The following is a 109,987-nucleotide window of genomic DNA, read 5'->3' as shown; positions in this document are numbered from 1 at the left end:
TTCCTCCGCGGAGTGAGATCCCAGTTCTAAACTGCTCGGCTGCGGGGAAGATGAAGGGGAGACTTTCCCGGATCATCCTGGGAACCGCAGAAGGCAGCGCTGCTCCTACTTGGACCAGTGTTCAAGCCCTCTCCCTGCCCAGTTAACCGTTGGAATTTCATGAGGCCTTTTTTCTGGATCACAGAATTATGGGGCGCGGGGAGTAGAGGCAGTGAACAATTCTCACACTACATGGCAGATATTATTACTTTACTCATTCCTAACATTCCTCTGATGGTGTTGATATTGCCCAGCAAGGTTCAGAGTAGTTATCCGGCCAGCCAGGCCTCTCTGGTTCTAAAGGCAAGCCTCTGGAAAGCCCTGGTCTGTTTTCTATCCCTGCGAGTTTTTTCTTTGCAAGACTCTTACATAAATGCAATCATATAATATGTAACCTTTTATTTGTGGCTACTTTTCATTTAGCGAAATGCATCTGAGATTCAGCTATGCTGTTACGTATATTGTTTCTTTTTTATTGCTTGTTAGTTTTCAATGAATGGGTGTGGCATATTGTTTATCCATTCCCGAGTTAAATGATATTTGAGTTTTCCCCAGTTCTTTTGTTATGAATAAAGCCACTATAAACACTCGTGGGAAGTTTTTTTGTGAACGTAAGTTTTCCTTTCACCTGAGTCAGTATTTAGAAGTGGGATCGTTGGGCCTGGTGGTAGTGTGCACTTAACTTTATGAGAAACTGCCAAACTGACTTCCAAAATGGCTGTACAATTTGAACTCATACCAGCTAGGTGTGAGAGTTAAGGTTAGGTTAGACTCTTGCAAGAACTTGGTATTGTCAAGAAAATTTTTTTAATTTTGGCAATTCTAAGAGGTGTGTAGTATCTCGTCGAGATTTTAATTTACATTTCCCTAGTGACTAATAATGTGTAGGCATCTTTATGTACTTGAATGCCATCAAATATATTCTTCTTTGGCAAAGTGTCTGTTAAAAACTTTTACACATTTTTTAAAAATTGTGTTGTTTTCCTACTATTTAAATATTTTATTTATTAATTTGAGAAAGAGCAAGAGAGAGCACAAGCACGGTGAAGGGCAGAGGGAGAAGCCTCTGGGAGATACCCCAATGTGGGGTTTGAACTCATAACCCCTAGATCAAGAGTCACATGCTCTACCCACTGAACCAGGTGGTCCCCAAATGTTTCTTAATTTTGATGATATGGATGGTACTTTTGGTCTTTAATGTAAGAAATCTTTGCATAAGTCCAGGTCAGCAGGATTTTTTCCCCTATGTTTTCTTCCAGACGTTTTATGTTTTTATTTTTTATATCTAGGTCTACGAACCATTTTTCTTCAATTACCCCGTTTTATTTTATTTATTATTTTGAACATTTTAATTCCAGTATAGTTAACATACAGTTTTATATTAGTTTCAGCTGTACAATATAGTGATTCAACAATTCTGTACATTACTCAGTGCTCATCAGGACCTGTGTACTCTTAATCTCCATCACCTATTTCATCCATCCCCCAACCACCTCCCTTCTGGTAACCATCAGTTTCTTCTCTATAGCTAAGAGTCTTTTTTAATTTTTTCATTTGGTTTTTTTGTTTTTGTTTTTAAGATTTTATTTATTTGACAGACAGAGATCACAAGTAGGCAGAGAGGCAGGCAGAGAGAGAGGGGGAAGCAGGCTCCCTGCTGAACAGGGAGCCTGATTCGGGAATCGATCCGGGGACCCTGAGATCATTACCTGAGCTGAAGGCAGAGGGTTAACCCATTGAGCCACCCAGGCACCCCTATTTGTTCATTTGTTTTGTTTCTTAAATTCCACATGTGAGTGGAATCATATGGTATCTGTCTTTCTCTGACTAAATTATTTGTTTAGCATTATACCCTCTAGATCCATCCATGTTGTTGCAAATGCTAGAGTTTCATTCTATTTTATGGCAGAGTAATATTTTGTGCATGTGTGTGTGTGTATCACATCTTTATCCATTCAGCTATGGATGGACATTTGGACTGTTTCCATAATTTGGCTATTGTAAATAATGTTGCAATAAGCATATGGGTGCATATATCTTTTTGAATTAGTGTTTTGTATTCTTTGGGTAAATACCTGGTAGTGGAGTTACTGGATCATATGGTAATTCTATTTTTAATTTTTGTAGGAACAAAGTCTATGATCTATTTTGAGTTAATTTTTGTATAGGGTACAAAGTATAGGCTAACATTTATGTTTTGCCTGTGGATATATAATTGTTTTGGCACCGTTTGTTGAAAGTAATATTCTTTCTTTCTTGAACTGCCTTTGTACCTTTGCTGAAAATCATTTGACATGTGGGACTATATCTAAGTCTCTAGTCTGTTTCATTGATCTGTACGACTATATTTTCTTCAACACCACACTTGTTATGACTTTTGAAAGTAGTATACTAGATCTAGAATTCAGATAGTATGAGTCCTTAAATTATGTTCTTCTTTATAAAAATTCTTTTGGCTATTCTTCTTACTTGCATTATCAAAAAAAATTAGCATTAGTTTGTCATCTTAGGCAAAAATTAATCATTTTGGAGAAAACTGATGTTTTAACAATATTATGTTCAACCCATGAATGTGATAGATCACTCCATTTATTTAGCTCTTCTTTAATTACTTTCATTAGTTTTTGATTGCTTAAAACATACTAATATAGCATATATTTTATAAAATTTAGACCTAAGTATTTCTTTTTTATATGTTATTATAAATACTACTTTTTAAAATCCCCAGTTGCTTATTACTAGTACAAATAAACATGATTTTTGTTTTTTTGTCTTGGACACTGAGACATTGATAAGCTCACTAATTAGTTCTAGTAGCTTTTTGAGTCTTTGGGATTTTTTATATGGATAATAACCATATGTCATCTGTGAATAGAGAAAGTTTTATTCTTCCTGCCTAAATATTTTCCTTTTAATTCTTTTTTTTTAAATCTCTTTTTTAAAGATTTTATTTATTTATTTGACAGAGAGAGATCACAAGTAGGCAGAGAGAGAGAGAGGAGGAAGCAGTCTCCCCGCTGAGCAGAGAGCCCGACGTGGGACTCGATCCCAGGACCCTGAGATCATGACCTGAGCCGAAGGCAGCGGCTTAACCCACTGAGCCACCCAGGCGCCCCTTTAAAATCTTTTTTAAAATTAATGTTATTTTTTTTAATAAACATATACTGTATTTTTAGCCCCAGGGGTACAGGTCTGTGAATTGCCAGGTTTATACACTTCACAGTGCTCACCATAGCACATACTCTCCCCAATGTCCATAACCCCACTACCTTCTCCCGACCCCTCTCCCCCCAGCAACCCTCAGTTTGTTTTGGAGATTAAGAGTCTCTGATGGTTTGTCTCCCTCCCCATCCCATCTCGTTTCATTTAATCTTTTTCTACCCCCCAAGCCCCCATCTCCACTTCATCATATCAGGGAGATCATATGATAATTGTCTTTCTCTGATTGACTTATTTCACTAAGCATAATACCCTCTAGTTCCATCCACATTGTTGCAAATGGCAAGATTTCATTTCTTTTGATGGCTGCATAGTATTCCATTGTATATATATACCACCTCTTCTTTATCATTCATCTGTTGATGGACATCTAGGTTCTTTCCATAGTTTGGCTATTGTGGACATTGCTGCTATAAACATTCGGGTGCACGTGCCCCTTTGGATCACTGCATTTGTATCTTTAGGGTAAATACCCAGTAGTGCAATTGTTGGGTCATAAGGTAGTTCTATTTTCAACTTTTTGAGGAACATCCATGCTGTTTTCCAGAGTGGTTGCACCAGCTTGCATTCCCACGAACAGTGTAGGAGGGTTCCCCTTTCTCTGCATCCTCGCCAGCACCTGTCATTTCCTGACTTGTTAATTTTTGCCATTCTGACTGGTGTGAGGTGGTATCTCATTGTGGTTTTGATTTGTATTTCCCTGATGCCGAGTGATGTGGAGCATTTTTTCATGTGTCTGTTGGCCATCTGGATGTCTTCTTTGCAGAGATGTCTGTTAATGTCCTCTGCTCATTTCTTGATTGGATTATTTGTTCTTTGGGTGTTGAGTTTGCTATGCTCTTTATAGATTTTAGATACTAGCCCTTTATCTGATATGTCATTTGCAAATATCTTCTCCCATTCTCTCAGCTGTCTTTTGGTTTTGTTAACTGTTTCCTTTGCTGTGCGAAAGCTTTTGATTTTGATGACATCCCAAGAGTTCATTTTTGCCCTTGCTTCCCTTGCCTTTGGCAATATTCGTAGGAAGAAGTTGCTGCGGCTGAGGTCAAAGAGGTTGCTGCCTGTGTTCTCCTCAAGGATTTTGATGGATTCCTTTCTTACATTGAGGTCCTTCATCCATTTTGAGTCTATTTTCATGTGTGGTGTAGGGAAATGGTCCAATTTCATTTTTCTGCATGTGGCTGTCCAACTTTCCCAGCACCATTTTTTGAAGAGGCTGTCTTTTTTCAATTGGACATTCTTTCCTGCTTTGTTGAAGATTAGTTGACCATAGAGTTGAAGGTCTATTTCTGGGCTCTCTATTCTGTTCCATTGATCTGTGTCTGTTTTTGTGCCAGTATCATACTGTCTTGATGATGAAAGCTTTGTAATAGAGCTTGAAGTCCGGAATCTGATGCCACCAACTTTGGCTTTCTTTTTCAATATTCCTTTGGCTATTCGAGGTCTTTTCTGGTTCCATACAAATTTTAGAATTATTTGTTCCATTTATTTGAAAAAAGTGGATGGGATTTTGATAGGGATTGCATTAAATGTGTATATTGCTTTAGGTAGCATAGACATTTTCACAGTATTTGTTCTTCCAATCCAGGAGAATGGAACATTTTTTCATTTCTTTGTGTCTTCCTCAATTTCTTTCATAAGTACTTTATAGTTTTCTGAGAATAAATTCTTTGCCTCTTTGGTTAGGTTTATTCTTAGGTATCTTATGGTTTGGGGTGCAATTGTAAATTGAATGGACTCCTTAATTTCTCTTTCTTCTGTCTTGTTATTGGTGTAAAGAAATGCAACTGATTTCTGTGCATTGATTTTATATCCTGACACTTTACTGAATTCCTGTATAAGTTCTAGCAGTTTTGGAGTGGAGTCTTTTGGGTTTTCCACATATAGTATCATATCATCTGCAAAGAGTGATAGTTTGACTTCTTCTTTGCCACTTTGGATGCCTTTAATTTCTTTTTGTTGTCTGCTTGCTGAGTGTAGGACTTCTAGTACTATGTTGAATAGTAGTGGTGACAATGAACATCTCTCTCATGTTCCTGACCTTAGCAGAAAAGCTTTCTTTTATTTCTCCATTGAGAATGATATTTGCAGTGGGTTTTTCATAGATGGCTTTGATGATATTGAGGTATGTGCCCTCTATCCCTACACTTTGAAGAGTTTTGATCAGGAAGGGATGCTATACTTTGTCAAATGCTTTTTCAGCATCTATTGAGAGTATCATTTGGTTCTTGCTCTTTCTTTTAGTAATGTATTGTAACACATTGATTGATTTGCAGATGTTGAACCAAACTTGCAGCCCTGGAATAAATCCCACTTGGTCGTGGTGAATAATCCTTTTAATGTACTGTTAGATCCTACTGGCTAGTATTTTGGTGAGAATTTTCGCATCTGTGTTCATCAAGGATATTGGTCTGTAATTATCTTTTTTGAAGGGAACCTTGTCTGGTTTTGGGATCAAGGTGATGCTGGCCTCATAAAATGAGTTTGGAAGTTTTCCTTCCATTTCTATTTTTTGGAACAGTTTCAGGAAAAAAAGAATTAGTTCTTCTTTAAATGTTTGGTAGAATTCCCCTGGGAAGCCGTCTGGCCCTAGGCTTTTGTTTGCTTGGAGATTTTTGATGGCTGTTTCAATCCCTTTACTAGTTATGGGTCATTCAGGTTTTCTATTTCTTCCTGGTTCAGTTGTGGTAGTTTATATGTCTCTAGGAATGCATCCATTTCTTCCAGATTGTCAAATTTGTTGGTGTAGAGTTGCTCATAGTATGTTCTTATAATTGTTCATATTTCTTTGGTGTTGATTGTGATCTCTCCTCTTTCATTCATGATTGTATTAATTTGGGTCCTTTCTCTTTTCTTTTTGGTAAGTCTGGCCAGGGGTTTATCAATGTTCTTAATTCTTTCAAAGAGCCAGCTCCTAGCTTTGTTGACTTGTTCTATTGGTTTTTTTTTTTTTTTTTTGGTTTCTATTTCATTGATTCATGCTCTGATCTTTATGATTTCTCTTCTCCTGCTGGGTTTAGGCTTTCTTTGTTGTTCTTTCTCCAGCTCCTTTAGGTGTAGGGTTAGGTTGTGTATTTGAGACCTTTCTTGTTTCTTGAGAAAGGCTTGTATTGCTATATATTTTCCTCCTAGGACTGCCTTTGCTGTGTCCCACAGATTTTAAACCGTTGTGTTTTCATTATCATTTGTTTTCATGAATTTTTTCAACTCTTCTTTAATTTCTTGGTTGACCCATTTATTCTTTAGAAGGATGCTGTTTAGTCTCCATGTATTTGGGTTCTTTCCAAATTTCCTCTTTTGATTGAGTTCTAGCTTCAGAGCATTGTCATCTGAAAATATGCAGGGAATGATCCCAATCTTTTGATACCAGTTGAGACCTGATTTATGAGCCAGGATGTGATCTATTCTGGAGAATGTTCATGTGCACTAAAGAAGAATGTGTATTCTGTTGTTTTGGGATGGAATGTTCTGAATATATCTGTGATGTCCTTCTGGTCCAGTGTGTCATTTAAGGCCTTTATTTCCTTGTTGATCTTTTGCTTGGATGATCTGTCCATTTCAGTGAGGAGAGTGTTAAAGTCCCCTGTTATTATTGTGTTATTGTTGATGTGTTTCTTTGATTATGTTATTAATTGGTTTATATAGTTGGTTGCTGCCAATGATAGGGGCATAGATATTTAAAATTGTTAGATCTTCTTGTTGGACAGACCCTTTGAGTATGATATAGTGTCCTTCCTCATCTCTTATTATAGTCTTTGGCTTAAAATCTAATTGATCTGATATAAGGAGTGCCACCCCAGCTTTCTTTTGATGTCCATTAGCATGATAAATTGTTTTCCACCCCCCTCACTTTAAATCTGGAGGTGTCTTCAGGTCTAAAATGAATTTCTTGTAGGTAGCATATTGATGGGTTTTGTTTTTTTACCCATTCTGATACCCTGTGTCTTTTGATTGGGGCATTTAGCCCATTTACATTCAGGGTAACTATTGGGAGACATGAATTTAGTGCCATTGTATTGCCTGTAAGGTGACTGTTACTGTATATTGTCTCTGTTCCTTTCTGATCTACTACTTTTAGGCTCTCTCTTTGCTTAGAGGACCCCTTTCAATATTTCCTATAAAGCTGGTTTGGTGTTTGCAAATTCTTTCAGCTTTTGTTTGTCCTGGAAACTTTTTATCTCTCCTTCTTTTTTCAATGATAGCCTAGCTGGATATCATACTCTTGGCTGCATGTTTTTCTCATTTAGTGCTCTGAATATACCATGCAGTTCTTTCTGGCCTGCCAGGTCTCTGTGGATAAGTCTGCTGCCAGTCCAATATTTTTACCATTGTATGCTACAGACTTCTTTTCCCGGGCTGCTTTCAGGATTTTCTCTTTGTCACTAAGACTTGTAAATTTTACTATTAGGTGACGGGGAGTGGACCTATTCTTGTTGATTTTGAGGGGGGCTCTCTGCACCTCCTGGATTTTGATGCTTGTTCCCTTTGCCGTATTAGGGAAATTCTTTACAATAATCTCTCCAATATACCTTCTGCTCCCCTCTGTCTTTCTTCTTCTTCTGGAATCCCAATTATTCTAATGCTGTTTCGTCTTATGGTGTCACTTATCTCTCCCCTCGTGGTCCAGAATTTGTTTGTCTCTATTTTGCTTAGCTTCTTTATTCTCTGTCATTTGGTCTTCTATATCACTAATTCTTCTTCTGCCTCATTTATCCTAGCAGTAAGAGCCTCCATTTTTTATTGCACCTCATTAATAGCCTTTTTAATTTCAACTTGGTTAGATTTTAGTTCTTTTATTTCTCCAGAAAGAGCTTTTATCTCTCCAGAGAGGGTTTCTCTATATCTTCCATGCCTTTTTTGAGCCCAGTTAGAACCTTGAGAATCGTCATTCTGAACTCTAGATCTGAGATATTACCAATGTCCGTATTGATTAGGTCCCTAGCCTTCAGTGCTGCCTCTTGGTGGTTTTTTGTTTGTTTGTTTGTTTTTTGTTTTTTTGTGGTGATTTTTTCTGCCTTGTCATTTTGTCCAGATAGGAATATATGAAGGATCAAATAAAATGCTAAAAGGGTGGCAAAGACCCCAGGAAACTGTGTTTTAACCAAATCAGAAGAGATGCTAAATAGTGGAGGGGAGAAAGGGGATAAAAAGAAGTTCAGAAAAAAAAGTTAAAAAAGAAAACAAAGAAAAAATATAAAAAAGATATATATATATATACATATACATATATAAATATTAGACTGGTGACTAGAACAGGGTCACCCACTTAATTTTGGGAGTATTTTGGTCTCTTAGAAGAAACTACCTCCCCAAATTTTAAAGAATGAAAAACATATATAAGGGTAAACACAATGAAGGGATGGAATATGCCTATAAAGATGAAAAAGAATTTTTTTTTAATTTCTAAAAAAGGAGTTGATAAAGTAAGTTGGTTGGGAGAACAAAGAGAAAGAAAGCAGAGAGAATTTGCTCGGGCTGGAGACTAGAACAAGCCCAGAGCTAGATTTAGGGTATATTTTGATCTATTAGAAGAAGTTGTACCCAACATTTTTTAGAAGAAAAAACCCTATGTGTATACAAAAAATAAAATTAGATACAATGAAGGATAAAATATGACTATAATAATGAAGTTTCAAAAAAGATTTTTTTTAATGAAAGGTATTGTTAATATAAACTAGTAAAAAATGTTAAAAGAGGAAAGGGTAAAAGTTTAAAAAAATTTAGCAGAAGAATAAAAAATAAAATAAAAAAAATTAATTAACTGCGAGACTGAATAATCATGGGGAGAAAGCCATAAATTCCATGCTTTGCTTTCTCCTTCTCTGGAATTCCGCTGTTCTCCTTGGTAAGTGAACATGGTCTTGGCTGGATTTCCTGTTGATTTTCTGGGGGAGGAGCCTGTTGTAGTGATTCTCAAGTGTCTTTGCCCAAGGCAGAATTGCAGCGCCCTTATCAGGGTCCAGACTAAGTAATGCGATCGGGTTCGCCTTCGGGAGCTTTTGTTCCCTGAATGTTTTCCGTAGAGTTCCAGAGGTCAGGAATGAAAATGGCAGCCTCCCAATCTCCAGCCCAGAGGAGCCAAGAGCTCAGGGCTCCACTCCTCAGTGCACCCTCAGAGAAAAGTGCTCAATCACTCCTGTCTTCCTGGTCTCTGGCCGCACTTGGAGAAAAGCACTCATTCACTCCCATCTCCCTGGCCTCCGGCTGCACTCTGAGCTCACCCAGCCTGTGATGGGTTCAAGATAACCCCGGGTTGAGAGCTCATTTCTCAGCACTGTCTCTGTAGCCAGCTTTCCCGCTCTAATACCTGCGAGCTCTGCGACACTCAGACACCCCCATCCTTCTGTGACCCTGTAGGACCTGGGGCCACGCTGACCCCGCATGGACTTCACCCCGGTTTAGCCTCTAGAGCGATATCCTTCAGTGGATCAGACTTTTAAAAGTCCTGCTTTTGTGCTCCACCGATTGCCAGGAACTGGCCCCTCCCCACCGCAGTCTATCTTCCCGTCACTTTGGATTCACTTCTCTACAGGTCCTATCTTTCAGAAAGTGGCAAATTTTCTATTTCTAGAATTATTGCTCTTCTTCTCTTCAATCTCCTGTTGGATTTGTAGGTGTCCACAGTGGTTTGATAAGCTATCTAGCTGATCTCCTGCTACCTGATGTTGTCTCAGCCTGCTACTTCCCTGCCATTTTGACTCTGACTTTTTTCTTTTATTTCTTTTTCTTGCTGGATTGCACTGGCTAGGACCTCCAGTACAATAATGAATAGAGTAGTGAGAATGGACATTTTTACCTTATTTCTGATCTTCATGGGAAGGCATTCAGTCTTTCAACATTAAGCACAGTATTAGCTAAAGATGCCATTTATCATGTTGAGGAAGTTCTTTTCTATTTCTAGTTTCTGAGATTTTTTTTTTAAGATTTTATTTATTATTTATTTGACAGAAATCACAAGTAGGCATAGAGGCAGGCAGAGAGAGAGGAAGAAGCAGGCTCCCCGCTGAGGAGAGAGCCCAATGTGAGGCTCGATACCAGAACCCTGGGATCATGACCTGAGCCAAAGGCAGGGGCTTTAACCCACTGAGCCACCCAGGCGCTCCTGAGATTTTTTTTTAATAAATTGAGGTTGAATTTTGTCAAAGGGCATTTGCTTTTCTTGAGATAATGTTTTTCCTCTTTAACCTTTAATGTAATTACATATAAACTGTTCATTTTTTATTTAAATTCAATTTAATTAACATACAGTGTATTATTATTTAGAGGTAGAATTTAGTGATTCATCAGTTGCATATAATACCCAGTGCTCATTACATCAAGTGCCCTCCTTAATGTCCACCACACAGTTACCCCATCACCCCACCAACCTCCCCTCCAGCAACCTTCAATTTGTTTCCTATATTTAAGAGCCTCTACATATAAAGTTTTTTGGATGTTGAACCAACATTCCATTCCCAGATTAAACCCTACTTGGTCATGAAGTACTATATATATTTTTTAAAGATTTTTAAAAATTTATTTGACAGAGAGAGAGAGAGATCATAAGTAGGCAGAGAGTCAGGCAGAGAGAGAGGAAGAAGCAGGCTCCTGCTGAGCAGAGAGCTCAATGCGGGGCTCCATCCCAGGACCCTGAGATCATGATTTGAGCTGAAGGCAGAGGCTTTAAACCACTAAGCCACCCAGGCACCCCATGAAGTACTATATTTTTTTATATATTGCTGAAATCAAATTGTTAATATTTGGTTGATGATTTTTGCATCTGTATTTCTTATCTTCTTATACATTTCGGAAGAATTTATATAAAATTGATATTATTTCTTCCTTAAGTGTTTGGTAGAATTCTTAAAAAAAACAAAAAAGAGCCATTTAGATCTCAAGTTGTTTTTTTAATTCTTTTTTTTTTTAAGGTTTTAATATATAATTCAATCAGGGACACCTGGGTGGCTCAGCAGGTTAAATGGATGCCTTTAGCTCAGGTGATGATCCCATGGTCCTGGGATTGAGTCAGTATTGGGCCCCTTGCTCAGTGGGAAGCCTCTTTTCCCTCTGTCTGCTTCTCCCCCTGCTTGTGCATACTCTCTCTCTCTCTCTGACAAATAATAAATAAAATCTTTTAAAAAATAAGATGTAATATAATTCAATCTATTTACAAGTTATAGGACTATCCAGGCGATCTTTTGCCAGTTTGTGTCTCTTAAGAATTTTATGCAAAAAAAAAAAAAAAAAAAAAAAAGAATTTTATGCATTTCATTTAAGTCATTGAATTTATGGCTTAATTTCCAAATATTTTGGACAATTTTACTGGTACATTTTTCTTGTTAATTTCTAGCTTAAATATGGTATGTTCCAAGAGTTTACCTTTAAAATTACCTGTTCTTTTAAATTTATCAAGATTTGCTCTATGTCTCTGAATATGATCTATTTTGGTGAATGTTCCAACTGCATTTGAAAAGTTGTTATCTGGAGTGCAGTATAAATGTTAATTAATAAATTTTTTGGCAATGCTGTCCAGGACTGTTAGGAACCTTACGGATTTTCTGTCTACTTGTTCTATCAACTACTGAGAGAAGAATGTTAAAATCTTTCTGTAATGATGGATTTCTCTTTCTTTGTCTTTCTTTCTTTCTTTCTTTCAGATCTATCAATGCTATTTTTGCTTTAGACAGTTATATTTTGGGGCATTTATAAATAAGATAAAATGAATTTGATATTACCTCCATTTATGCCATTCTCAGCATTCTTCATTCATTATATAGGTACACGTCTCTGTCTGGTGTCATATTTCTTCCACCAGAGAACTTCCTTTAAGCTTCTTTTAGAATAGGTCTGCTGACAATAAATTCTTTCCAGCTTTTGTTTGTTTTGCTACATGCTTATCTTTAAGTCTTCATTTATGCTTAGTGATAAGTAATACAGAGATGGTCTCTCTCCATGCTTTTGCTATTCTGATAGCAGTAGACTGCTTTCATTACTGAATGCTTATTACCCTGGAGGTAGGAAGGGCAGGGGGTAGAGGGGCATTCTCTGGTGTCTGATTCAGCCTCGCAGACAGGTGCTAAGGATATCAGGATATTGGGGTATATTGGATATCAGGGTGGGATCTTCCCAATGATCTTTTCCTGTACCCAGTGACAGGGACTCTCTAATTGTCTGGATCCATGATGTATTTCCTGCCCCTGTCCTAGAGTAGAGGGTTTATTTCTGTTTTCTCTGCCCACCCACTCTCCCCTCCACCCACCAGCTGCAATAGGTCTTCATCAGTGCCCTAGATAGGTGACAGAGTTTGTTCTTCCTCAACCAGAAAGCTTCAGGCTTATATTCCTTAAGGAAGACAGGGAAGAAGGATCTGGAGAAGCCTTTATGCTTTTCCTATTTCTGGTGCTATTCTCTTCCAGGCCTGCATCAGGAGGCTAGCTTTCTCAGAACCTCATCTTCTTCTAAGTCCTAATGAGTTCTGCAGAGAAGAAGAATCTGCACGTTGCGGCAAATTGCTCTTGTGCTGTCAGGGGTTCCATATTCTCAACTAGCCCATAGACAGTCTTTAGGAATTTGTTATTTTTAGATAATTTTGTTTGATTGTGTTTTTGTTACTGGATTGTATAGCATTTGGAGACATCTGCCTCAGGTAAACCAGTACTTATGTCCTGTCTCTCCTTTGATGCATTCGTCTTACCTTAAATTTCAGGTTTTGGTTACCCTGCAATCTCAGCCTTTAGATTAATTTAAGAAATGTGAATTTAAAGACTTTCTGGCTTTTGTGTTTGTTATAGTGGTGGGAGAAATGCTTTTCCAGCTTTCTAAATCCCAAGTGGAAGCCCAAATTTCCTGATTTTTAAAAACTGGATGTAGGGCAACTGAGTGGCTCAGTGGGTTAAGCCTCTGCCTTCGACTTGGGTTATGATCTCAGGGTCCTGTGATCGAGTCCTGGATGGGGCTCTCTGCTCAGCGGGAAGCCTGCTTCTCCCTCTCTTTCTGCCTGCCTTTCTGGCTTACTTGTGATCTCTCTCTCTGTCAAATAAGTAATTAAAAAAAATAATTTAAAAAAGTAAAAATAAAAACTGGATGTAATTGACATATATCATTGTATTAGTTTTAGCTGTATGGCATAATGATTTGATATATGTATATAGATTGTGGAATGATTACCAAAATAAATTTTGTGCATTTAAAAATTTTGAGTATTCCCATTTTCAAATTGAAATTTTAAATGAGATGATCGGAAATTTATACACAGGCATGAGAAATAGAGAAACTGTGTATACTTTAGTGTCCATCACACTTTATAATTTTGTTATATATGTAGCTTTGTGTACCCACCACCAAAGTCAAGTATACAGAACAGCTGCATAACTAAAGGGATGTCTTATGTTGTCCTTTTATAACCACAGTCATAGCTTGTCCCTCACCCCTGGTACCACTAATTTGTTCTTCATTTCTAAAATTTTGTCACTTTAAAAATGTTATGTAAGTGAGACCATAAAGTAGGTAATGTTTGGACTTAGTTTTTTCACAAAGCACAATTCCCTAGAAATTCAAGTTATTGCAAGTATCAACAGTTCATTCATTTTTGCTGATTAGTATTTCAAATTATGTATATACTATAATTTGTTAACCATTCACCTATTGAATGGCATCTAAGTTGTTTGAGTTTTTGGCTAGTAAAAATAAAGTTGCTATGAACAATTGTGTATAGGTTTTTGTGTAACTGTAAGTTTTCATGTATCTGGGATAAATGTCCAGTAGTACAATTACTGGGTCATATGGCTTCGTTTTTTATTTTTTATTTTAATTTTTTAAAAGATTTTATTTATTTATTTGAGAGAGAGCAAGAGCAAGTGAGAGAGAGCATGAGTGGAGGGGGAGTAGCAGAGGAAGAGGGAGAAGCAGACTCCTTGCTAAGCAAGGAGCCCGATACAAGGCTTGATCCCAGACCCCAGGATCATGACCTAAGCCAAAGGCAGACATTTAATCAAATGAGCCACCCAGGCATGCCTGGGTCATATGGCTTTGTATGTTTTGTTTGTAAGAAGTGACAACTGATTACTTTTTTTTTTTAAGATTTTTCATTTTTTTATTTGACGGAGAGAGATCACAAGTAGGTAGAGAGGCAGGCAGAGAGAGAGAGAGGGAAGCAGGCTCCCTGCTGAGCAGAGTGCCCAATGTGGGACTTGATCCCAGGACCCTGAAATCATGACCTGAGTCGAAAGCAGCAGCTTATTAACCCACTGAGCCACCCAGGTGCCCCAAGAAGTGACAACTGATTTCTTATGTGGATGAATACCATTTCACATTCTCACCGGAAATGTATGAATGATCCAGTTTCTCTGCACCCTTGCCGGCATTTTGTAGAGTCACTATTTTTTGCTTTAAACCTTCCTGATAGGTGTGTACTGATATCTCATTATGGTTTAAATTTATATGTTACTGATGGCTACTAGCAATGGTGAAAATGTTTCTATATGTGTGCTTGCCATATGTATATCCTCTTTGGTAAATTTTGTTCATATTTTTGCCCATCTAATTAAATTGTTTCTTTGTTGAGTTTTGAGAGTTTTTAATATATTCTCATATGCTCTTTCATGTCAGATATGTGGTTGGCAAGTATTTTCCTAATCTGTAGTTTACCTTTTCACAGAGCAAAAGTCTTAATTTTGATGAGGTCCAACTTATTAGTCTTTTCATTTTTGGATCAAACTTTTGGTATCAAGTCTAAAGCCTTTCTGCCTAATCACACAATCTAAAGATTTTTATCTTTTTTTTCTAAAAGTTTCATAGTTTTATATGTTACTTCTAAACCCATGACCCTTTAAAAATAAATAAATAAACCCATGACCAATTTTGAGTTAATTTTTGGATAAGATGTAAGATTTAAGTTGAGATTTTTTTTTTTTGCTTATGGATGCTCCAGCACCATTTGTCAAACAGGCTGTCCTTTCTCCACTGAACTGCACCTTTGTCAAAAATCACATCAGCTATTTGTGGGGGTCTTTTTCTGAGTTCTTTAGTCCAGGGTCTACTGCTTCACGAATACATTTTCTTGATTATTGTAGCTTTATAGTAAGTCTTATCATACAGAATGATTCTTCTCACTTTGTTTTTTGTCAGTATTGTTTAATTCTAATGCCTTTGCCATTCAGTCTAAGTTTTAGAATAAGCCTATGTTTGTGAAAATTTTTCCTGGGATTTTGATAGGATGTGTGTTAAACCAGATCAGTTTGAGGAGAACTGAATCTTTCTTATGTTGAGTCCTCCAATCTATGCATGCAATATGCCTATGTCAGTCTTTCTTCTCTACCTCTTCCATAAGCATTTTATAATTTTCAGCATATAGATCCTGTATATATGAACATATGTTCAACATTTACCTAAGTATTTCGTATTCTTTGAAATGATTATATATGTAATCTTCTAAGTTGCCATATGCTTATTAGTAATAGAGATCAGAATAGAGATCAGGTTGATTTTTGTATGTTGATACTGTATCCTGTGACCTTGCCTAAATCATTTATTAATTGTAAGGGTTTTTTTTTTTTTTTTTTTTGTAGATTTCTTGGGATTTTCTATGTAGAAAATCATGTGCAAAAATTCAGCAGCTATTCCTGAAAGCTAAATTGATTCAGAAACTGCTTAAAAATTAGTTTAAAACAAAAAAATAAAGGCCATAGCCTATGGTGAAATCCTGTTGCCATTTACTTTTATTTACTTATTTAGTTTTTTATTAATTTACTTGACAGAATGTGTGCAAGAGAGCACAAGTGGGGTGAGTGGCAGAGGGAGAGGGAAAAGAGTTTCCTCGTTGATCTGGGAGCCCCATGCAGGACTCCATCCCAGGACTGTGGGATCATGATCTGAGCGGAAGACAGATGGTTAATTGACTGAATCACCCAGGCGCCCAATTTTATTATTTTTTTTAGAGAAGGAGAGAGATAGAGAGGTAGGGGAAAGAGTGGGGAGAGAATCTAAAGGAGGCTCTGTGCCCAGAACAGAGCTCAACCCAGGGCTTGATCTCACAATCCTGAGATCGTGACCTGATTCAAAATCAAGAGTCAGATACTTAACCCACTGAGCCACACAGAGGCGTTGGGTGGAATTTCTAGTATTATGTTGAGTAAGAATGGTGAGAGTGGATATCCTTGCCATGCTCCTTAATGTAGGATGCTCCATATCAAACTGAAGTAATTTCCCTGAAAAACTTACTGAGGTGTTTTGTTTTTTTTATCATGAATGTGGGTTGGATTTTGAATTACACTGATTAATTTTCCAATGTTGAAACAGCTTTGGATACTGGGAATAAATCACTTAGTCACGGTATATAATTAATTTCATACATTGTGGGATTTAGTTTGCTACTATTTGTTGAAGATTTTTGTGTCTAAATTCATTAGGAGATACTGGCCTGTAGTTTTTGGTGTTTTTTTTGTTTTGTTTTGTTTTGTTTTTTTTTCTAATTTCTTTGGTTCTAGATATCAGGGTAATACTGGCCTTTTAAAATGAGTTGGGAAGTGTTCCTTCTTCCTACTGATAAAATTTGTCCTGTTGTAGTGTGGCTGGCCAGCTCAGTCAGTAGAGCATGTAACTCTTGATCTTGAGGTTGCAAGTTCAAGCCCACATTGGGTGTAGAGATTACTTGAAACTAAAATCTTTTAAAAAATGTTCTGTTGACAAGAATATAGGATAGACCAAGTTCTGGAAGACAGAATAGATTTTCTGGAAGAGACTGTCTTAAATTAGTGTTAATCCTTTGAATGTTTGGTATTATCCTCCAGTGAAATCATATGGGCTTGGATTTCTTTTTCAGGAGCTTCTAAATTATGAATTATAATTTTTTAACACATAATGTATTATTTGTTTCAGGGGTACAGGTCTGTGATTCAACAGTCTTACACAATCCACAGTGCTCACCGAAGCACATACCCTCCCTAGTATCCATCACCCCGTCACCCCATCCCTCCCACTCCCACCCCTTCCAGCAACCCTGTTTCCTGCAATTAAGAGTCTTATATGGTTTGTCTCCCTTGAATTACAATTTATAATTTAAATTATTTAAATTTATAAATAAAACTTAAAAGCAAAAAAACAAAGAAAAAAACTCAATGACTATGTTTCCTCCCTCAACCACCAGCTTTTTGTTTCATCGATTTTCTTTTTCAATTTGATTAATCTCTGCTCTTGTCCTGTTTCGGATATGTTTTAGGTTGTTTAGTTAGAAACTAAGATTATTGATTTGACTTTTTGTTGTTTCTAATGCAAGCACTTGACACTTCTGAATTTCTCTATCAGTACTCTTTCAGCAGCATTCCACACATTTCGGTATGTTGTATGTTGATAAGTCATTCGTTTCTGTGTTTAATTTTCTTATACGATTTCCTATTGATCCACAAATTATTAAGTATATTAATTTGTTTGGTGACTTTCCTATTGTCTATTATTTATTTGTGATCTGATACTACTAATGACAAAAAAATACTCTATATAATTTCAATTCTTTTAAATTAGGTTCATGACCCAGGATATATAGTATTTTGGTGAATGTTCCATAGGTACTTAAAAAAAAAAAGTGATTCTATTGTTAGTTATAAACTGGTAGTATCTACTTACACTCCCCCATAGCAGGATATGAGTTCCCATTGATCCTCTCCAATAATGGATAATGCGACATCATTTGTGCTAATTTGTTGGGTAAAAATTGATATTTTCTATGGCCTCATATCATCTGTTGCACAAGGTTGAGCATCTTTTTATATTTATTAGCTATATGAATTTCCTCTCAAGTGAAATACCTGTGTATGGTGGAGAATTACCAATATTCACGTGCTGCTCTGAATTTTTCCAGACCTGCAGTCAGGTATATGACCAAGTGGGTTCTGGCCAGAGGGATAAGAGTACGAGAAGTTTTAAGTCTCGCTCCAAGTCTGGCCCTTAACAGCATCCAGTGTCATCCTATCTTCTGTGCTCCATCAGTTTTAGAGACTGTGTTCCAGGTGGCATAATTATTAGAAGGAATAGGGCCTCTCAAATTACCATATTACCAAATGGAATACCCCTTATACATTTCCTTTAGGGGAAAACATTTTGTGGTAAACTTTCATTTATTTCATCCTCATTTTAATAATTTTATAATATATTTTAATTATTAACACTAATTAATAATTAGTCTTATAATAATTTAATAATTCTGAGTATAGAATTCCAATCTGATAATTTTATTTAATCAAAGACTAGTGGATAAACATAAGTTCAGCACAATTACCTCAGATCACTCTTCATATTGTATACATACAAGCCAATGAATGTAATCTGAAAGAAATCTGCAACCAGCAGTGAAATGTATAGCTTTTCCTTCCCGTGCAGAAGAAAAATTTAACCACATTTAGACTTTCATCAACACATGCTCTCCCATGACAAATGAGTCAGACATAGAGAATACAAAAAACTAGATGCTAACATTATGAACATTTTTTTGTTTAAAAAAAAAAAAAGAAGCAGCAGCAGCCATACATTGTTATTGACAACTATGCCCAAAAGGGCATTATCAAGAGATATTATCCTGCAGAAAAAAGCTATATATACATACACAGTAAGAAAATAAACTTCACGATTAACACATGCATGTTTAATACTGGAGGAGTCATAGCCCTCCAAAATTTCTCCACATTTCAAGCCAACAGTTATTTTTCTGTCAAAATTTTGAAGATTTAATTCCACTCTTTCTGGTGGTCACTGCTGCTGGTTAACTCTTTTAAATTTATTTGGTGATAACTCCATTTCTCTGACTGCAAAATCCTCTTTGCTTATGGTATTGTTCAGGCCACTGAAAAATGTCTTAGGTATGGATTTCTTTTTATCTTACTTAATAAGTTGTACTTAAGGATAAAAGGATTCATTTTACATTTTTAAGAAAACCACAATCATGGTCTCCTCTTTGTTGCTTCCAAAGACTATGATTAGATTTCATTTCATCCTAGGTCAGGTGGGTCAGGGATTGACACACTTTGTAAGAGATTACAGAGTAGTTATTTTAGGCTTTGAGGGTCACACAGACTGTTATCCCTACTGAACTCTGCCATTATAATGGCACCTAACAGCCATACACAGTATATAAGAACACGTTTGTCTTCCAATAAATAATTTAAAAACAAGCAAGCTGGATTTGACCTGTGGGGTATATTCTGCAAATCCCTGCTCTCAATCTTTTTTCCTTCTCCTTGTCTGTGCAATGTCCTGGTAGTTATTTGTAAATGTTATATAGCTCATTGATTTTCTCTTTACTTGTGTTTGTTTTAATCCATTGAGTTTTTTAGTGTAACACTTGCCCTCCTGAAGCCTCACTTTCTCCAAATCTGCTCATTTTCCTCCAAAAGTCTTATTTAAACATTTTACAAATAGCTAGTCTACTTCAGTCCTGGGAAGAGGGTGATAAAAGAGTAATTTCTATGTGTTGTTCATTGTTTATGCTAATCTCACTCACTGCAGCTTTTTTCCTATCATTCATCTTTGATAGCTGATTTCTTGACCTTAATTTGTGGTGATCCTGCGTACGTCTCTAGCCAACCTGGGGCCATTTCACCCTCTTGAAGACCTTCTTCAATACTGGTCCATGGTGCAATTAACGTTAACACTGGTCCTAGCATCTAGGAGCATCTTGAGCATCCTAAGAGCTCAAGAAAGCCCCAATATCTGTCGCTTACTGCTCTCCTCCCAACTAATGTGTGTGCATGTGTGCAGAGGGGGCATGGGAGAGATGTTCCCAAGAGAGCTTCTGCCTCCAAGCATGGCAATGCCTTAAAAAATGGGTCCCATGCTGGTTTTACTTGTAATACTAGAAATAAAATTGGCAGGTCTCTAAATTTAATTCTAATCTAATCCCAATCAAAATTCTAATGTTTAATTTCACTGAATTTTTAAAAATTGAACAAAGTGATTATGAATTTCTCATAGAATGACAACTACTGCAATTCAGAGGAGCAGTAAGTAAATTGTAGCAGCATAAATGAGAGTTCATTTATAAAAAAAAGCAGTTCCTTATCTCTTACTGTATATAAAAATGTCTTTAATCCATCTGGAATCTTAGTGTAAAAATTAATTAACTGGATCTTAAGTGCAAAATAAAGACTGCTTTATCATCTTGACATGGGGATACAATCCAAAACAAGGTAGAATAGCCAGATACTATAAAGGAAAATCCAGACATACGACTACATAAAATTCAAAATTTTAATGGAAAAAAGGCAATAAATCTCAAAAGACAAACAGTAGATTGTGAAAAAATGTTTCCAAACCATCTAAAAAAGGGGTTTTGTACAAACTTATAAACCAAAAGAATTTCTAAAGGATATTGGTTATTAGGCAAGTTACACAGCTAACAGATAAAAGATCAACCCATTTGAAGTCTGGTAGATAAAAAGCAAAAAAACTGATTATAATCTTTTCATTTAGATTAACAAAGAAAATGAAGGCAGTAATATCCAATGCTGGTGAGGATAATGGGAAAGTGGTGCTTTTAGACTCCTAGGAATGTGACCTGATCTAATGTTTTTTGGAAAAGTCATTTGGTACCTCCTATTAAAATAAAAACTACTCCTTTTGACTGTAACTTCTAACCCAGCAACCCCATTTGAGTAGCTCTACTCTTCAGAAATAGCACAATTATGTAAGGCTATATACACGGCATATTTACTGCAGCACTGTTCAGTAGAGAAAGACTGGAATTAACTGAATCAACAGGGGATTATATAAATCATGACATATGTCTGTTCTAAGGAATGTTGGTTAGCCTTTTAAGAGAACAGATCATGTAATGAGCACTGGGTATTATATAAAACTGATGAATCACTGACCTCTATCTCCAAAACCAATAATACACTATATATTAGTTAACTGAATTTAAATTTTAAAAAATGCAAAAAAAAAAAATGAATGAATGAATCCATCTCTATCCATCTAAAGACCTAGACAGATGCTCCTGATGCATTAAGAAAAACTCAACTGCCAAGTAACATGTATAAAGGATCGTGTTTTTGTAAAAAACAACCACCTCAAAGTCCTGACATGTCAATATTTGGATGAGCATGAAAAGATGAAAAATAGGGGCACCTGGGTGGCTCAGTTGGTTCAGAGTCTTCCTTCAGCTCAGGTCGTGATCCCAGGGTCCTGGGATGGAGCCCTGCGTCAGGCTCCAACGCTAAGTAGGGAGCCTGCTTCTCCCTCTGTCTCTCATGAATAAGTAAATAAAATCCTTTTAAAAGGAGACTGAATATTATACAAGTTTTGATATCTCAATAGTTGGGATAGGAAGGAAAGAAAACTCTTTCCTACTATCTTTACCTTGGTAGGTAAGCTTTCTGGGCAGCATTACGGCTAACTTGAGTTTATGTTCGTGAATTTGAAGTGAGGCTGGTTATCATGGTTGCATGTGTTTCTTTAATCACAAACAGCTTCATGGGTGCAGAGCAGGCAGGCAGATTTAATAAGGATTTGAGTTTTGCCAAGTGAATACAACAAAGAAAGGAACAATGGGATTGAGGGTCTATGTAAGGGAGTGGTTATGAATAATAGCACACAACAAACCTGCATAAGGAAAGAAGTAAAACCATGAAGGGGAGAGGTACTGTGAAAAGTACTAGGATTGATGGACTGTAAGGTCACAGCAAAGTCTAACGATTGTTGGAGTCAAAGCCATTATCTGGAGAAAGCTAGAAAAATATAGGTAGTAGTAAAAGCTTGCCTGAAATTGAGACTAAAGAAAAAATTTAAATTATTGGCAATGACAAAGGAATGGCTAAAGTTGATTAGCTATTAAGATCATTAGGAGAGTTCAAGGGACTGAGGTGTCAATTAGAAACAGTGAGAGACTAAAATCTTTGGGGAATAAGGAGTGAACCAGGGATGGTAAATGACTAAGGGTGGTATGGTCTTATGATCATGAAAAACCCTAAGCTGGAGTTTTAGGGAAGAAGGTAGGGGGTAGAGGAGAGGATAGTCTGCAAGTGTCACCCCAAAGGTTAAGAGAAACACTAGTGAGAAGAAACAGGCACTAAATGAGAGCCTACAGCAGAGAGCCCAGGTTCCATCAGAGTAGTGGTTCTCAAATTTTAGTGTGTATTAGAATCACCTGGAAGGAGTATTCGACTAAAAAGACTGCTGAATCCTACACCAGAGTTTCTGATTAAGTAATTCTGAAGTTTGAGAATTTGCATTTCTAAACATTCTCAGAGGATGCTGAGGAAGCTGCTCCAGGGTCCACATTTCCAGAACAACTCAAGTACCAAAAAAAAAAAAAAAAAAGGAGCGGGAAACAAACAGTAAGTTTGGTCATATAGGGAATGTTTCTGATGACTGATCAAGAAACCAAGAAAACACCATGAAAAAGTTTTAGAAGTTGGAGAGTAGTGAGATATGTGGACAAAAAAAGGGTCCTCACAAAACCAGACTTGAGTTGAAGGCAAATAAGTTACATGCCGTATTTCATACATAAAGTTAACAGAAGTAAACTCCATAAGAAGTTCTGAAAAGCCAAAAAACAAAACAAAAAACACAACACTTGATATAGGAATTAAGCATAATATAAGGAACAAAGGCATTTATAGGAAGGATGAGTTATGTAAACTGATATTTTCTCTGCTAAACTGACTTTAACTAACCTATCAAAAGTCTGTTGACCGAGTGAAGGTTAAAGTGTTAAGCTGGTTAAACAAAACAGTGATAACCATAACACAGCTCTCTATCAGGGCTCCTCCAATGTTACTAGGTAAACCCTAAGTAAGCCGTTATTCTTTAATATAAGAAGATGTTAATAAAACTGAATTTTCTTTTTTCAGATGTAGCCAAAGCTCACTGATTCATCAGTTTTATTAGTTGTTTAAAAGCAGCTATTGAAAGATTTAATGTGTACTTGACAGAAGTAAATCTTTACTATTTTCATTCTCTCTTCAAAATGCAAAATTTCCCACAGATCTTAAAGTATTACCTAATATTAAAAACCAGAAAACACTGAAATATCTTAAATGAAAAACACAAACACCCTGTAATTCCATCACCTAGAGCTAACCACTATGTACATCCTAAAATATATATATATATATTCATATATATGCTAGAATATACAGAGATAGATCTAATCTATGAATGATCTTTTAGAAAAATAACAATGCAAACTACTTAGTATATGCATACTAATTCCTTGCTTAAAAATATCTACAGGCGAAAGGTGCCTGGGTGGCTCAGTCTATTATCATCTGCCTTCGGGTCAGGTCATGCTCCCAGGATCCTGGGATTAAGCCCCATATAGGGCTTCCTGCTCAGTGGGGAGACTACTTCTCCCTCTGTCTCACCCCCTGGCTTGTGTTCTCTCTCCCTCTCTCAAATAAATAAATAAAATCTTTAAAAAAAATTAGCTATACTTGAATGGGTATGATTACCACTTTAATTCTAGCTATATTTCATGAAGGTGTCACCACCGTTTTAGCCACAAGAGATGATATTTTTTAAATGGCTGTAGTTTAGATATTTCAAAAAATTATACTGATTATAAAAACAAATGAAGTCAAGGAAACTTTTTCTCTTTCTCTCTATAATACACACTCATTCTGAATTTTTACTTTAGATGGTTTCATAATGGGGCCTGAATCATGTTACACTTCAAGAGTCTAAAACGTTAAAATATATGAAGTGGATACACATGACCTATACATAATTGCAACTGGAGAATGATGAAACAAAAATAATTTACACATTTAAAGACTACATAGTTAAGTAAAAATGTAAACATTCATTGGTATCACATATGCATATAAGAATTGTATAAGTTCCTATAGAAACTTACATCATAATATTGCTATTATTTTGCTCAAATTTAACATTATCCAAACCATAGGTAACATTCTCTTTAAACCAAATTTCAATATAACTTTTGGATACAGGATCAGGAGAGAATTTTATGTAGCCTAATGGTCAAAAAAACCCAAGTATTATTTGTTAGAGGTCCTAAATATTTTAAGGCAGAGAAGCATTTGTTTTAAAAGTTAAAAACTCAACAGGGGCTGTTTTTGTTACACTTTTATATATTTTTCATTTTTAAACAAGAAGGGGCTATCTCTTTTAGATCTTCACTGCTTACAAAGGGCCTATAATACATAGCAGACAATTATTTATAAAATGAATAACATCTGGGAATTTATTCAATTTTTAGGGATCCAAAATATAATTCCCTGCAAATTATACCATTTAGAAAATGAACATATAGCTATTAAAAATATATGTGAAAACTGTTTAATCATTTTAGAGCAGTCAAAATACAATATAAGATTGGTATCTTGGTGTTTGAAATCAATCATTTACCATATGCATTTTAATCTTTTATATCATCCATTTTAAGTTGATGGTTAGTAAGTTTTAATCAAAGTTGTTTTCAAACATTGTCATAATGTCACTTTGAAGAGTCATATCAATGGTACCAGCCATCTGTAGAAAGAAGGAAGAAAATTCATTATTACTTTAAAAAAACTTATGCCTTTGTTAGAACTATATAAAAATGATTACACAACATTTAGAACAGATTATACAACATGAACACTATTTAACATAATGAGTTTATGTAATTTTCTATTTCTGTTCAAATACTGACTTTTGTTAAACTCTTGTTCATGTGATAAATAAAACTTACAAGAACACTAAGAACAAGTTTCACTTCTCCATATAAGAGATAAAACTCTCAGTGTTGACAGAATATTAACAAGGACATGAACTGAGATTATATTGTTTCATTTATCTCTACAACCAACATAGCACTAGACATATAAAATTATTTTCTGAGTGGATCAGTATCTCTAACTATTTTAGGAAATTATAATATGTAACATTAAAATGCAGACTTTCCTGGATTCTGCCACTTACTGTGTAACCTAGAGCAAATTATTTAACCAAGTTTATTTTATATATAGGTATTTATGAAAATCAAACCAAAATGCATGTATAATACTCAGTACAATGGTGTTCATTAAATGCTAAAAAGCCATTGAAAATAAGCTAAAGTAAATAAAAGTCTAAAACAAAGAAAATAGGGGTGCCTGGGTGGTTCAGTTGCTTAAGTCATCTGCCTTTGGCTCGGGTCATGATCTCAGGGTCCTGGGACTGAGTCCCATGTCGGGCACCCTGCTCAGTGAGGTGTCTGCTTCTCCCTTTCTGCCCTTCTTGCTCCCCTGCTCACTCTCTCTTATTCTCTCAGATAAATAAATAAAATCTAAAATAAATAAGGCGGGCGCCTGGGTGGCTCAGTGGGTTAAGCCGCTGCCTTCGGCTCAGGTCATGATCTCAGGGTCCTGGGATCGAGGCCCGCATCGGGCTCTCTGCTCAGCAGGGAGTCTGCTTCCCTCTCTCTCTCTGCCTGCCTCTCCATCTACTTGTGATTTCTCTCTGTCAAATAAATAAATAAAATCTTAAAAAAAAAAAAAAATAAAATAAAATAAAATAAATAAGGCAAAGGAAATAAATGTATCTTATATTCTCGTCTTCTCTCAAAAGTTCATGTGATGGCATCCAAAATGACACCAACTATTAAATTTTTAAAAATGTTTTTTGGGGCACCTGACTGGTGCACAGTTGGTTAAGCATCTGACTCTTGGTTTAGCCTCAGGTCATGATCTCAGGGTTAGGAGACTGAGCCCTGCTTTGAGTTCCATGCTGAATGTGGAGTTGGCTTGGAATTCTCTCTCCATCTCTCTCTCTCTGCCCACTCCCTCCCCCAATTAAGCAAGTAAATTTTTTTTTAAAAATGTTTCTTTCTTGGGGCACCTGGGTGGCTCAGTCAGTTAAGCCTCTGTTTTTGGCTCAGGTCATGATCTCAGGGTCTTAGGATCCAGCCCCATATCAGGCTCTCTGCTGAGCAGAGAGTCTGCCTCTCACTCTCTGATCTCTCTTGCTCTCACTCTCTTTCAAATAAATAAATAAAATCTTTTTAAAAAAAATGTTCTTTTGTTTTTTTCATCAGTAAATAGTAACAGCCTAGAGTATAGGTAAATGTGTGAATCTGCAACTAACTGGTTGACTTCCTGGATGAGAAGTATTCCCATTGGCTATGTGGGAGATGATTTGAAATTATGGCTTATATACCAAAGGGATATTGAAAAGTTACATGTGACTCTTATAAACTATAAACATTGCTTTTAAAATGTCATAGACACAAAAGGATAAACTATTAAATCATAACCCAGGCTACTTACCTAATGCCAGCTAATGCCTAGGATGCCTAATGCCTAGGTTGCCATATGTCTGTCCCAGAGTTCCCCAAAGTTCTATTTTAACCCTCCAATATGAGAGTTGGATACACTGTCCTCATCTAAATATCATGTGATATTCCTGTTAAGTATCAGACATACTGCAAAATTATAAAAATATGTAATGAAACTTATTTTTACTTTAAAAGTACTTTATTTCAGACTGTCTTCCATCTTGACTAAAATCTGCAGTGTGAAATAATTACTGATATGGAACAATTATTCTCTACACCAGCTAACCTCTGATACCATGATTTACCTAACTAACACTCTGCAGCTATCATCATAACCTAACATACACACCTCAACCATTCAGATTTAAAATAAAACACTTGGTCAAGGGAACTGGGAATTCATGGTAACTCTGCTAGGTTTCAAGTTATGATGTCTTTTTTTGAGTACGTATCTGTAAATTAGCATCAACATAAGAGTTTGGGATGTCAAAAATAATAGTAGGTAGATCTAAGATCTGGTTGTTAGTTATCAAATCTGTCAGATGTGGTGTTAGTTACATTTCGGTGGCTTCCAGGTCTAGACAAGTTCCAGAAAAGTGCTTAGGATATTAGAAATTATACTAGGTTACCTCACTGGGTTGTTAGGTAGCAAGTTAAGTTGCTGAGAAATCACATATGGGTACCTGAAGTTCGGCCCTTATGAGAACCAACAGGAAAAATTCATAAGTCATTAGAGAAAACAGTCCTAGCTAAGTACTAATGAAAAATTATGTGCTCCTTAAAAAAACACAAAAAAGGTTAAATGTTTAAATTACTTAAACCTTTAATTAATTTAAATTAAATAAAATTTAAAATTTAGTTTTTAAGTGGGATTGGCCACATTTCAAGTGCTCAAGAGCCATATGTGGCTAGCTGCTATTATATTTGATTTCACAGATAAAGAATATTTCATAGTAGAAAGTTCTGTAAGAACACATTGTTGTAAACACCACATGTTACAACACTGCCAAATACAGTTTATTTCTACCTCAGTATTATAAAATAAGAAGCTGACAAAACTTTTGTACATTATTCCTTAGTAAATTCATTTGTATGATAATCAATATACAGCCAAAGTCAATGGCTTTTTTCTTTTCAAACTACGTTCCTGAATGTCCTAGGAATACCTGCATCTTTCCCAGGATCACAAAAATATCCAGCACCCAGCAAGTTAAAACTCAACATCGGGCATCAATGATTACCATATAAAGAAGCAGAAAAACATTTCTATAAAGAGACCAATCAATCAACTGAAACCAACCTGGAGCTGACACTCAGAATTATCAGAGAAGCCCACTGAAATAGGTTATGATAATTGTATTTTGTCTGTTCAAAAGCTTAATAAAAATACAAGAAATATTTTTAAAAGACTCAAATTCAACTTTTAGAGATGACAGTTACAAGGTCTTAGATGAAAAATACACTGGATAGAATTAACAGCAGATAGACATTCAAGATTAGTGAACTGAAGCAAAATGAAATGCAGAAAAATTGTTTTATTGTTTTATTTAGTTATCTGAGAGAGAAAGCAAGCACGAGTGAGAAGAGGGAGGGAGAGAAGGAGAGAGAAAATCCCAAGCAGACTCCTTGCCCATTGCAGAGCCCAATACAGGGCTTAATCCTACAACCCATTAGATCATGACCTGAGCCGAAATCATGAGCTGGACACCAAACTGACCGAGTCACCCAGGCACCCCAAAGGAAAAGAAAAAAACTGGTTTAAATTTAAAGAGCATTGGGGCGCCTGGGTGGCTGCCTTCGGCTCAGGTCATGATCTCAGGGTCCTGGGATCGAGTCCCGCATCAGGCTCTCTGCGCAGCAGGGAGCCTGCTTCCCTCTCTCTCTCTCTGCCTGCCTCTCCATCTACTTGTGATTTCTCTCTGTCAAATAAATAAATAAAATCTTTAAAAAAAAAAATTTAAAGAGCATGAATGTGGGACAACTTCAAGAGGCCTAGTAAGTGCTCAAAGGAGGAAAAGAGGAAAAAGAAAAAATATGAAGAAAGAATGGCCAAAATTTTCCAAGTTTGATGGACACTATAAACACACATTTCTAATAAGCCCAACAAAGTATAAAAGCAATAGAAAAAAAACCCAGTGATGAATAAAACTGTTAAAAGCAGCCAGAGGAAAGGCATGTTATACAATGATACCAAATTTCTCACTGGAAACAGCAAGCAAGAAGCTAGTGAAGGAACATCTGTAAAGTACTGAAAGAAAAAAACATTAACAATCTAGAATTATATATCCAGCAAAAAATATTTTAAAAAATAAAGGCAAGTTTAAAACACAAAAGCCTGCACACGTGTGTTTATAGCAGTTCACTGTAATTGCTGTAAGCTATAAGCAACCAGATGTCTATCAATAGGTGAATGGATAAACGGTCATACAGCCACATACTGGGAGTATTTATTCAGCCAAAAAGAAATGAGCTATCAAACTACAAAAAGACACACAGGGCCTTAAATGCATATTACTAAAGTGCAAGAAACCAGTCTGAAACAGCTATACATTGTATGGTTCCAATTTATGACATTCTGGAAAAGGCAAAACTATGGATATAATAAACAGATGAGTGTTTAGAAGGGATTAGTAGGAGATATACAGGGGACTTTTTAAAAAGGTAATTATTCTGATGGTACTGTAATGACTGATCTGTGTCATTACATATTTGTCAAACCCATAAAAAGCATAACACAAAGAGTGAACCCTAAAGTAAGGTATGGATTTTTCTTGATAGAAAGGTTGACAGTGATGTGTCAATGTAGTGCAATACTGGTTCACCGGTCATGGGATGCTGATAGTGTGGAAGGTTATGTGTTGATAGGTAGGGGGCAGGGGAGGAATACGTGGGAACTGTATTTGGGGCTCAATTTTGCTTTGAATCTAAAATGTTCTAAAAGTTTATTACTGATATAAAAGGGCCAAAGAGAGGTATTTTCAGATATACAAAACTTGAAACAATTTATCATCAACTGACCCCACTACTAGAAATGTTAAGTCCTTTAGGAGAAAGGAAAATTAATACAGTTTGGAAATCTGGATCTAAATGAATGAAGAGCACTGGAAATGAACAACTACATAGGTAAATCTACAATTTTAACTTATTTAAAACTTCTTTAAAAAGACTTTATTTATTTGGGGGGGGGTGAGAGCACAGTAGTGGGAAAGGGCAGAGGAAGAGAGAGAAGCAGACTTCCCACTGAGTAGGGTGCCTAATGCAGGGATCAAACCCAAGACCCTGCGATCATGACCTGAAGGCAGATGCTTAACCAACTGAGACACCCAGGCATCCCTAAAATTTTTAAAAAGATACTTTGACGTGATTATCTGTTTTTTGAGTGTTGAGTTTGAGGAGTTATTTATAGATCTTGAATATCAGCCCCTTGTCTGTAGTGTCATTTACAAGTATCTTCTCCCATTCCGTGGGTTGCTTCTTTGTTTTGTCTACTGTTTCCTTTGCTGTGCAGAAGCTTTTGATCTTGATGAAGTCCCAAGAGTTCATTTTCACTTTTGTTTCCTTTGCCTGTGGAGACATCTCTTGAAAGAAGTTGCTGTGGCCGATGTTGTAGAGGTTACTGCCAATGTTCTCCTCTAGGATTTTGAAAGATTCCTGCCTCACATTGAGGTGTTTTATCCTTTTCAAGTTTATCTTTGTGTATGGTGTAAGAGCATGGTCAAGCTTCATTCTTCTATACATAGCTGTCCAATTTTCCCAGAACCATTTATTGAAGACACTGTCTTTTTACCATTCTATATTTTTTCTTGCTTTGTCAAAGATTATTTGACCCTATATAGAATTGTGGGTCCATTTCTGGACTCTCTACTCTATTCCACTGGTCTATGTTTATGTGCCAGTACCATGCTGTCTTGGTGATCACAGCTTTGTAGTAAAGTTTGAAATCAGGAAACGTGATGCCCCCAGTTTTTTTTTTTTCTTTTTTAACATTTCCTTAGCATGAACATGAACAGACACTTCTCCAAAGAAGACATACAAATGGCTAACAGACACATGAAAAAATGTTCATCATCACTAGCCATCAGGGAGATTCAAATCAAAACCACATTGAGATACCACCTTACACCAGTTAGAATGGCCAAAATCAACAAGAGAGTTAACAAGTGTTGGAGAGGATGTGGAGACAGGGGAACCCTCTTACACTATTGCTGGGAATGCAAGTTGGTGCAGCCACTTTGGAAAACAGTGTGGAGATTCCTTAAGAAATTAAAAATAGGGGACGCCTGGGTGGCTCAGTTGGTTAAGCAGCTGCCTTCGGCTCAGGTCATGATCCCAGCGTCCTGGGATCGAGTCCCACATCGGGCTCCTTGCTCCGCAGGGAGCCTGCTTCTCCCTCTGACTCTGCCTTCCACTCTGTCTGCCTGTGCTGGATCTCGCTCGCTTTCTCTCTGACAAATAAATAAATAAAAATCTTTAAAAAAAAAAAAAAGAAATTAAAAATAGAACTACCTTATGACCCTGCAATTGCACTACTGGGAATTTACCCCAAAGATACAGATGTAGTGAGAAGAAGGGCCATCTGTACCCCAATGTTCATAGCAGTAATGGCCACAGTCACCAAACTGTGGAAACAGCCAAGATGCCCTTCAACAGATGAGTGGATGAAGAAGATGTGGATACTATGGAGTATTATGCCTCCATCAGAAAGGATGAATACCCAACTTCTGTATAAACAGAAAGAGATTATACTGACTGTATAAGTAAGTAAAGCAGAAAAGGTCAATTATCCTATGATTTCATTTACTTGTAGAGCATAAGGAATAACATGGAGGACACTGGGAGAAGGAGAGGAGACGTGAGTTAGGGGAAATCGGAGGGGGAGACAAACCATGAGGAACTGTGGACTCTGAGAAACAAACTGAAGGTTTTGGAGGGGAGGGGAATGGGTGGTTGGGTGAGCCTGGTGGTGGGTATTAAGGAGGGCACGTATTGCATGGAACACTAGGTGTGATGCACAAACAATGAATCTTGGAACACTGAAAAAATAAAGTAAAAAAAAAAAGATAATTTGACTACTTAAACATTAGCATATAATCTGGGAGAGGAGAAATGGAAGTACACATCGCTGTAAGGTTATTCTACCAAATGCGAAGTGGTATAACATTATTCACAGGAACACTGTGTTAAGCTAAAGTATATACTAAAAACTCTAGAGCAACCATCAAATAACAAGAGTGTTGCTGATAATAAGCCAAGGAAGCAAATAACACAGAACCATAAGAACATGATTAGAAGAATGTAGGGGCAAAAAGAGCTAACAAGAACAGACAAACAAAAGAAATAAAAAGACGTTGCACTCAAACTTAACCTTATCAATAACCATATTGAATGTGGTCTATCTAAACACTTGTATAAAAGGCAGAGGTTGGATTAAAAAAAAAAGCAAGACCTCACTACATGTTACCTACATGAAATTCACTTTTTTTTTTAAAAGATTTTATTTATTCATTTGACAGATGGAGATCACAAGTAGGAAGAGAGGCAGGCAGAGAGAGAGGAGGAAGCAGGCTCCCTGCTGAGCAGAGAGCCCCATGTGGGGCTCTATCCTAGAACCCTGGGATCATGACCTAAGCCGAAGCAGAGGCTTTAACCCATGGAGCCACCCAGGCACCCCTGAAATTCACTTTAAATATTAAAATACAGGGGTGCCTGGGTGGCTCCGTGGGTTAAGCCTCTAACTTCGGCTCAGGTCATGATCTCGGGATCCTGGGATGGAGCCTGCATTAGGCGCTCTGCTCAGCGCAGAGCCTGCTTCTCCCTCTCCCTGCCTGCCTCTCTGCCTACTTGTGGTCTCTCTCTCATTCTCTATCAAATAAATAAATAAATCAATCTTTAAAAATATATACATATTAAAACACAAGTTAAAAGTAAAAGGACAAAAACATTTTTTTATACCATACCAACATAAGTCATACAAAAGGTGAAGTGGATATGTTTCCAAGTAAATTTCTGAGTAAATAGTATCATCAAGAATCAAGATTACTTTGTAATGGAAAGGGGATTAATTAATCAAGAGGACATAAAAATCCTAAATGTTCAGGTGTCTAACAACACAGCTTCAAAATACATGAAATAAAACAGAGTTACAAAGATAAAAAGACAATTCTATAACTATTTAATCATAGATGGCAATGCCCCTTTCAGTACTTGATAGAATAAGCTGGCAGAACATCAGCAAGAATATAGACAGGAGTCTTGAACAACACTATCAACCAACTTAGCCTGTTTAATACTTTACTCAACAGCAGAATTCACATTCTCCTCATGTGTACAGAGAATATTCACCAAGGTAGACCATAATGTGGACCGTTAAAGAAGTCTTAATGAATTTAAGATGTTATACATTCTTGGACTACAGTGGAATTGAAATCACTAACAAAAATTACTAGCCAGAAAATTCCCAAATATTTGGAAACTATATACTTCTAAATATCCATGGATGAAAGAAGGAATTAATTCCAGTGTTTAAACATTATTTTCTGTGTATTAAGACTCTTAAACATGTCAGGTTTTTTTTTTCCCTCTCCAATTTTATTAAGGTATAACAGACTTAGGGGCACCTAGGTAGCTCAGTTGGTTAAGTGTCTGCCTTCAGCTCAGGTCATGATCCCAGGGTTCTGGGATCAAACCCCACATTGGGCTCCCTACTCAGCTGTAAGCATACTTCTTTCTCTGCCCCTCTCCCCAACTCATGCTCTTTCTGTCTGTCTGAACTAACTAAATAAAATTTTATAAAGAAGAGAGAGATGTAACGGACTTACAATGCAAGTCAACTTCTTCATCTAGTGTTCAACTAGAACACTGACCTTGGGATATATGGTGTAACTTTTAGCCACAATTTACCAATAGTTTACGGATTTTTCAAGAATTAATAACAGTAAGTGATAAACCACTCTATCTCTATGCCAGGAATGTTCCTATGTGCTTACTACTACATGTAAATTCATTCTGTCTTCACAACAGGTATTATTCCCACTTTGCAGACAAGGAAATTGAGGCACAGAGAGGTTAAATAAATTGCCAAAACCCACAAGTCTAGGAAATGGCAGAACTAGTAGTTGGACCTACATAGTCTAGTAACTCCATGACCATACTCTATGATTACACTCTCTGACTATGAAATTTTTATTTTAGGTTCTGATTTTAGAACTTGATCCTCACTAAAGATGTAAATTCACGGTCTATGAAAACCACTCTGAATTTGTCTTTGGACCTGTAGAAGATACTGCTCTGTTAAATCGTTCCTTAGTTAGATTTAGTAAATTAATATTTACTTACTGCTTCTCTCCTCCTCCGCTCTTGCTCTTTCTCCCTTGCTAAATTACGGTCTTTGAGGAGCCAGAGTTTGTATTTATCTTGAGCTTCTGAAGACTGCTGATGTTCCTTCTGTTCTTCTCCAAGGTACTGGTTTTGTGTCTTATTTGAAAAAGATTCTTGAGTGAAGCCAAGGTCCCTTAAAGAAAAAGTATAGCTCAAAGTAGGTTTCAAGCTCCTTAAAAGTTTTCATTACAAAAGATACATTAATTAAATTATAAATATAAAGCAGTGTTTTAGATCCCCTTTTCATATGTTATGATGTCATTTTAAAGTTGGACTTTTGATGTCAAATTGTGCAAAGGCAATCTACATTAGCAAAGAGAAAGTTATGGGAACTAACCAAGGTATACTACTATGTTCTTTCACACAGAATGGAAATAAGATATTTCTGGAAAATAGTATCATTATGATTTAGCTATATTAGTATCTTGTTATAAATAGCTTAATCACTTGAATTTCTCTCCTCCTCAAAGTAGATACTACTTGTCAGTTAAAAAAATCAATAAAATTGTACTTTCTGCAATTATAATTTGCTTTGTGTTCTACTAAATAGATAAATCATGATCACTTGACAAAAAAGAAATATATTTAAAATTACATGTCTACCGTAAGGGATGGAGACTGCTACACATTGTCAATGCAAGCAGACATGAACGAATATTTGAATAAATAAAAGGAAATAAATGAAAAAAAAAAGACTATCTCCCAGCCTCCTTTAATACAGTAAATTACAGACCTCTGATTTTCTTGAAATATTTTTGTTTCCTTGGTATTCTGTTCCAGATGTTTCCGTATTAGTTCCTGTGTTCGAGCTTTTACTTCTTTTTCTATTGCTGCTTTTCTAAACTGGTTGAAGAGCTCGTCTGAGGATTTCAGTACACCGGATGTTTTGACTGGTTTGCCTAAACTTTTCCAAGAGTCTGCATTCTTGATCTTTATATCCTAAAACAAATATCTGATTTAGTTTGCGTCTACAGATGTCAACCACATTATGGAAGGAAAACAGTATTCTTTGATATAGTAATAGATCAAATTAAGATTCCAAAGGCCTTCATGTAATTTTATCAAATTATGAAAAATACTGGAAATATATCAGATAAGCTGAACTCATTCATCTAAGACCAAATTAAAATAGCATGCTTACCAATTATTTCAATTTAATGTACATACACAGTTGACTATTGAACAACATGTGGATTTGCAGTTGCTGACACTTAACTTACATAGTCAAAAGTCCGTGTATAACTTCTGACTTCCTGAAAAAACTACTAATAGCTGCCTGTTGACTGGAGGGCTTAACCAATAACATCAGCAGTCAATTAACACATCTTTTCTATACTGTAAGTATTTATATACTGTATTCTTACAATAAATTAGGCTAGAGTAAAGAAAACGTTACTGAGAAAATTGTAGTGAAGAGAAAATACATTTACAGTACTGTACTGTATTGGAAAAGCTAGCTTATGATAAGTGGACCCAACAGTTTAAGTGAGAATCTACAAGGACTATAAAACTAAGTAAACACTAAGTCAGTCATGTAAAAAAAAGATATTTATGGTCCCATACAAAAAATAAACCAAATATACAAATTATTAATAAGATGCAAAGAAAGATGATGCCATAAGAGTGGCATGGGAATGCCATTTGCTGGGAATCCTCTGACATACTTTCTTCTTTCCTTTCTTAAAAAATTAACTGACCGTGACCACTGTTCTTAAATGAGTTCTATCATGATCTAGATCCATGCAACCCAAGAGAAGTGTAGTTTAAAATTTTCCAGAATAGGGGTGCCTGGGTGGCTTGGTTGGTTGAGTGTCCGGCTCTTGATTTCAGCTCAGGTCATGACCTCAGGGTTGTGGGATTGAGTCCTGAGCTGGGCTCCAGCTCAGCAGGGAGTCTGCTTGAGGGAGTCTCTCTCCCTGGGTCCCATACCCTCTGCTCATGTGCACACTGCTCTCTCTCTCTCAAGTAAATAGATAAATCCAAAAAATAAAATTAACAAAAAATAAAATTTTCCAGTACAGGGATTATATCTGGAAGGCAGAGTAGGAGAATCCTACTGGATAAAAACCTTGCCCCTTGGATACAAATATCACACATATCGATGTAAATAACCCAGAAAATGACCCAAGACAGGCAGAACAGAATCTACACAGCCAAATATAGAGAAGAGGCAGGGTAGGAAGGGCAAGAGGTGGTGGGAAGCTAAAGAGACCCACTGCACTTTCTGTGGGACTGTCTATGGGAGGGAGGGATACTGAGCATGGGCATGAGAATTAAACAGACCCGACACACCAGGAAGATGAACCACCATAATATTTGGCTTTTGAACCAGAGAAGCAGAATCTCCTAAGTTCTTACAATCAGCAGGTCTTTAACACTTGGAACTTTAAAACTCAGAGGGCTCTGTCAGAGAACTGGGAGGGTAGTCTAAGTCCTTACAGAGAGCACAACAAACAGCACTGTGGAGGTCAGCAATGGAAACAACAATATGAAAACCTCTGGGGTGTGTGCATATATATATATAAAAGAGGGAGATTTGTTTACTTATCTCAGAGTGTACAGTGGACCTGAGTTATAGGGGCAGAAATCAATGACAGACTTCTCCAGGAACAAAGGAGTTGGTCGGTACCATTTCCCTCTCTTTACCCCCAGCTTAGACACCTGGAACCAGCATGATCACAACACTCTCCACATAACCTGCTAACACCACTTGCTCTGCCTCCATGCTTCTGCAAACCTGGACCCTAAAACCCAGCTTGCCTTGATCCCAGCCCAGTGAACTGAGGTGGCTCTTGCTGGCACCATGCCCTACCCTGCATTCTCCTGTGTACCTACACCCTCCAATATGCCCTTAAGACCATCTAAAGTGATGCCACAAGCCCGGCAGTGTGCAAGCAGCCCTGACAGAGACTAGTACCACTCCAAAGTGACCACTACTCTGAGGAGAGGGGAAGATAAACATACACAGCAGTCCAACTGCAGCCCCAGCCATGGGCTGGGGCCAGACATCTAGGCTAGCTCCAGGACCCAATCACTGATTAAAGCTTGTCAGGACAAAACACAGGGAAAGCACTGCACTCAGCAGTTCTCTGCTACTGCCTCTGTGGCAAATGCCTGGTCTGACTCAACTTAAACCCAAAGCAACTGAAGACTGGCTCACTAACAAAACTGGAACCAAATCTTGCCTACAACAGGAAATGAGCCATTGCACATAAGTAGGCTGAAGGCAAAAGTGTCTTAGTGACAACAGTAGGGCACACATGACATACACAGAAGACATGCCTGAAGTGCCAGGTTCTGTTAAACAGGAAACACTGCACTGCAGGAAGGGTACTACATGACCTCTTTTTCAAAAGCCCATTACTTTCAAGTGTAGATGTAGGTGACTTTTGTAACACAAAGAAACAGACAGAGAATTAAACAAAATGAGAAGAGGAATACGTCCCAAATGAAAGAACAGGACAAACTCATAGCCAGAGACCTAAAATGAAACGGGTAAGTAGTATGTCTAGAAGAGAATTTAAGTGTTGGTCATAAAGATACTCACTGGATTTCAGACAAGAGTGAAAGACCTCAGTGAAACCATTAAAAAAAAAGAGAGAGATGGAAAATACATACACACACAGGAACACACCAGAGAACAGGAACTCAGTAAGTGAAATTAAAAATCACCAGATGGAATAAATAGTAGGCTAGGGGAAGCACAAGAACAGATCAGCAAACTGGAGGGTACAGTAATGGAAAACAATCAAGCTGAAAAGGAGAGAAACTAGTAATAATAGTAGTGGTAGTAGTAATTATAATAAAAGATGAAACAAGACTTAAGGAACTCAGCAACACCATCAAGCATAATAATATTCACATTATAGGAATCCCAGAAAGAAGAGAGACAGAAAAGGGGAGAGAAAATTTATTTGAAGAAATAATAACAAAAACTTCCCAAATCTGGGAAAGGAAACAGAAATCCATTACCACTAAACCAGCCCTGTGAGAAATATTAAAGAGGACTCTTTGAGTGGAAGAAAGACCGTAATTAGGAGTAAGAAAAATAGGAAACAAAAAAGCAGTAAAATTAAGTATAGTCACAAAAATTAGTCAAGGGATTCACAAAATAAAAGAATGTAAGGTATGATACCACATACCTAAAACTTAATGGGGGTAGGGTGTACAGTAGCAAGGAATAGGTCCAACCTAAAGGACCATCAAGTTAATACAGACTGCTATATGCATAAGATGTTACATACAAACCTAATAGTAACCAAAAACTAAAAACCCCAGTAATAGATACGCAAAAAAAAAAAAAAAAAAAAAAAAAAAAAAAGAGAGAGAGAGAGAGAAGCGAAGAGAATCCAAGCCTATCGCTAAATAAAGCAAAAAAACTGTATGAGAAGAGAACAGGAAAAAAATCAGGAACAGGGAAGAATAAGAAATCAGCAACAGGGAAGACCTACAAAAATAACCATAATCAACCAACAAAATGGCAGTAAGTCCATACCTACCAATAATTACTTTGAACGAAAATGGACTAAACACTCCAATCAAAAGACAAACGGTGATGGAATGGATAAAGGAGCAAGGCTCACCAATATGCTGTCTCTGAGAGACTCATTTCATACTAACGACACATGCAGATTCAAAGTGAATGGATGGAAAAACATTTACCATGTGAATGGAAGAGAAAAGAAAACCACGAGAGCAACGCTTGTATTGGACAAAACAGACTTTATTCTTTTTATTTTTTTTTTAATTTAGTGTGGTATATTTATTTTAATAGATTCCTATACAGAAGTGGTTCCCAAAATGTTATCCATGGATCTTTGAAGGTCCTCAGATATTTGTAGGGAGTCCACAAGATCAAAACACTTTCCATAATAATACTGAAACATTATTCACACCATTTTCCCTGTATTGACATTTGCCCTCATGGTACAAAAGTAATGGTTGGTAAAACTGTTGGTCAGGGACACATGGGTGGCTCAGTGGGTTAAAGCCTCTGCTTTAGGCTCAGGTCATAATCTCAGGGTCCTGGGACCAAGCCCTGCATTGGGCTCTCTGCTCTGTGGGGAGCCTGCTTTCTCCTCTCTCTCTCTCTCTGCCTGCCTCTCTGCCTACTTGTGATCTCTGTCAAATAAATAAATAAAAACTAAAAAAAAAAAAAAAACCTGTTGGTCATGAAAACAGCAATTAGTGACCTCAAATTATAGTCATTAGTCACTGTGTTCTTTACTGCCACACATTTTCATTGTGAAAAAAATCCATTGTACTAAAGAATATACCTGTTAAAGCTACAATTATTTCATTAAATGTCTACCCTGTAATGCCCCCTTTTTTAGTTTTTAATTTTTTTAAATTAACATACAATGAATTCTTTGTTTCAGGGGTACAGGTCTGTGATTCATAAGTCCTTCATAATGCATAGCACTCACCAACAGATACTGCTCCCTCAACATACATCATTCAGCTACCCCCAACCCTACACCCTCCCACTCCAGTAGCCCTCAGTTTGTTTCCTGAGACCAAGCATCCTTACAGGTTTGTCTCCTTCTCTGGTTTCGTCTTATTTTATTTTTTCCTCTTTTCTCCTCTCTTCCCCTATGCTCCTCTCTCTTGTTTCTCAAATTTCAAACATCAGTTATATCCTATGATAACAGTCTTTCTCTGATTGAATTATTTTGCTTAGTTAGCATAATACCCTCTAATTCCAACCGTGTTGTTGCAAATGGTAAGATTTCAATTTTTGATGGCTATATAATATTCGTGTGTGTGTGTGTGTGTGTTTACCACATCTTCTTCATCTATTTATCTGTTGATGGATCTATGTTCTGTCCATAGTTTGGCTATTGTGGACATTGCTGCTATAAACATTCAGGGGCATGTGCCCCTTTGGATCACTACATTTATATTTTTAGGGTAAATACCCCATAGAGTGATTGCTGGGTTGTAAGGTAGTTCTATTTTCAAATTTTGAGGAACCTCCATACTGTTTTCCTGAGTGACTGCACCAGCTTGCATTCCCACCAGCATGTAGAAATGTTCCCCTTTCTCTGCCTCCTTGCCAACATCTGTCATTTCCTGACTGGTTAATTTTAGCCATTCTGACTGGTGTGAGATGGTATCTCGCTGTGGCTTTGATTTATATTTCCCTGATGCCAAGTGATGTTGAGCACTTTCTTATGTGTCTGTTGACCATCTGGATGTCTTCTTTGCAGAAATGTCTGTTCATGTCCTCTGCCCATTTCTTGATTAGATTATTTGTTCTTTGGGTGTTGAGTTTGATAAGTTCTTCACAGATTTTTGATACTAGCCCTTTATTTGATATGTCATTTGCGTGTATCTTTTCCCATTCTGTCAGTTGTCTTTTGGTTTTGTTGACTGTTTCCTTTGCTGTGCAGAAGCTTTTGATCTTGATGAAATCCCAATAGTTCATTTTCGTTTTTGCTTCCCTTGCCTTTGGAGATGTATTTAGCAAGAAATTGCTATAGCTTAAGTCCAAGAGGTTGCTGCCTGTGTTCTCCTCTAGGATTTGGATTCCTGTCTCACACTGAGGTCTTTCATCCATTTTGAGTCTGCTTTTGTGTATGGTGTCAGGAAATGGTCCAGCTTCATTCTTCTGCATGTGGCTGTCTAATTTTCCCAACACCATTTGTTGAAAAGATGGTCTTTTTTCCATTGGATATTCTTTCCTGCTTTGTCGAAGATTAGTTGACTATGGAGTTGAGGGTCCTTTTCTGAGTTCTCTATTCTGTTCCACTGATGAATGTGTCTGTTTGGGGCCAGTACCATACTCTGTCTTAATGATTACAGCCTTGTAATAGAGCTTGAAGTCTAGAATTGTAATGCCTCCGGCTTTCTTTCTTTTTTTTTTCCAATGTTCCTTTAGCTATTCAGGGTCTTTTCTGGTTCCATACAAATTTTAGGATTATTTGCCCCAGTTCTATGACGAAAGCTAATGGTATTTTGACAGGGATCATTTTGAGTGAATAGATTGCTCTAGGTAGCATAGACATTTTTTGTGTATGTGATTTTTAAAATCTTTTTTTTTTTTAAAGATTCATCCATTTACTTGACAGGCAGAGATCACAAGTAGGCAGAGAGGCAGCCAGAGAGGGGGGGTGGGAATCAGGCTCCCTGCTGAGCAGAAAGCCGGATACGGGGCCCAATCCCAGGACCCTGGGATCATGACCCAAGCCAAAGGCAGAGGCCCCAACCCACTGAGCCACCCAGGTGCCCCTTAAAATCTTTTTTATTATAATCTTGTTTTATGTTCATTTAGCCAACATATTATTCATCATTAGTACTATGTTGAACAGCAGTGGTGATAGTGGAGATACCTGCCATGTTCTTGACCTTAGGGTAAAAGCTGTCAGTTTTTCCTCAGTGACAATGATATTTGCTGGAAGTTTTTCATAGATGGCTTTTATTATATTGAGGTATGTACCCTCTATCCTTACAATGTGAAAAGTTTTAATCAAGAAAGGATGTGTTGTACTTTGTCAAATGTTTTTTCTCCATCTCCTGAGACTATCATATAGCTCTTATCCTTTCTTTTATCAAGTAGTATTATCACATTGATTGATTTGCAGTTATTGAACCAACCTTGCAGCCCAGGAATAAATCCCACTTGGTCATGGTGAATAATCCTTTTAATGTGCTGTTGGATCCTACTGGCTAGTATTTTGCTAAGAATTTTGGCATCCATGTTCATCAGGGATATTGGTCTGTAATTTTCCTTTCTGGTTAGGTCTTTGTCTGATTTTGGAATCAAGATAATGCTGGCCTCAGAGAATGAGTCTGGAAGCTTCCCTTCCATTTCGGTTTTTTGGAACAGTTTCATAAGAATATGCATTAATTCTTCTTTAAGTATTGGTAGAGGGGTGCCTGGGTGGCTCAGTCATTGAGCATCTGCCTTCAGGTTGGGTCATGATCCCAGGGTTCCGGGATTAGCCCCATGTCAAGCTCCCAACTCCGTGGGAATTCTGCTTCTCCCTCACCCATTTCTCCTATTTGTGTTCCCTCTCTCAAAGTCTCTCTCACTCTCTGTCAAATAAATAAATAAATAAAATCTTAAAAACAAACAAACATGATTTTAAGATTTTATTTATTTATTTGACAGACAGAGATCACAAGTAGGCAGAGAGGCAGGCAGAGAGAGAGGAGGAAGCAGGATCCCTGCTGAGCAGAGATCCTGATGCGGGGCTAAATCCCAGGATCCTGGGCTAAATCCCAGGATCCTGGGATCATGAACTGAGCTGAAGGGAGAGGCTTTAACACACTAAGCCACCCAGGCACCCCACAAACATGATTTTAAATGTTTGGTAGATTTCCCCTGGGAAGCCATCTGGCCCTGGGCTCTTGTTTGTTGGGAGATTTTTTGATTACTGCTTCAATTTCCTTCCTGGTTATGGGTGGATAAAACAGACCTTAAAACAAAGACTGAAACAAGAGACATAATAAGAAGATCTAACAGTTGTACCTATCTATGCACCCAAGATAGGAGCACCCAAATACATAAAGCAGCTAATAACAAACACAAAGGAAGTAATTAATAGCAATATAATATAGTAGAGGACTTCAACACCTGACTTACATTGATGATATATTATCAAGATGGAAAATCAAGAGGAAACAGTGGCTTTGAATGACACACGGGATCAGATGGAACCAAAAGATACAGTCAGAACATGCTATCCTAAACCAGCAGAATACATATTCTTTTCAAGTGGAAACACAGCACTCTCCAGTATGGAGAGTGGATCACATGTTAGGCCACAGAATAAATCTTGACAAATTCAAAAAGATCAAAGTCATGTCACATCTTTCCCAACCACAACATTATGAAATTAGCAGTCAACCACAAGAATAAATCTAGAAAGAACACAAATATATGGAGGTTAAATATCATGCTACTGAACAATGAATTTTTCAACCAAGAGATCAAAGAGGAAACCAAAACATGTGTAGGGACAAATGAAAATAAAAACACAATGGTCCAAAATCTTTGGGATGCCAAGAGGGAAGTTTTTAACAATACTGGCCTACTTCAAGATGCACAAGAAATCTCAAACTGACAACCTAAACTTACACCTAAGGAAGCTAGAATGATAACTACAAACAAAGCCTAAAGTCAGCAGAAGGAAGGAAATGATAAAGATTTAAGCAGAAATAAGTGAGATAGCAACTTTTTCCCTAAGATCGGGAAAAAGACAAGGATGCCCCTTCTCATTATTTTTATTCAACATAGTTGGAAAGTCCAACTAAAAAAAAGTTTTAACAACCAGACAAGAGAGGGTGTGTGGGTGGCTCAGTTGGTTAAGCAACTGCCTTCAGCTCAGGTCATGATCCTGGAGACCCAGGATCAAGTCCTGCATCGGGCTCCCTGCTCAGAGGGAAGTCTACTTCACCCTTTAACTCTCCCCATTCTCATGCTATCTCTCTCTCTCTCATTTTCTCTTTCAAATAAATAAATAAAATCTTAAAAAAAAAAACCAGACAAAAAGAAATAAAAGGCACTGCCATTGGTAAGGAAGTAAAACTTTCACTATTTGCAGATGACATGATACTATATTTAGAAAACCCTAAGTACTTCACCAAAAAAACTAGAACTGATAAATGAATTCAGTAAAGCACAGGGTACAATAAAATCAGTATACCAAAAAAAAAAAAATCAATATACAGAATTCCATCACATTTCTATACACTAATACTGCAGTAGCAGAAAGAGAAACTAAGAAAACAATCCCATTTACAATTGCACCAAAAATAGTAGACATCTTAGGAATAAACTTAACCAAGGAGGTGAAAGACCTCTACTGAGAAGTATAAAATACTGATAAAAGAAACTGAAGATGACACAAACAAATAGAAGGTATTTCATGCTCATGGATTGGAAGGACAAATATTGTTGAAATGTCCACACTACCCAAGACAATGTATAGATTTAATGCAATCAATTTCAAATATAAATATAAATTTTCACAAAGCTAGAACAAATAATCCTAAAATTTCTATGGAACCATGGGTGCCTAGGTGGCTCAGTCAGTTAAGTATCTGACTTTAGCTCAGGTCATGATCCTGGAGTCCCAGGATCAAGCCCCACATTGAGCTTCCTGCTCAGCAGGAATTCAGCTTCTCCCTCCACCCCTCACCCCACTCATGTTCTCCCTTTCCCTCTCAAATAAATGAATAAAATATTAAAAAAAATCTGTATGGAACCAGAAAGACCTCAAATAACCAAAGCAATCTTGGAAAAGAAGAATCAAACTGGGAGTATCACAATCCCAGGTTTCAAGATACACTTATTAAGCTACAGCAATCAAACCAGTATGGTACTGGCACAAAAACAGACATATCAATCAATGGAACAGAATACAGAACAGAGAAAGAAACCAATGATTAATCTTTGACAAAGATTTACAATCACATTTCATAAAATGTATAGCTGAAAAAGTGGATATGCACAATCAAACTATTATTCCAAACATATGTTTTCCAAAAACTGAACTATTGGTTTTAAATTTAAATTAATTAAAAAAGAAGGCTTAAATCTCAGTTCCTCAGTTGCACAAGCCACATTTCAAGGGCTCAATAATCATATGTGGTTAGTGGCTACCATACTGGACACTATACAATGCAAGTCTAGAAGGCCCTTCTAAGAGTTAAACGGCCACATTCTCCAGTACAGATCATGTGTTATGCCACAAAACAAGTCTGAATATATGTAAGAAGACTGAAATTATATCAAGCATTATTGCTGACCACAATAATATGAAACTAGAAATCAATTACAAGAATAAAACTGGAAAATTCACAAACATGGAGATTAAACAACATGCTGCTATTGAACAACCAGTGGCTCAAGAAAGAAACTTAAAAAACAATAAACATCTTGAAACAAATGAAAGTGAAATACTACTAGCAAATTGTATGGGATATAGTAAAAGCCGTTCAATAGGGAAGTTTACAGTGATAACATCATGAAACAAGAAAGATTTCACATAACCTAACTTTGTACACCTCAAGGAACTAGAAAAAGAACAAAGCCCAAAGTTAGTAAAAGGAAGGAAATAACAAAGACCAGGGCAGAAATAGTTTTAAAACACAAGAGAAAAGATTAATTAAACTAAAAGCTTATTTTTTGAAAAGACAAAAAAAATAGACAAAACTTGAGTTAGATTCACGAAGAAAAAGAAGATTCAAATAGAATCAAATGAAAAATATTAAACTGATACCACAGAAATACAAACATAAGAGACTAAATGAACCATTATAAGTCAAGGAAATGAACCTGGAAGAAATGGATAAATTCCCAGAAACATACATGTCTTTCAAGACTGAATGGTAATGAAACAGAAAGCTTGAACAAACTGATTTCTAGTGAGGACAAAAAGTCAGTAACCAAAAGCCTCTAAACAAAAAATCCAAGAACAGATGGCTTCACATTTAAAGAATACCAGTCCTTCTCAGAAAACTCTTCTCCCCCAAAATAGGAGGGGGACTCTTCCAAATTCATTTTAATATTTTTTCTTCTTTTTCAAAGATTTTATTTATTTATTTGACAGATAGAGATCACAGGTAGGCAGAGAGGCAGGCAGAGAGAGAGGAGGAAGCAGGCTCACTGCTGAGCAGGGAGCCAATATGAGGCTTGATCCCACAACCCTGAAATCATGACCTGAGCCAAAGGCAGAGGCTTTAACCTACTGAGCCACCCAGGCGCCCCCCAAATTCATTTTATAGCCAGGATTACCCTGATACCAAAACCAGGTAAGAACACAAGAAAATTATATAGACCAATATCCTTGATGAACAGATATAAATAGTCCTCAAAAAAAATTAGCAAACCCAATTCAACAATACATTAAAGGAATCATATACCACAATCAAGTAGGATTTACTCCAGCAATGCAAGGATGGTTCAACATCCACCAATCAGTATGATATACCACAATAACAAAATGAAGAAGAATCATAGGATTACCTCAACTGATATGTTCTGTATCAGCATATGACAAAATTTATTTATTTGAAAGGGGGGAGGGGCAGAGGGAGAGAGAAACCCAAGCAGACTCCAAGCCAAGCACAGAGGCCAATGTGGGGGCTCGATCCCATGACCCTGAGATCACAACCTGAGCCAAACCTAGGAGTCAGATGCTTAACTGACTATGCTTCCCAGATGTATCAACAGCTGTTGAGATAATAAAAAGTCTCAACAAAGTGGGCAGAGAGGTAAGGTGTCTCACACAAAAAAGCTTTATATGACAAGAACCACAGCTAATAACATACTCAACAGTGAAAAGAAGAAAGCTTTTCCTCTAATATCAAGAACAAAATAAGGATGCCCACACTTGCCAATTCTATTCAACACAGTATTATAAGTCTAGCAAGAGCAATTTAGCAGGAAAAACATATAAAAGGCACTCAAATCATAAGTAAAACTGTCAGTATTTGCAGATTACATGATGGTATACAGAACCCTATAGGCTCAACAAGAATAAAACCCTATTAGAACTATTAAATTCAGTAGATTTGCTAGTTACAAAATCATTATACAAAAATTCATGCTCTTTTCATACACTGATGACAAACTATCAGAAAAAGACATTAAAAATACAATTACATTTATAACTGCATCAAAAAGGACAAAATAACTAGGAATAATAAACTAAGGGCATGAAAGACCTATACACTGAAAACTCTAAGACTTGTGAAAGAAACTGGTAAAAGAAACTGAAGACACAAATAAATGAGAAAATATTCCATGCACATGGATTCAAAGAAAGAGTATTGTTAAAATGTACCCAAGGCAATCTACAGAGTCAATGAAGTCCTATCAAAATTACAAAGGCATTTTTCACAGAAACTGAACAATATTAAAATCTGTATGGAACCACAAAAGACCTCAAAGGGCCAAAGAAATTTGAAAAAGAACAAAATTAGCATCATGCTTCCTAATTTCAAACTATATTACAAAGCTATTGTAATCACAATAGTATGGTATTTACATAAAAAAAGATACACAGATCACTTGAACAGAACAGAGCCCAGAAATAAAATCACACAAATTTGGTCCATTAATATACAACAAAGGAGTGAGGAGTATAGAATGAGCAAAGGATAGTCTCTTTAATAAATGGTGCTTGGGAAAACTGGACAGTTCCATGCTCTGTACAGCAAAGGAAACCAACAAAAAAGGTCAGCTACTGGAGAAAATGTTTGCAAATCATGTATGTGATAACAGGTTAATATCCAAAATACATAAAGAACTCCTAAAACTCAATAACAAAATACTCAAACAATCCATTTAAAAAACAGGCAGAAGATCTGAACATTTTTCCAAAGAAAATATACAAATGGACAACAGGTCCATGAAAAGGTGCTAAACATCACTAGCCACCAGAAAAATGCATTTCAAAACCGCAATGAGGTATCATTTCACACCTGTTAGAATGGCTATCATCAAGAATATAAGAGATAACAAGTACTGGTGAGGATGTAGAGCAAAGGGAATCCTTGCATACTGTTGATGGGCATATAAACCAATATGGCTACTACTGAAAACAGTATAGAAGTTCCTCAAAAAACTAAATTAAAAATAACCATAAAAAAGAAGGAAATCTTGCCATTTGTAACAACATGGGTTGATTTGGGGGGCATTATGCTAAGTGAAATAAAGCAGAAAAATAAATAATGTATGATTCCACTTATACGTGGAATCTAAACAAAAAAAATGAAACCAAACTCAGAACAGATTCGTGGCTGCCAGAGAAGTGTGGTGAGGAGTGGGGAAATTGGAAGAAGGGGGTCAAAAGGTACAAACTTCTGGGATGCCTGGGTGGCTCAGTGGATTAGGCCTCTGCCCTCAGCTCAGGTCATGATCTCAGGGTCCTGGGATTGAGCCCCACATCGGGCTCTCTGCTCGGCAGGGAGCCAGTTTCCTCTCTCTCTCTGCCTGCCTCTCTGCCTACTTGTAATCTCTCTGTCAAATAAATAAATATAATTTTTTTTAAAAAAAGGTACAAACTTCCAGCTATAAAATAACTAAGTTCAGTAGATGTAATATACAGCATGGTGACTAACAGTTAATAACCTAGATTATATTTGAAAATTGTTAAGAGAATAGACCTTAAAAGTCTGCATCACAAGAAAAACAATTTGTAACTGTGTGACACTAGACTTACTGTGATCATTTCACATTACAAATATTGAATTATTATACACAAATAATGAATCACTACAGTGTACATCTGAAAACTAACACTTCATGTTTGTTATATCTCAATTAAAAAAAAAAAAAAGAGCTAACCTGCCTACTGTGTAAGGGAAGAAGAGCATTATATAATACCTAAACATCCTCTGTTGAAATTTATTTTTTTATAATTTTCTCCATAGTAAGTATGCTTAATTGCTCTTTTCATATTTTTCCATGAAATACTAGGGAGAGAATTGTCAAGGGTCCCAAGATAAAGCATAAGGAAATGTGTGACTAGATATATTCATGGGACTTTAACTTCTGTCCCAAAGAAATAAAAGGAGTCAGACATCACCAGTGGTCACCTAGATGTCCTTCGGAAGTGTTTGCCATTTGCTGCCAATAAAATCTATTCTGTTCTTACTCACGGAACAGGCTAAATGCCAGTTGCAGAATTCTTATGACTACTTGGTCATTTAAAGCATCTCATCTTCAGGGGCGCTTGGGTGGCTTAGTGGGTTAAAGCCTCTGCTTTCGGCTCAGGTCATGATCTCAGGGTCCTGGGATCAAGCCCCACATTGAGCTCTCTGCTCAGCAGGGAGCCTGCTTCCCTCTCTCTCTGCCTGCCTCTCTGCCTACTTGTGATCTCTGTCTGTCAAATAAATTAAAAAAAAGCATCTCATCTTCAGATAGAGGTTTGAGGCAACCATGGTAAAACCTGGCATTATATTAAACAGGGAATAAAGGAAGGATGAAAATTGATTTCTAGCTTTGTGCCTAAAATTTTTACTAAATTTCAATGAAGTTTTGGCTGATACTAAAGCAATAAACTTCATATGTGAGTTTGGAGTACAGGACAGTTTTTCAGGTATCACAAAGAACAGGAAACCTAGAAAGGTGGAGATGAGAATGGCAAGTATTCCTCATCAAAGTATGCATATAATTAAAGATATAAAATAAATATTTAGGGAGAAAAGAATAGTTCAGTTGCAATAAGTTATAAGGCATCTTGTTAGAGGAGTGAAAAGCTAGCTCCGTATCACAAAGGTGTTTAATGTTCATTCTGTAGTCAAAGTTAGAAACCAGTGGTGTTTTCATACAGATGAGTAAAATCAGAGGAACACATCCAAGAGGAACATAATGCTTAAAGTAGAATGGATTAGAATAAGGAGGGTCTCAAGTCAAACCAGTTATAAAATATTAAAAGTGGTGAATATTCTATTTCCACCTCACTAGTTTGTGAGGTGGAAATAGAAAAGGAGACATATTGGAAGTGAAACTCAAAAGAATATAGCAACTCCTTGGCTGCAGGACACTGAGAAGTCATCAAAAACATTTAAAAAGTATAGGAGGTCAGGACTAGAAATATATATTTGAGTCATCTGCAGAGACACTAAAACTGAAATCACCATACCGGATGTTCAATCAGATAAAGAAGTAGAACATCCTGGTTTCTTACCCTATGAAGACTTTGGGAAGGATGCAACAATTTTAGAGGTCACTGGTTCCTCTGATAGGGCAAACAACAGGGACAGAAGAGCAGCTAGATGCAAGGCAAAACTAAGGCACTGGTTCTCACTTGGGGGTGATTCCCCTCAGCCCAGGAAAGACACATGGCAGTGTAAGTAGATGCTTTAGGTTGTCCCATGGGGGTGGGAGAAAGGGTGCTGCTAGCATCCAGTGGGGGAGAAGTTAAGGTTCCAGCATTTTATAACGCACAGCCCTGCCGCTGACACAGACTTATCCAAGCCCAAAATGTTAACAGTGTTAAACAAGAGAAACCCTGGTTTAAAATGTAAACAGGTAGTAGGAAAATACAACAAAAAAGGAGTAATAGAGACCACAGAGATGGCAGGAGACCTCCATAATAAATCTGCTGAATACAAGAGAATTAAGAACAGAGATGAGTTATTGTTGGTAATAAGAGAGATCTTTTCCTGAGGGTGAAGTGAGAGAAGAATGTAAAAAGACCAGGGATTCAATGTTTGTTGAAATTTGTTTTAGTCCCGGCTCTTATTTGATACTAAGATGCTTGAACCACCTGAGCTATAGTTTAGGCACACAGATTAATACTCAAAAAACTCTTCTAGCACTGATACTCTATAACCTCTCTTCTCAATAGGAGGTAACACTGCTGGGGAATAAAGAATGGAAACAGTTTGCTCCGAAGAGAACAAGCCACATAATCTTACTCCTTCTTAAGCTTTCATTTCAACAGTTCAGTTTCTGCTACATGCTAGGCATTAGAAATAAACAAAGAAGACATGTCACTTTTACCTATGGCACAAACTACAACAGTATGACATACATTACATGCTTTGCTGCTTATTTTGCCCTTTTGGAAATTTCCTTATTGTTTTCAAACTTTATTTTGGGTCAGTCAAAATTATAAACAGTTGTGTTAAGTTAGAAACAAAGATTATAGGTAAGCCAAATATTTAAGAAATTCTGTGGCACTATTCTTTCCATTGTAAAGGGGATGGGCAACACTTCTGTTATTAAAACAAAGACGAGTAAAACAAAAAATTAACTTTGGATATCAGAAAAGGCACTTTTATAAAAAAAATAGATTTTATTTATTTGAGAGAGAGAGAGAGAGATAGAAGAGTGCACGCAAGAGCACAGCTGCGGAGCAGAGGAGCAGACTCCTCACTGAGCAGGGAGCCCAATGTGGGGCTCGATATCATAACCCCGCAATCATGACCTGAGCGGAAGGCAGATGCTTAACCAACCGAGCCACCCAGGTGCCCCAGGAAAGGCACTTTTAAAAATGATTCTTATTTAACAGAACATCCAAATTCAACATAATCTTTGATGATAATAATTATTAGCACAAAATTATCTAAGAAAATTATAAATACTAAGAAAACACAAGGACTAAATCAGTATGCTCCATATGGTGAAATGTTAGATATTCCTAAGTGTGGGCAAATACTTAGAAATAATAAAAATTGCCCTCTGACGTCCTTGCAAGTAAAAAATAAAGGAAAGGAAGAGATGAAAAATGGAAGGGAGGAAAGGAGGGAGGGAAAAGAGGATATATAAACAATTTCCCTCATAGTAAGCTTCTGAGAATGACTCAAATGCCTAGAAGAACACCTGATATGTATCTAAAGCATCCCAAATGTCTATAATATTTGTTGAAAGAATGACTGATGTGTAGTTTGAGAGTAAGTGCACAAAAGATTCCATTAGGAAATCCCCCATAACAGATTCTAAAAGACAGCTTTAGGACATGCTTTAACATTAGGATAGCTAGCACACACCAGCATTACAGAACTTACATTAAACACAAGTGTGAGAACTTCCGGTAGAAGGGAGAAGGAAGGTGTTATTCACAAGTAACTTTAAAAAAATACACCAAAAAATACTTTTTTTAAATTAAATGGGCCTAGAGATCCAAAATCTCATTCAAGTTAAGTCTGAAAATACCCCTTGTGCCACCTCCATGTTCGGTTTTTAATCCCTTCAAGATCTGTGGGGGAAAAAATAACATTACTCTTACCTTCTGCACGGATACCTGACATTCAGATTCTAACATCGCTGTGTCATTATCACCACACTGATGCATCACAGTTAGGCCGTTCAAATGCTGTTCAGAATCACCTAGATGCACACATTTTTAGAACAGTATAATCAAGAAACTTCATTTTGTTTGTCCATAATTTGACTTTCTCTCCCTTCCTGACCCCACCCCCAGGCCAGAGACTAGGAAAACAAAATGATTAATTTTTCATGTGGTTTTAACTTTGGAATATTCTTAGTTGATGAACTGTTATACTGTAAAATAAACATTTTTCACTTGAAATTTATGTCCTCTTGCTTTGTCTACATTAAGGATAACTGACACTGTGGCTCGCCCACCAAAATGTGTTCCACCAGTCCCCATGGTACAGCAGTCCTCTAGTGCGCAAACTGACTGTCACTCCAGAGATGGGTTTTCATTAGGTTACCCCAACACCAGTGAGTCATTTAGGAAAGAGCAGGCCTAAGCCAATGCAGGGCTCATAGTGAAAGATAACTCTTGCTGAAATTGAAAACAAAACACAAAGAATGGAAGAACTAAGACACTAAATATCCAGAATAGCTAGTGAGGAGAAGAGTATAAAATGCAAAAGGTTGGCTTGATTCGGGTGAAGAGAACAAACTATGAAATCCTATTAGCTGTTAAACTTTCATACAAATATTTCATTTATTATTGATAAATATAATTATAGAAAACGAACTTACGCCTTGTTCAAACCATGCCTAAATAACCTACTTTTGGACTAGTGATTATAAATGCGAATGAAATAACTTCCTATTGTTCAAGCCATCTTGAACAGACTTTTCTGTCATATGCAACCAAGGACATTCTGATGCATGAACTTACTTGGGTCATTTCTCTTTTAGTTCTCCCTAATACTTTTCTAAAGGCCCTCACAAGAAGTAAAAGGACAAAGTAGACAAATGAAAAGTACGCAGCTATCTTTGTTAAATGATTCAAGTTCACAGAAATCTAGGCACTTACATACTGTAGGAACTTACATTTAAGCTTCTACTACTCATCAATCCCTTGACTGATTCTCTGGCCAAATCCTACTAGTTGAAGTTGAGGCTTGAAGAAGAGAGGAACATCAAGGGATAGGAGTGAGCACAGAAGGGTGAGAAAAAAGTTACAACAGAGGCAAGAATGACAGAACAAAGATTAAATCTGCATGTCCCTACATAGCCCAATATGCCTATATTTTCTCAGTTCAACAAGGAATGGAAAAAATAGGAAGTTAAGCTTTAAGTTTACAACTACATACCTTTTGTGCTTAAGGCGAGATATTATTTAAGATTATTGTAAGAAGTAAAAAGAGCATGTATGTCAGCAGAAGTAAATTCTAACCGACTCTCAGTTGGCTGAGATAAGTGGTGGCAGTGTTATTACCAAGAGTTAAAAAGAGGAATAGCATGGCTGCCACCTAGTCACAGGCTCTGTGCCTGCTCCACGTACACATGGCAAAATGTCCAGGCCTACTGAGACTGAGCAGTGCACTGTCTGTTGGATTACTATTTTCCAGAAGTGTGCTGGATAGGAGGGTAACAACTGCACTCTCTAAGACAGAGTTGCTAACCTTCATGAATACAGAACTGGCTGCCTTCACAAAGAACCAGAAGGATCCTGCTGTCACTGCATGATGAAAAAACTGGACCTCAACTTTGATGGGCAGCTACATTTCCTGGAATTTCTTCATCTTACTGGTGGCACAGCCACAGCCTGCCATGACTACTTTACAAGGTCTAACCATTGGTGGAAGTGAAGCTGAGGGGCTCTTGAGCCTGGCTGCCAGACCACTCCTTTCCTTCAAAGCAGCCTCCTAGTCATCACCTCCTCCTCACAGCCTACACATACCCTGAGCCCAATGTCCACTGTGGCATGGAGGCCAGTCCTGTTGGTAGGTAATAAAACAATAACGTTTTACTCTAAAGCAAAAAAAAAAGAGGAAAATGTGGGGATTAAAATAGGGAAATTCAGTTTGGGCATGCTATGTTTGACATGCCTATGTGATGTTTAAGAAAAGAGGTTCGGGGTACCTGGGTGGCTCAATGGGTTAAAGCCTCTGCCTTCGGCTCAGGTCATGATCTCAGGGTCGTGGGATCGAGACCCACATCAGGCTCTCTGCTCAGTAGGGAGCCTGCTTCCCTCCTCTCTCTCTACCTTCCTCTCTGCCTACTTGTGATCTCTGTCTGTCAAATAAATAAAATCCTTTTTAAAAAAAAAAAAAAGAAAAGAAAAAAAAAAGAAAAGAGGTTCATTAGAGTTGTATAAATATGTATGAAGCCTGGGGCACCTGGGTGGCTCAGTGGGTTAAAGCATCTGTCTTCATCTCAGGTCATGATCTCAGGGTCCTGGGATTGAGCCCCGCATCAGTCTCTCTGCTCAGCAGGGAGCCTGCTTCCCCCTCTCTCTGCCTATTTGTGATCTCTCTCTCTCTCTCTCTGTCAAATAAATAAAATCTAAAATAAATAAATAAATAAATAAATAAATAAATAAATAAAAATATGTATGAAGCCTGGATGCTTGATTTGTAAAAATGAGACTAGAAGTCACAGACGCCAAGATCACTCAGGCAGAATGTAGAGCTCACTGCCTCCCATTACATGTTATAATAAGTAGAAAATAATCAATGTATGGCAGACCTGGGTAAATGGGAAGGCTGTTCCACGCCTACTGCTATAAGTTTAGGGGATCACTACGAGCTTAGTAAACCTAGGCTTTGGAACATGGCTGGAATACTCTGATATAAATAAGATAAAGGCTTAATGATATAACCCAGAGTATTATCAGCATTTAAAAACAGGTGGATACTTGTAAGGAACACTCAAAGAGATGGAATGATGAAGAAAATAGTGTCACAGAAGCCTGCCAAGTATGTCAAGAGTCCAACTCTCTGAAAAACATTCTTATGGGGATGACCCTTTGGTACTGCAAAACACCACAGAACTTCTCTTTCCACAGACTTAGTTTTTCAACCTGTACCAGTATCTAGCCCATATTCTCTGAGCCACTGAAGCTTATACTTTGTTATTAAAATCTAGATACATTTATCTTTTGCAGACCTGCTCATTCTACACCTGTAATTTTTTTCAACCTTTCACTTTTTTTCTTCCCATTATTTCATTTTTTTTCCCTACTACTGCAAAAACCCAACTGGTCTCTTCTTTCTCTGGGCCTTATGGCCCATTCTTCCAACTGGCCTATATAATATTGGCAGATTAATTACCTTGAAGCACAACTTTTGCTCAAAACAAAAACAAAACCTTCACTGGCTCCCCAATGACTATACCGTTACAATTAAGTCCAAAGTCTGTAGATATCAAGGTGCCTTATGATCTGAACCTGGTCTACCTTTCCAAATTCATTCCCCCATATTCCTCTTTATCCAACCAAAGCTTTAATCACATCCAATTATTGATTGCCTAAATACCTTCATGCATGTTGTTTCCTCCATCCAAAATGCCTTTCAGTCCTAGATATACATAGATAAGTCTTACTTCTTCCTTCAATATCCAGCTCAAATGATAATTAATCTGTAAAATACACATCTGCCAAAGAGATCAGGTAATTTTGCCTTCCTCACCTCTTTAAATTTTAATTTCTTTTAGGGAAAATTATTTTTTTCTATACCAGTTGTTTATTTCTCCTACTAGCTGGCAAACTCTTTGATTTACCTTTTCATTTTCCATATTCATAATCATATGACAGCATAAATATTTGTTTTTACAGAATTCTTAATATCATTAAGGGAAGATTTATAAGCTAGAGACGAATTTGGGAAATGGGTAAGTTATAAGGATAAAGCTAGTAATCCTCTATAACTTAAAACTTCAATTTATTGTAAGGAAAAAAATATGGGCATTTTCCAGTTCATGCAGAGATGATGGCAGTTGTTTTGAAAAAACTGGTAACACGTGATCAATTTCTTGAAGCTTTTATGTACTAGCATTTTGCCAAACTTTTTTATTAAGAAAATGTAAGTGAAAAAAATAAAGATTTAACTAAAAATTTATTTCCATCAAGATTAAACTCCAGAAAAGTAAGCTTCTATATACATGTTAGCTTATACACATTTGCAGTTTCCCTTGGGCATAGTGCCACCTACAGTTGGCAAATGCAAACCACTCGGTTCTGAAAAATTTTGGTAAATACAATAGAACAGCCACTCTGGCATCAACCATGCATTCCTTTTATACAATATTCACACAAATTCCTTTTACTCACAATCACACATAAATCAAAATTTAAGTAATACAGTAAGCTTACCCCAACTGAAGACTTAGATATTGAAAGCCTGACTTTTCACAGATAGGATGTTCTAGGATGTTTTCTTAAAATAGGAACAAAAGAACATCTTGACTGCATTCTTTGTTTTCTACGATCTAGTTCTTCTTCAGGGCTACCCCTATCAATCTTCTACGAACTTACTCTTAATGAAAACAACACCTTTCTCTACCCTGGCTCTCATGATCAACCTTTAAAAATGTCCAAATCTCTCTGATTCAAAAATGCAAAACATAATGAAAAAGTCTCCCCCCTTACCAAAAAAAAAAACCCACCATCCCCCCCCCACAAATACCACAAAACAAAACAAAGCCCCAAAAACAAAAATTAAAACTATCTTCCTGTTAAAGCCACTGCTATCTTCTCCACCAACAAACTTCTTGAAAGAGTCATTTACATTCAGATTCCATTACTTCTCAACTTACAAAAATCTGGCTTCTACCCCAATCACAATGACCACTAAAAAACCTTTTGCAAAACCAAAAAGTCTCACACTGCTAATTTTAAACCTCTCTCCTCACTCCTCATCTTACTTTAATGCACTCCAATATACTCTTGTGGTACTTTTTTATACCTGTGTGATTTGATGACATCATCTTTTAACTTTTTCTATTTTTACTGTGGAAGTTTTATTTCCTAGAATTTTGCCCTTGACCTTTCTCTTCCTGCTCTATACATCTTCCTAGGTGTTTTCATTCATTGTCTGTTCAAGTAGCTTCTATATACCAGTGATTCCTAAATTACAGTTCTCATTATACCACATTAGTTCTAGAAATCTATTTATAGTTGCGTATTTCCAATTAGATACTCTAGTACCTCAAACATGTCCAAAGTGAGCACCACCACTTAATGGCAGTCCAACTACTGGATGCCTGGTGAGACATTCATTCTAACGAATCCTATCAACTGCACCACAAAAATATTTTTCTAATTTATCCACATCCTTTCCATACTTACTGCCTTATTTACGGTCCTCATAATTTCCTTCCTAGACTACAGCACTCAGCTTCCTTACTTGATCCCAACTACACCAGAGCATCTTCATCTTAATTTGCCCCTTCACAGTTAAGCAGTAATAACTTCCTAATATAAAATCTAATTTGTTATGCTCCCGTTTGAAGCTATTTGTATACAAAATAAAAACCCAAATGGAACACCTGCATTCAAGGTAATTATTGACCTAAAATTACAACATCTTCAGTTATCCTCCTGCATAATTTGAAAATCTTTTTCCAAAAAGGACAGATGTAAATATTTCATATTCTGGATCTTCATTTATTTTTATTCTTGGGATGCCCTCCAGTGTTACTTTGGGAAGAGCTAAAACTTGAGTTAAATACAATATGGAATACCTAACACAGAACAGTAGGGAACTATCAATGGAAGCAATAAAGGAGGACAAAATGTCTCTGTTCCTCCTAATCTGTGCTATAGTAAAACAATTTAGAAACTTCTTCTGCTTTGGAGAAACCCCTGTCATTGGAAGGCCAAATACAAACCAGTGAGCAGCCTAGACGGAAGGAGAAATGGATAAGGAATAGTCACACCTGTCTCTGGGCTAGACCTGAATAGTACTGCAAGATTCAGGCACTCCTAGGCTTGGCTCATCAGTATCAGAGAATTATCCTTTGTGCCATACAGCAGCAGGAAAATCAGGATGAGATAGGCAATACCTTCACTTCTGACAAGACTAACAGACAGGATATTGAGTCCAATGAATCAAACAATATAACAATTTAGCCAGGTTTGGAAGATGTTTTGGTAAATGGGAACCACTGCCAGGCAAGTATTTCTAGCCCATGTTTCATTAGCTATAAACTATTTCTCATGTATGTAACTTAATTTCTCTACCTATAAAATCTCTACCTTTTCCATATTCCATCCTACCTTTCCAACTCAAATAGGCATGGAAATCTGCTCAAAACATAGGAGTATGGACTCTGGCAGTGACAGGTTTTCATATATGGCCTATGCCAATATATATATCCTACCTGAACGTAAGTTGAGTGTGAACTGCACATGTAAATTTTCTTATTCAAATGTAATGGATGGGAAGTAATCAGAGGGTGACAAACCATGAGAGACTCTTAACTACAGGAAACAAACAGGGTTGCTGGAGGGGAAGTAGGTGGAGGGATGGGATAATTAGATAATGGATATTAAGGAGGGCACATGATGTGATGAGCACTGGGTGTTACATGCAACTGATGAATTATCTCAAACTAATGATATGTTGGCCAATTGAATTTAAATAAAATTTTTTAAAAAACCAAATGTATTCAGTACCTTTAGGTATAAAGCAGATAATTTCTAACATTGTGCTTCAGTGATTATTTCTAACCTGGAATTTATTATTTACCAGATAGGTTTTTACCTGAGGGAGGCAGATTTTGTAAAGGTGAAATGTTTTTCACACTCTGTACATTTTCTACTTCTTGATGATTAAATGCTAACTGGTGGTGATTTGGTAGTGTTTCACATGAGTATGAGGTCTGACAAACAAGCGTAGTTTTTGCAGATGCTTGATCTTGCGCAGAAGATGGTATCTGTTAAGACAAAGATAAATAAAATTGTCTTTCAGAGTTTTAACTACACAAGAGGTTTAACTAAAAAAAAAAATAGAAACACTAGAGGAGAAACAATTCTAGCCTCAAAAAATGGTGTTACTTAAGTCATACAAACTTATAAGGTATTAATTATCCCATTCTTATAGATGAGAAAACCAAGGTGTGGAAAGATTAAATGACTTGGCCATCTATAGTTCTAAGTAGAGTTAGTTGAAGCTTATAATCTTAGTTAGTAATACATATAAACTTAAGCATTTATTAAATAGTGCTGCTTATTTCCCAATGTTTTCCTGTGAGCTATGGAAAACAAAAACTGAGCTTTTAAACCAAATCTAGAGACTGGGGCACCCGGGTAGCTCAGTGGGTTAAGCCTCTGCCTTCAGCTCCGGTCATGATCTCAAGGTCCTGGGATCAAGCCCCACGTTGGGCTCTCTGCTCAGCAGGGAGCCTGCTTCCCTCCCTTTCTCTCTCTGCCTACTTGTGATCTCTTTCTCTGTCAAATGAATAAATAAAATCTTTAAAAAAAAATCTAGAGACTAATCCACTTTCTTTTACCCCATTTTTGTTACTTAATTATAGACATAATGGGAAGGGTGGGTAAAAATCATATGATAGTTTATCTGTAAGACTATCAACAAATTCTCATCAATTTACTACTAAAAATTGTAGTGTAACAGCTAACATTTTTTAAATGCTTATAATATGTGAGGCAACAGGCTAAACCCTTTATATAGCTCTTCAATTCTCACAATAATCTCATGAGTTTGGTGTAACTATCCTCCTCATTTACAGTCTGCAATAGGACTTAGATATAATAAAAGCAACTTACCAAGAATCTTACATCTGTTCAGCTGCAAGCTAAGTTATAGTACCAAAGCCCAGGTACCTTACCTACTACGCTTTAAGTTATAGATAATACCGAGACTAAGAATCTTTCTCTTCGGTCTAACAAAGGAGTTAGGGTGAATGAGTAGATAAGGCAAGTATATGAATACCTATCCACGCTAGCTTGAATAAAACTAATGCCATAAGAATGTTTTTTTTTTTCAGTTTTGCCATTGCTAGTCTTTTTTTTTTTTTTAATTTTTTATTTTTTATAAACATATATTTTTATCCCCAGGGGTACAGGTCTGTGTGTTTATCCCAACCATAATACAGACCCAAGCCCAAAACTTAAAGTCAAATGCTGAGGTTTAAATCAGCAAAACAAAACAAAACCAGCTTTTGAAACACACAAATATATGTATTTATTCATATTCCTAAAAAAAAATCCTTTTATTATCAAAGGGTGCTTTGTTCCTCAAAGAGGGACACTGAAAAAATTCTGGCTACAAACAGATTATTATGCAGCATTCTATATGCTATGTATGAAGAATGCTTTCAAAATTCAATAATATAATTTTGATTCCTCTAATACCTATGGCAATAGACTATCTGTATTTTGTTCCTACTCAAAAGCCTTCAAGAACTCACTCTTGCCTACCATATTAGTTACCACTTCACCTAAGTATTCAAAGCCCTCCCTGGTGTACTTCCCTGTTGTATTTACCCTATATCGCCATATTTCCCTGAACACCTCTTGTGCTTTTTTGCCTCTCTTCATGCTACTACCTCTGTTAAAAAAATAAGTCCTCGTGAAAAAGAAGGGCCATCTGTACCCCAATATTCATAGCAGCAATGGCCACAATCGCCAAACTGTGATGAATGGATAAAGAAGATATGGTCCATATATATAATGGAATATTATGGCTCCATCAGAAAATGGTTTTATTTTTGATTATGTTAACATTTAGTGACAGTAAAGTTATTAGAGTTCAGATGTTAATAGATGTATATGTATATGTTGATAAATACATACAAAAGTATATCTCCTGTTGAACTTAATTGGCCAACATTTTATACATTTGTATAGAATTTTAAGTGATTTTAAGAAATATCAAAAGTATGTGGACACACACATAAACACATGTGTATGTTGTATGGACAGAAAGTATACCCTAGTGTGTTCATCCTGTTTCTCAAAACAAAGCTTGGGTATAAATCTCAGCTCCTGATAGACACTGCTTAGCAATCCTTTTTTTCGTATCAGTACAGCATTTGTTCTGCCACTATGACTTGGCACATTTATCAGATATTGTTTCTTACACAGTATACCATCCACTCATCAAGCACTTGCTAAATAAAACTAGATTAAAAGAAAAAAAAAGTCCTTAATTTATGTCAACGTATTAACCATTTCTTCCTTTTCCCTGTAGTTTAAAACCCATAGTAAGCGCTCCTTCCTTCAGGTGGTATGTATATTCCTCTTCATTTTCTCAATAAATTATGAATAGAGATTATAGCACTAATTATGCAACCTCTTATCCATGTGATTTTATTTCTTCTCACAACTGAGAGCTCCCTCAAGACAGGTGTTTATGTTGTATATTCCTAACCTAGATATGTGAGGTTAAATAATTTATAATAAATAAAGGTATATATCTGTAATTCTATACTTGAGAGGGGTACAAAGGATTAAAAATTTAATGAAAATGATAACCTGAATTAGTAACAGATAAAATTACTTCTATCCTTTTCAAAGCAGGTCATTTACTAACCATACATGTAATAAAAATAGCTCCTAATTAAAAGCTTTATCTTAAACCCTAACTACCATTTTCCTACTACTCTTAAAATTCCACCTTACTGTACACACCCTATATCCTATTGTGTACATATAGGAAAAGCAAGGCCTTCCCTCTATATTTAGACTCTCATGATTAATTCTAAACTTCTATAATTTGTTCTACCAATCTGTCTGATTTATAGAATAGTTATACCTTATTAGAAAAAGGTAGCCAACTATTTCTTATATTGTATTTTCTTCAGGATGAAATTTTTTTTAAAGATTTTATTTATTCATTTGAGAGAGTGAGCAAGAGAGCACAAGCAGGGAGAGAAGCAGAGGGAGAGGGAGAAGCAGACTCCCTGAAGAGCAGGGGTAGAGGGCTTGATCCTGGAACTCTGGGATCATGACCTGATATGAAGGCAGATGCCTACCCAACTAAGCCACCCAGGCACCCAAATTCAAAACAAATTTTAAAGAATTTACTACTATACCAGTGAGTCCCAGCATACATTTTAAAATTCTAAGGTAAAAAATGGAAGAATTAACTTACCTTTACTTGTTCTTTAGGAGAATCGTTCTGTTTTACTCCAGTAAATTTAGGAAACATTTCTGCAAATGTATATAAAGAAATATTTCAATATTTACCAGCTTTAAAACTTACCATTTAAATTATAAATTATTTTCATATTAGAAATAAAATGGTCATTTCAATAAAATACCTTTAATAGCAACCTCTTAAATCAAGAAATTCTTATAGTTAACCAGGTTTTTGACCTTTGAACCAGTCAAAATTCTAAAAGAACACTTTTTTGAAAGGGATATTTTCTTTTCCACATAATGGAAGAAATACCCACTCACAAATTTCAAATTGGATTATTTAGGCAAAAAGAATAGCATAGTAAAGAGTTTGAAAAATAGTTTAAAAAGGAACAAGTTATAACACAGATAAGGTTTTAAATAAGTAGGTTGAATTACAGTAAAACCTTTTTATCAAGCAGCCATAAATATAGCCATAAGGGACTTAATTAAGTAATTAAGAATTTACTATAAGAGAAGGGTATGTCACTGATCTGACTGAGTCTTTTATGAAAAGTGAATCTCTTTGATTTCATGGCAAAAAATCTCCTCTAAGACCACTCTAGGAAAGACCCCAAATAATCCTTTATTTACTCTCTAGCTATTTGGCAGCCTCAATTATGTAGCAACAAATGGTTTTTATACTACCTTCTTTACCTTTAGAAATACCTTTACAGGGGACATTGGTGGGAGGATAGATACAAAAAGAAATCTCTGAAGCAGTACTCATAGGTTCCTCTTTATCTTACAATTGATTCTGGTGCTTTCCTCCCCAATCATAAGCCTAGGTCAATGAGGTAAAGCACCGAACCAGCAGTTAATGCCTTGACCCAGCTTTCCAGGTAAGCATCCATGAGCCACCTAAGCATTATTTGCCTTGGGCTCTAGGGCACCACAGCTGGTTAACACAAAATCTTATTCAAACTTAAAACATTCTAATTTTAATAATTACCTTCTGTCTCCTGAAATGCCATCAGTTTCCACTGGATGTGTTACTGTTCTTTCCTCTCCTAAAATGTTTGATGCTGGACATTGTTAAAACTGCTAAATGCCACTCAATTAAGTGCTTTAATTTAAAGAATTCAAGTATTTGAAATGACGAGAACCATCTTAATGTCACTCCTCTAAGTATTATTTAAGTGTTGGAGGTTAGGTGGAGGGGAAGAATACAGAGAGCAAAGACTGAGGCTATAGATCCAAGGAGCTTTCACATTTAGGGGATAAATTATGGTTTCGGCTTCGAACAAAAAAAACAGACTTCATTAATATGGTCATATACTATATGCACATCTATACATCTTAACTATTCAAATATGCAGCTAAACTACATTATTCTATGATTTACATAAATTCTTAAGTATAAACTTAAAGTAAAATATGACATACCACATTAGTGTTCTACTAAAAAATTCAAGGGCATTATTTAGTTTGATATATAAAGCTCAGAATTTTAAAAATTAGCATCTCCAAGTCTGAAGACACTACAAAAGGCATCAAAGAATTTTTAAATGAAAAAACCAGAATAGTGACTATAGACTTATTGTAGTTATTATTTTGTAATGTATACAAATGCTGAATACTACGTTAAACACCTGAAGCTAATAGACTATTGATGTCAATTATACTGCAATAAAAAAAGTCAAAACCACCCAATATAGTATGTTTCATAAAAGTCTTACAGACTATGGATAGATGGATAACGACAGAGTAAAACTCAGCATTTTGTTTCTCATTCTACTCTTACATACTTGACTTTTTGGAATGTAGTGAAGTAAAATTGTTTATTTCTGTTTATTTATGAGTTCCTGGACTTTGCAATTAAAAGAACAACATACACATTTTCACTACCAAGCTTAAGACATCATTTCAATCAGTGAAGAAGCCCCAGGTCTTGAAAATATTAATGAAATTGAGCAGTATAGTGGTAACACATATACTGTCAACTAATTCTCCAGGGAACTGTGATGAAATGCATACCTACACCTTAAGAAGACTGAATCAGATAATAAATGTGAACTACTAAACGAACACATATTATGCATGTTATGTAATATGTTCTACTTTCACATCTTTCCTTAAATCTCAATATAAAACTTGGCTTGGAAAGTTTTCATTTTAAACTTAAGGGGAAAAAATTTAATCATTTAGTTAAAAAAAAAGAAGAGCTGGAATCAAACATTTGCTTCAACAATTGGTTTAATACCCATCAAAGCACTGAGATAAATGCTTGAGATAGCAAATATTATCAGCAAGATAGTATGGGCTAAAAAATTTAATACACTGAATATGAATGTAATACTACGGTGTAAAACCAAGAATGTTTTACCATATAATATACGCAGAAAAAATTAATGAAAATTTTTAAAATTAGAAAAATAAATCACACTTCTGTTACATAGTACAGGGTTTAGATAGGTAATTGGAAGTCACTCCTGGGTTCCGCTACTGAATGTCCAGAGACATTAAATGATTTTCCCAAACTTATCACCAGAGATGTGTTCTATTGATTAAAAAAAAAAAAAATCAAGGGGCACCTGGGTGGCTCAGTGGGTTAAGCCTCTGCCTTCTGCTCAGGTCATGATCTCAGGGTCCGGAGATTGAGCCCTGAATCAGGCTCTCTGTTTGGCAGGGAGCCTGCTTTCCCCTCTCTCTCTGCCTGCCTCTCTGCCTACTTGTGATCTCTGTCAAATAAATAAAATCTTTAAAAAAAAATCAGCAATTTGTTTTTGAACTAAAAAGTTTTGATTCCTTTAAAGACCGCTTGGCAATTTTCATTGAAGAGTTTGGTACTTATTTTAATATAGAAGAACTATTCAATTATTTTTTTAAAGATTTTATTTATCTGAGAGAGTGTGAGAGAGCGAGCAGAGAGAGACCATGAGTTGCGGGGGGTGGAGAAGGGAGTAGAGGGAGAGAGAGCAGCACACTCCCCGAGGGGCTCGATTCCAGGACCCTGGGATCATGGCCAGAACCAAAGGCGTAACACTTAAACGAGTAAGCCACCCAGGTGCTCCAGAACAACCCAATTATAAACTGCTGTTCCTTTTACCAAAGTCATTATAATTAGAGTTAAAAAGTGGAAACAAAGCAAAAAAACTGTAGACCTCTGGTTCTCAAATGTGGCAGCACATTAAGTCACCTGAGAGACTTCTACCATCACATATACCTGCCCCCATTCTCTATTCATTTCAGGTTTGAACACTATTTTAAAAAAGTTTTACAGGTGATTCTAATGTACTGAGAAAACACTATTCTAGACAGACTGCTTATTCAGGAAGATCCATTTTTAACAGAAAATATTTAAATGCACAAGACAAGTATCATCACTAATTTGGAAGACTCAAAGGATCAAGTATGGACCTCAATATATATATGTTTTCAGTCAAGCTTGGGTCTTTGAATTTTTCTGGTGCTTTTGATTTGAAAACACTTTAATTGATTAGAAAAGTCATAAAGTTTTAAAAATTTCATGATAAACTGATCATTTTTCTTAAATGGCAAAGATAATTCCCAAACTGTCATTTCACACTTCCTACATTCACTAAACCATCCCCCTCCTAAAGAAGTAAAACAAAATCCAGACTTGAAGCAAGTCCTTTTTGTCCTTTTTCCATTGCATGAAAAAAAATCATATCCTTGTCACTTCCACAGAAAACCTAGGTTGTAGATAACTAAAAAGAGAGGTTGTTTTATTCCTGTTTGTAAGTCACCCATGACTAAGTAAGCTTAAAAAAAAAGAAAAGAAAAACAGAGAATTTCATAGATTTCATTCTCTGAAAATGCCTGAAGCCAACGAAAGCAAAAAGTTTAACAAAGTGACAAATTCGCTTTGTCTAATAAGATAAAGAATTGATGCTGTAACCAGAGTTTCCCTTGTGTGTAAGTAGTAAACAATTGAAATTTTAAACATTCCTGAAAAATATTCTACACTAATTGAGTATTTGAGCTTACACTTAGTTCCTAAAGTTATTTCCCACAAGATTTCTATCAAAAGCACTACTACCTATGAGCTGTTCCCATTTGTTTCTCAGTAATATTCACCACAAGATTGAATCTATTAATTATTATATTCATCCCTATTATAACACTCAAGATAGCCAAAGTTGTTGAACATTAGAAAACTCCCAACAGGTTATGTGTATACACTAGCAGAGGCCAGCTAACACAGGAGATAAGCATCTGGAATTCATTTTATTATCAAACCTCATTAACATCTTTGATCTGACATTTGATATTTTGATGGTTATGAGAAATAGTTTAGAAAGGTTTTATATTTATACCAATATTTAATAAATATTCTTGACTAATCTTCACATGACAACTTCCATATACTGTTGCTAGTCAAGGAAATAATTTAAATTATAAAACCAAATTACAACACATCTGCAATCAAGTACTGCTTCTACCCCACAGATAGCTCATTTATATTTTTCAAAGATTTGAGGATTTCATTCCAACTCTATTCTTGGAATGGATTTAATATCTTGCTTGAAATGTTAAAGAATTTTTAAATCAAACTTTCCATGGAAATCAAATCTCTGCCATTTAATTAATCTTATTTAATAAAGGAGAATTGTGTCCATATTTTTCAAAGTATATAAAATAAGGTTTGAGAATACATAGACGATAACCATTTAAATAATGTAGAATAGGGCGCCTAGGTGGCTCAGTATGTTAAGCCTCTGCCTTTGGCTTGGGTCATGATCTCAGGGTCCTGGGATCGAGTCCTGCATCGGGCTCTCCACTTGGCAGGGAGCCTGCTTCTTCCTCTCTCTCTCTGCCTGCCTCTCTGCCTACTTGTGATCTCTGTCTGTAAATAAATAAATAAAATCTTTTTTTAAGTAAGTAAATAAATAAAAATAATGTAGAATAAACAACTGTAACGCAATTTATGACACGTAAATGTTTTTCACAGATGTTACCTTTCAAACATTTTGCACACCCACTTCACACATCTGAACAGAATGCTACTGGAGTAAAGACAGACCAACTCATAATAGAGGATAAATGAAGAAAAATGAGTCAATAATATTGGGGAATTAAGAAAAGTTAATGTAGAGCTCTGTCCCTGATAACCAAAATCACAAAAGATTATGACTTGGTTAAGAAAACTGCATACAATTAAAAAAAAAAAAAGAAAACTGCATACAATCAAGCTGCTATAAAAATTCCAAAAGGCAGTCATTAAAAAACAGATTAAGAAAAAATTGCTAAAGATCAATAATCTTCTATCAGGAAAGAATTTCTCACAAAAGCTTTCAGAAAAATTTCCTCTATTAACATTTTGAAGAATTGAACTTATATTCTTATCACCTATCTTAAATAATCAAAAGCCTTATTAACCAGAATTATGGTAATAAAGATATTCCAAGTTTCAGTTCTGGGAAAATCATAATAAACTCTAAACCTACAAAATCGTCTGCATATTTTCAGTTAATTTTTACTTATATAACAGATTTTTTGCTACTATTCCTAATTTTCACAAATTGTTATTTTCTCAGTAATTCCATTTCCCTCCAACCTGAGACTTATACATACTTGGGATTTGTCATCTGCTCCTTGAGACTGTCACGTACATAATTAAGAACTGCAGATGCTTTACTTATTTTTACTTCAGTATTGCTATTGATATGGTCTGCAAATTATTTTTCATAATTTACAGTCCTTTTATTTAGGGTTTCTGTTGTTCAAATAAAAAATGTTCTTAAGGGGCGCCCAAATGGCTCAGTGGGTTAAAGCATCTGCCTTCAGCTCAGGTCATGATCCCAGGCCAGAGTCCTGGGATCAAGCCCTGCATCGGGCTCTCTGCTCCACAGGGAGCCTGCTTCCTTCCCTCTCTCTTTGCCTGCCTCTCTGCCTACTTGTGATCTCTCTCTGTCAAATAAATAAATAAAATCTTAAAAAAAAAAAAAAACAACAAGTACTTGTGAAAATACAGAGAATTTTTCTTAGGTTACACACTAAAAATTAAGAGCCTTACAGTATTTTAATGCATACAATTAAAGTTAATACTTAGGACAAAGGTCCTATTGCTTCACTTACTAATTTACTTTGCTAAACAAAATAAACAACAACAAAACAAAAAAACAGAACTGAATGATCATTTAAGGTAGGCACCATGTTTGCAATTTATAATTGCGCATTGTACGTATAGTGTTTCTTAAATCAAGTATATAGGTTCAACATTTATAAAAACAAAAATTTCAAAGAAAAATGATAACTCGTACCATTGTTAGAGGACAAACTGACCTTAGTGTCACAAACCTATATATTATCCATAATGTAAGCTGAAATTTAAGAATGTGTTGCTTAGATTTTAAGTGTTTTCAAAAACAGTCCATTATTGAAAAAGATGACATTAAAAAAATCAGTCATAAAATAAAAATTCAACACAAAGTTGTTAAAAAAAATAACTATAACTTTGAGGCCAAGATACTCCACTATAAAGTTAGGAAAACATACATATTACACCACTTTAAGCACACATAGTGGATGATGAACATCGTTCCTTTAAGCAATGTATTAGAAGACTATCAGAAATTACTAATTCAAATTAAAATTAAGGTATTTTTGAATACCTTTACTGAAGCACTCTGTATATAGTACTTTTCCACTAGTTCTCAAGGCATTTATTGATCAGTAGCCAACATATAATTGGATAACTCAGTTTTATCCTACAAATGAAAGACAAAGTGCTCTAACTTATTAGGCCACAAATGCTTTATTAGATGAAATTACAAACACTAATTACAAACTTTTCCAGCATTATTTTATGCTTTAAAGTCAAATATAAGGAAATAATGTATAGTCAGAGCCCAAAAATAATTTAAAAATTTACCATGACAAATTTCAACAAAAGTAAAAATTTTTTATTCTAACAAAAACGTTTACCACTATATACTTTAGAAATGTAAAAACAAAACGCAGCAATCAGCACCACATCAATGCAAACTAAAACAAACCAAAAATGAAACAGAATGTACTGCAAGCCAGCAGACCCTTACTACCAGACTGAAATAAGAGGGACATTCTTACAAATGGTTAAGAATCCCTGATGTGACACTATTGTGTGGAGGATATTTTTTTAAAAAGCGAACTAAATCTCATGACAAATAAAACAAAACAAACTCATTTAAAATAAAGCAAAATTTTAGGCGCAAAAGTGCCCTATATTTTGAATGTACCTTTCGGTGGACAATAATGGGATGCCCCTGCCAAGTCAGTATTCTTGGGGCAGTGATTACTTCTCAACTACACAACCATCAATGAAAGAGCACAAAGAAAACATGACTGAATTAAGCTTGATACAGTTGATGAGAAACTACGAGGGTAATATGATACTTTAGCATAACCGAAAATCTCAATTTGAAATACGTTTTTCTATAAATGGAATATCTATTAGTGAAAATGCAAAAGTGAATAAAATTCTGCTTTAAACATTTTCTGGGATGACAATCCAAAGTGCTTATTCAATTTAGAATATACTGTCACAACAGGACATACTGTGCAACATTTGAGTGGTCTGATATATCACGCAGAGTAAAGTGAAAGATGTCCTCAAATAAGCCTTTATTTTATAAAAGAAGTGAAGATCGGAATTTTATTATTTGTTATTTTCTCGAATTAAGATGTGGTATTATATACTAAGAAACTATCTCCCACCTTTAGTAAATTTCTTTTCAGCATTACAAACCTGTAAGTCTTATACAAATAATATGAAGTTTCCTTTTTACACAGTATCTCTTTTAAAGAAAATAGTAAGAATGTCAACATGTAATTAAATAATAACTGTGGCATCCAAACCATAGGTTCTGGGTAAATGACAAACATTTCTTAAAGTCTCAATAATACAAGAAACAGATGTTCCCACAAACAGAGGTACACTTAAGGGGACAGCTAACCTGATTCGGAATCACTGCTGCTGCCCGAGGAGCTTGAATCACTGCTGCTGCTTTCAGTCTCCGATGAGCTGCTAGTGCTGCTGCTGCTTTCACTCAATCGGGAACCGCTTCCAACAGCCTTGGATGACTGGGTTTTCTCAGCTACAAAACAGGGAAACACATTACAATGCCAGCAGAATCAAATAATTACATGAACACTTGGAAAAAAAAAAAAAGGAAGAAAGAAACCTGTTCCCTTTTTAAAAACAAATACATAAAAAACTGCCACCTACGTTTTGCTTGACATTTTCTTGAATTTAACTGATTGTTGACATCTAGTAACCGCTTTTCCAACTCCTGTTTTTTCTGTGAATGAAATTCTTCTTTGGACTTCGTTATTTTCTTACCTATGTGATTTAAGAGGGAAAAAACGTCTTATCAAAAACTAACACAGGGTGCCTGGGTGGCTCAGTGGGTTAAGCCACTGCCTTCGCTCAGGTCATGATCTCAGGGTCCTGGGATCGAGTCCCACATCGGGCTCTCTGCTCAGCAGGGAGCCTGCTTCCTCCTCTCTCTCTCTCTCTCTCTCTCTGCCTGCCTCTCTGCCTACTTGTGATCTCTCTCTGTCAAATAAATAAAATTAAAAAAAAAAAAAAAACTAACACAAATACCAGTTGGCTTTCTACTGATAGAAATACATACCCTGAGGTTTTATCAGTCTTTTTCTTCTTAGACATGCCGCAACGTACTTTTCCAGTTCTCTCAGTGTTGATGCTTTCAGTGTTTCAAAGTCTATCTCTATCTCATCAGGGTTGGAATTTCTCAGAGAAGGCTCTCTTGATTGTATTATGTGAACTACTCGCCCAAGTTTATCTCCAGGGAGTTTGTTTATATCCAAGCTTAACTGCCTTTTCTCATCATAGTTCATAGGCTTAGCATTATCCTCATCTTCAGGTTTCAGAGCAAACACCTGTTGTTTCCTCTTCTTTGGCTGACTAAACAAAAACTAAATTTAGTCAAATATGTTAAATAATACTACTATATGAATAAGGCATTATAAAAGATACTTACTTGCTTTTGGACTTCTCCTTTAATTTCACTTGATTAAACTTTTTTCTTGGATTTTCATCTCTGTTATTAGCCTTTTCTTTCTTCTTTTCCCTTTTAGACTTATTCCTTTTCTTTAGCTTACGGAAAGGTACTTGGGAGAGAACCTGTAGCTGTTGATGAACAGCTTTCAGCTAATAAAGAAAAAAATTCTTTCAACATTCATGGCTCTAAACACATTAGGAAAAAAAATGAAGGCCCTCAAAAGTCAACCCTATCCTTTTGAAATTCATTTCATACTAGATTTCCTTCAAGCTCTAATTTCATTCCACAAATTCATCATTTTGAAGGGCATACATTAAATCAGAAATACTATTCCGTGCTCAACCCATAAACCAAGATATTCAACTAAAAACAGACCATGAAAATGAACATTTCTAGGTAATCTCAACTTTGTTTTCTTTCAGGCTTGAGCTAGGAGGTTAACATTGTATCACAAAAGGTGGCAATACTGAACAAAAACTACTCCATCAAATATCTTGGATTATGTAATGTAAATTATTTCAATGAGTATAAATTCCTTGTGGTTAGAAAGGTAACAGAATTTTAAGATACATAGATCTTTGTGTAAGACTACTAAACATTACAAATGTGGCAGGAAGTAAACAGTCATAGCTCCTAAGTGATCTAAATGTAACAGCTTTTAATCTACAAAAAAGATGTTATAATAGATCTGCAACAACAGCTCATAAAAATACAAAAACTTTCATCAATACAATCAACTACCTGCTCCTGAAGCTTTGCAAGACGCTGAACTCGTTCATCTTCAGAATCCCCTGAAGAGTTACCTTCAGAGGAAGCTTCACTACTGCTTTCTCTACCAAGGATTTTTGTGGTGTCTGTTCTTATGTAGCAGACAGGCATACTCCCCACAGGTTCATCTGGGATTTTTGCAAAATGCATTTCAAAAACATCCTATAATAAAAAATTAAACTATATTTTTATATTTATACTTATAATTACACTATATTTAGACTATATTTTCTGTATTTCCAATGTAATACAGCAGTAACACCCTTCAGCAAATGTCGTATTTTGATGATAATTCTATTTTTCCTTCGAATAATCATTGCATAGTATATACATAAAATCATTCTATTATATACTTTAAATGTATAAAGTGTTATATTTCCATTTTATCTCTGTAAAACGTTCGGGGGGGGGGGCAGTTAGCCAAAGAAGTAACATAAGACTCATGCTTCCTTGCCTGCGAACCTTGAAACTTTTCTCCTCTCTCCCATATAAGATAGACATCTTTTTTAAATTTTTTATTTATTTCCAGCCCAACAGTATTCATTATTTTTGCACCACACCCAGTGCTCCATGCCCTCTCTAATACCCACCACCTGGTTCCCCCAACCTCCCACCCCCACCCCCCACCACTTCAAACACCTCAGATTGTTTTTCAGAGTCCACAGTCTCTCCTGGTTCACCTCCTCTTCCAATTTCCCCCAACTCCCTTCTTCTCTCTAACTCCCCATGTCCTCCATGCTATTTGTTATGCTCCACAAATAAGTGAAACCATGTGATAATTGACTCTCTCTGCTTGACTTATTTCACTCAGCATAATCTCTTCCAGTCCCATCCATGTTGCTACAAAAGTTGGGTACTCATCCTTTCTGATGGAGGCATAATACTCCATAGTGTATATGGACCACATCTTCCTTATCTATTCGTCCATTGAAGGGCATCTTGGTTCTTTCCACAGTTTGGCGACCGTGGCCATTGCTGCTATAAACATTGGGGTACAGATGGTACTTTTTTCACTACATAAGATAGACCTCTTAAGCTGTAGAGAGGACCTTCTTTCAAGGAGCTCCTGTCCTATGGTTGATTCATCATTCCACTAACTCCAACTCCACTGCATTCCACCCAAAGTCCTAGAGCTTTACCTTCAGGGGAACATGGGTTCTAGTCAATCCTATCTCAAGCTATCTACCATCCCCTCTTCACTAATATTTCCCCCATATCCTCTATGTATAATGCAGTCTCCTTAAAAGATTTATTACTAATGAGTACTACACCTTAAAAAACAACCCCATTTTAAGAGTCAATTTACTTAATAAATTGTGCTTTATATTTGGGAAGTGGGGCATGCTTTATTGACTTATGGTTCTCTTAAATTTCTAAACGAGGGGCACCTGGGTGGCTCAGTCAGTTAAAGTGTCTGCCTTCGGCTCAGGTCATGATCTCAGGGTCCTGGGATCAAGCCCTGCATAGAGCTCTCTACTTGGTGGAGGGTCTGCTTCTCCCTCTCCTTCTGTGATCTCTCTCACTTTTGCTTTCTCAAGAAAATAAAATCTTTTAAAGAAATCCCAAAATAAAATTTCCAAATTATGTTCAGAGAAAACTCACTTTCAGAGCACACCCATCAACTTACCTGGAGCATTCTTGCCATTGTTACTACTTCATGATCTGGAGGATTGTATCTGTAGCAATTCATGAACATTAATCTAACATCTGCAGCAAATTCATATGCATCTTTATATTCTTGGTTGTCCATTTTCCCCTAAATTAAGGAAAAATTACAGGATTCATAAACAACACAGTCCAATAATCATTTGAGTGTTTACATTAATTATATATTATGAAATAGTTGAAACATACAGAACAACACAGGTAATACCCAAAACAGACACCCACCCTCCAAATTTGACAAATGTTAAAATCCTGCTGTATTTGCTTTGTCTTTTTGACCTTGAAAATATCCAATGAATTTTGACAAGTAGAGGTAAGGAAGATTGCTATTCCAAGTATTTAAAAAAAAAAGAAAAGAAGACAAACATAATCACAAAAGCAGGAAAATAGTGCATTTCTAGACAATCTTAGACAAATATGATCCTAGGAAAGCAATGAAAAGATAAATTCCTCAAACCAACCTTGAACATTTAAATGAAAGATTTTTATTAAAAATTTCCTCAAAATGAAAGACATTTAAAATGAACAAAATTGGTAAAAGGAAAGAAATACTAACATCAGAACAGAAATGAAGAGACTAAAAAAACAACAACAAAGACAAATGAAAGTAAGAGCCAACCTTTGAAAAAAATAAGACAAAACTGATCAACCTTTACCCAGACACATCAAAAGAAGAGGACTCAGAAATGAAAGAGAAGAAACAACCAATCCATAGAAATACAAAGGATAAGAGACTATTACAAAAAAAAAAAAAAAAAAAAAAGGAGAACAAATTAAGATAACCTAGAAGAAATGGATAAATTCCCGGAAACACACAATCTTTCTGAGACTAAGTCATGATGAAATAGAAAATCTGAACAGACCAATTACTCATAATGGAATTGAATCAGTAATCAAAAACTCCCAAGAAACAGAAGTTGGGACCACATGGCTTCACAAGGGAATCCTACCAAACATTTAAAGAGTTAACACCTAACTTCCTCAAACTATTCAAAAAAATAGAAATGGAATAAAAAGTTCCAAATTCCTTCTATGAGGCCAGCATCACCCTGATGATAAAACAATAAAGACACTATTAAAAATAAATTACAGGCCAATACCCCTGATGAACATAGATGCAAAAATCCTCACAAAATATTAGCAAAACTCTTCCATTATAAACAAGTGGGATTTATCCCAGGAATGCAAGGATGATTCAATATCTACAAATCAATCAATGGGATATAATACATGAATAAAATGAAGGGTAAAAGCCATATGGTCATCTCAATAAATGTAGAAAAAATATGACAAAACTCAAATCTGTTCGTGATAAAACTCTCAACAGTGTGGGTTTAAATCAAACATACCTCAATATAATAAAGGCCATATATGAAAAACCACAGCTAATACAATATTCAATGGTGAAAAACTGAAAGCTTTTCTTCTAAGACCAAGACCAGGGATGTCCACTCTCATCACTTTTACTCAACATAGTACTAAAAATCCTAGCTGCAGCAATCAGACAAGAAAAAGAAGTAAAAGGCACCCAAAGTGGTGGGGAAAAGTAAAACTGTCACTATTTATAGATGAGATGACACTGTATATAGAAAAACCAAAAAACTCTACCAAACAGCTGTTAGAATAAATGAATTCAGTAAAGTTGCAGGATGTTAAATTAATATATAGAAATATGCCACATCTACATACTAATAAGAAAGTAGTAGAAAAAATAATTAAGAAAAACAATCCCATTTATAATTGCATCAAAAAGCAAAAACACAAACAAACCTAGAAATGAATCTAACCAAAGGGTACAAGACCTGTACTCTGAAAATTATAAGACACTCATGAAAGAAAGTGAAGACATAAATGGAAAGATAAACTATGCTTATGAACTGGAAGAATAGTTAAAATGTCATACCACCCAAAGCAATCTACAGATTTCATGCAATCCCTATGAAAATGCCAACAGAAGTACTCACAGACCTAGAATAAATAATCCTAAAAATTTTAAGGAACCACAAAGAGCGTGAATTGCCAAAGCAACCTTAAGAACATAACTAGATTTGGGGATAATAATACATTGTATGTTTATAAAAAAAATTTAAAAATCTAAAAAGAAAAACTTAACTAGAGGTATTGCAATCCCAGATTTCAAGATATATTACAAATCTACAGTAATCAAAACGGGGAGGTACTGGCACAAAACCAGACTCACATATCAGCAGAACAGGACAGAAAGAAATAAACCAACACTTATATGGTCAATTAACCTCTGACAAAGGAGGCAAGAATGTACAATGGAGAACAGACAAGTCTCTTCAAATATTGCTGCAAAAACTAGAGTTAAGTGCAGAAGAATGAAAACTGAAACACCTTCCTATACTATACATAAAAATAAATTCAAAATGGATTAAAGACCTAAATAAAACATAAAAGCCATAAAACTAGAAGAAAATATAAGTAGTAATCTCTTGAACATGGGCAACATTTTTAGTTTTAGTAACATTTTTCTGGATGTCTACTCAGGCCAGGGAAACAAAAGCAAAAATAAAGTCTATCAGACAAAAAAGCTTTTGCACAGTGAAGAATATCATAAAACAAAAAGGCAAACAACTGAACAGAAGAGATATGTGAATTATGTACCTGATATGGGGTTAATATCCAAGATATATAAATAATTCATTTAAGAAAACAAAAACACTAATTCAAAAAATATATATATGTACCTCTGTTTATTGCAGTATTATTTAAAATAGCCAAGGTATTGAAGCAACCTCAGAGTCCAATAGATGAATGGATAAAGAAGATCACACACACACACACACACACACACACACACACACACAATATTACTCAGCCATAAAAAATGGTATAAGATCTTGTTATCTGCAACAATGTGGATTGACCCAGAGGATATTTATGCTAAGTGAAATAAGACAGAGGAAGACAAATACCATTATCATCACACTTGTATGTGGAATCTAAAAAACAAAGCAACACACACATATACAGAAACAGTCTCATAAGTACTGAGAACAAACTGATGATTGCAAGGTGGAAAGAGGGGATGAATGAAATAGGCAAAGGGGATTAAGAGGTACAAAACTTCTACTCACAAAATAAGCCATGGGGATGAATAGTATAGAATAGGGAATATAATCAACAATATTGTAATAACATTGTTACAGTAATGGATGGTAACTACACTTTCATGGTGAGTACTAAACAAAGTATAGAACTGTCAAATCATTGTGCTGTACACCTTAATCATATAAAATTGCATGTCAACTATACCTCAATTAAAAATTAAGGGGTGGGGCGCCTGGGTGGCTCAGTGGGTTAAGCCGCTGCCTTCGGCTCAGGTCATGATCTCAGGGTCCTGGGATCGAGTCCCGCATCGGGCTCTCTGCTCAGCAAGGAGCCTGCTTCCCTCTCTCTCTCTCTCTGCCTGCCTCTCCGACTACTTGTGATCTCTATCTGTCAAATAAATAAATAAAATCTTTAAAAAAAAAAAAAATTAAGGGGTGCCTGGCTGATTCAGTTGGTAAAGCATGTGACTCTTCATCTTGGGTTCATGAGTTTGTGCCCCATGCTGGGGGTAGACTTTACTTAAAAATCAAATTTTAAAAAATAGTAATTAAAAAAACCTGACAAAGGCAGTAGACATCGCCCCCAAAAATGCAGAGAGGGATTGGAAACTATATCAGTGCCTTATTCCTCTCCCCAAAATTACATCAGAATCATGCAATTATTAAAAATATAACCTTGAATATATAATGAGAAAATGTCTACAACACAGTATGTGAAAATTCAGGGTACAGAGTAATATTACATACTGCAACTCAAACATTGTGGCAAGAACAATAGAATAAAACAAGAAAAAGATGTTTAAGATTTTTCCCATGATTCATTCCAGGTGATATGACCTACTAATGATTTTAATTTTCTTCTTTATCTTTTCCTGAATTAAAACAATTTTTTACACTGAACAAGAGTACTTTTATGATCAAGAAAAGAAGTTTCTTCTACTAAGACAACATTTACCTTAATAGTTCCAAGATCCATTGGATTTTTCACAATATCATAGTAGTTATGGAGCCCCAAAGCATTAACATCAACAGGGTTATAAAAGGGCCATGCATAGGACAAGTGTTTCTTTGCAAGCATTTCTTTAAGAATCTCACTACAGTGCCTTAACTGTTCGGTCACTTTAACATTCTTTACAACTTTACACTGTTGCTGAGAATCTGGCAAAACAGTCTTCAGCACATTCTCTTTTATAGGTGGCATTTTCAATGATTTCTTTTCTGCAAGTGTTGGGGAAGATTCACCACTTGCTTTAACTACTGAAGCTGTAGGAGTTGTGGTATCTGCTTTCCTCTTCACACCCCTTGTAACCTGGAACAGTTCAACAACAACAAAAATTACAATTAAGTGGGCATTCAGAGCAAGTTTTCAAAATTAAGAGCACCAAGTCTTCCCTATGTTAAATATTAGTGAAGCTTAATTTCTCTTTTATAAGCAAATAGTTCAAGTATTTTCTTCCTAATATTCAAAGAATTGTCTTGTGTAAACCTAAATGAAAGACATATGGAAAAATAAGTCATGGTTATACAAAAAACAAGTTTCTGAATACCTGAAATCAGCTATGGTATACAATTTTAAATTATCAACCCAAAAGAAATTACATAACACACAGAATGGATAGGTGGGCAACTGATAGTAACACTAAAAATATAGTAAACCAGTACAAATCCTACAAGAAATCTCTAAAATTTGGTTCACATCCTAGGTCTCTTGTTATAAAATGTAAACAGACAAAAAAACTGGCTGCAGTAAGCTGAAGACAGATTTTCACATCAACTTAAAAGGTTTAGTCATCACAACTCCTTACATGGAAACATTTTAAAGCTATAGTGAACTTACTTGGGCCACTGTTTGTGAGGTCGAGTTGAATGGAGTACCTTGTGCCATGTTTGAAGGAGAAACTGATGTCTCAGGAAATACAGAGGGAATCACTTGTGGCTTAAATACTTGTTCTAGTGCTGTGGGGGATTGTTTTTCTTTAACAGAAGGAACTGTCACATTATGTTGAATGCCTAGTAAAGTGTGAACAAGAGTCAATATGTGAGTAAAACATAAACTATTTTTCTTTGTATTCTAATTCATGTAGTTCAGCTTTTTAGCAATATAAACACAATACACTCCCAATTCCCCTTTGAAACTCTCCCCCACATACTTGCTAACACCTGTCAGAGCAATTTAGATATAATATTGGAGACCTCAAACCTACAATGCTTTGTAAGGACCCGCATGATCTCTCTACCTACATGCACTCCCCCCTCCCAACCTCACTTCCTATCACTTCAGCCTACTGGTCTGCCACAAAGCCTCAAATCTGGTAAGCATAAGCAGACTATTCTCTCTGCCCGGAAGGAGATAGCCTCACGGCTCATTCCAAATTCCCTTTATGTCTTTACGGAAATGTTACATTCTCAGGCCATCCTATGTAAAACAACTCTCTTCTGAACCCCACTACTTTCTTGTTCTCTTATTCTTACTTTTTCCCTGATATTATCACATTTGATGTAGAACATATAGGTATCCTTGACTCTTCGAATTCTTAACAAACTCAGGAACCAAAAGGGTTACAATATATTTTAAGACAGGACTTGTATTCCTCAATCTCTGAGTTCTCATTATCCACAAATTAAAACTTAGGAACCAAATAAACTGAGATAACCTCATATCTTTTGATATCCCAACTGTGGCTCTTTGAGCTCAGGAGCTAAACAGCTAAGTATAATGAGGAATACGTACATTTACTAAATTTTACCAAATTTGTGAACTAGAACAAAAAGCTCTGTGAGGGGAAGGGAACTTTGTTTCAATCTCTACAATATATCTTGGACATAATACAGTATTTAGAACTTAAAAGGACCCCATGAACATATATTGCATGCCACTATGTATCAGGCCACCTTTCTAGGTGCTAGGGCACAACAATGAACAAGACAGACACAGTTTCTGTCCTTGGTGAGCACATTCTCTAGTGTAAGAAACAGAAAAAAAATAAAATTGATTACAAGTGATGTTGAGCGCCAAAATGGAAATAAATGGGGTGCTGACTAAATTAAGACAGAGACCTACTATGAAGAAGATAAGCCAGCAGGCCTCTCTGAAGAGGAACCAATTAAGATTTTACTGTGAATTTAAGAAATAACCAGTCAGAGAATGGGATGGCAGTAAAAATGTATTTCAAGACAATCAGTAGGGAAAACTTCAGTGACTGAGGAGAAAGCTGCTCAAGATGAGAATGGAGAATTGGCAAATACCAGATCACAAAGGGCCACAGTAGGAATTCAGACTTCATTTTAACATGAGAAACTAAAGAGAGGCTTTATGCAGGCTAATGATGTATTCTAGTTTATTTTAAAAATACCGCCTTTGTTATTGTGTAGACAATAGACCACATAGAAGAATCAGGATCACAGGGAATAAGACGATGGTAGCGTGAACAAGGATAATTGCAAAAACAAATTGAGGGTTGAATACAAATGACTTATTAATGAACAGAATGTGAAAAAGAGTGAGAGAAAAAGGAAGGAATAAAGGACAACTTCTACTATTCTAGCTTGAATAACTGTGTATTAGTACCATTTCAGCTACACAGAATAATCTGAGGAACATCAGTGTTTAACTGTGAGCCAGTTAATGTTAACATCTGTATAAGACATCTAAGTGGAACTGTTCAGTGGCTGTATTAGAGATATAATTTGGGAATTAACAGCACACAGATGGAATTTAGAAAAAGAATTATCTAATATCAAGCCTTGAAAAAAAAACCTCCAATATTTTAGAGGTTTAATAGAAAAGTATAATGCTAAGAGGACTACACAATGGGAAGTAAACTCACAAAATTAGAGTGTGCACCAAGAATAAAGGCATTTCAAGGAAGAGTACATTACAAGGATTATTCACCTTGACCAAATGGGATTTATTCACGGGCTGCAAGGGTGGTTCAAAATCTGCAAATCAATCAATAATTGTGATACACTAACTACATTAACAAAAGAAAGGACAAGAACCACATGATCCTGGGTGCCTGGGTGGCTCAGTCAGTTAAACATCTGCCTTTGGCTCAGGTCATGATCCCAGGGTCCTGGGATCAAGCCCCACATCAGGCTCCCTGCTCAGTGGAGCCTGCTTCTCCCAATCCCTCTGTCTGCTGCTCTGCCTACTTGTGCTATCGATCTCTCTGTCAAATACATAAATAAAATCTAAAACAAAAACAAAAACAAAAAACACACTATCCTCTCAATATGAGAAAAAGCATTTAACAAAGTACAACATCCTTTCTCGATTAAAACTATTCTCAGTGTAGGGATAGGGGGTATAGAGGGAACATACCTCAATACCATAAAAGTCATATATAAAGAGCCCACAGTAAATACTGTTCTCTTTACCCAAGGTCAGGAACACAGAAGGAATGTCCACTATCACCACTGTTGTTCAACACAGTACTAGAAGTCCTAACCTCAACAATCAGCCAACACAAATAAAAGGCATCCAAATTAGCAAATAAGCAGTCAAACTCTCACTCTTCACAGATGAAATGATACTCTATGTGGAAAACTAAAAAGACTGCACCCCAAAATTGTTAGAACTCACACAGGCATTCAGCAAAGTGGCAGGATATAAAATCAATACACAGAAATCAGTTGCATTTCTATCACTAACAATGAGACAGAAGAAAGAAAAATAAAGGAGTCAATCCCATTTACAATTGCACCAAAAATCGTAAGATACCTAGGAATAAATCTAACCAAAAGAGGTAAAGGATCTGAACTATAGAAACTATAGAACACTCAAAGAAAATTGAGGGAGACACAAAGAAAGGGAAAAACTTCCATGCTTATGGATTGGAAGAACAAGTATTGTTAAAATGTCTACACTATGTAGAGTGATCTATATATTCAATGCAATCTGTACCAAAATACTACCAACATTTTTCACAGCACTGGAACAAATATCCTAAAATTTGTATGGAATCAGAAAAGACTCCGAATAGCCAAAGGAATGTAAAAAATAAAACCAAAGCTGGTGGCATCATAATTCTAGACTTCAAGCTCTATTACAAACTGTAATCATCAAGATGGTATTATGCTGGCACAAAAACACAGATCAATGGAACAGAATTGAGAACCCAGAAGTGGCCCTCGACTCTATGGTCAACTAATCTTTGACAAAGCAGGAAAGAATGTCCAGTGGAAAAAAGAGTCTCTTCAACCAATGGAGTTGGGAAAATTGGACAGTCACATGCAGAAGAATGAAACTGGACCAATTTCTTACACCATACACAAAAAGTAAACTCAAAATGGATGAAAGACCTAAATGTGAGATAGGAATCCATCAAAATCCTAGACGAGAACAGAGGCAGCAACCTCTTCGATCTCAGCTGCAGCAATTTCTTGCTAGACACATCTCCAGAGGCAGCAAGGGAAACAAAAACAAAAATGAACTATTGGGACTTCATCAAAATACAATCTTTGGCATAGAAAACAGATGGCAAACCCAAAGACAACCAACAGAATGGGAGAAGATATTTATAAATGACATATCAGAGAAAGGGCTAGTATCCAAAAATCTATACCCAAATAACACCCAAAAAATAATCCAATCAAGAAATGGGCAGAAAACATGAACAGGCATTTCTCTAAAGATATACAAATAACCAACAGACACATGAAAAAATGTCAACATCATTCAGCATCAGGGAAATACAAATTAAAACCACAATGAGACAGAAAGGCTAAAATTAACAAGTCAGGATATGACAGATGCTGGTGAGGATGCAGAGAAAGGGGAACCCTCCTACACTGTTGGTGGGAATGCAAGCTGGTGCAACCACTCTGGAAAGCAGCATGGAGGTCCCTCAAAATGTTGAAAATACAACTGCCCTATGACCCAGCAATTGCACTACTGGGTATTTACCCTAAAGATACAAACGTAGTGATCCGAAGGGGCACGTGCACCCGAAGGTTTATAGCAACAATGTCCACAATAGCCAAACTATGGAAAGAACCTAGATGTCCATCTACAGATGAATGGATAAAGAAGATGTTGTATATATACACAATGGAATACTATGCAGCCATCAAAAGAAATGAAATCTTGCCATTTGCGACAATGTGGATGGAACTAGAGCGTATCATGCTTAGCGAAGTAAGTCAAGCGGAGAAAGGCAACTATCATATGATCTCCCTGATATGAGGAAGTGGTGATGCAACATGGGGACTTAAGTGGGTAGGAGAAGAATAAATGAAACAAGATGGGATTGGGAGGGAGACAAACCATAAGTGACCCTTAATCTCACAAAACAAACTGAGGGTTGTTGGGGGAAGGGGGGCTGGGAGAAGGGGGGTGGGGTTATTGACATTGGGGAGGGTATGTGCTTTGGTGAGTGCTGTGAAGTGTGTAAACCTGGCAATTCACAGACCTGTACCTCTGGGGATAAAAATATATTATATGTTTATAAAAAATTAAAAAATTAAAAAAAAAAACCCACAATGAGATACCACCTCACACCAGTCAGAATGGCTAAAATTAACAAGTCAGGAAATGACAGATGTTGGCGAGGATATGTAAAAAGGGGAACCCTCTTACACTGTTGGTGGGAATGCAAGCTGGCACTCTAGAATAGTATGGAGGTTCCTCAAAAAGTTGAAAATAGAGCTACCCTATCGGGTAGCCTACTGGGTATTTACCCCAAATGTACAAATGTGGTAATTCAAAGGGGCACCTACACCCCAATGTAGATAGCAGCAATGTCCACAATAGCCAAACTATGGAAAGAGCCCAGATGTCTATCAATAGATGAATGGCTAGAGAAGATGTGGAATATGTATGCCATGGAATATACACAGCCATCCAAAAAAAAATATATGAAATCTTGCAATTTGCAACAGTGTGGTTGGAACTAGAGGGTATTATGCTAAGCAAAATAAGTCAATCAGAGAAAGACAATTATCATACAACCTCCACTCCTATGTGGAATTTGAGAATGCAGAGGATCATAGAGGAAGAGAGGAAAAAACTAAAACAAGACAAAATCGGAGAGGGAGACAACCATGAGACTCCTAATCACAGGAAACAAATTTAGGGTTGCTAGGAGTAGGGGTCCGTGGGGTAACTGTGTGATGGACACTGGGGAGGGCATGTGATGTAATGGAGCACCGGGTATTCTTATCAATCACAGAACTCTACCTCTAAAACTAATAATATACCATATTCTAATTAATTGAATTTAAATTTTAAAAGGGTGAACACAGTAATTGCCACCATTATGATAAATATCTACTTACCAGTGCCTGCCTTGACCAAATAAAATTTGATTTGGTGAGAAAAAAATTCCAAACTGTAATAAGGTAACAAATATTCTATTTTTGGATTTATGAATAATAAAATGTATATTCTTTAATCAATGAAAAAAAAGAAAAGGGATAACAGCCTTCTAAGGCAAATACTGACAGAGGTGAAGTAAAGTGAGAATAGAAAAATATTACTTAAATTTTGCCACATTAAGATCTGTAAGAGATCCCAAATGACAAGAATTTCTTAAGTAGTGTGGTAAGAATCTTCTTGGTGATTCAGTGAGGCTAGAACCTACACTGAAGTGAATTTCATGAATATATAAGAGAAAAACAAAAAAATGGGACAGTAGTGGGAAAATGACATGTAAAAGATAAACTTTAAAAATAAGACACTAGAGCATATTTATAGAGTAATGAGACTAACTCTACAAAGGAGAGATTAATGATGTACAAAACAAAGAGGAAAACCAAAAGAATAAAATCCTTGACAAGATGAAGAGGAAAGATCCAGGTCTTGAAGGCATGGCCCAAAGTGACATAAGAGTAAAGGATCCTGTTATAGACCTTTGCTCTAGCTGATCCCTCTTCCTGGAAGGTTCTTTTTTGTCCATATCTTGAGTTCTCAATGAGGCCCACTCAGAACCCCTCATGTTGTTTGCCTCTATTTCTACTAGAACGTAAACTCCAAGATGGCAAATGTTTGTTTCATTTATTGATATATCCCAAGAACTAGAACTGTATTGTAGCACCTCAAAGTTACTCAACTAATTTCATCAATCAATAAATCAACACCAATTCAATTTAATGTACTAAATTTAAAGTTTTTCTTTGCCATTATTTAGACTAGCTACTGTTATATGACAGTTTCCCTACCACTGTGCATAAAAATGCCATGACACTGGCAGTAGAACATTCCCAGAAAGTTATTTGGAAACCTAGATCTTTACTCCAAAGCTAAATCCTATCAATCCTTCAAGGCCAAACTCAAGTTCTATCACCACTAAAGCCTTACCCAGCTTTACCAGCCTGAATCAACTTCTTACTTTCTTGAACCATAGCATGTACTATGTGTAATATCATCTGACATTTATTATAATGCATTATCTTATTGTTTTTTAAAAGTTTCATTTATTTATTTTTTGAAGATATATCCATTCATTTTAGAGAGAGAGATAGAGCAAGAAAGCAGGGGGTGGAGACAGGAAAAACTGAGGCAGACTCTCCACCAAGCACAAACCCTGACACGGGCTCAATCCCAGGACTCTGAGAGCATGATTCGAGCCCAAATTAAAAGTCAGGCACTCAACCCAGCAGCCCCTTAAGTTTTATTTCTAACTAAAATGTAAATTGAACTTGAGAGGTAGAGTGGTTACACATCTCGTAACCCCATAATATATGCATTATAAGTAACAAACATCCAAATACATATTGAGAGGAAAAGTCAAAGAATTTTTGTCTGAGGGAAATTTAAGCTCTTAACAGTAATTTGAGCATCTGAAACAAGTAGCTACAACTTAAACATTAAGAATATATTAAAGTGTTTCTTTTTTTAAGGGAAGCATTCTAAAAGGTAATTTTTACCTAGCTAGAGATACTATTTTAGGTCAGCAATAATCTTTGCTTTAACAATTTAAATAGCAAACTGATCTTTTCATTATCTACCTAGTAAGGGCTTATTTTAATCTTCTTTCAAAACACTAGGCCTTATATTGTCAGACCTAAGATCAAGCTTTTCCAAAGGTAAAAATAAAATAAGAACTCTAATAAGACAGTGAATATCTCGCATGATTGAGTAAAGCTTTAAGTCATGGCCCATCTTGGGCGCCTGGGTGGCTCAGTGGGTTGAGCTGCTGCCTTCGGCTCGGGTCATGATCTCAGGGTTGTGGGATCAAGTTCCACATCGGGCTCTCTGCTCAGCGGGGAGCCTGCTTCCCTTCCTCCCTCTCTGCCTGCCTCTCTGCCTACTTGTGATCTCTCTCTGTCAAATAAATAAATAAAATCTTTAAATAAAAAAAAAGTCGTGACCCATCTTAAATACCTACCAACAAGGAAAAAAAAGCACAAATTACTGATACAAACTACCTTTATAGTGTGTAAGTCTCTTATATTCCAACCACTTAACAATTTTATAAAGTAATTTATAAAGTGAACAATGTTTACTTTATAAACATTTACAACCACAAAAGTGAAATATTTTCCTAACATTATACATTAGGAAACTAACATGGAATAATTAAGGAATTTATCTAAAATGTACACCATCAGCGATCCAAAAATAAACCAACATTTCATCTATGACAACCTTGGTTAACCTCTACAATATATCCATTTGATTACTTAAGATTAATTTTTTAACTCTGTATTTAAATACTATAATTATTAGCTGTAAAATGTTCCTCTCTAAAGTTTTGTTTTGTTTTGTTTTTAATTAAGAGTTAGAAAAAAGGAGAACATTCAGACCCAACAGTAACATTTCATTCTTAGCTATGGGATCTTTTCATACAAGAAAACATTGACAATTTTGACTATCTTATTATCACAGCACAGATACAAGAGTCACTAAAAATACTAATAAATTTACTGGATGCCTACTATGTGAATGGCACTATACTACAGGAAATCTCGGGCTCCAAGGCCATAATCAACACAATATTCCCTAACCTTGCATGATACATCTTTGCTTTCAAAGTCTGCCTTACTGTTTAAATAGACATTTTATACCAATACAATAGGATTTAGAAGGACTTCTTTTTTTTTTTCTTTTAAAGATTCATTTATTTTGAGAGAGAAAGAGAGAAAGCACACATGCATACAGGGCAGGGAGCAGAGGAGAGGGAAAGACAGTCCCAAGCAGATTCCATGCAGAGCCTGGTGCAGGGCTCATTTCCATGACCCAAAGATCACCACCTGACCCAAAACCAAGAATAAGATCCTTAACTGACTGTGCCACACAGGTACCCCAGGATATGGAAGGACTTCTGAACATCTATCCCCTTTAGGGGATTTATTATTTAGTTCTAGTCATTATATTTACACACACACACACACACACACACACACATTCATATTTAATACAAAAGACAGAGAAAGTAAGAAAACATAAACCTCTTTTGCCTTACCTTTCTTTATTCTTTCCTTACCACCCACAACTTGTTCTTCTTGTGGCATCTGAGATAATTTCTGCCTAAACAACTTCTCTAGAGCTTGTGCCATAAGAACAATGTCATCTCCAGGCTAGAAAATATATAAACATAAAGTTACACAATATGGTCACTGTACCAAATCTCAACAATTCAGCCTACCTTAGAGAAGGCAGTGACACAGTACTCTCAGATATTATTAAACATTATTTATTGCTTCTAAATTAAGTGCAGAAAATGGTGTATCAGTTCATATTTTAAATTCTAACATTCTACCCTTTTAACTTCTAAAAATAACCAAGGTAGCCTTTCTGAGTACTAGAGTGTTACAATCTAACCCAATCCTACTAATACAAAAAGGTTTTAGAAATTAAAATTTCTACCTCACATATAAGTTAAAACAAAACATGTTCATGGCTGTGAAAAGTACATTATTTGACTTGATGTGATGCAGTTTTCAATTAATTAAGTGATAAAATGACACTGTAGAGCTAATTAAGTTTTTAAATCTTTTTTTTCCCAATTTTTAAATCTTAACTCTCCACATAGAAGTCTTTGGCTTGCTTTATTTGCTACTGATTTAAAAAAAACTAAGTTAGATTACAAAGCAAAAGCCTAAAGCAGGTTCTTACTTTGAACACTTACTTTGAAGTTAGGCACTTAAGGAAAATTACTGAACTTCGTTTTAAAATATTAAATGTAAAAGGACACTTGAAATTGTTACTTTTTAAAAAATCATGTTGGCTAAGATTCTTAGATTTAAGATGGCACTGAGAGTTTGGGAACCAAAATTTCTATTACACTATAGCATTACCAGTGATTTTGAATAAATGGGATTTAAGTTTAAAAATTTTTAGATACAGAACAGCTTAAAAAGAATGCAGTACTCTGGGAAACAGGAATACTCTAGAGAGAAAAAAATGAATACACAAATCCAGTTTTATAGGATGAAAGCTAAAGTGGGGACTAAGGTCAAATGCCCACATATATTATCAGACAAGTCAGTTCATTAACACAAATGCAAATACTACTACTGGTATGTAACAGAGAATGGGTCTCATCTTTAAGTTAACTTGTCATGAAGTTTAGATGTATGTAATTTGTCTGCATTCATACCATGAACATTTAACCAAGATTAGTATATAGTAAAGTTTACCATTTATAATTAAAATGGCAGAAGTATGGTAGAGAACATTTTGAAATGATACTTAGAGAAACAAACTATCATTGGTATTTCATTTTTTAAAACATAATGAACCATTACAGTTATTCAGGCAAAATTATGGGAAATAGTCTAAATAAATAGATACATGAAAATTATGAAATCCAGTAAAAAATAAACATTATCCTTAAACACTATCCTTTATTATTTAAGGATAATAAACATTATCCTTAAAAAGTCTGTAAAATATCCCAAATCAAGACCTGAAATCTGAAATCAGCACACATTCTATACACATCTTCTATAAGAGCAAAGAATTACCAAGTATAACATAAATTTATACAACATACCTTGTTGTATAAATAACAATTTGAGAACATTATGTTGAAGTCTGCTATACATTCTGAAGCCTTCACATAATATTTATGTTCTAAGCGCTTCTTAATTGTATTTAAATCCATTGGGGTCTTTATAATGGTGTAATAATCCTAGTTTTTAAGAAGAAATTCTAAATGTTAGTAGTAAGAACAAATTCACTACAACTACTGGTACACAAGTAGATTTAAGAGGTTATACACTTGTAACTAGATTACCTTTAAAAATCCATAATTTAGAAACAAAAAATTTTATACTGAGACAGCTGACTGCCAGGACATTTTTTTTTCCAGAGAAAAAAATAACAAAGAATCACAAAAACAAGAATGTAAGAATAAAATTATCCTGGAAAATAAAAAGTGAAGGGCATGAAGAAAAACCTAGAATTTATGGAGTCTGACAGATCCAGAATATAATCCCAGTGCCATGGTTTACCATGCAACAAATTACTTAACTATTCTGTTATCAGATGGCTGAAAATACCAAAGAGAAGGCTTAAAGTTGAATTCTGTATTTGATGAACCTAAGTCTACCAAGAAGTAAGTGTCAAGAAAAACTTCATGAAGAAGCTGATATTCATGACAACCTTCTACCAAAAAGACAAGTGAGGGGTGCCTGGATGGTTCAGCTGGTTGGGCATTTGACTCTTGGTTTTGGCTCAGGTCATGACCTTGGGGTCAGGGGATGGAGCCCCATACCAGACTCCAGGCTCAGGACAGAGCCTGCTGGAGCCTCGCCCTCTTCTCCTGCTCACATACACACATTCCCTCTAAAGTAAATAGATAAAACTTAAAGAAAAAAAAAGTCAGGTAACACATTCTCTAACAAGAAAACACGTACTATAATTTACCAAACTGTTAAAATAAGAATTTCAATGCTCCGAAAAATGAGCTTTGTTGTTTAGGAAAATTACTCACTGGAAAATTCTTCAGTGGTACAGAATATATCATTAAATTAAATATATTTTATAATATTAAAGACTAGTTTATGGGGCGCCTGGGTGGCTCAGTGGGTTAAAACCTCTGCCTTCGGCTCAGGTCATGATCCCAGGGTCCTGGGATTGAGCCCCGCATCAGGCTCTCTACTCAGTGGGGAACCAGCTTCCCCCCCTCTCTCTGCCTGCTTCTATGCCTACTTGTGATCTCTTTCTCTGTCAAATAAATAAATAAATATTTTTTTTTTTTAAAGACTAGTTTCTTTCTTTCTTTCAGAGATTCACAGTGTTTTTCTCTTTTATAAGCAACATAATCATAAGATATACTTACTGGCAACTTTAGTTTCACAGCATCCACAGGCTGCTGAAAAGGCCAGGAAAAACTGTGCTTCCATAAAGCCTTCAAGACAACTTTTTGTAGATACTGAAGTTGATTTGTCAATCGCCCATTTTTTTTAGTATTTATATATTCTGGTGGTGGAGGGTTAACTAGAGCTGTTTGTCGACTTGACAGAGACATTGTCAATGGGATCAAATCCTGATATTACAATGTTGCCTATAAATACATGTCCTTAAACACAAAAGTAAAACTGAGTTACATTCAAACAACATTTAAAATTGTTTCTATAGGAACTAAAAAGTGTTAATGAGTAATATTATGTTTTACATCACATTATGATTAAGACAACAAAAAAGCCAAGTGATGAATACATTTGTAAACAAATACGAACCTCTTTCTGTATAAGTACTAAGAGTTGTTTCATTATGTATGCCTTAGTTCTGGATGATTTAAGGTATTTCAAACTTTCATGGTATTTCTTCTGGCTTTCCAAAACACAAATTGAGGTCTTAGCAGGAAAATGCTGTAAGTTTCTGGTAAAAAAGAAGTAACAGGAAATGTTAAACATAACCGTGGTATGTATGTATTACATTAATTCAATGAAAAAAGAAATGCAAAATAGAGGATTTTTCTGTATAATTTAAATAAAGGGATTTATTTGTTTACTTAGGAGGCTTTACCCAAAATGTAGGGCTTGAACTCTCGACCCTGAGATCGAGAGTCACATGCTCTACTGACTGAGCCAGGCAGGCACCCCTAAAGTGATTTACTTTAAAACCTAATACTAGAAACACGACACATATTAAAATGTTACTATTAAGTACATATTACTACATCTAAAATAAAAAAAAATAATAAAACTGTATTTTGGAAAGATGGTATCTAACATTCCTAAACAGCATTAAAGGACAAAAGAGCAGCAAAGGTACTACACCAAGTATCTCAGCAAAATGAAAAGGGCAATTACTAAACAAATTGTCCATTTTTTTATTTATTTGACAGACACAGATCACAAGTAGGCGGAGAGGCAGGCAGAGAGAGGAGGAAGCAGGCTCCCTGCTGAGCAGAGAGCCCGATGTGGGGCTCAATCCCAGTACCCTGGGATCATGACCTGATCTCTAAGTAGCTTCTTAAAATGTTCTTTTCCTTAGAATTTATTCTCCTATACCATCATTTTTTTTTTAGATTTTATTTATTTATTTGGCAGACAGAGATCACAAGTAGGCAGAGAGAAAGAGGAGGAAGCAGGCTCCCCGCTGAGCAGAGAGCCCGATGTGGGGCTCGATCCCAGGACCCTGAGATCATGACCTGAGCCAAAGGCAGAGGCTTTAACCCACTGAGCCACCCAGGAGCCCCCAAATTGTCCTTTTTTTTTTTAAGCTGTCCATTTTTTTAGAACAGTATTATATTCAGCCAGTGTGATCTTTGTTTCCATTAAAGCAGCGTTAGTTCTCAACTGCATATTAGACAGTTTTGAATCTTTCTTTAAAAATTATGGTAGGGGCACATGGGTGGCTCAGTTGGTTAAGTGGTTACCTTGGCTCAGGTCACGGATCTCAGGATCATGGGATCAATCCCCGCATCGGCGGGGGGTGTCTCTGCTCAGTGGAGAGTCTGCTTCTCCCACTCCCTCATACTCTCTCTCAAATAAATAAAATCTTTTTTTTTTAAATTATGGTAAAATTGGGGCGCCTGGGTGGCTCAGTGGGTTAAGCCGCTGCCTTCGGCTCAGGTCATGATCTCAGGGTCGTGGGATCGAGTCCCGCATCCGGCTCTCTGCTCGGCAGGGAGCCTGCTTCCTCCTCTCTCTCTCTCTGCCTGCCTCTCTGCCTACTTGTGATCTCTCTCTGTCAAATAAATAAAATCTAAAAAAAAAAAAATTTATAAATTATGGTAAAATACACAAAATTTACCATCGTAACCTTTTTTTTTTTTTCAGTAGGCTGAATACCCAACATGGAGTCCAACTCCAGGCTTGAACTCACAAGCCTGAGATCAAGACCTGAGCTGAGATAGAGTCAGACAATCAGCCAAGCCACCCAGGTGCCCCTATCATCTTAACCATTTTTAAGTATGTCATTCAATATATAATCATTTATTATATATAAATATAATATAAATATTTATATTTATATATTTATAAATATAAATGATTAATATAATCATTTTTGAGCAACTAATCTATAACTTTTTCATCTTGTAAAACTGAAACTTTATACCTGCTAAATAACTCCTCATTCTTGGGGCACCTGGGTGGCTCAGTGGGTTAAGCCACTGCCTTTGGCTCAGGTCATGATCTCAGGGTCCTGGGATCGAGCCCCCCGTCAGTCTTTCTGCTCAGCAAGAAGCCTACTCCCCACCCCCCACTGCCTACTTGTGATCTCTGTCAAATAATTAAAATTCTAAAAGAAACAGAAAACCTCCTCCTCATTCTTGCCTCCCCCAAGCTCCTGACAACCACCATTCTATCCCATTTCTATGAATTTAACTACTTTGGGTATAATATTAGGATCATACAGTTGTATTTTTGTGCCTGGTTTATCATAGCATAATGTCCTCAAAATTAATCTATATTGTAACATATGTCAAAATTTCCTTCATTTTGTAAGGTTTAATATTTCACTATACAAATATACCGTACTTTTTCATCAAAGGACACTTGGTTAACTTCCACCTCTCTCGCTATTGTGAACAGTGCTATAAACATGGATGTATAAATATCTCTTCAAGACTCTACCTACAACTCTTATAGATATACCCCAGAAGTCAGAACTGAGAACTGGTGGATTATACAGTATTTTTTTTTTTTTTTTAGAATCCCAGTACTGTTTGCCATAGCACCTGCAACATTTTACATTCCCACCAACAGTGTTCCAGTCTCACCACATCTTCACACTTTGTTGTTGTTTAACAGCAAGCACACTAATGGTGTGAGGTACTGTGGATCATTTAAAAAATACCAAGCCCAGGCCCCAATTCTTGGTGATAAGGCTTACAAATCTGCTTTTTAAATTCTCCTGGTGCTTGTGATGTGTAGCCAGGATTAAGAACCACACTAAAATGAATTAACTTGGAGGTGATTATCAATCTTATAATTTATTGTACTTTCTTACCCTCTTCTCATGTTATTCAAACATGAACTAGAACTCTTAACGTCATCAAGAACAAAGGAGATACTCTAGTGTTGCAACTAAAACTGGTTCTGTTCTGTATTTAGTCTATCTTTGGAGTGTCCTAATCACTATACCCTCCCTCCTTCACAAAGATAACCACTATGATGAATTCTACCCCTTTCAACTGTGCCGGTTTTTGACCTTTACATAAATAGTTTTTACTTAGTACTACACTGTTTTTACTATGTATTACACTGGCCTTGTACCAGTATTATGTTTGTGAGATTTAACTATGTTTTGTTCAGCTTCACTGCTGTATTTTATTCTATGGTTGAATTATATCACAATCTATCCATTCCTCTTGGGACTTTGGGGTTATTTCCAGTGTTTGACCAATAATGCTGCCATGAACATGCTTGCAGTGAATATGTGCATGCATTATGTTGAATATAAACCCAGAAGTGAAACTGTTGGATCATATAACTTATATGTATGTCCAACTTTGGTAGATACCAGTTTTCCAAAATATATCAATTTATATGCACAACAGAGCTTGGAGAATCCTACTTACTCCACGTCCTTGTCAATATTTGGTATTATCAGTGTGTTCCATTTCAGCTATTCTGGTGAATGTAAAATATGATCTCAAGATTTTATTTGTATTTCTCTGAGGACTCATGATATGAAACACCTTTTAATGTCTATTGGCCCCATGAATATCTTCTTTGCCAATCACCTGTTGAATGGTCCTACCCATTTTTCTATTGTGTTGTCTGCTATTACCTTATTTCTAGCTCTTCATATAGTCTGAATACAAAACCTTTGTTGTGTGTTTCAAATATCTTCTCCATGCTTTTCCTTCACAACCTCCTTTTAAGTAAGCATTCTTTCCCCTCCTCCCCAATGCTAATCCATCTGCTATTACTCTGCTTCACCACTACCATGTTTGTCTACTTATTTACTGTCTCCCAACCCTCCCTCCCCCAGTTCCCAGAATGTAAACTCAATGTCAGCAGGGACCTTGTGGGTACTGACCTACAACAGATTGAGGTCTTGTCTGACTAATGCTTAGGACAGAGCCTACATAAGCTGAATTAAAGTGTTCAAATTCAGTTTTATGTTAGAGATCCAGCAGATGTGACTATTTTTTATATAGGGAGAAACCGGGAGAGCAATCAAGAATGTTTTACTTGTAGGGACACCTGTGTGGCTCAGTTGATTAAGTGTCTGCCTTCAGCTCAGGTCATAATTCCAGGGTTCTGGGATGGAGTCACACATCAGGCTCCTTGCTCAGCAGGGAGCCTGCCTCTGATTCTGCCTATGGTTCCAACTGCTTGTGCTCTCTTTCTCTGACAAATAAATAAGATCTTTTAAAAAAGAATTTTTTACTTTTAAATTAGGTCCCATTGCTCAGGAATTTGCCTTAAAAGAAATGAATGAATGACTTAATGTCTATCAATTTAAAAAAATGCATTTCCAAACCTCATCAAAACCTCAATTCCACTATACCCTTTTTGCAGAGGATCTCAGTTTACAACAGAAACCATTTAAAAATTAACTTCCATTAGCTTATTTCCTATTCTATATTTAAGTGCCTTCTTTCTTTTCCATGAATATCTTTCCCCTTTTCCAGAATCTTATTATTTTATTAGTTATGCCTTTATTTCCATTATTGTAGGTTTCTTTATTAGGAAGGCTTTCCTCTAAAGATTATACAATCCATAATTATATTTCCTGCTCTTAAGACCACATTTTCTACACTTAAATTTTTTGTAATTAATTTATGCAGATATCTCTATCCACAGATATGCTCTAGTCAGTGTCTTAAGTTTTTTCCTTAAAAACACCTTTCCACAAAAAAACCTGCACACAGATATTTATAGCAGCTTTATTCAAACACTGCCAACACTTGGAAACAACCAAGATGTCTTTCAGTAGTGGGATGGATAAACTGGAACAACATTGAGTATTATTCAGCGCTAAAAAGAAATCAACCATCAAGCCATGAAAAGACATGGAGGAATCTTAAATGCATACTAGGCAAAAGAAGCCAATCTGAAAAATCTACATACCGTATAATTCTAACCATATGACATTCTGGAAAAGGCAAAACTATAAGGAGACTGTAAAAAGGTCAATGGTTGCCAAGAGGTAGGGAGAAGGAATAAAAAGATGGAGCACAGAGGATTTTTAGGGGAGTGAAAAGATTGTGTTATATCATAATGACGGACACATACCATTAATATTTGCCCAAACCTTTAGTACGTACAACACCAAGAATGAACCCTAATGCAAACTAAGGTCTTTGGGTGATAATGAGGTATCACTGTTGGTTCCTCTGCTGTAACAAATGTACCACGCTGGTGGGAGCTGTTGATGATGGGGGAGAGGTAGCATGTATGGGAGTCGGTAGGTATATGGGAAATTTGTATCTTTCTCCCAATTTTGCAGTGAACCTAAAATTGCTCTAAAAAAAAAATAAGTACTTAGGGGTGCCTGGCTGGTGTAGTTGACATCTGACTCTTGTTTTCCACTCAGGTCATGATCTCAGGTCATAAGATAGAGCCCTGTGTCAGGTTCTGTGCTCAGCACAAAGGTCTGCTTAAGATTCTAAAACACCTTTCCCACTACATGCTTATTAACATAAAAAACCACTAACCAACCACTGGGTGCAAAAAAAATTTTTAAAGGTCAAATACATCCATCTGGTTTCTCTAACTCCCTTCTGAAACTGCTTATCTAAAGATAACGAACACTCTGAAATATTCCAAAGCCCTCACTGTCTTCCTCAATCATCTTCCCAGACTTCTCTGTAGTATTTAAAATGGCTAACAACTCTTAAGGTTGTTCTCCTCCTTTATACCCATTATATCCTTAGCTATTCATATAACTTCCTCATATGCCCCTTATATTTCAACCCCACTTGTCATTGTTTTCTTGCTTTGGTACTTTGATCAAACACCTGCACAAAATTAGTCAAATCCCAAAATTAGATTTTTGTAGTACCTATAAGATAATACTAACTAGTAAAAACTTAAAACAGTACGTATTGGGAAGTGCTTGGTTGGCTCAGTTAGTGGAGTAACAAGTGTTGTGAGTTCAAGCCTCAAGATGGGTCAAGATTATTTAAAAATAAAATAGAACGGTGTGCTTGGGTGGCTCAGTCCATTAAGGGTCTGCGTTCAGCTCAGGTCATGATCTCAGGGTCCTGGGATCGAGCCCTGCGCATCAGGCTCTCTGCCTAGCAGAGTCTGCCTCTCCCTCTGCCCCACCCCCTGCTTATGCTCACACCCTTCCTTTCTCTCAAATAACAAATTTTTTTAAAAATCTAAGAAAATAAATAAATAAAAGGAAGCCTGGATGGCTCAGTCAGTTCAGCATCTGATTCTTGATTTAGGTTCTGGTCATGATCTGAGGCCCTAGACAGGCTCTGTGCTCAGCACAGTCTGCTTGTTCCTGTTCCTCCTGTTCCCACCCCATGCATGCACGCTCTCACTCTCTTGTTCTCTCAAATACATAAAACCTTTGAAAAAAAATAAATAAAATAGCATATATTGGGGTGAAAGACTATATGTCTCCTGATAAAACAAAATGCAATATACACAGAACCCATAAAGGCTTTTGGCCAAAAATACGTAACAAGTGGTTACATTTAACTTTCATATAACAGAAAATTAAAGGGCTAGAGCTTCACTGTCCAAAAAGAGACAAGCTATAGCCACACAGAACTATTTAAAGTAACCAAAATTAACAAAATCAAAAACTCATCCATATTTCAGATGCTCAATAGCTATTGAATACTGGCATGGGACACTGCCATCACTGTAGTGATGCAGTTCTGTGGGACAGTGCTAGGAAAAATTAAACAAAAGCATAAGAAAACAGACAAATGTAGAATATATAATATCCTAGAAGACAAATGACCTAAAACAAGTAAAAAAAAAAAAAGATAAAACAAGACAAATGGTTTATCTTTTATAAAAAGATTGTCAAAGAAACTGTGGAATAACTGCTCTGAATTAAGATATAACTGAACTCAATTTATCATCCTGGATCAAATCTTGGTTTGAGATCAGCTATTAAAGACGTTTTTGGGGGTGCCTGGGTGGCTCAATGGGTTAAGCTGCTGCCTTCAGCTCAGGTCATGATCTCAGGGTCCTGGGATGGAAGCAGGGAGCCTGCTTCCCTCTCTCTCTCTCTCTGCTTGCCTCTCTGCCTACTTGTGATCTCTGTCAAATAAATAAATAAAATCTTTAAAAAAAATAAAGATGTTTTTGGACAACCAGGGAAATTTAGGGAATTGTTCACCTTGACAGGTGTAAGAATACATTATGATAGGTCTGAGAATAGTATGGTGGTTATGCAAGAAAAAGATGTTTAAATGGATGCTCAAAAAATTGGATGTCAATAGCGACACCTATAAAACAAGTTTCAAATGGTTTAGGAGAAAAGCCTATATACAAAAAAGCAAACATGGCAAAATACTGACAACTGTTGGTAGATATATAGGTCTTCTTTGTATTTTTTTCTGTATGTTAAGAATTTTAAGCAATAAACTTACGGCACATTGTTATTGAGAGCTGTAGATAGACTTAACCATGAATAAGAGCAAAAATGGAAAAAGTTAATTTTTTAACTTTTTAACAATGATAATTATCATTGGGCAAAAAAAAAAAAGTTAATATTTGATAATCTGGTAATGATATCAGGAGTATGCCCTGCATTCTTTGGCTAGAGGCCCTGGCTTCTAGTGCAAGGTGAAGCTCTCTAGTTCAGCAAGAGGACTAGGAATTGTCCCCTTTAAAAAATATTCTGTGTAATTACTCCAGTCTTTCTGTTCAGTGAAATTTTCTGTTTCTTATTTAAAGAATTTTTTAAAAAGCAGTTTATGTGGCTTTTTATACTTGGCAAATTTCTACATTAGTTGCCACTATTTTACTTTCTCTAAAGCCTTTCTTCCATTAATCTTAACTCTTGATCTTATTTATTAGAAAATGTTAATAATAGAAAACTGAAAATGCCAGCATAGTAGTTCAGTAACACACCCCTCAAAAGATTTTCACCTTAGTTGACATAATGGTGGGTCATAATCAGCTCAAAGGTGCCACACTTTGTCATTTATTTAAGTGGATTGGTTACTTCATTGACTTACACTCCATGATTAAACTATGGAGTTACAAGTATACAGACAAATATACATAACTTGTAGCCTATTCTGTCTCTATGAAAGCCCACTGTTGTTTTCAATGTTTATGGTGAGTCGTCATTTTATTGTTACTTTTGCTTTCATGTACTTTTTGCCCGTGGGTACATTTCTACAAAGAAAAATAGCATGGGAAGATGAAATAAGTCTAATGTCGATAAGAATTCAATATTATATAACCACCACTTACAATTGCTCAAAGACAATGTACCATAAATTAGGAAAAGTTCTGGTTTACCTTGAATAAAATAATCACATAATTAGCATCACCATGTCATCATTCTATGGTTCCATGAGCAAAGTGACTAAAAATCAAACGTGTTTTGCCCACTAAATAGTTCATTATAAAATAATATTTTGATTTCTGGACAAATTCTTGAAGTTGTCTTCTTAAAGCTGACAAGTTCTTAAAGTTGTTATTTAAAGACAATAAAAATTAAGTATATTTGAATTTTAATATCCATGTAGTATGAATGGTATACAATAAGGAAAGTTTCCTTTCTCATTCTTTTTTTTTTTAAGATTTTATTTATTTTTTTAAAGAGAGATGCAAGGGAAAAGGAGACAGAGAAAATTTTAAGCAGGCTCCACGCCCAGTTTGGAGCCTAACATGTGCCTGGATCCCATGGCCCTGAGAGCACGACCTGAGCTAAAACCAAGGGTGGAATGCTTAACTGACTGAGCCACCCAGGCACCCTTCCTTTCCCATTCTTTTCCCCTAGCCAACTAGGACCCCTCTTTTTTGTTAGCAATTTCTTGTGTATCTTTTAGTGTTTTTTACACTTAATTCATATTAGAAATTGTCCCAGGGCAGCCCCCTCTATTTTTAATGGCTGACTAGTATGTCATCATTTGAATGTGGACATACAGATATTAATACAATGTTGCTAAGACTATCCTCATAAATACATCATTGCATATAGCCAATATCTATTGCGTGCACATGCATGCACGTGTGATGTGTGTGCATATATATGTGTGTGTATATATATACACACACACATGGAGGGGCCTGCTCCCCCCCCCATATATATATATATATATATATATATATATATATATGGGGGGGGGAGCAGGCCTATTGGATAAATTTTTCTTAACAATTTCTGGGTCAAAAAAAACACACAACAATTTCTGGGACAATGCTTTTAAATGTCAATACATGTGTAATTGCTGTCCATAGGTTATTCTAATTTACAGCCCTACCAACAGTGTACAAGAGTAAAAATTTAAACGTCTAAGAAAGAAAAAGTCTTTGAAATGGTTGTGAATATTCCAGTCATCCCTGACAAATACTTATAAACCAAAGGTTTCCTAAAATGTACACAACAAGCAAAAACACTTTTCATCTTTAATTCAACGCACATGAAGACATATCAGGAAGTCTGATCTCTTTGGCAAAATTTCACCCTTCCAAAAACACCAGGACCAACCAATTTCTTGAGTTCGCAAAAAAAAAAAAGAAAGTTTACATAATTCCTTAATTATTATTAACTCATTGGTGCAAGTATTAAATTGTGTTGCCCCATATTCTGAGGTCTCAAGGAAACTTGAGTTGATAAAGAACCAAAAATATAAACTAACATATCTAGAACCTAGAAGCTCCTTTTAGATAGAGGTGAATTTAAATAGAGTTGAATTTTGAGGTTTTGAATGAAGATTGTTTAAAAATACTTTCCATGATTTCAGTAAATGGGAGAGAATGAGTTATTCTGCTATATGGTGACACTCTGGCTCAATTTAAGTAGATATTACACAAAGAGTTTGGATTCTGGGGGCACCTGCGCAGCTCAGTTGGTTAAGCATCTGACTTAGGCTCTGACTTTGGCTTAGGTCGTGATCTCAGGGTCCTGGGACCAAGCCCTCCTCTAGACTCCCTGCTCAGTAGGGAGTCTGCTTTCCCCTTTGCCCCTATCCCCCTCCCAATAAATATATAAAATCTTAAAAAAAAAAAAAAAAGGGACGCCTGGGTGGCTCAGTTGGTTGGAAGACTGCCTTCGGCTCAGGTCATGATCCTGGAGTCCCGGGATCGAGTCCCGCATCGGGCTCCCAACTCCACGGGGAGTCTGCTTCTCTCTCTGACCTTCTCCTCGTTCATGCTCTCTCTCATTGTCTCTCTCTCAAGTAAATAAATAAAATCTTTAAAAAAAAAAAGTATGGATTCTGAACACCAGATTGTTTTAGTGCTCAGAAAGGTCAAAAAAGCAATCCACAGGGGACGCCTGGGTGGCTCAGTTGGTTAAGCAGCTGCCTTCAGCTCAGGTCATGATCCCAGAGTCCTGGGATCGAGTCCCACATCAGGCTCCTTGCTCAGCGGGGAGCCTGCTTCTCCCTCTGCCTCTGCCTACCATTCTGCCTGCCTGTGCTTGCTCTCTCCCCCCCTCTCTCTGATAAATAAATAAAAAAAACCTTTAAAAAAAAAAAAAAAAAGCAATCCACAGGATGTGAGCTCAAATACTGACTCCAAATCCTGCATCATCAAATTAGCTATGTCCATCCAATTCAAGGGAGAAAATGGTTTCTTCAAAATAAAATCAGGCCTCACTTAAAGTCAAACAGATAATTTTTTGAAAATGTATATTCTTCACAGTGATTCAAACTTCTCGTCTACTCCTCCCTTCAGTCTAAGAATGGGAGGCCCTCACTGTGTAACTCTTCTCCTAGGTATTCTAGATAAGGAGATAACAAAAGTCCTTCATATCTCCTGCCTATATTGTCAACATTTCATACTAGCTTACCCTCCATATACACTTTCTCAAGGCTCCTTAAAAATTTCTCTTGATCCTCTTGTCTCCTTGTAGCCTCAATCTTCTCTCTTCTGTACCTCACGCCGGAGCATGCCAAAAAATGACACTGTCTTTACATCCCACCTCACACTCAACTTTTCCCCTGCCATTCCTCTGAAAGTCCCCTTACACTAAGGCTAATACTTACCATACTTAGCTGTTAAATGGATTCCTTTGAGTCTTATTTCACTTGACCTCTCAGCAACATCTATCATTAGACCATCAAGACTCTCTTGAAACTCTTCTCTGGTTTCCAGGATACCGCTTTTTCCCCCAGATTCTATTTGTTCATTTATTACATACTGATAAAGCACCTACAATGGTGCCAAGCACTGAACTAGGAGTTGGGGGGTACAGTCTCTTTATATAGACTAATAGGTAATTACAAGAGGATGCATATAGTTACTGCTTTGACAGAGATAGGAACAGGGTGCTAAGGGAAGAGAATCAGATTGGAAATCCAGAAGATAGTGCCGTCATAATCTCATCTGCTAATCCATTAATATCTCTCAGGGGTCTTCCCTTGCTTTTTTCTTTAACTCCATCAACAGACTCTCTGACTATGGAGTATAAATTTACATTTTCTGGGGGCGCCTGGGTGGCTCAGTGGGTTAAGCCTCTGCCTTCAGCTCAGGTCATGATCCCAGGGTTCTGGGATCGAGCCCCACGTCGGGCTCTCTGCTCCACAGAGAACCTGCTTCCTCCTCTCTATGTGCCTATCTGCCTGCCTCTCTGCCTACTTGTGACCTCCGTCTGTCAAATAAATACATAAAATCTTTTTTTTTTAAATTTACATTTTCTGAATACTTAGTGTATTCCTATTTTCTAACCCCCAAACCACTTTTTTTTGTAGTTCAATCACTTGTTACTCCCGCCTCAACTGATACAACGGTGACATTTTGATTTTTGTTTACTAATTACAATGGCACTGTTCAACCCACTTCTGTTCACGATACACACACATATAAACCTCTTCCCTCTCATTAGACTTAAAGGTAGCTACTATTCCAATTTCCAACATTCTGCCAGCCACACTAAAAAATTTGCAGTTCTTCACTATCCCACCCTACTTTGTGCTTACACATGTCTGTGCTTTTTAAAATTTTCTCTTGATTACCAGGGCTCCTCCCAACACTCTTCAGACTAACTTCTTTTTTTTTTTTTTTAAGATTTTATTTATCAATTTGACAGACAGAGATCACAAGTAGGCAGAGAGGCAGGCAGAGAGAGAGAGAGGAGCAGGATCCCCGCTGAGCAGAGAGCCCTATGCGGGGCTAGATCCCAAGACCCTAAGATCATGACCTGAGCCGAAGGCAGAGGCTTTAACCCACTGAGCCACCCCGGTGCCCCCAGACTAACTTCTATTTGTCTTTCTAGACCCAGCTCAGTTATCGCCTCCACCCCAGAAGCCTCCCTCACCGCCTTCCACCCCACCTAGGTCCTTCCCATGGGTCCCAAAGCACCATGTAGAAACTTCATCTGAATTTTTTTTTTTTTTTTAAGATTTTATTCAGCTACTCGACAGACAGAGATCGCAAGTAGGCAGAGAGGCAGGCAGAGAGAGAGAGAGAGAGAGAGAGAGAAGAGGAAGCAGGCTCCCTACCTGGCAGAGAGCCTGATGTGGGGCTTGATCCCAGGACCCTGGGATCATGACCCGAGCCAAAGGCAGAGGCCTTAACCCACTAAGCCATTCAGGCGCCCCAAAACTTCATCTGAATTCTTAATGTAAACCACTAGCTTGAGTACAGGCCCAGGTTCTGCAGCACCCAGCAGAAAGTTAGGCATGTTCCAAGAGCTTAATAATGTTAGCTAAAGAAAGAAATAAATCAAGGGTGGGAATGTCCCTGTCCCAAATCAGGATACCAAGTAAAAAACAAAAATGCCAGCTACAGCTAAAGCCCCGTACTTTCTCTTGCATTCCCCAAACATACCGTACATACACATCCACCAATCCTAAGACCAAGAGAACCACAAAAACGACGAGCGTTTTCCAAGATGGGGAGTAGGCAGTTGTATCACTGGAACCTCATGTCCTCGCCCCACTCTCCTTGCAAAAAAAATCCCAAGCATTTAAGAGAAAAGAGCAAAAATTTCAAAAGCATCCATTGGGGCAACAAGCTCGCAGTTTTCAGCCAAGGGAAAGGAACGGGCAGCTCACCTGGGCAGCAACGCTCGCACGGGGATGGCCTCCCCAACGGCCTCGCCGGTCGCACGGTGTTGATGGGGGAGGGGAGAAGAGGGAAAAAACGGTTCCTCCTCGCTCAGCGTCGCACCGAGCGTCCCGATCCTACAGCAGTAGTCCACGCAGACGCTGTGTCGCGCTGGGTGAAAAGGGCCTTATCTGATCGTCCCCGCCAGCTTGCACCAGATGAAGGGGGTTGAGGCAGCAGTCGTTCACCGACCGTCGCAGGCAGCTCTCGTCCTAATGGGGGCAGCCGCTAGCGGGCAGCCACAGGCGCCTTTATGGGAGCCCCGCGGCGGGCAGCCCGCCCATTGGCCTGAGCGTGTCACGTGGCCATGCCGTGAGCCGGCCACCGGCGAGCGGCGTGCGGTCTCGGCTCGGCCGCGCAAGCCTGGGCGGGCGGGAAGGTCTTTCCCCGGGGGAGTTCCCTGTTGTTGAGCCTTTGCAGAAGTCCAGGTACGATGCGGAGAGCTTGGGGTTTAGCGGTGGGAACGCCACCCACAAGGAGTTTACCATTAAAACGATGAAATGGGGGCGCCTGGGTGGCTCAGTGGGTTAAGCCTCTGCCTTCGGCTCCGGTCATGATCTCAGGGTCCTGGGATCGAGCCTCGCATCGGGCTCTCTGCTCGACAGGGAGCCTGCTTCCTCCTCTCTCTCTCTGCCTACTTGTGATCTCTGTCTGTCAAATAAATAAATAAAAATTTTTTAAAAAACGATGAAATGAATTAGCCTTATGTTGTTTGAGGGGGTTCGTAAGTTTGGGCTTGCACCGTTCTCATCCTTCATCTCCAGTTCGCCCCAAAGCTCCCATTTCTTGATGTAGTGAATGCTCAGTGTTAGATAGCAGCTGAGGTTGGACCCCACTTGGTTTAAAATGGCACTTAACAGCATTTTCACAGCTGCGTGGAGAGTGATTTAGGATTTTTGAGAGTCTTGGCGACTGCCTCTTTATTAGTGGGTATGTATTAGAAGAATGTATTTAGCACTAAAGTCGCCTTTTGGATCCAGTGGCAAACAATGTTTCTAAAAAGTCATTCCTAGATGGATGAATGGGAGGAAGGATAGGTGGGGGGACTGCTCTAGGAAACCCATTAAAAACCAACCTGTCGGGGCACCTGGGTGACTGACTCAGTGGGTTAAAGCCTGGGACTTTGGCTCAGGTCATGATCCCAGGGTCCTGGGATGGAGCCCCGCATGGTGCTCTCTCCTCGGTGGGGACCCTGCTTCCCCCCTCCCTTTCTGCCTGCCTCTCTGCCTACTTGCGATCTCTATCAAATAAATGAATAAAATCTTTTTTAAAAAGACAAAAAAAAAACAATCTACAGTTTCTTGAAGCAAAAATCTGGGGGCCATGAACAATTTGGCATGTCTTTATTTTGTCGCTTTTATGTGAGAGTTGGAGAGCTCACCAAGCAGTGCTGCTACAGGTCATACAAATAAATGGAGCGGCAGGCAGGTTTGCATTGGAAAGACTCTCCTTACTTAAAACCCAGAAAATGGCTTAGTTTGTCAGAGGAAGGACTAGAAGGCCTTTACTTCCAGGTAACCAAATAATCAAGGACTGTATGGAAGAGGCAATGCCATAGTGTACAGGTTGGTTAGATTTGATGTTTGTGTTCCTGTTTTTGTTTAAAATCTTATTAGGCAGGAAAAAGAAAGGAACTAGGGTGTGATCTAGTTACAGACATAGGGTGTGACACTCACACTGTGAAAGGCTCAAGGGAAGTCAAAGAAAATAAAAGCCAGGAATGACTCAGTGCAAATCTTGTTTAGCTGTCAACTTTTTGGCTGTCCTAGTCCTGAGAACCAATGTTAGGGAGAACTGCATACTCCACAGAGAAGCTCTGGTGATCTTTTAGAAAGCTAAATCTCATCATGTTAACACCCTTAAAACCTTTCAATTACTTTCTGTTGTTCTTAAGATAAAGATCAAACCCCTTAAGTTGAGCTACAAGGTTCTACTTGGATTATCTATATTCAGCTCCAACCATTCCTCCAATAGTGCCCACATCTCCCACCACACTGTCCTTTTACCTCTTCTGATAACCCCATCATTCCACCCCACACCTACCCTCCCTTCCTCTCTCTGCCCTTCAGGGCTCCTATAACCACCTCTTCTCTATACCCCCTTCTCACACACAAGGTTTCACCTTTTCAAAGTCTTTCCATCAAGGCGGCCTCCACTAGATTGGTCTTCCTTATCCTACACTCCTGTTATAATTACATAACACCTATTACAACTGCAATTATATAGCCAGGCACATATTTCATGTCTATTTTCCCCACTACACTATAAGAATCGTGAATGGGAAGGAAGTATCAAAAACCTTCAAAGTGTTTTGTCATTGAGAACATTATCCTTTGATCCTGCCAGGTTTTAAAGATTGGCAAATCAGATTTGAATTAAGGGCATGGGTGGGTAGGGAGGGGGAGAGTGACAAAAATAGACTTGAGCTTTTAAAGAATTTAATAGAATGGTTATAAAATGGAGAATATGGGGCACCTGGGTGGTTCAGTGGGTTAAGCCGCTGCCTTCGGCTCAGGTCATGATCCCAGGGTCCTGGGATTGAGCCCCGCGTCGGGCTCTCTGCTCAGCGGGGAGCCTGCTTCCCCCCTCTCTCTCTCTGCCTGCCTCTCTGCCTGCTTGTGATCTCTCTCTGTCAAATAAATAAATAAAATCTTAAAAAAAAATTCCAAAATGGAGAATATGGAGAATGAGTTTATTTGGAAAGTAGACTCCTGAAGATTTGCTGTTAGATTGGATGTAAAGATGATAAGGTGTTTCTGGGTTGAGTATTTGGAGGAAGGCACCATTTACTGGAAAGGAAATTGGAGGGGAGCAAGTTTGAGGGAGGGGGAAGATCATGACTTCAGTTTTGAACATAATGAATTCAGGGTACCTTTAAAATATCTGGTTAGTGATTTTGAATAGGGAGTTTATTATACAGCTCCAAATTCGGTCTAAGCTGAAGATGGGAGAGAAGGGCAGGAAGGAAGTTAGAAGAGTGAAATTAGTTTCAAATAATTCTTACGGAGAACAGGAGGAAAATCTGGGGAAATGTCTTAATGAGACATTTGAAAAAGTTAAGATTGGTGAGTGTTCGTGAAAAAGTAAGATAGTTAGTTGCTTTTCCCCGGCACTGAGATTTGCCAGGGGTTTATGACAGAGACACAACAGAGAAAAGTAACTTCTAAAATATTGGGGGAAGAGTGGCTGAAGACCAGTACAGTAAGACTAGGATATCACAAACGCTATTCTGTGACACATAAAAATAGTTGTAATTATGGTTTGTTTGGGGTTTTTTTTAGAAAAGCATCAAAGAATTCTATTTCAGTTTAAATCAATATATCACCTGAATGTAGATGAAAGACATTTTAAAGTTTCCATCCTTCATTCTAGCATCAGATTCAACAAGAGGAAAATTAACTTTCTGGTCTCCTATGAATTTGCAAGTGTCCCCAGAACTCAGTTAAAGATTTAAGTTTATCAATGGTTTTGTATAGGAATTTGGAGGCAATTTAATACATATAGACATAGAGGATAATTTATTACTAAAAAATATTTACGGGGCACCTGGGTGACTCAGTCTGTTGAGCGTCAGACTTGATTTCAGCATAAATTGTGGTCTTAGGGTTATGAGATCCAGCCCTGCGTTGGCCTCAGTGCTCAGTGGGGAGACTGCTTCTCTCCTTCTGTCCCCCCCCCACCCTGCTCCCATTCATGCAGGTGCACACACTCTTGCAAAATAAATAAATAAATAAGTCTTTAAAAAATATGTATTTGTTACCTCCATGTTGCTAAATCCAAATGTCAGCTCTTGCTAGTTCTTAAATGTTGGAATTCTCCAATGCTCAGTCCTTGGACCTTCTCCCTACTGAAACACCCTTAGGAGCAGCACAAACAGTCTCTAGGCTTATCTGCTCTTGGCTCCCAAATTTACATGTCTATCCTAAGCCTTTTTCTTGAACTTCAGATTCATACACCCAGCTGCCTACTGGATACCTCTCCATCTGAAAGTCTAATGAGCATCTTAAACTTGGTGTCAGTGTCCAAACCTGAGTTCCTGATAATGCCCTTCAAATTGCTCTGCTCACAGTCTTCCCCATCTCAGTAAATAACAACTCCATTCTTACAATTACTCTGGCTAAAAAATTTCAGTCATCGCCTGTTTCACAGTTTATAGCCAATCAAGTGTAAAAGAATTTGATTCATTAGCAAATCTTTTCATTTCTTCCTTTTTTTTTTTTAAGATTTTTATTTATTAAAGAGAGGGGAAAAAGCAGGTAGGAGGGGCAGCAGGTGAGAGAGAGAGAGAAGCAAACTCCCTGCTGAGCAGGGGGCCTAACTTGGGGCTCTTTCCCAGGACCCGTAGATCATGACCTAAGGCAAAAGCAGACACTTAACGGACTGAGCCACCAGGCATCTCTGTGGGTACAGTCTCAAAACCTATCCAGAATCTGAACTAGTCTAAGTCAATATATATGTTTCATTGACTTTGTTGCAATAGGCTGATCTCCATTGCTTCTGCATCTCCCTTTGGCCTCCTTCAATCTAACCTCAACACAGCAGTTGAATGATCTTGGTAATCAATTCATGTCTTCCAGTCCTCAGAACTTTTCAGTGGCTTCCTATTTCCCTCATAGTGAAAACCAAAGTCCTTCAGTGATCCTAAAGGCTCTAGATCATCTACCTATTCATTGACAAAACATGAAAGAAGGCTTTGGATGAAATAACATACTTCAAGGGGAAGTATGACTCATGGTCCCAGTCTTGCTTCTTCCCTATTCAATTTCATGGTTTAAAAATTTGACCTTTTACTTACTTGCCTTAGATATCAATATTTTTATTAGCAGACTCACCATTTTTTAAAAAAGTAAAATGAGTTTTTAAATTTTTTTTTTAAGATTTTATTTATTGACAGACAGCAAGAGAGGGAACATAGGAAAGGGGAGTGGGAGAAGGAGAAGCAGGCTTCTAGCTAAGCAGGGAGCCTGATGCCAGGCTTGATCCCAAGACCCTGGGATCATAACCTGAACCCAAGGCAGACTCTTAACAACTGAGACACCCAGGCGTCCTTAAATTGTTTTAACAATAAAATGTATAATGTTTATCACTAGGTATAAGCTCATAATTTCCTTTATTAAATTTATTTATTTAACAAATAACATTAAATATAATTAAATATAGTTTCTTCATATGTAACTTAAATGTGTAGAAGATTTAAATTTGGATGTGAATGAATACATATAGCAAATAAAGAATTGCCTTACCATAATAAGTTCAAATAAAGGTTACAAATAATTTGGGGGAAGTGGCCTAAACACAGGCCCCATCTGTGAGGAAAGAAGGCGTGAATTTTATATAGTGCTACCATAGAACGTGAGTTTAGTTAATCAACTCAAGATTTATCAACTTAAGGTTCTGTCCCATTAACCCTGTCAATCAAGATTTTGTAAGAAATAACACTGGAAAACACTGAAAGTTAATTTTGCATCTAGAATGCTGAAACTATATGGCATAAAGAGTTCCTTTTGGCATAAGAAATATAAATCAGGTATAGTAGGAAGTTCTGGAAGTTTCGGAGAAAGGGCTGTAACCTAATCTGAAAGTCCTCAGAAGTTCCTACCCATCTTGAGTAACGTGGATGCCTGTCTGGCCTTAGCTGCATTTTCAGGCTCTTTATGAGAAGAAGACCCATTATGAAGGAGAGTCCATTTGCCCAAGTCCAGATTACTAAAGGGCTGAAGAGGGCTATTCATGAGTCACACACTCCAAAATAAAAATGGAGGATCAAATCCCAATGGGGCTTCCAATTTCCCTTCCAGAAGAGAATCAGGAACTTAAGGATTCCCACAATCCTTCACCTCCACCAGAATCAGTAACCCATTAACCCGTTATCACCTTTCACTATCCCTTACCTACTGTCCTCTCTTCCCTTCTTATCCAGCTTTCGTACTACAGTCATTCATGACAATCTCTTCGTGCAATCAATCACCTTCAACACCTCTATCTCCTCTTCCTTTTATTTCATGCTTGGCAAAATTACAACTTTTATTAAATCCTTATTAAACTTTAAATGTAATCCATTAGGTCTACATCTACCCTTTGCCCTGTAGCTCATTCTTACTAAAGGAAGAGGCACAACTGTGTTGTCAAGTTGTCCTTTAAATAAAAGAGCAACTAGCACTGCTATCCCCCCAATACTCCCTAACCATTTCCCCTGCTACAGTTCTCTCCACAGCACATATAACCATCTAATACATTATAGAATTTTTTGCTTATTTAATCTATCTCTCTCTCCCTAGAGTGGAAGCTCAGAGAAGGGATTTTTGTCTATTTTCTTCACTGCCTTATCCTCACTACATTGTTGAATATCTGGCACAGTGCAGGTATTCGTTTAATTGGTCTAACAATGAATAAATGACTTATGCCTAAAGACCCACTTCACCAAAGGGGACAAATATGTAAAGGGATATATATTTCTCTGTTGAAAAATCCACTGTTCAAAGTAAAAAGTAAAAGAGCACCCTGGCTTGTGCTTGAAGGAGTTCTGAAGTGATGTGGCTCTCTATTGAGGGCAGGAGGCTCTCTTGTCCTGGAAGGGATTAAAGAGTTCCTAAATTTTTTAAAAGATTTTATTTATTTATTTGACACAGAGAGAGAGAGGGAGATCTCAAATAGGCAGAGAGGCAGGCAGAGAGAGAAGGGGAAGCAGGCTCCCTGCTAAGCAGAAAGCCTGGGTCTCTATCCCAGGATCCTGAGATCAGGACCTGAGCTGAAGACAGAGGATTAACCACTGAGCCACCCAGGCGCCCCAAGGAGTTCCTAAGTATTTACTGGGGTTGTCTAGCATTTGAAGTAGGTTACCAGCCCTCAAATATCATTGAAATTATAAAAACTCTATGGATCTAAATCCTTATTAATTGGTGGATATTGGCACATGTATTTTCTATTGTACTGGAGAAGCAAAGAGACCAAAGGAAAAATCTATATGTGAAATGACCTCATCTTTTGGCTGCTTTTAACAGTTATAAACCATGTCAGGAAACTGAATATGCCTTCAGTTATCCTGCAGATTGTTCCCACATCTGAATTCTTTGATCAGAACTAAAATAAGTGGTTAAAAGGGGGAAATTCCCTCTGACAGAATCACAGAAAGTGCAATAATAATAAAATTAGAGCAATTTAAAACAAATTCAAAGGAACAAACCTGTTTGCTAAAATTCTTTTGTTGCCTATTCCTTGCTTATTCATTGTTTCTAAGGAGGCTTTATGTTAATTTTAGTGAATTCTGACCCCTTGTCCTGGCCTAATATATTCTAAGGATGCATTCCTATTGGAGTATTCCACATTGTAACTCAGCCACTTCCTAAATTTTTATTG

At 36.8% G+C, this 109,987-nt stretch overlaps 1 protein-coding gene across 3 annotated transcripts; it reads right to left on the bottom strand.

Annotated features, from left to right (window-relative positions):
- Positions 1-24,335: 24,335 nt before the first annotated feature.
- BRDT (bromodomain testis associated) lies at positions 24,336-102,904 on the bottom strand. 3 transcript variants are annotated; one of them, XM_004752603.3, is made up of 19 exons: positions 102,580-102,904; positions 89,711-89,852; positions 89,311-89,550; positions 88,021-88,158; positions 86,488-86,602; positions 77,922-78,094; positions 77,040-77,393; positions 72,973-73,101; positions 71,319-71,507; positions 70,557-70,726; positions 70,188-70,480; positions 69,779-69,892; positions 69,507-69,647; positions 61,580-61,638; positions 58,229-58,400; positions 51,550-51,650; positions 34,593-34,798; positions 33,818-33,992; positions 24,336-24,717 (listed from the first exon to the last, which is right to left on the bottom strand). In XM_004752603.3, the coding sequence occupies exons 3-19, from the start codon at positions 89,497-89,499 to the stop codon at positions 24,649-24,651; spliced, it is 2,787 nt and encodes a 928-aa protein (XP_004752660.2). In that variant the 5' UTR covers positions 89,500-89,550; positions 89,711-89,852; positions 102,580-102,904; the 3' UTR covers positions 24,336-24,648. The 3 variants fall into 3 exon arrangements, with proteins under 3 accessions (XP_004752660.2, XP_004752661.2, XP_004752662.2); XM_004752604.3 differs by lacking the exon at positions 102,580-102,904 and adding an exon at positions 102,353-102,571; XM_004752605.3 differs by lacking the exon at positions 102,580-102,904 and adding an exon at positions 100,570-100,670.
- Between the last annotated feature and the right edge of the window lie 7,083 nt (positions 102,905-109,987).

The sequence above is a fragment of the Mustela putorius genome, unplaced genomic scaffold (assembly GCF_011764305.1).
Source record: "Mustela putorius furo isolate JIRA1106 unplaced genomic scaffold, ASM1176430v1.1 tig00003853_pilon_pilon_pilon, whole genome shotgun sequence".
Lineage (NCBI taxonomy): Eukaryota > Metazoa > Chordata > Mammalia > Carnivora > Mustelidae > Mustela > Mustela putorius.
The sequence above is the reverse complement of the archived record's forward strand: the minus strand, read 5'-3'. Positions and strand labels throughout refer to the sequence as shown.

Excerpts from the sequence above, each read along its gene's own strand:
- BRDT (XM_004752603.3), bottom strand. The coding sequence starts at position 89,499 with ATGTCTCTGTCAAGTCGACAAACAGCTCTAGTTAACCCTCCACCACCA. Across the intron at positions 73,102-77,039 it reads TGGATCTTGGAACTATTAAG|GGGAAAATGGACAACCAAGA; the intron begins GTAAATGTTGTC and ends TCCTTAATTTAG. Across the intron at positions 69,648-69,778 it reads AAGAAAATGTCAAGCAAAAC|CTGAGAAAACCCAGTCATCC; the intron begins GTAGGTGGCAGT and ends CCTGTTTTGTAG.